Here is a 122,231-nt window from a genome sequence, read left to right as displayed (position 1 = left end):
ATTATCAGCAAATACCATGAAAAGACCAAAACACTGAATTGATAGTTTATTTTGAGCCAATCCTACATACAGTACACTGTCTTGCTACAGTAAATCACTTGAGCACCAAATGTGTATTAATGAGCAGCTGAAAATAGTCCCCAACAAATGCAATATTAACTCCTGTTTGAGTAATGTTTGCTAAAAAGAATAGTGCCCCGCTTTTTAAGGAAACTACTGAGCATGTTTTTAAAGATTCATGTCTTCAGTAGGAACCAATGAGAGACAGACTAACATGTTTGGTTTTGATCATTTCATGGAATTTGTTGACAATAAGAAAAATATAGAATAATGCTATCCTTATCCTTTCATGAGGAACATTCTGACTCATTCTGCTCGTTTCCAGATCAGGCTTTAAAACAATGTTTTATGTGTGTCCAAAATTCGGATCAAATGGTCCATCAATCCTTAAAAAATATGGCTCAGACGCACAGATGTGACAGACTCGATACGTTCTGAATTGAAATCTTTGCATTTAGATGGATGTACTGCTGAGTAGTGAAGCCAGGTGCAAAACATTGCAGGAAGATGGATGAAGCACTGAGATATACAATAACAAGAATGGTGTCACAAGATCTCATACAGTCTTACAGCGTGTGAAGAAAGACAGCTGTGGTTTCAAATGGAGGTACTGTGAGGCGAAGACCACGTTTACATGCAGGCTTCAGATATTAATTTAAGTTATACATCAGGTGTATTTCTAGCATCAGCTCCTTCATTACTACAATAACCACATTACTACCCTGTGTGTAAACACAGTCCCTGCATCTTATATGAGTCTCTCCATAGGTGGCGGCTGGGTGATGCTCCACATCTCCACACGTGACCCCTCCTTCTCCTGCCGGCTGGGACTGTAGGTGCCGTGGGTGGCGCGGCGATTAAGTGTCATCACCAGGCTGACGGAGGTGAGGATGAGAACCAGCAGCAGGACGACGGACACCAGACTGACGGACAGTAAGAGGTCAGAGGTCAAACCCTCAGAGGTTAACTGGAGGGGAAAAAGACAGAAACATTTCCTTTGGTTTAAAAAAAAAAAAAACGCTCATTCACATGATATATTGTTTATTTCTGTCTCTCTCAAACACTGTTCCTCTCACTCACACGCTCTCACACACACTTCTCCTCTCCTCACTGCTTTACACTACACCAGGCGCTCCACAGGAGCTGCCAAAGTGCTGATGGATGTGTTTCCCAGCTCAGCAGGTGGGTTGCGACCACCAGGATCCTCGAGTTGCTGCGGACTGAAACCTCCCTCCGTCTGCCGCCTTTCTCGCAGTTTGGCAACGGCCAGCGCCAGCATCACCACTATCGCCAAGCCAACCAGACAAGGTGCCAGCACGGCAACCACCCGCGAGCTGTATGGAGCACGCTCCGTCTGTGGAGGATCACACACACACACACACACACACACACACGGGCAAGATGCTGCCTGATGATCCCATTAGCATATACACCACCAGAAACACACTCACGCACCAAAAATAGCTCAAACAGACACACACATGATTCTTTTCTTGCAGGAAGAAAAGCTGCTTTATATGAAGTGTTTTAATGACTTGTGAGACCTGCTAATATTCATTTTTAACTTACAGCCCTGTGGCCCTTTGATCATCGCACACCGCGCAAACACACAAGCAGCTTCACGACCAGCCAGAAACCCAACCCTGCATGCAAACGCACAGATTTCTGACCTTGCAAGTCAAACCCAGCGAATCAAGGCGAGTAAAAAGATTCCAGTGCAGCCGGTGAATGATTGTTAACATTCATTAATAACCAGCAACAGAAAACGGAGCAGCAGATGCACTTACATCAGTTGTTCTGGTTGATGTGATAGTTGTGACACTGAGTGGCTGCTACAAGGTTACCAACAGCACAACAAGCTGTAAGTATCACTCCATTATACTTCAAATTTTGGCTGACACCATCTTCTTAACTAACGCCTCTTACAGAACTTGTCAGGTTACACAAATCTATGAAAAAATCTCAGAAGTCAGCAAACTTTACACTGAGCAATCAACATGGAAACATAATTCTTATAAGAATACAACCATCCATATCCTGAGGCAAAAAATAACTTATGCACTCATGCTCGACGCTGTAGACATTACACTTTCTTTCCCTTGCTACAGGTTCTTTGTTGACTCCTGGAAAGTGCTTACCCTGTCACTGCAGCACAGTTGGCTGTCAGAGCGAGTGTGACACAAGCGAACCGGAGCAGCCTGAAGCCAGGATCCGCCATCAGTCACTGACTGCCACACACACAGACACGGAAATGTCTAACTAACCAGTCTCTAAGGTACAAGGCAGGGCCACCCTGAAGCCTCAGCAGAGCTGCTACACACACAGAGACGGCAGCAATGCTTCCCTGCTGTCAGCACTATCAACCTGCTCTGTGTGTGTGTGTGTGTGTGTGTGTGTGTGTGTGTGTGTGTGTGTGTGTGTGTGTGTGTGTGTGTGTGTGTGTGTGTGTGTTAAGCTGCCCTCATACGTTTCTGTAAAGCAGACCGAACTCCTGTGAATGCCACCAGCTCTCTGCTGAAACTGCACTTCAGTGCCAGATGCTCCTTTTTTTTTTGCTGGTGAAGCACATTTCTCCCTCTCTGCTTCTCTCGCTCTCTCAAAGGATGGCCACATCAGTGCCGACACTGAACAACTGCTTCCCCTTTCCTCCCCCCTCTCTCCTCACCATTAGGGCTACCTGTGCTTTCAAAGGGAAACACACACACACACACACACACACACACACACAACACACACACATGCACATACATGTACACATAGACTTGAAGAATATGAGATGGAAGAGAAGAGACAGGTCCAAGAGAGAAGTGCAACCATAGACTGTAAATAGTAACAGTCTTTGAGTGCATATTGGCTACATGGTCCAAATGTGTGGACAGCTGAACATAACACCTATTTGTTTACACCGATTTTTTAACATCTCAACAAAACCATGGGCATAAATCTGCTGCTGTAACAGGCTCTAGTCTTCAGGGAGAAGACGATTCACAAGAGTTTGGAACACGGCTGCGGGGAATTGTTCCCATTCACCCACAAGAGTGTTTGTGAGGTGGAGCACTTCTTTGTCAAAAGGATAGGTTTCCCATTTTTCAAGTCTGTTTTAAAAACAGGAGTCAGGTGTCCATATGAACAATAACACTGTTTTTGGCTTGTTGTTCTCATTCCTCCTGTTTATACTGGCACTGCCTAATGTGCTTCCAGTGTAAGTGATGGGGGACAACATCTACAGCCCTGGGTTAATGCAAAAGTGTTTTCAAAAGCTTATCTGAATCTAATATGAGGCTTCAAACATCTGAGTTACACACATCAAGTGTAGGCTATATCTTCCAAAGTTATGGTCTTTTACTCAGTATCCTTCCACTGCGGCTCAAGAGTAAAACACAAAAAGTGATTTTTATATAAGCTTTTCTTTATAATCTCACATAAACTTTGAACTAATTTTCTGACAAAACGAGGAATGTAGATTTTGTCCGCCACCACTTACACTAACCCCTTTTCACACAGCCTGTTTAAGACGGGATTGTTGTGCCATTATTGCGCTTTGCTGTGCTGTGTAAAAGGTACGGACACGGAATAGGGGGACAGACTTGGTATGCCGTTAGTAACAGCCAAATCGAAATCTTGGTAAAAGGGACAACCGGCATGGCGGGACTACACACACACACGAGACACCGACACTGCTGTTTTCAGGCTCTGACACACCACCATAATGGTGGCTCGTTCAGAATACAATCTCGTATTTTACGAAAATGTGTTTCTGAAAACATTTTAAGCGAGAAATAGGCCATGCAGTTGCTGAATCTGTCTTCATTTCAGATTGACAAAGGTCAGTTTAAAAGATTTTTGTCAGATTTTGAGAGGCGTTCGTCCCGCTCATCCCGCTTGTCATTTCCGGTAATGGGTCATTGAGTCCGACTGCCCACTGGCCGATTCAACAAGTCAAATCGGCCCAAATGAAGGCCGTCGGCTCCTCCGACTGACGACGGCACAGAACACACCAAACAGACTCGGGTCACCGACCTCGCCAGACTGTCCGACGGCCAATAATCGGGCTGGTGTGTCAGCGCTGGTGTGTGTGTGTGTGTGTGTGTGTGTGTGTGTGTGTGTGTGTGTGTGTGTGTGTGTGTGTGTGTGTGTGAACCTAGGCTATTCTGGGATCTACTCACACGTCATCTCGTTAAGAGAGATCAAGTGTTTGGTACCATGGTTGCCACCTGACTTGGGCCTCTGCTCCCACTGACATCCACACAATGATACACAGTTAGGAAATCAATGAAAGGTTTTGTAAAGCAGTTAACCTTCAACTGAAGTTTGTCTAGGAGAAAATGGAGGAAAGAATTTGGAAAGGAAAGCAACATGTGTGGTGACTGAAAAGACAAATTAGTTGACAGAGATGAAAAGAGGACAGAAGACAAACAATGGCTGATAAGATTGGGTTTTTTTTATTTGACAACAACAAAGACAGAGACAGAGACTGAATTTAAACTGAGACAGGACATGAGGACAGAGTATAATGAAGGACAAACAAGACAAACAAAAAGTTACTGTCATACATGGATCATCCAGCATGATGTCAGCACAGCAAGACTAAACTACACACAAAAACACAGTCCATGAGGAACAGACAATGATTTAAAGCGTTATGAAATGTTGACCACAACAGCATAGTGAATGTTTATAGGTACCATTCTGGCAGAGCCGCAGAGAATTTTAGGCTTAAAATATCTTTGCCTCACTCAGGAAGGTTTAGAGATGGAAACTTCTTCTTTGGGTACAAAACAACACGCAGCAGTCAGTCAGTCAGTCACCGCTGTGCTCTGAACGCACATCAAGAACAAAGTGAGACATCTTGTCGTCTTCTAGCCCCTCTAGGTGCCTTTGTAACTACAGCACTGTTTTTGACAGTTCACACATTCATCCGTATGGAGCTCCCAAAATCCAGTTCAGACAAGACTGACAGGATATCTTCAATGAGAAACATTATAAATAACACATATTCTATAATGTTCTTCACTGCATCAAAAAGTGCTTTATTAAATGGAGACTATCCCTCCCTTTAGACCACATGAGCTATACTGCGCATTTGATTAATCAGTTAGTTGATCAATTGCCAACAAGTTTAATAATAGCTTGATCTTTTAAATAAATAAAAAAAATTAACTTTGTTTCAAAATGAGGGTTTTTGACGTTTTGGACTATTGGTCAGTCAAAACAAGCAGTTTGAATTTGTGCCCTTACTTTGTGCCCTGAGAACATTTAATAGATTATGTGTTTAGTGAAATTATCAACAATATGAATTCATTGATAATGAAAGTTATCTTTAATTGCAGCCCCTAAACTGTATTTTGTCTGCGTTGGTTTTGCAAGAGATTATTGCATCCGCCATGGAGGTTATGGTTTCGGTTCGGTCAGCTTTGTCAAGATTACGGACAAACTAATAAACCGAATTGTGAAGCATGGGCCAAGGTAGAACCCATTACATTTTGGAGCGGATGTGAATCATGGAGTGGATACACAACTTATTTTTCACTTTCAATACCATTGTGAGATAGGGCATGGCCTTGGCTGAGGTCTGCGTTCTCCGAGTGTCCTTCGAGTTGCATCTGTGATCTATAACTACTTAAATAAGTACATTTAATTGAGTAATATACTCTAAATAACTATACTAAAAAAAGGTGCTTCTGATGATCAACATACTGTATCATTTTAAGGCACAGAAACAGCTCTGTGGTATCGTACGTCAAACTAGAGGAAACCCTAATGTGGGCAGTGTGCTGTTAGAAATATCTGATCCCCTGTGCTTTGTAGGGAAACCATCGGTCATTCTCATCTTTTAAGATCAGTCAATCACCCATACACATGCACGCACACACGCGCGCATACACACACACACACACACACACACACACACACACACACACACACACACACACACACACACACACACACACACACACACACACACACACACATTCATTCATTGCCTCCCCAGTCCACCTCAGGCCCATCGTCCAGCCTGAGGATGAGGTAGGACAGCAGCTGGAAGAGGTTCTGCCACAGCAGCAGGGCCACATAAAAGTAAATGTCGCTTACGTCCGTCTGGCACGTTTCTCCAGCGAAGCTCATTTCACACACGCAGAAGAACTTGTTGATGAGGTTGCGGCAGTAGCCTCCGTTCAGACAGGGGTTGGACTTGCACTCGTCCACCTCCTGCTCACACCTACACAGACACACAATTACAGTTTAGTCAGGGACACTGATGCCAAGGAAGTGACCACTTATAGCAAAATAGTTGTCCAGTAGGTTCTGAGGAGGAAAAGGCTCGGCTCTTAGAGAGAGATCTTAAAGAATTTCAGCTCTGCTGGGAGAACTTACTGTTATAAACACACATAAACATTAGCTCTTAGTTATGTCAAAAAAGCAAACGACGTTGGCATGCAATAGACGAGTAAGAATATGATTGGACGTTACTTGTGAGCTGAAAGCCACACAGCCAGTGATTGTAAAGCATGAATGAAACAGTTTGATGCAAACTAGCTAATGCAAGTGTGACGGCAGTGTTCTGTCTGAACTTATGCTATGCTCTGCAGGTAAATCAGGGGATGACAGTATAGTTTAGTTCTGGATCCATTTTACTTACTTACAGGTATCATTTAATAAAATAAATATCTATTTTTTTTCCTACCGGTGTCCAGTGAAGCCAGGTGGACAGTCGCAGGACAGCTCTCGGTCAGTGCAGTTGCCTCCATTGAAGCAGGTGTAGTTTCTGTTGTCATCGCCGCACACAGAAACAGGCAGTTTAGGCCGTCTGGTAAGAGACAGTCAGACATGTAAGAGGGTAAACACGTGCATTGTTTGTGTTTAATGTAAAGTTGTGGTAGCTGAGGTATCGAGATGTTCAGCAGGTCATGTGCAGTCGAGTTTGACGTCTTTACGTCTGCCGGAAGCAGAAGTATCAGCCAGACAGGAGCTGCATTGTTCGGCTTCCTGCAGTTCCCCACAGGGGAGACAAAGAGGCTTAGGAGGGGACCAGGATAATACGATTAAAGACCTCTGGAAACTATTCACCAGCAGGAGGTCAAATCACAGTGTACAGGAATAAAAAAAGCCAAGCCTTTTTCTTTGGCCTATAACCTTCTGTTTGCCTGAAGCACAGCAGCTCTGTTCCAAAACTACTATTTATTTGTTGGCAACTTGAGATTCACCCCTCAATGGTTACAAAATACAGGCTTTTTTTGTTTGTTTGGAAAGCGTAAAGTTTTAGTAGGTGAAGCTTTAATTTAGATGCCAGGAATCATTTTTGAACTACAGTTCTCATTTTTGAACTACAGTTCTCATTTTGAAACAGTGGGTATCTCATTTTAAGACAAACAATGTCACAGGGAGCGTTAATATTAGCTTTGCTTGGCATTTTGTTGCACACAGTTGAACAAAAAAACTGGAGACATCATACATGACATTTGGGAGACAAATATCTAACAGGAAACAAATAGCGAACACCTGAGAAATAGAAAACTTACACATTTCTGACAACAAGGTACCACGGAATTTCTTCAATGCGTTCACTGGAGAGAAACAGAAAGAAAGACAGGGGAAGGGGGTAGAAAGAGACACAAACAAGAAACACAAACAAAAAGAAGTCATTTTGATGAAAACTTTACAGCGTAGACGTTCCCGGTAAAGAGAAATGTGCAGCTTGTCTTAGCGAAACACTTGCAAAGGTTCTCCTTGTGCAAAAGAGGCAAAATGCAAGAGGCTGTGTGTTTACAGGATAAATGCTCGGAGGCGTTCCCCTGCTGGTTCTCCGAGGCAAACGGTAGATGACAGAGGAAAGAAACTGGCGCTGAACCAGAGAGCCTTGTTTAGTGAGACACCACAGCAGACTGAGGCCTTTTCTGGCTGACACTAGAATAGAAATGCAGCATCTGAGGAGCTCACTGCAGGCGTGGTTGAAATGCTGAACAAAGGCAGCGATGTGGAGAAATTTACATTGAAAGAATATGTGTTGCGGTGCGGCCCCTTGTTTGTGCAATTTGGAGCATTTATTTCTGTATTTTGTGTGGGTTAACTAACTAAGCTCTCAAAACTAATCATAGAAAAGCTAAGTCAATTTTCGGAGCATGAAATATTTATTATGACATTGTTTTCTCTTCTGCTGTAAGGTCTATGTTTCCCACAACTCACCAGAAAGTGACTACTAGGCTATTTTATTCAACATTGTCCTGCTTTTCTGTTTATCCAGCAAACACCTGAACTTACTTGCAAAGGGGTCCAGTGAAGTTACCAGGGCAGAGGCAGGCGTACCTGTCCGGCCCATGCAGACAGGTGCCTCCATGGGCACACAGGTGGTTTTCACACATATCCACCTCCTCATCACAGTCCACACCCGCATAGCCAAACTCACAGGTGCAGTCGTAGGTCAGCCCGTTCACACTGCAGTTGCCGTGAACGCAGGGGCTGGAAGCGCAGGTGTCAGTGAAGAATTTGCAGCGTCTCCCGGCCCAGCCTGCGGCACAGCTGCAGTTGTAGTTGTTGAACAGGTCCTGGCACTCCCCTCCGTTCAGGCACGGGTTGGGCTCACACACGGGGGCCCCGCTGCAGCCAAGGAGCGGTGGTTGCAGTGATGTCTGGATGAACTGCTCCTCCTGCACACGTGGGAGGTTCACATGAGAGGAGCTGGAGTACGGCAGGGCAATGCCACCCAGCTCTACTGTGCTCAGGCATCCTGTCAGGGACCACCCAGCATCCGGGGCAAGGCCCCCTACGAAGATGTCCACCCCCTGCCTGAGGAAGTTCAGGTTGCCTCCTTGGCTCCTGGAAGTGATGGCTTCCTCTATTTCCTCATCCAGCACCAAAGTCCACCGGGAGGTTTGCGCCCATGGCACTGCCATGAACAGGTGGATACTGTGCCACTCACCATCACTAACACTCGTCCTGCTGCTGATACTGACCGCAGACACACCCTGCTCTCCCTCCTCCTCCTCCTCCTCTTCCTCCTCTTCTCTGTTGTCTCCAGGGGTACTCTGAAGCTCCATGAAGAGGAAACCACCCTGCACAGAGAGTGTGACTAAATCGGAGCCCTTCTCTGCGTGGAGTATAGCTGTGTTACGCTTTCGTGTGCGTAGGTTTAGGGAGAGGTTAGTTAGATTGCGGGATATGTGGCCGTTTCCCCGGTAGGACAACACGGTGCTGTCATTCAGGAAAGTTGCATTGGAATAGCCTAGGAGATTAGAGAAACATATTTACACACTCGCTTCGTTGCACCATTAAAACTCCTTTGTCAGTTGGCTTCTTGTTTTTGATTATGTACTGGCTTTATGCATGAGAATACATTAAGGGCATTAGGCAAGAGCACTGATTTTTTTTACCTTCATTTACCTGTTTGATAACACTACTATCCTTTTAGGCAACTAGATATGGTCATCTGTTGGAAATGTTCCTAGCAGGTAAACATGGGGTGGCTTGCGGGACAGACAGGCAACACTGCAAATCATCACTAATCCCAGCAAAAAAAGGATAAGCTGACCTCAGCCCAATCCTGCTTTACAGAGCACACAGAGAATACTGTGTGGCGGATTAAGGCTAGTTTATGACCAAGCATGTTGTATCACTTGGTTACATAGTTACCAATTCCGCAAACAAGGTCAAAGATTAGGTAACGTACATATAATGTAAGTCTAAAAAGTACACAACTCTGTGTCTGGGTTTAAGGGCTTTTATGTGACTAAGAAATTATGTCAAGAAGGCAACAAACCTCACTAATGACACGGGACAAAAGTGAGCTCATTGTTAGGTTGCTTTTGGGAGATTCAACCTCGCTAATGCTGTTAAATATTAGCATGCCGTGACTGGTAGTGTAATAACAAATGGAAAAAATATCCATCTTAATGGGATGAAAATACAATTAAACCTTTAAATTTAACATTCAGATTAAGTATCTTGATTAAGTATTGTCACATAATGCTGCTGCTACTAATCTATGGAATGAACAAAGTTAACATTTTGAACCCTTACAGAAGGATATTTATTACATGTTATTACGTGATCTGACAGTTCTTACACAATCAGGTGCTAGACCATTTTATAAACTCTGATTAAAGGTTTCTCATAACCAGAGCTGTTGACTTGGACTTGAGTCTGATTCACTGAATCACTGAATAAGACAGCATCAAGCAGCCCTTGAATCGCAGGACACTCTTCATTATTTTTTTAGTCCAGTGCACTCACTGAAAAGACTTGGTGTATCTTGGTCTGGGGCTATGACATTTTTATCACGGGAGATGCTGAAATGCTCATTTTAATGCTATCTTTGGTCCGAACATGACGACTTGCAGCTTGAACTTCAATTTGCCTATAAAGATTTGTGACTAAACTTGTACTATATTGGTGTGACATGACTTAAGAAACAACCTGCACGCGTCTTAAAAGAAAACAACTTAAAACACCTCTTCCTTGCAACTGTTGAAATCTTGAACGTAACTTACATTCATATCCCTGGTTCAGCATCTTGCACTCTGAGTCTGTGGGGCAAGGTGACAGCTCGCACCACCTGACCTCTTCACAGCGCCGCCCTGCTGTCCTGGGAGGGCAGGTGCAGGTGAAGTCATCCCACATGGAGTAGCACATCCCACCATTTAGACAAGGGTTTGTCTGAGGATGAGACAGTGATACAGGGGCTTACTTTTGCCACTAAATATGATATACAACTATACTGTATCTGAATGCTTTCATGGGCATGAGTGAGGTCTCATTTTAAGCAGAATTATAAGTTTTAATCCATTTCTGCACGCCCTAAACTACTTCATACTAAAGAACGACACGGTCAATAAAGGCTGAAAATAAAAGGTTAACCACTATCAATGAAAAGAAGCCAAAGCTTTATACTCACACTGCAGGTGTTGTCCCCAGTGCATCCAGCAGTCAGATTTTCCATGAGGTCCAGAGGAAAAGATCTCACTGAGGTGTCCAACCCAAAAAACTGCAGCCGCCTGTCGTTGATCCTCAGGTCCTGAATACAGCCTTTAAAATATCCACCAAACACTGAAGTCATCCAGCTCTCCAACATACCTCCCACATACACAGTGTCTCCTGCTTGGACAGTGACTGTCCTGACTTCCACATCGCCCTGTTTCTGAGCTGCTACATACAGCGCCATACGATCGTCCGCCACCTCTACACTCACAAAGTGGACTTCCCCGTCATCAATCGCACTCTCCGCTTTGAGGCTCTCAAAGTTATTGAGCTGAACTGTGACCTTGCCATCCTCCAGCCACATGTGCAGGTACTGGCTGCTGCTGTTGGCTAACACCAGGAGGAGTCCATAGTGCCTCCGTGTACGCAGGAAGAGGGAGATGGAGAAGTTGTGACCCAGATCATCGGTGACAATAAAAGTTGCGTAACTCTGAGAGTCCTCGTTCCCAAAGCGTGTGGTCACATGTTCTGCAAAAAGGGGGAAACAATGAGTAAGATATGGATGGGTTTCACTATCATAAAAACATCTTCAAATGTTTTCAGCTGGGCCAGCATGCATGTTTAAAAGTGTTCTATAAGTTTGAGAATATCTTGTATTTGCATTCCTTTTTTCTTTTAAGATTATGTTTTGGCCATTTTAGGCCTTAATTTATAGGACAGCTTAAGACATGAAAGGGGAGAGAGAGAGGGGGAATGACATGAAGCAAAGGGCCACAGGTTGGAGTCAAGCCCGCGGCCACTGTGTCAAGGAGGCAGCCTCTGTATGTGGGCGTGCGCTCTACCAGGTGAGCTACCCAGGGGGGAGCATATTTGCATTCCTTAGTAGTGAAACCACGAACGTAGAGAAATTTTGTACCAAAGACAAAAAGAGAGCTGGGGTGCATGTGACCTAATTTCAGTGTCTGCCAAGTACAAAAAGAGTTTACACTCTCTAATCTATCATACTATTTATTCAGTTTTTATTTTCAGCACAAGGGGGCAAAGTTAGTGTTTTTTTCTTATCTGTGCTGAGCAAAAGAAAAAAATATTTACTTTTAAAAGAGCATTATGATAGATTTGTGTTTTTGCAGAACTAAGTGGAGGAAAAGACATTGAAGCAGTTTATGTTGAGCTCCCTAGAAGAACGAGCACAAAAAGAGGAAATTTGAGCAGCCACCAGCCCCCTTGTGCTGTATGTTCTGTGTCCACTGTCAGCACTTTCCACTGCTGGTTGGTCACTTTATAAGTCAGGAAGGACATTTAAAACACACAAAGCGAAAGAGAGAGGACTCACAGTGTATGATGGGCCATATAAAAACCTTATGAAACCTCTAATGTGTGTGTGTGTGTGTGGATGTTTTCGAGCATGTAGTTGTGCACGTGTGAGTAAATGTTTGTGCTCACTAGTAATCTGCTTTGAAAGACTCAAGAGGCTATAGATATCCTCTGTGAAAAAACTGAACTATTTAATTTTTACAAGGAAACTTGAGTGACAAATTCAAACTTCATTTTTTTCATTCTACTTATTCTGTTTCTGATGTATGTATCAGGTATGTATGTTGACTACAGTATTCAACTGTCTACTGATTTTCTTGAATGCTCTGTGTATTTCCAAAATAGAATCCCTAATATCCTTAATCCAGTGCGTCAGATAAGAGGATCTCTGCCTCCGTCCTTTACTGTGACTTTTGATTGGCCTCATCCTTCCCCCCTTATCTACTGTTACACATCAGCAACTGAGGATGTTATCTAATTACCCACGTAGTAAGAATGACTTCTTACTCTTTCCTCCTCAATTAATCAGGTTATCTTCAAGCTTTAATAAGACTCCCAGAGTCCCATACACTATATCTGCTTTTGGTGATTACATATCCCAAAGTTTTTCTTACACGTGTGTGTGTGTGTGTGTGTGTGTGTGTGTGTGTGTGTGTGTGTGTGTGTGTGTGTGTGTGTGTGTGTGTGTGTGTGTGTGTGTGTGTGTCAGATTGTGGGGAATGGAAGTGAGCAGCAGCTCCAGAGGGAGTTAGAGGATGTCCTCATGGAACCAACTAGTAGATTTAGAAAACCCAAATCTTCTCCCAACTTCTGTTAAAGTCTATTATTTCACAACTGTAAACATACCCTCCTCACAGTCCTGGCCCTCATAAGGCCTCGGACATCGGCACTGGTAGCTCTGCCAAAGGTTGACACACTGTCCTCTGTTTTGGCAAGGCACGTCCAGACAGCGGTCCCTGTGGCTGCAGCCGGGGGACACATTAACAGCAGAGTCGCTCAGCCAGTTCTCGGGGACGATGAGCTGCCAGTCCACAAACACATCCCGCATGCAGCCAATGAATGCTGGAAGTGGTGAGTCGTCACTGGGGTTATTTGAGTCTTGAGGAACTCCTCCAATGAAAGTGTTCTGAGGAGGCGACACCAGCCTGGCCATGGTGCTTTGGACTGGAGCCACCTTGTGGCACGACTGGTTCCCACAGCTCACAGCATCATCCAAGAGTGTCAGACTGAGCATCCAGCTTCCGAGCACAGCCTCTACAGAATGCCACTCTCCATCTGTGACATTGTGTGGAAGCTCCAGGACCTGGCTTGGGCTTTCTGCTTCAGCCCCAGCAGAGGCCTCCTTCCTCAGTGTGAGACGAAGCTGTCCTTCATCCAGCTCCAGGCTCAGCAGCATCCCCCTGCTGTTCCTCTGGAACAACAACGCTCTGGGCAGAGCAGTCTTGAAGCTGAGGGTGATGTTGCAGGACACCACGGCATCGACCAGGGGACTCTGCAGCAGCAGGTAGCCTCTGCGCTCAAAGGAGAAGGTGGTGGGGGTATTACAAAGGGGTCCAGTGTGCCCAGGTGAGCAGTAACAAGTGTATCCGTGGTTCCCATCCAACAGGAAAGGAGAGCAGGAGCCTTGGTTCTGGCATTCATGTCCCTCACAGCCCAATAGCCTCACATCGCAGTTTACACCTCCATAGAGGACGCCATCGTTACTCTGTTTAAGGCAGTGGCAAATGTAGCCCCCAACCTGACTCTCACACCTGCCCTCATTCTGGCAGGGATTCGGGTCACACTGGTTTATCACCTCCTGGCAGAGGGAGCCTGTTAGCAGAAGAATACAATAAAGTCACATCAAGACACAAACTCTTAAACGTTGTTACTGCTGCCCCATTAAACAACTTAAAAACACGATTGCATATGTGGCCTGTTTTAAATTATTCTGTTCACTGAGGAGGGAAGTATTGTCATTATTTGTCATTACTTCCAAGTAATGGATGTCCCTGCTGCGCGTTTACTACAAACAAGTCACATCCATACACACATAGCTGGGGCGACGCCTGTGAGCTACAGTAGTTCAGGCAGGCAACTCGAGCTGCACGGCTGTATACACATGTGACACGCTTACACTCCGTATCATTTACCAAACACCCCCCATCAATTTGGCAGTCTATTTAAGCTGCTCGTCAATGGCGCTGCTACCCTGCTCCCGTATTGCTGACTGTTCTGTAAGCCCCACCACCACCCCAGCATCCACCTGCAGGTGCAACCCAAGGGGAACTACTTCATCATCACTCCCCAATATCTCATGTAAACCCAATCTGCGGAGAGTGATGAGGTCAGAGTCTGGCCGCCAAACACAATATTCTGCTGTTATAATAAACATTTCAATCATGAGTTGTCTGACTGAACTAGGTTATTATGGGGAAAGTTGTCATAATAATGGCAAGTGAGGAAATTACTGCAAATGTGTCCAGTTCTTTTCTCCCGTTTTCCTCCATATTTTATCAACACATGTTCTTATATGTATCATGGTTCCTGTTTTTTCTAATTTCTAACAAATGCCAAGTCAAGTTAGCCCCACCTGAATCCAAACTGACAGGTATTAACCCCAGTTCTCTATGCTGGTGGTGTGTTTTTCTCTCTACACCACCCAGATACCAGGATGCCCAACAATTACTTGTACATGAATTATCCTCCACTGTCTGTCTGCTTGTTTGTGTTTGTATCCAGAAATCTTTGTATGTATTGTTATGCTGTAGAGGCTATCAGCATTTTAAAATTGTACTGTAGACAAATTTAGAGATACATTTAAAAGCTAATACGATTGCAATGAGTAGGCACATATGGAGCAACAACTATAAGTTATACAGTACAACACAGCACACTGTAGTAAAATACTGTAACAGGTCTATTTGTTTTATATTGGTAGAAGAAAAGGCAAATTAATGAAATACCTATTAATGAATAATTAATTAATATTATACAAAAACATCGATGTTACCTGTTCCAAGCAACAAAATACCCCAAATCCATGGTGCAGGTGTCCACATCATGCCGTCGCTTTTTCCCCCAGAATAGCCCCAAACGTGTCTAACTGCACCATATTAGTTTGCGTGTGTACATGCCATCCCAGTGGAGGTCTGTTCCTTGTCAACTTCTCCACAACAACGTAGGTCTGAGTGGCTCCAGTCAGGAGACCGGCAAAGCCAGATCCTGGGGATTAAACTAATGCTATTTGGCCACTTTACTGGGTCAGTGCCACGGTGACTGGCAGCAGGTCAATTTTTAGAACAGATCTCTCAGCATGCAACAGCTCACAGTCTTACCTACAATTCTTGTGTAAGCAGAAAAACTAGGATTTTCTGCTTTTGCAATTAAAAAGGAAAATTTGATGTAGCATCCCTGCAACAATGCAAAGATTGTCTTGACATCAATGCACCAACAAATTTAATGTGAATATGTAAATGTTATTAAATTGATTATCATCAATTATATGGCCTGCACATCAATTATATCAGAAAATGCCACACCTGACATACACACTGGTGTGCTGGAATGCCCTGCTGGCAGAAAGTGATAACCAGTAGTTTGATTTGACTGATCAGGGCCATGTTCAGCCACGACAAAACATTGCAACACGTTTTTTTAAACTGAAATGGGTGCATTGAACACCCTGCTGTGTACGCAAGCGCTCTGTTTTTATTACCACGGTTTACAGACACGTCCCTGCTGATTGGGTATCATTTGGTATCACCTGTGACACAACCAATAAACAAGAGAAAACATAATCTCAAAGCCGTTGCACGCCGTTGCACTCCGTTCCACGCCGTTCCGAGGAAACATGTTATTCTATCAGGAAACCGTAGCAAAATGGTGCACACCGTTTAGAGATTGAACGTGCCCAAGCCTCATTATTTGCCTCACCTGCTAACTACACAGTTGTACCACAACTTCAGTCTGAAAATCAACACAAAGCAAGTAGGTTAGTTCAGTTCCCTATGTCTGTGGCCAGTTTAGTTTGTTTTGTCTGTGCATTCTAGCAGTATGTAGCATTTCTTGTTTTTGTGCAGACTTAAGCAAAGAATTTTAAAATATTTTTCTGAAGTCATATATTACACCTGTAGTGGGTTCTCTGCACTTGGATCAAGTTAAGCAACATTACACAGTTTATTCAAAGTTATTTTGTTATTATTTTTAGAAGTAGCAAAACTGGTAATAAAATGTAAATGATTCGGGTTTACCTGTAGGTATATGCTGTTGCATATTGAAATGTAAAATTTTGATGCATTGAGCACAAAAACAAATCTATACCCCCACAGTGGCTGCCATTTGAGATCTTCCCCAAGTACAATTCAAACTATGGGTATGATAAGACACCATTAGGAAAATGGTGATTTGGGTGAACTCAGTGAACCTTTACTTCTTCAAAAGATAAGAGAGAAAATGTTTTATATGTTTTGAGTAATAGCAAAACATTCCCATTTAAATTTACCTGTTCACCCTGACGTTGAGCCAATCAGAAACTGCTCATTCCTGTGATCAGACATCTCACTGTACACACTGTTGATTTTTAAAGTCTCTACATACTACAGCATTACTGGAAACCACCTACTACTGTCTAACCGTCATTGAAGACCTCTGTAAGACATAATAAAATTACATTTGGTTAATCAGAATAAATGACCTGCAGTTCCTAGAGGACAGCTGCAGATGTAGCCTGCAGCATGCTGCTGGTCATAGTGTTCAGGCAGCAGAGGCTCGCTGCCATACAGAGCCTGCCACGACCTCTCAATGCAGCGGCCTCCATGCATGCAGGGGTTGCTGCCACACTCATCGATGTCGATATCACACTGGCGCCCCTCAAACCCTGGAATGAGGAAGTCAGACAGAATGTTTCTGATGGGAATAATATGTTTTGAATGACAGCACATGTGACATCCCATGTAGATTAAGTAATAAAGTCAGAATCCTTTAATTCTTCTTTAATTTTTCTCAACGCTTTAAAACCTGTAACTCAGAAATAAATTATTTTCCCTGTTAACTGAGCGAGAAAGTGCTTCATGTACCTGGCCAGCATTCGCAGCTGTAGTTAACCTGGTTGTCCTTGCAGATGGCGCTGTTGAAGCATGGTTCAGAGAGGCACGGTGGTAGTGGTGTCTCACAGAGTCTGCCAGTGAAGGCTGTGTGAGAGCAGTCACAGCTGTAGCTGAGACAATCAAGGATTCAGAAAACACATGAATGAGATTATTTACAGTATTTCCTCTAGTCTGTGTTTACAGGTGTGACATTTAAATATGAAAGGAATTTGTGCTAAAGAAAACAATTTTTCTTTTCTAAACTTGGCAAGAGCTACAATTTTTTATTTTCAGCAACTGGGGCTGGTGCCACTTACTTATTTACCCCATCTATACACAGACCCCCGTTTTGGCATGGTTGCTCTTGGCACTCGTCAAAGTTGATTTCGCATCGGTGTCCTTGGAAACCGGGCAGGCAGGTGCAAGTGAAGCTACCGGCGTAGTCATGGCAACCGCCGCCATTGAGACATGGCTGTGATTGACACTCATCAATCTGGACCTCACAAGTGGCCCCTGTGAACATCAAAGCAGGACAGATGTCAAAGGGCGAGTGAGCCTGCTACATAGACTGAGGGCAGGGGGCAAAAATGAACAAAGCTTTCATGTGTCCTGGCTGTGATCATGTGTTGATTGCTCTTTTATCTCACGGCAAGGCTCCTGCAGCTGTTAGCAATTCTAAAAACAGTACATTGTATATAATATATCGGTAAATCTGTCCCTGCACTAAAAGAAATCGTATTGTCTTCATGCAATGTTGGAGAAAGATGAGAATGGAAGCTTAATGAGTTTAAATACAACTAACAATACATGATTTTAGACTGCCTAAATGCAGTAAACCATCTGAACATTGAAATAGGTGACAATTGAGTCATTGAATTTGTTTTGCCTATGCTATGTCATAATACTATCAGGCTCCTTTCAGCAGATTGATCCATTGGGGTTTTGCTATTTCATCTATTCTTTATTAAAATGAATAAAAAAAAAAAAAAAAAAGTAGATTTGAAACATAAAAGAAGATAAAATAAAAATAAGATCCAGACATGATGCAGGGCAAAAATTGCAAATAAAGGTGTGAGATTTATTCAATATCTTATTGGGATATGATATATCCCAATAAGATATTGAATAAATCACCACATCAGATGTAGTAGGTTTAGGTTTTCAAATATTATAATATTATTATTATATTATCATATTAAACTCCCACTTGGCCAGACTCATATGAAAGCAAGAGTCTACAGCCATGCTAGCAGCTCTGTCACAACATGGATGACCTATGTTGACCCCATTCAACATTTCACACATTTTCTTTTAAATTAATCCAAATTATGTGGTCTCACTCTTAAGATGCTCTTGGGATACCCAGCGCCGTTCTTTCCACTCACCTGTGAACCCAGGAGAACACAGACAGGAGAAGCTGCCCACTCTGTCCACACAGGTGGCCCCGTTCCTGCAGGGCTGTGAAACACACTCATTCACGTCAATCTGACAGTGAGCGCCCTGAAACCCCGGCACACAGTAGCATGAGTAGCCGTCCCCACGGCTTCTACATATTGCCTTGTTTTGGCATGGGTTTGGAGCGCACTGGTCCTCTGGTGGAGGCTGCAGGTCAGGAGATGCACCTATGAACAGATCACATTTCAAAAATATTAATATCACAGAACATCACTTAGGCTTTACAGATTAACAAAACCAGTATTTAAAAGTAATAATAATTTGCAATATGCTATTTCTCATATGAATTCTTTTAGTCTTGGAGCAAAACAATGGGTTGTTACAACTAAAAATGCGTTGGTGACATGATAAAACATACTCTACTTTTTAACATCTGTTTTTATCTACATTACTGTAAAAATGACTTTATTAAGTAATATTAGATTAGAAAAGTAGCTCCCTATCAGCATGTCAAACTCTTCAAGAAGCTATGTGACACAAAGAATACAGTCCAATCAATCCCTTTCAATGACTCAATTGTTCCTCTGTACTATGTAACAATTGTTTGCATCGATGTACATTGATGGAGCAGACATGCTCTTGATCGCTATTTTAGTTTGATCATGTCTGGCATGAAGCTCTTAGAATTTCTGTTTAGATTTGATTAAAACAATCTAGCAGCTGTCAGTACAAGCACTTTAAATTGAAGGGCCACTCAAGGTTTCATGGCTAACTGCCACTGTTTGGCTTTAGCGTTCAATCTGTTTCCATGGTGACAGCATCCAACCGAAGGCGTTGCCCCGAAGATTTTAGGCATTTACTCCTTTATGCTGTGTTTTAATCAGCAAGACATTAATGCCATGCTGCCAGAGCTCTGGGTTTAGGTCTCATTTCAGTGAGTTAGAGCATTAGAGCAGAGATCTTCAACAGGGGGTCCGGGGCCCCTAGGGGGTCCTCAGAGTTACTGCAGGGGGGCCACCAAATTGGCCTAATCTAACATATTATTAGCAAATGTAAATATGCCTATTTGTTAAATCTTTTTAAATTGATAATAGGCTTACTGGCCCATAGGTAAGGTAGCCAACAATTATTATTTTAATAGCTTAGTATTGTATGCAGAAACGCATTATTGTAGGCCCAGGTTAATTTTTTACAATTATGTATTAGGGGGTCCCTCTTTCAGTTAAGTGCTTGGCTTAAAAAATGTTGAAGACCCCTGCTTTACGCTTTTATTGTAGGCCCAGTTTGATATGCAACTTAATGTTATACAATATATGAAGTAGGGGACCTCTACTCCATCTCTCTCTCTCAGATAAGGGGTCCTTGGCTTGAAAACTGTTGAAGACCCCCGAATTAGAGGATCAGCTCTTGATCCTCCCCAGAAACATCAATGAAAAGCAATAATTCTTACACTGTGTATGACTTAATCAGTGTGTCTATATGTAACTATATGTGTCTATATTAATTGCTTTGTATTGCCAATGGGTGAACTTACAGGGTGACATCTTCCCCAACTTCATGGAGACAATAGTTCAAATAATATGTAGGAACATTACTGATAGTAACGTTATTCTAAATATGATTGTAATTTATTTTTTTGCTTGATGCCCAGGATGCTTGCTCGTGACTATGGAGTGTGAGCATGCCTGCGAGCAACAGGACGCTGACTGCAGTTCACTTAATGACAACAGACGTGTATTTAAATGAACGTCGAGATTACAGCTTTCATTTACTATTTTTTGTAATTCAACTTTGAACTTTTTCGTGATCATGGATTTTATCACACATTTAAAAAACAATAAATATTCTTGCAATCCAAGGACTCTCATCTTATCATAGACATCTTTCATATGCAAATAGCAGACTCCACCACTTTTATGACTTCCCTCATAAAAGTAGACATTTGTTAATTAGGCTAGGCATAAATTAACTGATGGTGTTGATTTCTAGGAAATAGGCTATTCCAAACCTCAACATGTCTAGAACTATGATTAAAATGGTATGTTTGGGGAAGTTATGGGAGCACCAACTCAGGCAATGGAATGTGCAGTAGTTGTAGGATACTATTTTCTAGAATCTCGACAGCTAATTTCTCAAATCTCAAAACAAATGCATTTTAAGGTACGTTTTGGCAAATGTCTTTAACTTCTTAAACCCCTTAAACATCAATTATATAGAAAATATAATAATAATTCAGCATTTGGATGTTCCAACACTGATGCTTTTTCAAATTAAGAAAAAACTTCAAACTCATTATGTAATTTTTCATGGGTGCTGGTCAAGCAAGATTTAATAGGTTAAACAGTTTCACTGTGACCTGAAAACCAAAAACAGTTTGAGAACCTCGATCCTATGATGATGCATTTTCTCACTCTTCCTAACTCTCAAATCATATATCATGTCTAACTTGAGATTTCCCCCCTTTCGCGTATACACATGCAAGAAAACATCAAAGACAAATAGCTACCGTGAGGCATCTCAAAATTGTCATACTTCGGGCAGAACAAATGGGAGTAGCTCAGAGGCAACGATCCTCGTAATCCATGGTATGTGCATGAGGGGCCACAGAGGCATGATGCCACAAAAAGGAGGCTTCAAATCAGCTGAACAAGTGGTGCCTCTATTAGATGATAATCACACTGCGCCACACTTAAAGCCTTGAAAGTGTGTATTGCATTGGTTCAACATCATTATGAAGCTGGGGGCCACAAATGTAGCCACAGTGATATACAGATATATTCCAAATATATAATATGATAATCACGCAGAGTAATCATGCCTCAAGAGCACAATCAGGCTGAGTGCAGACTAAAAAGATGTAGAAGAGTGCAATCTTCTGTCATTGGTGGAGGTCAATCAATTTTACAGACAGTTGGCAGGGTTCTCTACGAGCAGCTTATACATGTCTAGACTTTGACTTGGAGGTATGGGCCAAGTGTCCTGTGGGTGTGATGGAGATCATAGTGATGCTCGGACCATATGCCTATATTAGCTTTCATTAAAACAAGGATCAGCCAGTAAATTCAGACCAGATTAGAGGCATGTTGCAGAAGTGTATATACGTTATGTCTACAAAAACACAGACTCTTATAACCATGGAGAAAGAAATTGCCAATGACTAAACATGCATTTTTTAGGAAACCATGACAGGTGGTGTGTGTTTACTCTTTACTGAATCCACTGGTCTTTCAGTATTCCCCTGAGGCAGAGTTCAGAGGATTCAGAGCCAGGCCTGTTGTCTATATTTGAGACATTTGTGACACAGCTCCAGCCAACCTCACATCCCCTCCCACAGCATGTAAGCTTTTTCATATGCAAATTGCTTCTAAGGGTCTTTTGTGTGGTCCTATCTGGATGCCCTCAAATAGCACATGTGGGTCACCTGACAGATGCATGTTGCTGGTGTATCTGTCTGTTTGTTTCAGTGGTGATAAGAAGACATGTTATTGTTGGGTGTCTTGTAGAGCCACAGAGACATAAAGTGCCTCCCCCTTGTCCCATCACTTAACTGCGCACTCCCAACTCCTCCCCAATCCTCACACCCCTCATTGGTCACTACGCTGCGCCCCCCATTGTTAGATTTCTTTTTGTCCTTAGAAAATGTGTAGAGATCACCATGATGTCAACTCTCACAGTCGTAATTGATATTCCAAGCATGGACTGGTTAAAATGCAAGCCAATTACTCAAATTCAACAACACAGAAGCTGGTATTAATGTGTAGCCTAGACTGTTCTAATATTAAGGTTTAACGAAAGGTTTGCAAGACAGTTTTAAAAAAAAAACTAACGTTTTGAAATAGTAGTGTTGTAGGCTACTTCAAAACATGTTCAGGCAGGTGTTCAAATGCAAAAAAAACTCTATGAAACTACTTCTACAAATACTAATTAGTGAACTAGGGGAATGCATGATGATTATACAGCAAGCCTACAGCATCACATCAAATAAGTATGGTAAACAATAACTGAAAACGGAAACTCCCGTGAGAAGAAGTCACTTACCATCTATCACAAACAGTGATGAGATGAGAATTGTGCATGCAAGTAATTCAAAATGATTATAGCGAATTAAATCCATAATCGTGACAGGAAATCATCCTGATCGTTGTGTTGAAGTCTTGTCATACACGGATCGCTCTGCTCCTGCATGCCTGCCGCGACTCATCTGTTGTCAACTCCAGATCCACTTGATGTACACTTCTCTTCTTGATGGAGCACCATCGAGAGCCTCCATCACGCATGAAATAATAAAAAGACCACAGAGTGGCGTTCAAAAGGCTACACACACCCTCCCGTGCAGAGCCGGGCAGTGACGGATACATGGGAGGGAGTTACAGCAATCTCACTGCATGGACAGAAGGATAACTGAAGGAATAACATTTAGCCTAAATATCACAGAAATGGGTTTAGATAGGCCTACTTAAGAGTATCCAAATACTATAATTTACATATTTGACTACGTAGCCTTAAAGTACGTGCATTTGGCAAAACAAAAACAAAACAAAAAACAAACAAATTAAACATCTTTTAAAATCCCAATATTAGGCCTTATAGCCTGTTGATATAACAAATCAATTATTGATCAATTTTTGAGAATTAGCCTAATGGAAAATAGAAATAGGAGTGAGTGAATCAAAGAATAAGTTCTTTTCAGAATCATTGATTACAATTTAATTATTGCAATTATTGATTTAAAGAATAAAGCCATAGGATAATTCTTAAAAAAAAAAAAAAGATCAAAATGTATTTTGACGGTTGATATCAAGCATTTAAATGTCGGATTTATTTTAGATATCAAAAAACGTAATTGTTGATATATTACTTATTTTAATGATTAAATTCTAAAACGCCTCGAATAGGATTTTGTCTTGTCTATGATCTCATAGGACTCCACTAAATGTAGGTAACATATATATATATATATATATATATATTTTTTTTTTTTTTTTTTGTGTGTGTGTGTGTGTGTGTGTGTGTGTCTATTTTGTGCTCCATTTATGAACTGATTACAAAGAGGTGATATGTAGCCTGCCCTGTTCTGATCAAAATGAACTAAACTTTAGTGTTTTCACAGAAGGCGCTGGGCGTTCCCATGGCAACGCGACCAGGAAGTTGGACCTCAGAGGACGAGTGAAAGGGACGGTGTATTTTTACTTTTTGGCAAATAACACTAGGTTCTCGGCCAAATTACTTTGTCATAGTTTCGGAATTTGATAGCCGAAACATTAAGGTAACATCTCCACCGTGAGTCCAGCATGATGTCTACGTCCATGAGAGCCAGTTCAGCGCCAAGTTCTTCGAGGCCGGAGCCAGTGCTGGACACCAGAGGTGACGTTAGCGTAAAGTCGTGGGGGGGGAGGCTAGCTGCTTAGCTAAGCAGATGGTAGATAAACAAACAAAACATAAGTCACTTATATTGGCACGGCACACATCACCTCACACAGACAGTAAATTAGCTAGGTAGCTAGATAACGTTACAGCCACAAACCTTTGATTCGATAATACAGTCACATGCTAACTATCGGTATTTCTCAAAGATAAATAACGTCACAAGCATAGACTGTATATTATTAATATTATTGATATAGCTACAGTCTATGGTCACAAGTCACACTTTCTCCACTCAAATTAACACAACTATGCTATATCCTCATCACAAGTATCACAACAATAGTTGTAAACAATGGATGTTGTTTACAACTATTGATGGAAAGTACAATCATTGGAAGATTAATTTGTTTTTGTGTAATTTTAAAGAAAATAGTTTCTTGAGAGAAAATAAACATTTAAATCACATTGTTTGAAATGCATGGCACATCTTATCACTTATTGCTTCCCAGATTACCCAAACACTCTTCCATTCAGCTGGAATTAAAATACATATACACCTACTGGTTTATTTAAGTTTGATTTTTTTTTTCTTTCAGTGGCAGAACTGAATTTTCAAGTCCCAGCAGAGAGCATGAAGACACAACCTCCTCCTGTCAACAACCACATCATCCCAGATGAACTGCTGGTCAGCCTTACCTCCACTGTCTGCAGCAGGAGCACACTGGGGCACACTGCACACCATCGGCACTGCAAGGTACATTCAACCTCCATTTATATCTTCACAATAGTTCACACTTGTGTTCCTAAGATGACTTTGAATACAGGGATGTGGAATCAGACGGCCGGATGCAGTCTGGCATCACCAGCTCGGACGCAAGAAATACAAGTTCTTTCTGGAGCAGCCAACATCCCTGACTGGAGCCGGCAGGTCAGCTAGACAAACAAGACATAAGCAACATTGTTGTTGCAACTATGAAGTTTCCCCAAAGATTTCATTTGAACTAAAAATCAGTCTGTAGTGTTTTGATATCTAATAAACATGACATGGATAAGCTGTATCAGTAGTTATTGCAACACATTTATGTGTTTTTACTCTTGACACTAATACAGGATAGGGTTAATACGAGCTCAGCTTGATTTTGATTTTGCACTTTCATAACTGGACACATAGCAGAGCCAAACAAATTTTAGTTTCTGTCTGAAATCAGGGCAACAGATGTCTTTAAAAGTCTCAAATTCAGCTTGCTGCAATCTGCAGATGACCTAAAACGGCTGGATGTGCATGTTTCTTTCTTTTCTGTTTGGACGGTGTCTATACAGGGATATTTCATTCCTGTGTGATGCTGTGGTAACCCAGAGGAAGACAACACCCCTCCCACCACTGACTGAAAGGAGTGGCATTGGAGACACGCAGGTAAGCTGTCTAGGCTGACCTGTTTGGATTTTCTAGCCTTGTAATCATGTGTGGCAAAAATAAGTAGGGCCTGAGAATGTGCCTTAATTTGCATTTTCAGTTTTTCATAATTTACCAGATAGAGTTTTTTTCTTAGCAGAATATGTGGTTTAACACAAAATCAAAAGCAGTAACTACAACATAACACAATTAACCAGATGTGACAAATAAACCAGATATCCCTGCTCAACAACCACAAAACTTTATATTTTAATCTCCCAAAAGCACAAAAGGGGAAAAAGTAGACAACTATTAAAGGGATACAATGCAGATTCAAACTAGTCTGTCCATACTTTTAGATCAGTATTCCAGTAACTTGAAATTTTGTTTTAAAGTTTGGAGAGAAATTCAAATAGATTTTTCATAATCAGTAGTAGAAGGTTTTACGGTTGTCTTACAAATACTGTGATTTACTGTACTAGTACTGACTTCAAACTCACATTTATTGCCATTCATCTATACACATCTTTCAGAACTTGAGTGTCTCAGAAAGTCTGATCCCAGAAGAATATCACATTGTGAAAAACAAAGGGCTGCGGAGCCTTGAGTTCTTTGAGGAGTGAGTCTGCTTCATTTTGCTCAAATACTTCATGTTAACTGTGCACCATCATATTATCAGTGGATTTAAATATTTCTTTCAACTTCCATGTTGCTTCTCTTCCTCAGTGCGTTCACAGTGCAGCTACAAGATGATGAGCAGAAGCTACGGGTCTTTCCTTCGCTGTGAGTTAAAAAAAAAACATGATTTTGTCTAATTTACAGATAAACTTTAGTCAAGTAGCCTTCACTGGGAGATTTTTTTGTCTGTATTAGGAATGGTACAGCTTAATAGTAGGAAATACTGTGTACTGTTAGGTCAGGGAAAGTGCTGGTAAGATAAGGGATGTGTGTATGTTCTGAGTGTCCAGGAGGCCCAGTGGCAGACTGGAAGTGGTCCAGTTGATGAGGATGATGGACGACATGCTGGAGAAGGCCGGAGTGGATCAGCAGAGTGAGGAGCTGACAGAACTCTCCCAGGTAGACAGACGCAGGGCGATCTGGCCTCTATGGCTGACACTAGTGCTGTGCTGCATTTATGTACAGAGAAAAATAAATACTGGTGCAATATCAGGATTTTGGGCTGCTTTTATACAGATTTGGATATTTATGTGCATTGCTTCCTGCCTCTTCAAAAACACAATGTTCCGAGTGTACTGTTAGAATGCGTTCATTTCGAGTGGTAACCACTACATAATTAAAGATGTAAAATGTGTATATGAAAAACAAAAGTGCTTGGAGATTCTTCTTATAGCCATCTAAAGCTATTAGAAACAGTGCAAGGAAATGTCTTACAGATGGAGGGTCTGCTGGAGCTGGTGCAGGTTGAGCAGAACATCTACAACATTGTATTCCACGAACTGATCAGGCAGGTCAGCGTGGGCTGTGCTGAAAGAGGACAGCTGCTAGCCAAACTCAGGTTAGCAGCCAATACATTAGGACAGCACCCCTTGTTGAAGGAGTTAATGGTTAATTAATATGGATGTAAATAATAAAATAAAATAAAATAAAGCACGGTTCTGCAACTATGTTACCTTTTTGTTACATCAAGTTATTTCTGAAACGTATTTTGACAGATAGTTTGGAAGAACTTTGACATTTTCAGAAAATCTTTTCCAGTAATGATGCAAGGAAGCCTTTTTCCCATCAGCTCTTGTGTGTGTATGTGTCCAGACAGCGCTACCAGTCCCTGCTCGAGCGAATCCCCAGCCGTCTGAAAGCTCTACACACTGAGACAGTGGCGCAGCGGGCTCTGGACCGCCGGCTAACTGAGGAGATCCACCACATCAAGACATCCATCCAGCAGCTCAACATGTATGTAGGTCAAGTCCCAGGCTGCAGGGTCATGATGAATACAATTACTATGTGCTGTTATGCACTGGAACATGTTCATAGAGTGATTATATCTAAATAGGAAATAATAAATGCAAGAAATGAAAATAATTGCACTCTACTCATTGTGTGAATATGAGAAATGTGTTTTTGTGTGTGTGTGTGTGTGTGTGTGTGTGTGTGTGTGTGTGTGTGTGTGTGTGTGTGTGTGTGTGTGTGTGTGTGTGTGTGTGTGTGTGTGTGTGTGTGTGTGTGTGTGTGTGTGTGGGTGTGCATCCTTTTTCACAGGGAACTGTCCAGAGTCAGAGACCATGATGCCGTTGTTTCCCAGCAGGCGGAGCGCGCTCACCTGCAGCTGGCTGGGGCGCTTGAGCAGACTCACACCAACTCAGAGTCAGTCCCTCGTAGGTCTGAATTGAACTATTGTTCATTCAGTCAAGGTCACATTTTCGTTAAGTTGATGCATTCCAAAATTCACCAGCGTGAACATTATGAAGCTTATTTATCTGGTCGATATAAGTGATTTATTTCAAGCAAAATGTATTTATGCCTTGATCCAAAAAATCTACAAAAACACTGTAGAAGCAATTACTTATAGACGTACTAGCTACCGGGTACTGCTATCAGTGTAACCCTGTTGTAATGTACACCGTAGTGGTTATTGAGTCCTTAATTATTACTTTTAAAAAAAGGTATAAGAGACTCAAATTATAGATACGATGGAGCAAAAAACTGATTAAGGCACATTTTATTCTGAGATGGAGCAGCAGCAGCATTTCAGTAAGCACGCAGTGCAAAAGTACAACATGTGACCAGGTGTTCCCTTTTCAAATGGTCCATGTGCTCTTCTCAGTGTGGTCCAGGGTTACCACGAGCTGTATGAGCTGCAGAGGGGTCGCCTTGAGGCTCAGTTGCTCCAGATGACTGAGGAGAGAGACTGCTGGAGACAGCTCACCTTCTGCCTCGCCCTCAAGGTGTGTGAGCCATGATGGAGTTTCTTTCTTTCAATTGGACTCAACTTGTGTGTTAGTTTCATTTGATGGTGCTGGTGTGCTGTTACGCAGAATAGATAATAGTATAACTGACTTTGGCTTGTGGAATCAGAAGGAATGCGAAAGATATCAACATGGATTGTTTTATTATATGGATAGTAGTCTTGCATTGCCAGACCCTCCTCCACAACGCTGCGGAGGAGGGTCTGGCTAGTCCACACAGCATTCCGGGAGGGGAGAAAAACGTGCTCTGGTTTATTGGCATTTCTTTAAATCAATCACAATCGTCCTGGGCGGCGCTAAGCACCGGACACAATGACAGTGCCTCTGCAAAATAGCCTCGGGAAGGAACTTGTGTTGATGGAACATCAACGAAAGTTGTTTTAGACATGCAACAGAAAACTCAGATTGGACAGATAGTCTAGCTAGCTGTCTTGATTTAGCCTGCAGAGATCTGATGAGCAGTTACTCCTCATAATCGGAATGCCAACACAAAGAAAGGGGAAGGTGAGGGACATACAGCGGAATTTCCGACGGCACCCAAACAATCCCGAAAGTGGACTATCGTCCATATAGACTATATGTATAGATATGGCTCACTTGGTAGGCTCACTATGATTTATGGGTTGTAAGGATCAGATTTTGCTGTGATTGTCAGGTGATCAGTTTGAAGAAGCTGCAGCTGATCAGTCGGCTGCATATCATCGAGCAGAGCTGGTTCAAGACAGCTGAGCACTGCAGCCTTTACCTCACTCTGAAGGTAACAATTCAGTTCCTATTATTTCTGAAACACTTTTTGTATTGCTCATGGCAAAAACACCAAACGCCCCAGATGACTCTTTGGAAATATCCCTGGTGGTTCAATTACACTCTGACTATGACAGTGACCATCCTGCTGTAGGACACAGAGGACCTGAATATCATCATGGAGCTTAGTGACTACTGGAAAGAGCAGCTGACTGCTTTCATGTCCCAGCTGAAGAAGACTGAGCATGCTCAGTGTGAAAAGATCAGTGCAATCCAGCAAGGCATCGCCAAGTGGCTCGCCTTCTGCACCACACAGAACAAGTAAGGACAAGCAAAGTACCATCATTTATAGAAAAAAGGATTTTCTGGAAAACCCAGTAGCCTATAGTGTCAATAACCAGCAGTCATTGAGAGCAATTTATGGAAGAGGTGATGATCACTGTGTGTATTTTGCCAAATGCTCTCTTTCAAGGTGTCCTACCCCAAAATATGAGAAAGCTTCATTGGAAAAGATTCATGCTGATTTGAAGCAGTGGTCAAATGTAAGACAGTAAATTTACTTCCTCTGTCAATGTTTTTTCTCATTGTGGTCATTGAACACTTGATGTTTACACAGTCTTTCAACCAGGACTAACTAGTATGTTGTTTTTAAGCATGTCTAATGTATTTTTCTGTCTCATAAGGTAGTGGCCATTTTGGCCTCCTTCTTTTAGATTATATTCCAAATATCTAGTGGATATGTTAAAATGAGTTTCATACGGTATGTCTAGTCAACAGCAAATTTTCTTTTGTTGTCCTAAAGTCCTCATCTGTCTTCCTTTTACTCTGCAGACATTGGCCCTCCTATGTGACCACTACCAAGGTGAGAAGCTGCTTTTCTGCCAGCAGACACTGAACGAGCTTGGCCTTGTCCAGGAAAGATGGCTGAATATGAGCCTTGAGCTGTTCAGAAGACACCCTTTTCCTGAGGGTGAACCCCGTGAAGGCCAACAGGCCCTAAGAGAGCTGGAAAGGGTCCTATCTGATCTCCTCAAACAGCTGGACACCCAGATCACTGGAGAGAATGGTGAGGGCTGATAATAGACAACATTTTGAATCATTTTAAATGAGCTAGAAACTGTGATTTTGATGCCTGCAGACAGGTAAGTAAAAGTATACACTTTTACCTGGCACTGCTTTAGTTTTTGCTTGACTGTTGTCCAAAAGGATATCTGTAAATGAACAAAACTGCTGAAATCTGCAAAATCAGGACCTTGGTGAATGTCACGGTGTGTGCTCCTGACACACACACACACACACACACACACACACACACACACAAGCTATAGTCACAGAATCTTCCTATATCTGTCTTTAGTATTTTTCCTAATATTTTACAGTTTTTAGTAAAATGCTTAGACAAAAGCATCAAAACCTTAAAGGTCCCATGACATGGTGCTCTTTGGATGCTTTTATATAGACCATATTGGTCCCCTAATACTGTATCTGAAGTCTCTTTCCCGAAATTCAGCCTTGGTGCAGAATTACAGCCACTAGAGCCATTCCCACAATGAGCTTTCCTTAGTATGTGCCATTTCTGTGTCTGTAGCTATTGAGGAGGAGAGGGGGGGGGGGCAAGGTGGAGGGTGGGGGTGTGGCCTTGACCAACTGCCACTTTGCTTGTTTGAAAGCCATGATGTCTCTCTCTCTCATGGGTGGGCCAAATTTTCTGGGCGGGCAAAGCAGAGAAAGGGGAGGTAACCAGATCGGCCCATCTGAGCTTTCATTTTCTCAAAGGCAGAGCAGGATACCCAGGGCTCGGTTTACACCAATCACCATTTTCTAGCCACTGGGGGACCATAGGCAGGCTGGGGGACCGCATATTAATGTTAAAAAACCTCATAAAATGAAATTTTCATGCCATGGGACCTTCAACTTTTGTAACCATCAACAACAAAGGCAAAAGTACAAACAAGTTTTCTGCTTTGCAATTCTGCAACACACTTCTTGCAACGCTACACAATACATTACATTAGACACTTTGTTCAAGAATGAAAACTCTTGCAATCATTGGGAAAATACTTCTATTCAAAATGCTAAACACTATCTGAAATTGGCAACACACCCAAACACATGAAAACCCTTTGACAGTAAGTGAACACAAATCAGTTTGAACCTCAGCACTATAAATGGACCTCAGGTGAACTCACTTCTTTTGTGATACGGCGCGCAAGGCGATATTTCCCCTGTTGCCTAACCAGGGATGATATTGCTGTGATTTGAATGAGGTGATATGGCCAGACCCTAACTAGGAGGGATCTATAAACCATCCACCTCATCCTTTACAATACAATTTTTTGTTAACCATTGCTCTGTAATATACTGCAATTATTTTATTGTTTGTTTATAGTAACATATTGTATGGATTATTTACTATAATTCTACTTTTCTTTGTGTTTTTTGTTGTAAAAACCTGCAATGGGAAAAAATAAACTATATATTTTTTTCTGAAGCCTTTCTATTTTTGCGTTCATTGAACTGTAAGTAGCGGTTCTGTACTAGAACAATCTTTTACAAAAGCCTGTATGAGAAAATAGGTATACAAAGTACTAAAGAGAGCAGTGTTTTGTATAATGTACATCAGTGTGTTGTTGCTGCTTTGAAAGAGTAATTCAACAGTTGCATATGTGTCTTATTTTGTTGCAAAAATGCCATTTTGAAAATGGATTGTTAAGTTTTGATTGCAGAGTTTCATTTTGACATAGAAGTGAGACATTTCTCTCCAAGTGTTGTGTCCTATTTGGCTTGTATGAAGAGTTTTGACACAATGAGTCACATTCCGCGACAAGTGTGTGAGCAATCAGCAAAAGCTGTAATGGGTCTCATTATAATCCTTAAGATATGGACTTAAGTGTTGAAACTGATATGAGCCATGCTGTTTCAGGGATCCACGGAGAGCTCATGTCACTGCTCGGGTTGATGGAGTCCCGAGTTTCCAAGCTTGGTACAGTGATTGGACGGCCAGAGATGATGTCTATCTCTGACTGGCTGAAGATGGAGAAGGCGCTGCGCGATTGGCAGAGTTTGGCTGAAAAAGCCTTTCAGAACGTCTCCAGCACGCATACAGAGAACGAAAAGGACAAAAACAAGCTTGACATATAGTAAGTTATAGTAAGGCTAAACTATTGGATTGAATGAAAAAGCAGAGGCCTAATTTATCAGCATTCTGTAGGTAAGTTTGTAAATATACTCCTAGGATGAAACATTTTGAATGTTCTTCAGTGCAAGAAATTTGGTGTTCTGTATGTGTTTGTGAATCAAACACTTCTGATCTGTGATGAGACGAAATTAAGACTACATGCGTTTTAATTCTGAAATTTAAATATTCCCGTTTATGTTGTGTGTGTTTGTTTGTTCAACCAGTACAGACACAGAAAAGGTGTTACACAATGTCCAGCAGTTCATAACCAGCCTCTCCAACTTCACTGATGGTGAGAAGCAGAGACTTAGTGAGGAGGTCAGTACCAACCAGGTTTGGTCAACACACATTTTGAAAAGGTTTCAAAACTACAATGTCACTTAAGTCAAATTTCTGTCAAGTGTTTTGGAGCAAACACATCAGCTCTATGAATGTGTTGTTCAGATATTGCACAGATAATACATCCGAATAAAAAAAAAAACTCTTAAAGGAACACGCCGACTTATTGGGAATTTAGCTTATTCACCGTAACCCCCAGAGTAAGACAAGTTGATACATACCCTTCTCATCTCCGTGCGGGCTGTAACGCTGTCTGACGGTATGTGACCAAAAATAACCACATTTACTATATTATATATGTAATGAATGTGTTTGTTTGCTTTAATGTTACATGGTGCTTCACTTGAGTTTTTGTGTTTCCTCTCCACCCAGGTCAGTTCTATTCACATGGCTCAGACCCGCTGGATGTTGGATCTGTTGCTCCTCATGGTACCTGACCATAGCGAGGACCACAACCAAGAACAGGAACACCAATACATTACAAACATCTCACTACAGACACTGGATGAGGATGCCAAGATGCTGGCTGAGAAACTGAACTTTTTTTCCACATACATCACCAGGTACCAGAAGTTTTTACCCGTTTTTACAATTTGCTGTTAGGCAGATGCTGTTAACCAGAGTAACTAACAATTAGTGCATGGTACAATAAGTAAACACTGTTGTCTTACAGTATTGAACTTCATTTTACTACAGAGGGCAGTGATAACCTCTTTATGTTATACATACTAACTAACAACACAGAAATGAAATGGTGGCTAAAGTATGTTTAGTAACTTTAAGGTTGAATGGATCAGCAGAGGGGGAGTTTCTTCAGGATGTTTTTTTGTGACTCCAGCTCTTGCAAACTGATTCTGGAGGAGCAGATTCTGCAGAATTCACATGACGTTGAGGCTGAAAATGAGATGAATGAGTGCAAAAAGCTACAGGTAAACAAAGTTTTGATGCAGAATTAAATAAATAGCATAGAACAGATGGTATCAAACCTAATTTCAATTTTGAGACCGAACAGCAGCTCTGTTTTACTATTCGTGTGTTTAAACAATACAAACCTCCATAGCCATACTGCAGTTACAGACTAGGGTAAGATCAGCTAAGCAAACCTACATGAGTACTGTGGTGTGTGTTGTTATGTCCGTCCTCAGAGGGAGTGCATTGATTTGGTGGAGACCTGTATAATCCTGCGCTCAGGATTGAGAGGCGGTCCTGTGGAGCTGCCCGTCCGACAGGCTGACCCCGGCTCCAGCAGTGATGTCCCTGTCTCTCCAGCAGACAGCATGGTGAAGAGTTGACTGAGACATTTTTTATTAGTGTGGCCCTGGCTACAGTATAAAACTAAAATAAAGTGGTGTTATTGTTGTTGTTGTCCAGCAGGGGGAGCTAACGGTTTGTGAAAGCCCAGTGGTGAAGCTGATTAGCTATGATGGAAACATTACACAAAGAAAGCTGGGAGAGAGCAGTGTCCACCTGAATGGGGTCAGACAATGAAATCACACATTTTTTCAGTGTTAGTGGCATGCCTAATTGTGTATAGAGTTGAATAATCTGCCCATCTGTCTCTGTCTGTCAGCCTGAGCTGGTTGTATGCCCAACAACAGAAGAAGCCCAGAAAGCTTTTAGTGATCTGACCACGGTAGGATTGCTGCAGCAGGAACTGCAGTAAGTTAACTTTCTTATCGTTGAGTGGAACACATGTATTTTTGTAATGCTGTGATTTTATATATATATATATATATATATATATATATATATATATATATATATATATATATATATATATATATATATATATATATATACTAATTTTGAGAAGTAATACAAAAGCATGGATGTTTAGCCATGGTGGTACTGGTAAATGCTGCTCATGCAAGCTTCCCAGTGGTTATTTTAAACAATAAAGAAACTACAATTCCTGTGTGACACAAATGAGCCAATAGCCAGGACAAATTGGATATACATTGATATCGTCCCTTTTGACATTTTGGGAGAACATAAGGGGAAGAAAAACACTAAAAAGGTGATGTGATTGATATAATATATATATATATATATATATATATATATATATATATATATATATATATATATATATATATATATATATATATATATATATATATATATATATATATATATATACATCAATCACATCACATTTACCAGTACCACCATGGCTAAACATCCATGCTTTTGTATTACTTCTCAAAATTAGTCAGAAGGACAATTTTACACCTCTCAGACTTGGAGTTTAGTAAGCAAAATCCCATCAGAAGGGCAACAAACAAACAATTATACAACTGTTTCTGTCGAGTTCAGTAACCATCAAGCATTGTGGAAATAAGTTTGTTGAATGTCCACACATCAGCTAGTCTCACATTGCCAGACCTTCCTTCACAGCGCTGCGGAGGAGGGTCTGGCGAGTCCACACAGCATTCCGGGATGGGAGAAAAACGTGCTCTGGTTTATTGGCATTTCTTTAAACCAATCACAACCGTCTTGGGCGGCGCTAAGCGACGTAAGGCGCAACGGCGCCTTTGCAAAATAGCCTTGGGAAGTAACTTGTTTTGGTGGAACATGTGTAGGTCGTTTTAGTCATGCAACAGAAAACTCAGATTGGACAGATAGTCTGCTAGCTATCTCGATTTACCCTGCAGAGATCTGAGGAGCAGTTAACCATAGTCCTCATAAATCAACCGGAGTTTAAAATGCCAACACAAAGACAGCCCTAGGTAACAGACATCCGGCCTAAATGAGGGCCATCCGGCAGAATTTCCGGCAGCACCGGAGCAATCCCTGAAGTGGAACGTTGTGTATATAGACTACACATCAGCCGAGTGTCTGTGGTTGTTCAGAAATGGCCTTTTATTTACTTGCGGATGTGCAAAGTACACCTATGTTAGTGTTCTTTCCATGTGTGCGTCAGGGATTCAGAGCTGCGGGTCCAGAGTACCGAGCAGCGAGCACTAAAGGCTGAGGAAGCCCTGCAGTCAGCGCTGGAGAAGATTCAGGACCTGGAGAGACAACTGCAGGGTCGGTCTAGTCTGGAGCCCAAAAGAAGTGAAGGTACCGACTAAACAAAAAAACTCGACAAACTTTTAACTGAGAAAGTAACAATAAAAGTATTAAAGCTTAAAGGTGGTACATGTCTTTGTTTGTGTTTCAGAGAAAAAGAAAACCCCACCACCTTCCCCACCACCAGTAACACCCCCAGCTCCTCCAAAGAAAACCACCTCTGAAGCCAAACAAACAACCAGCACCAAAAAGAACAAGAAACGGTGATCTGACATGGGATCAGGAGGTGTTACAACGTCTTATGTATGTATGGGACTGTCCAGTTATTTGTAAAATCGCTTTTAGGGTTTTATGTTTCATGTGTTTTTTTTTGTGTTGTTGCACTCCATCACAATCACATCCATAAGGGAAAGGGTATTATGACTTCTGATGCACATTACCAACACATGTACTGTCTCAAAAGTTTATAAGATAGTGTAGCACACAGGAAGAAAAAAAACTAGAATAACCAAGAAGCATCATTCACCAGCACTACCTTTCAAGTATAAGATATTTCCAGTATCGGGAGGTTGTCCAATATTCAGACTGCTTGGCTGTTGTATGAGAATGGATATAGTGATGTTGCCATTTATATAACGACATGCTGTGGTTTTGTTCAACCTTGTGATATTGGTTTTTGTTTCCTTCCAAAAAATAAAGTTTCTGCATTACATTTGAAAAAGTTAGACTTCTCTGGACCTTTATTATCAAAACATGGAAATTGTCAAATTGTTACACAAACCCAGTTACCCTACAGTAGATGCTCTCAAACCCTTCAGAGCGAAAGCACATCAATACATTTATTATGAAGTCTTATTTTAAATTGTACTTAAATAAAAAATCATTTAGCTTGGAAGTTACTTTCTTAAACATGATCAAAATCTCCTGAAACGCTACCATTTCAACAATAATAAGCTTTCATGTCATTACAATCTGTCACATCATTGGCGAGTCTGTATCTGGTTCCCCGTCCGTCATCCCTCCCTCTCCTTCCACAGAAAGGGGAGGAGGGGGTGGTAGGGATGAGAGATCAGGGTTGACGCCGAGAAGATCTGGGGGGAGTGGAAGGACCAGGGCAGGATGGAGGAGACGGAGGGAAGCCCTGAACCCCTCCCAGGCATCTCTCTCCCCGTCTGCTGCATTTACCTGGAGGAAAGACGGACTGCTTTACAAATACTTCTGAGAACGCAGAAACGACAGAGGCTGAGGTAAACTTCAATTGGCATCTAAACCAAGGCTACGCAAGGCTGGAAAAACATAGAAAAATGGTTTGAAATGGAAACGGAAACCATGGTGCATTGGGCAGCGTGTTGGAAGACTTTGGAACAGAGATCAGCCACTGGCTTTCTTTGCTGTCAGCTACTGTCTTTTATACTACCACGAGGATTTGCCAAAGTTAGACATGTTCTAATTGTACACATAGTCTTCCCTCAGTATAATTCTATCTATTTTCCAAAAGTTTTAGAAATAATGCTGATAATAATTAAGTTCCTTAGTTAGTTTAATCTTTAGTTAAATCCAATATTTGACAAAGCGTTAAGGTATAAAACAATACACATTAGATTATTAAAAAGCTGGTATAGTTACTCACTCTGACCTGGTGTTGTCTCTTGGCCTCGGCCTCTGCAGCCAAACTCTGCTGTAACTCCACAGGAAAACTGAGCTCATCTCTGACAGAAAATCAAACACAAGCCTGGTCAGCAGGAAGATCACAGCACACTACAAATCTCTACATTACTCTTTGCTGTTTACCTGGAAAAATCAAAGCTTTCAGAGGAAAAATACTTTGCCCACTCATGCATTTGTTTTCACATGCACTGCTACCGTGTAGTATTGTACAAATCAGCCTCTTTCTTTTGGGCTCAAAGGTTTCTTTAAAACTCATCTTGATTCTCTTCAGCCATTTAAAGCATCAGCTGTTATTATGAGGTTTTGCTGTCAGGCCCTGTGTGAGCTTTTTCCTGCAGCCACTGTTTTGCACAAGTATTCAACAATCAAATGGTATCTTCAGTCTTACATGTCTGCTCTCTCCACCCTGATGCCCCAGCGGCAAGCAACAGAGTCAACAGCTGCTTGTATCTGCTGTCCGATCCTCCTCCTGTGCAGCAGGATGTGGCTGAATGTGTGTTGGGCGAGAATGTCTCTGACCACTGACTGGACCAGAGTCGGCAGCACTGTGGTCAGACTGGACAGAGCCGTGCTGCACAAAGCCACGTTCTCTATCTGGTAATAACACACTGCACTCAGTTCTGGCCTCACCAAGTCCTTTGTCACCACCTGGGTACAGACATATAAGAAGTCAGCAGTCTAATGCAATTAAATCCTTATCATTCTTTAGTTAATTAGTTTGCGGGGGGGTGATGTGTCAGTTGTGTTTTTGTTTATTGTTCCTTACCCTGTGGGGAGGAACCTTAAGCATTTTCAGTCGGATGTCGACCTTGTGACACACGTCAAGGATTGGGAGGTAGAAAAGAAGGCCTAGAGAGAGGAGGGAGAAGGGTTTGATCTAGGGACAGATTTCTAAAATTACATTTTTTATATTATAATTATCTATCATATTATGTTTGTATGATAGAAAACAAGGAGATGACTAAAACATTTGAACTAATCGTAGGGTATCCAAAAACTGACACACATCCTCAGAATTATTGGCAAGTCAACTGTAAAAAATAGAAAAATAAAAACGGTAATTGGTGACAACCTGGTCCTCTAGGTTTTCCACGCAGTAGGTGACCCAGTCTGAAGATCACAGCTCTCTCATGCTCCCTCACTACCTGTCACTCAAAATGACAGACATCAGTCAGTCCATATGAATGGAAGACAATGATGGCTGCAGTTTCCAATTGACATACAACAGAAGAAGGCCAGCTTTTAGGACACTAACATTGTTGTGTTGGCTGTTAACTCTAGTACGCTGAATTAGAAATTAAACAATGGCTATGAGGTGAAAATGCTAACTCTTTAAAATAGCCCATTTTCATTCTAAAAATCCCCAATATTCACTATTTATTCCAATTATTTTACTTATTGTCAAGGTGGAAAATGTGGAAACAATTTTTACCATTAAAAGACGTCTTAGATTAAACTTGAATGATACAATTTTCACCCTTTATCACCCTTTAACTCCATCATATGTGTCTTAGTTGTTTTTCCTTGACCTAATAATTTGCATTTCTGTTGAAGAAATCATGTAGATTATTATGTAGTGTTTGGTTTCTGTAAGATCTGTGGTGTAGTTCATACTTTGACACAGAACCAGATGGAAAGAGGAAGGAAGAGCAGAACCAGAGCCAAGACAAAGACCATCAGCAGCCACTCAAACACTCCCAGGCTCTTGCGCTTCAGACCTGCAGAGATCCACAGTACGGAGTAAGAAATCTAACTGAGATACTCAAAATAAATCAAATTAAGAGTAAATTTGCAATTTTCCTAAGAGCTCCCAAGATTTCTGAATTCTTCTTTTTTTTTGTTACGATTTGTCAAGACCAAAAAAAATGCAGTAATTGCAAATTAAATTTTATTTAGAATTTATTTTAATTTATTTGTGTCATGGCATTCTTGAATTAACATAACTATTTATTTTATTATCTGTACTTACTTTTCCAGAACGTATGGTTCAAGAAATTCAACATTATGAAAATTTCAGGTCACACATATTTCTTTATCTTGAGAACAACAAACTAGGGAAACCTAAACAACCCATAATACAAATTCATGAAAAATACTGCTAAACTTTCCCCAGCTGCACGTAGAGTACAATGTACCAGGCTTTGACTTACCTTCCTGCTCCGCTGCTTCCAGGAGCCCTAAGTTCTCCTCCTTGACCTCATCCTCTCTCACGCTGTCTATGTCCACCACAGTGGATCTCACCTTCACCTCATTTGTCTCTGGCTTCTCCTTCTGTAGCCTGTTTTTCCTCACTGTTGATACCTCTGGGACCAGGCCTGCCTTCGATGGCCTGTGTCTGTGACTTCTGGGAGGCACAGAGGCTCCGCTCTCCCTCTCCTTCCTGGGTGTCATTCTGGATCTCGGCGGGTTAACATTGGAGGACTTCTCCATACTGTCTGGAGGCTCTGCAGTAAAGAGCATAGGAAGCTGTTGGGATCTTTCTTGGGTTGATGGTTTTCTTTTTGGTTGAAAGCAGAGAGGAAGAAGAAATTGCGTGACTTTTACGGCTGTGAGTTTCTTCTTCTGGCTGGAGGTCTGTAATGAGTCAGTGTTGCTGCCGTCCACTGTGCATCAGACAGAATACATGGATGGTAAATTAGACTGTTTGAACGTGGGAGTAGGACAGCAGTGGGAGTGCCACTTACCACCTTCTTTTTAAAATTATTTCAGGTCAGTGAACTTTTGTCAGCATAATATTCAATATCTGCTATCAAAGCAGCAAACAAACAACAATAAATAAAATGCTAATGATGTAAAAAAAAAAAAAACATCAAGATATGGTAATGATAAGTTCTCATGTACAAATCATCTCTTGATCTACAGGCAAATCTCTCCCTTTTTTTTCCCAGATTCAGAATGGCTTTATCAGACATAAAATGAAAACATCCAGGGATTAATGTATGAGTTTATTTCAGCAATATTCAATTTCATTTATTAATGCTATTCTTTACTTATTCTTATCCAAAAGCTCAAACAAGGGTAAATAATTGCAGTAGTATCAAGTTCAATTAAATGATTCCCTTGCCTTGATTCCTTTGATTTTTTCACACAAACATTTAAATTCTCCCCCTAACAATAATACTACACATCCCCACATTTTCTTTTTAAGAGAGAAAAGATGTGCAGAAATGTTTCAATCTTTAACTATAAAAATCACAGTTTTATTAAGCAGCATGGTAGCACATCTACTATATATATATATGTAGGTATGCATGGCCTACTAAAATCACTGACATCATTGCTTTGGAAAGTTGTTTGAGGCACGTGCCACTGGGTGTCCTGCAGGGAAATGTTTAATTTTATTGCCATTAAATCATGCATAGAACATGCTACTTGAGTGCACCTCATATAAAATATAAAACATGCACACTAATTGCATTACAACCTTTATACCTCTAAATCTTTGTGTCACTGGGTCCATTATTTTCAGGGAGTCACAGTGTGTCTTTATTGGGAATGTGCAGACTCAGGCCTCTCCTTTCCAAAGAGCTGATGTAGTTTTTTTTTATCTGTTTTTACAGGAAATGACACACAGTATCCTCCCTAATAGATCCTTAATTAAACTGAAAATGAATTCTAGATGTTCTTCTGATGGAATAATTGTGTCTAAAGTGCAAACCCAGAAGGTCCAGGTGGTTGGTCAGAGGTCCAGGTCCAAATGTATGAGTAAATATGACACCGGGTGCTCTGGTAAATCAACAATTAAGGCCTAATTATTTTCGCCACCCTGAATAAGCCCGATCGCGGAAGCTAAGCAGGGTAGGGCCAGGTCAAGAGCAAACAGCAGAGGGCGCTGCTGCGTCTTCAGTGGTAATAGAGTATTTTAACTGTTACGTTTTATGAATCCCTTTGTAAAGCCATATTGAAATTATAACTTTATGCGTATCCTCCAGCTCCAACACACATTTTTACTTTATTGATCAGAAAATAAGCTATTGTAGTTGTAGTTTTGAGCTCGTTTTTTTAAAAATTCAATTATATTGTATTGTAGCGAGCTACGTGGAGAAAGTCAAGTTTATTTTATATTCTACACACTCAATACACACACAGAGGTCATCAATCTACCCCTGTGTCTCAGTCATGGTAACCCAACAAATGTAAATAACTTCTGTTATGATTTAACAAGTGTCAAATCTTAACAGAAGAACAGATAAAGGGCTACACGCTACAGAGACCCAACAATTAGCTACGTCTTAACAATTTCCTCAAGAGCACTAGTCATCGTGGCTTCAGCAATACACGATCTGTGTTTGCGGTGCTACCATTGTTACTGAACCACACGCGTGTACTGCTATACGGTCTGTGGTTTGTTAGCAACAGGTGTGGCGAGGTTGATGAAGGGGATGCGTCAAGCTTGGGGTACGTTGACGTGTCTACAATACATTTGGAACAATTTGGACGAAACATGGCTTTTTCTGGTCCGTGTCTGTATTTAAATACGTTGTTAACGAAATTAATTAATTTAAAATTGCTGCAGCGGCAACTTACTGGATGCCATGCTGAACCTCCAGAGCTTTTCTGATCTGCAAGTCAGAGGCTAAGTGCACGTTTGCTAATTTAACAGTTGAGTCGGCGGTGATGTGTCAGTGGTCAGTGTAGAGCAATGGTAACTAGCTTAGCTGTTGGCCGTGTTTATGGTGTGTTAACCTCAAGATGGTTTATTGGACCTGTAAATGACAGTTTCAAAAAGCATGCTGTTCAAGTGTAAGATAACAATTAAGATGGCCGAAAACGAATAGGTCACTTTTGACGCCATGACCTCGCTGCCGTCATCTTAACATGTTTTATCGTTTTTTTTGTGATGAATCTAAGTGAACAATTTGACCATATCATTTTGTTTTTAAAAAAAGAAAGGAGGTAATTCAAGATATTTTGGCAAAAAAGATTGAGTCAAAGCAATTAATAATGCAGCATTTGTAACTTTATTTTAGTATAAAATACTAGTATATATTTTAGTGGAATAACATTATTCATTTCTCTTAGCTGGTACTTCAATCACATGTTTAGGTTCAGGATGTAGGTTACTGTCCTGTATGTCTTGCTCCATTTGTCTTTTTGCATGTTCTGCAGATGTCAGCAGGCAAGATGAACCAAGAAGTAGTTTTGGCAAAGCTGAAGAAGGATGTTCGTTCCTTGCTCATTTCATCTAAGTTGGGCTTGGACCCCGAACAGCTCAGGCGAGACTATGTCCAAATGTTGGGGCATCCTATGCCCCTGAAACTCCTGGGCTTCAGAAACATCATGGATATGGTGAAGGACATGCCTGATGTGGTGTCTGTTAACTTCAGGGTAGATGGCAGCATATTTTTAAAAGGTAGAATCCTATTGGAGCATGTATTTCAAATTCTAAAGCTTGCTGAAGTTTCAATTTACCATCAAGTGGGACAAAATAACTACAGCACAGCATAGAAGTGTTTGATGCATAAATCCTCTAAAACATCTATCTGAACAAGCTCTAAAACTTCATGCTGTCGCCTTTTATATGTCCGCCATCGCAGCTGTAAGTGACGAAACCACCCGAAACATTGAGGAGCTGGTTGCTAAGCAGCGCGTGTCTAAGACCACCAAGAAGTCCAGGACAGGAAGTGTCGGCTACTTCTCGCCCCGGTACTGTCCACAGTCCCCCGCTGTGGTCCTTCCCAGAAGAGGTCGTGCTCCTTTGGCTGTACCTGCCCAGTTGAGGACACAGCTCCGCATTCTGCTCTCCCAGGTCTGACTTGAAGGTCCCCTGTCCAGTTTTGCTTTTTATAGCGTCATGAGTCTGAACTGTTTTGCAGTGCACTATGAAAACACACCCTACTAAATCCGAGAAGTAGAGGCCTGACTGATTTCTGTTTGTTTTCTATATGTTAATTTTTCTAACAAAAATTTGAAGTAACGATGCGGCCGTTCTCCCAGGGTCCACTCAGGTTGTCCGAACTGGAAACCAGCTTCCTGCGCTGCTTCGGTTACCAGCTGCGTGTCTACAACTACGGCTTCTACTCCACTGGAGAGATGCTGGCGGCAGTGGCAGACCTAGTCATTATCCAGCAGAGCAGGCTGGGCTCGGTTCTGACCCTGAGGGAACATATGCTGCCAAGGCAGCTGCTCACATCGACTAGCTTACCAAGGAGAACTGGACCCGTAAAGTCAGTATCGCCGAGAACTGTCCAGTCAGCCTCCAAAGGGCCAGACATCAAAACTCAGACACCAACAATACCCCCAGGTGATGCATTTACACATTTTGAACATGCTAGAATATTTCACTAAAACATCCAGTGTCTTTTGGTTGTACATACGCATGGCTTTTTTGAGATTAGATAGCTATTAAATCTGCCCAAAATGCTTTGATTGGCTAAATGTTGATGGGGTTATTACTAAAGTAATGTCAAACTAACACACTCCAAACTCCATTGTAAGTTTGGCACAGCGGTTTTAATTTTTGAAATACCTGTTGTGGTTTACTCCAACTGAAGTCCTGGTGAAGCAGAGTCCTCTGAGCCATCCAGCTACTGATACTACCTTAGACCCTGTTCATAAAGATTCAACAACTGTTGGTAACAAGACACAGATTGCTGAGAAGGACCAGGAAGCGGACCCAGAGCTCTGTCAGGAAGGTCAGCTCTTTCAGAAATGTGTCCAAAAGGTAAGAAAGTGTCGCACCTGCATTTGTTGCTTAAAGCAAGACATGATAATGTGGAAGATGGGCGGGGAAAAAAGAGACCACACACAACTCCTTTTTAAATGAGCTTTTATCCAGTATTCTATTTTTATAATGTCTGACGAATCGTGGCAGATGGATGCCCACCAAGAGCCAGGTTCTGTCTAGGGCTGTGCTCGATTGAAGAAATTCTTAGTCGACTAACACTCATTCAATTGTATCGACTAATCGATTAGTTGATTTAATCGACAGATCTGTAAATCTGAGTTTCTCTGTAAAGAGTCATGCAAAAGCACCACTTTAATTCTTGTGTTTACCAGAGATGTGCTCGTACGTTTCTTGGAAATAAGTCATTCAGCATGAAAAAACATGACTAATCGACTAAAGAAATCTAAGTTGACTAAGACCAAAACGACCGATTGGTCGACTAAGAGGGAGCAGTCCTGGTTCTGTCTGAGGTTTCTGCCTGTTAAAAGTAAGGATTTCTCTCTTGAGGCAATTTTTGGGTCACTAAATTATAGTGTAGTCTAGACCTAGTCTATCTGTAAAGTGTCTTGAGAGTGTCCTGTTATGTTTTTCAATTATAAATAAAATTGAATTGACTACATAAACTGGATGCACAAACACAACTTCATCAGATGACAAGATACAGAAAACTAGTATGAAAAGCAAAAGAAAGTTGGTTTGTGTGTTGGTTTTGTGTGGCAGCTACAATCTAAATACTTGTTTTGGTCACCGGATACATTTTCATATAGCATAGCAGAAAATGCATCAAATACAATATTACTAAATTAAGTATTGTGGGAAAAATGACGAGTATTTATTTTTAAGTACAATGATTCTACTTCAGCTGGAAGAGGAGCTTCGCCAGCAAATAGTGGAGAATGGAGTCGCTGGCACCATTAGTCAGGAGCTGAAGGACAAGCTGCGAAAGGTCAGACTTCCTGCTTGTTTATAAGCAGATGTCTTAGTGTCACTAGTGACTAAAAACCTTGAATATGTTTTGCTTTCATGGCAAGAATTAATTTGGTACAGAATGTAACCAGGACCATGGTTACAAGTCTTGTAATTTGTATGTTCATGACTCTCTGCAGGTTGTAGGTCAGACCAGTGGTGGATTATCGGTGCACGATCTGCCTGCGGAGTACAAGGTAAAAAACAACAGCAAAGATAGTCATGCAGTTTTCCTATTCACCTTCACAGTGTCACAGGAGATTTTAAGACAAATTAATCTGGGGTTTGGAAGCTTAAAGGGTAAATATAATGTTTTTTCAACCTGGGCAAATCTTTGAATTTGGTACAGTAGTGAGCGAGATTGCAATGATGGACCGGCGCGAACTGAGCTACAGTGTTTTTTCGTGTTTATCTAAAAGATTTTCAATAAAAACAGGGCTCTAGAGTGCAACCAAAATTTGTAAGGGTGTGACTAAGATTTTTCCTAGGTTGCACCGGTGCATCTAACGTCCTCGCATCCGCTGCCTCTTCACGAACGAAGCAATGTCGTTTATATCGATATGTTTTATTTATTGATTTTATTTATGCAGATTTTTATATATACAGGCACACATAATACAAACAAAAAGAAAATAAACCAGACAATTAAAACAAAATATACAGCCAGCACTTACTCATCATATAGAAAAGAGAGTACAAGTATACATGACAATTCACTGAACAAATGTCCCAGAAAGTCCACTTGCACAGATTGAGTCGAGGAGGCCTGAGCCGGAGGGGAGTGGCAAAGTCTCGGTATGGATAACCAACAAGCCGTTGGAACAGCCCAGATATTGATATGTTTAATGTTGCGTTACATGACCCATTCCTTCTGTAAAGCCTTGCCTGTGTTTGGATCCCTCCTCAGCGCAGCCCCGCCCCCATTCACTCACACACTGGCCGGCTCACCTGCAACATGGAAACACACAGCGCCGCCGGTCCAAACTGCTGACATTTGTCTACAGTTTTAATTGTTATTAACACAGCTGTATATTGTTAAATATGAGAGGGAAACCTGTATTGGTACCAGTGTTTCCGCTGGTAACTCTGTTGTTGCGGCCACCACGGAGAAAAACACATTAGAAGTTATTAAATGTAACTAACTTCAGTTCGTTGAGTAATAGTGTGTGAGACGGAGCCTGCTGGACCTGGGCGAGAGATGTGACTCATGGCCAGAATATCATAGTTCATAAAAATGCAGCGCTGTGACGATACAGACATTTATCTGTCTGTCTGTCTGTCTGTCTGTCTGTCTGTCTGTCTGTCTGTCTAACTCACTCACTCTGGCTTTCTCTTTTAATCAGTCTGTTATATGTATGTCTCTCTATCTCTTACTTTTTTTATATATATATATATATATATATATATATATATATATATATATCCTAGGCTCTTTATTTCAGATAACTTTCATTTACATGTGTTGCAGCTGTATATTTTCAAACTGGTAAAGGAAACCCTGTCTTTGCATTTTATTTTAATCACAATCTGTTTTAATAAAAGAGCTTGTGAAAAGTGGCTTTGACTTAAAACTGAACATTTAGCCCCCTTTGTAAAAAAAAAAAAAAAAAAAATAAAATACAGTGCTTTTATATTGTGTATCGCTATTCAGCGTTAACGGCGACGCGAGGAAAAATTTGGGTGCACCTACATTTTGTACTGGTGCACTTAAATAAAAAAGTTAGGCAAACCAGGGCAACCAAGGCAGACAGTTAGTCTGGAGCCCTGAAAAACAATGGTTTGTATTTCGTATGTCTCGCAGCCCTGAGGGGGGGAATCCTGACGTGGTAACACATCGTTGTGTCCGAGGTATATCGCTGGACACGTATAGACCAGATATCTGGCAGCAACATGTCCCACTCCTTAAAATGTATTCTTTGGGCATATAGGGACACGGCACCCATGGGAGCACTACCAATATCCTGAGCCTCGCAGCCCTTCAGCTGCTGCTTCACCCTCCTCTGCCCGCTGCCTCACGCTCCCTCTCTTTCTCTTCATCCGTAACGTTGTAGCCTACTATGGCTCAAATTAATGGCTTACATGTGGTCACCGAACTATAACAACCACATCCACACTGTCAAAATCATTTAAATATTGAGCCATTACATTGAAAGTCTTTTATACAACAGATGCCTATAATTTCTGTAGCCTACTCCGAAACAACAGACTACTTGAACCCCTTTTTCTCGTCTTGCGTTTCACTCTCCACACCGCTGTCTTCAGACAAAAAGTCACAACCTGAGATTGATAATGTTGTCAGACACTTTTAGTAACAATCTGAGCCTGAATCATTTTTATTGGACAAAAAGCAAGGCTCCACAATTGCCCCATTAGGTTACATTTTAGCTTGATTCGCGCCGGCTCGTCATTGTGATCTCGATCAATACTGGACCAAATTCAAAGATTTTGTTGAAAAAATACGTTAGTTACCCTTTAAGAACTGGATTCAGTCATTCCACATCCAGCTAAATAAAAAGCATTGGCTTGACTTTTTTGGTTTTGTTTCTTGCTTTTTTGAGCACCTTACTGATCTAGAAAGTAACTCCCTCCCATTTAGCCAACTTAACCCTAATAGCGATTATGAAGCGCCTAAGCTGTTTTTTGCTCCTCAGAGGCTTTTTGGTGAAGATGTTCCACTGCAACAAAGCGGCTTTGTCAGTGTCACTGAACTGGTCAGTGCCATGAGTGACACCTTCCACCTGAAACCTGTAGTGGATGACAATGGGCAACACTGGATAGTCATGGTCATAAATGACGGTGACAATACGCAATCAGGTGTGTATGTGTTAAGATGCCAGTAGGGTTGGGTACGGAAAACCGGTGCCAGTATGACCAGTATCTACCGGACCGAATGACAACGCAGATTACGGTGCCTCATTTCCGTGCCACTTAAACGCCGGCGCTGCTCTTTGGTGCTCAAAACTAAAGCATCACTGCGTGTGACGCTGGTTAACATAACACTTGGCAGCAGGTTTAAACACAGTTTTTTTTTGGGTAGTGTCGGTTCAGACACTGTTTAGGCATTGTTTTTAAGTATCGGTTTAGCACCGGTCTCTGGGGAAAAAAAAAAAAAAAAAAAACGTACCCAACCCTAGATACGTCAATTACTTCATTAGGTGTGTAGTAAGGCTGGTTGGAAAAATGCTGGACATGGAAAATTAATTTGGTGGTTACACTACATGCTATCACCAGTTAATGTTTACCGTAGGGTGATTTAACATCACTGCTCATTTTACACAGTTTAACAACAAAACAAAATGCTGAGTGAGCATTACTAGCTACATTTTTCATGTTGGTTTTGAGCAGTATGCACCCCCACTAACCTGGAAACCGGTTTTAAAACCGTAACGTTAATGCAGCGTGTCGGAGGAATACAGCGTCTCCTGCAGCAGGGAGTCAAAGAGAGAGGGACCGCAGTGTTCGCTAACGTTAGTTTCTTATCTCATCTGGGCTCTGATAAACAGTGATGATGTCGTCACTGTTCCAGTTGCTCACCCTAAACATGGACTCTAAAGGGGAGAGAGAGCGGACGCTTGAGTTCAGTACAGCAGACTGCTCTGCAGAGACGGAATTAGGACTTTATGACTTTTCATAAACAGCTTAAGGAGTGGCGGTGTACGTAGCAGAAACCCTGTTGTGCGTCTGCCCTAGTTCTGATACCGTGGTGGCGGAAATTTTACCGTGGTGGGCCGCCATCAACATAGAGGAAACACTGTTATGTAATATGGAGGTGTTCTTGAGAACACGCTACTGGCGTCTCACTAGGACACAAGTCTGTTTGTTTCTGCAATCAATACTTTTCTAATCAATAACAAATTGTAATAAATGGTGGTGACTAAGATATCACGTGACAAAGCATTCTTGTGCAACAATGACTTTCAACTAAGCAGAAGATGTATTTTTCTTTATTTTGTAGACTCAAAGGTGACTGAAAGTTCTGGTGATATTGGGAAGCTGCCAATTATGAGCTACTACTTCAGCTGTGAAGAGTCTCCTTGGGAAGGCAAACTGGAAGGAGACAACAATAATATCGCAGAAGATTATGAGAATAAGGAGCTAGAGACCAATGCAACCAACAATTCCAAGAATACCCATGAAATGGTTAGACAGTATCTTCATCATGTTTTACATTACCTAAATAAAGATTTTGTCAGGTAATCGGAGCATAACCATGCCAGTGCAAACATGAATTTTCACTGCACGTGTGTTCTGTATGTTCTGTAAAGTGCTAAATTAAGTAAACGTATTCTTATCGCTAACCACTCTGCTTTTCATGTGTCCTCAGATGTACCCTGCCATTCAGGTGCATTGCAGCCCTTCAGTGCCCCTGGACGCCCTGCAGAGTCAACGTCTCAAACCGCCGACACCCCATGGTGCTCGAGAGCTGGTAGAAGTCCTGGTCGAACAGGTGGAGTCGCCAGGACATTTCTACATCCGCTTCAGCGAGAGTGAAGAGTCTCGAGCAATGGAGGACATGATGATTGAGATGAGGTGGTGGACTTGTTAGTGGCAGCTTAGTCAAAAGATAATGAACGCTTCCTGTACCTGTTGTAATATTAGCTGTCCCCTTTGGCATTGCAGTATAATCAGTAATACAATACATAATCCTTTTATATTTACCATTTAAACATGCCTGGCACACTCTTATGTAGTATGTCGAACCATATTGCTCTATCTGATGGGCAATTAAAAGATCTATATTATCTAAAAATTGGGTTAATTATTATGGGAACCATAATATAAATGTTTAATAAACTTAGCACAAAAAATAAGGAAATTTGTGTTTGGTAGATTATTTCTCTGTGGTAACAATGCTTTTTGGCAATACGTCTTATACCATTGGAAAGCCTGTTTAGTTCCCTTTCAAATGGTGCCCCATTTGTAAGGAACATGCATTTGTGGGATGAGCAGCAGCGTTGAGTATGTGGGTTGCGCCCATGACAAATTTGCCAATGCCAAACAGGTTATTCTGGCATTGACTCGTTTGGACGATTGGATGATTGAAGTTTGAAGAAACAAGACATATTGTCAATTTAACAATGTATTCATTTCACAAACAGGAGCCTCAGTAGCGTGTGGAAGAACCATACACAGCCACAACAGCCTGGCACCTCCTCCTCATGCTGGTCACCACCCTGGTGTGGGGTGGCATCTCCCTCACTGGAAAAACGAGGCTTGTCATCATTGGAGGCGATCTCCACAGTCTGGGACCGAACGCTATCCTCCAAGATGACAACGCTCGCCCCCACAGAGCAGGGTTTATCAGAGACTACCTCCAGAATGTGGGAGTGGAGAGGATGGAATGGCCTGCCAGCAGTCCTGACCTCAACCCCATTGAACACATTGTGGGATCAGCTTGGGCGTGCTGTTTGTGCCAGAGTGACCAACACAACCACTTTGGCTGACTTGCGACAAATGCTGGTTGAAGAATGGGATGCCATCCCACAGCAGTGTGTGACCAGGCTGGTGACCAGCATGAGGAGGAGGTGCCAGGCTGTTGTGGCTGTGTATGGTTCTTCCACATGCTACTGAAGCTCCTGTTTGTCATCCAATCCACCAAACACCAAACTACTCAATGCCAGAATAAGCTGTTGGGCATTGGCAGAGAAGATTTGGCAAATTTGTCATGGGCGCAACCCACATACTCAGTGCTGCTGCTCATCCCACAAATGCATGATCCTTACAAATGGGGCACCATTTGAAAGGGAACTAAACAGGCTTTCCAACGGTAAAAGATGTATTGCCAAAAAGCATTGTTAACACAGAGAAATAATCTACCAAACACAAATTTCCTTACTTTTTGTGCTAATTTTATTAAACATTTATATTATGGTTCCCATTATAATTAACCCAATTTAACATGTTTGTTTTGGGGGGTTTTTAAATCACAAAACTATGCTATGAACCATCACAACATTTAATCAACAGTCCTTCAACACTGTCTCAACATAGACTTTTACATTTAAAGCTTCCTGATGCTTCTCTATGAGCAATGACATCCTGTCTTTTCTATTTTTTTTTTTCCCCCCTCTTCCTCTGGTGCCTGTAGACGATGTTACACCTATCCTGAGGTGTCAGAGCGTTACCGCCTCCCTGAGCAATTTGTCAGACGGGGTCAAGTCTGCTGTGTTTCACCCAAAGGAATGTGGTTCTACCGGGTGGTGATCCACCAGATCATCAGCCCCACTCAGGTCGAGGTGTACTATGTCGACTTTGGCGATATAACTGTGGTACCGAGCACCAACCTCAAGTTCCTCAAGTAGGTGCATCTCATACATTTAAGCAGTTAAACATTCCAACTAGTACTACCTCTACTGCTATTAAGCTGATTGGTTTCTGTGTTTTGCTGTGCTCTCTACGGTTCATCTCTGTTTCCTCAGGTCATGTTATTCTGAACTTCCGGCACAAGCTGTTCCTTCATCACTGGCTGGAATTAAACCCACCACTGTGAGTCTGATAGCATATTTAATAATATATTCAGTTACCTGGCAAATGTGAGCTCTCTTGCAAAGGCCTACCTTCACAATTTGTTAGTTAGTACTACAGTGGTGATCTGTATCTGGCATCCATCCTGTATTAGTACTATAGACAGTGTTGTATTTTCATGGTCCTTGCATTTCTTGGTCATGCATTCATCTTGCATCGTTATCCGACTGATTGTCCTAGACTCCTTGTGAATATTTGACACGTGAAATGTATTTGTGTTTAAAACTCACCATCAGTGTTGGATTATTTTCCCTTTTTTGTTGGCCCACCAACCGCTTCATGATTATATATGTTCAAAAGTTCCATAATTTTAAACTAAATAGTGTGTAAGTGTTTTATGCTTTCATTTTGCATATTTAGGTGAAGAAATTCAAACTGTTCAGCTGCAGATGTTGCAAAATATCCTGTTATATTGTCTTTTATGAATAAGAGCGCTGTGGTTTGCCTCTTGCAGGGCAGCTGGACTGCTGAGGCAAGGGCTTCTTTCCAGAAGTTGTGCTCTGAACGCACCCTGGTGGGTGCTTTGGATTGTTACACCGGAGATGTGCTTCAGCTCTACCTGTGTGACACACATACTGATATCGACATCTACATCCACACCATCCTGGTGAGCCAGGGCCACGGTACAGCCTGCAGCCCCGCAGCCAGTGCAGCAGTAAGCCACACACGCTTATTTCTACCATAGTTATGATAAATACCAGTTTTTGATTAGCTTAAAGGTGTCTTTGATATATATTAAAGATATACCATCACAACACTGTACTGAATCAGTGTATTAGATATGTACCTGGCATCATTAATACTTTTGAATCAGGTTAGTTACTGTATGAGGTAATTCCTAACTTTGGGTCCGTCTGACTACAGACAAATGTTTATGTGACCATTGTAAGAGTACTGAAATACTGTTTATACATATTGCTATATATTTAAACTTGATCTATACACCCACTTCTGTGTACTGTGTACGTCGCTTTTCTTTCCTTAGCTGTGTCCCCAAATCCGCCCAGTGAGTCTCTACCTCGGGGAGGGAATGGTTGACCTGCCAGAGGTAGAAGAGGTAGCCACTTTTTCACCCAAGCCAGCAAACATGATTGAACAGTCCATGCTGACTTCACCGAAGGTACTACACGCACGCACGCACGCACGCACGCAAGCAAGCTTCTGCCGATGTATGTAAAAAGCATTGAGGCTGCAGTACAGTCAAATAAAACAGTAGTGCCAATACTGGGTTACTTTGATTTGCAGCTTTATGTCTCAATTGTTTCTTGTCTATGAGTTCACTCTCTTTGTCTCTTCTCCCCCTCCCCCTCTTACACTTCCTCTTTCTTACCCAATCTTTTAATGTTGCTGTAAAGCTTTTATTCTCCACTGTCCATGGCTCTTATCTTACCAGCCATACTGTCACTGCTGCAGGCCCACTGCAGCAACACACACACACACACACACACACCAACACACACACACATATACACACACACACACACAAAGTGTTGACACTCGCATACACACACATCCTCTTGCCGAAGGGAGGGGTCCAATCCAATGCTCCTTTAATGTATACTCACACTATTGAGAAGGTCACAGCTTGTTGTTGCCCAATAAATGATGTGACCGCCAATCAGTGGGCTGTTTAATGTATATTGGATTACAAGATTGTGTCGCTGTTATCTTAATGAGTGGATAGTTGTTAAAGTGAACATAGGAAAGGAGATTTTACAGTCAGTGCATTTACATGCACACACCGATTAAGTGAATAACTGGGTTATGCCAGTTCTCCCTGAAGAATAGAAAGAATGATGGGAGTAGCTCTACCTCCGATACAGTAGGTGGCGCTCTGCCATCGAACAACTGGTCAGAATAAGGCTTTTTCTTCTGGTTGACCTTTGTCAAAATCACAGCAACTTGAAAAGCGGAGAGAACATGGATGACTTTTCAGTCCCAGAAATGCCATGGTGAAGTCCTCAGTGGATTTAAAGGTTTAAAGCTTGTGTTGCTGTTGTTTTTGGTGCCATTGCTTCCAAATGCTCTCTTCTATTTCTGGCTAAAAAACACACTGCAGGTGTGGCAGTTATAACCTACGGAGCATGCACAGACTCATAACCTGAATTTACCCCGGTTAAGGTGAATGCACAAAATCCCCGATTAAATTAGTAATCTAGATCTGTTAACTGGGGTATGATTTTAGCCGGGTTATGGTGACAAGGCGTTTGAGAAACTGGGGTATTGTCTTAACCTGAATAAAATTGGGTTTTTATTGTTATTGTCTGTGACTGCAAAAACACCAGAGCTGTTTTGGTTATTGTTATATGTATTTGCATATTAAATAAAAGTTGAACAGGTTTTGTGGGTGCATGTGTGTACCTAGCTATGCAAAATCACACTTGTTGTGCTCATATGTGCCATCAGCTGAAATCACTTACACACACATAATATGACCCATTGTGTAAGTGCAATATAATATATAATATAACATACAGTTACAGGTTGTTGTGTGTTGGTTTATGAACAAATAATTCAACATGCAAAAAATACAACCAAAGATCACTGTACACTTAATGTTAATATTTGTTAATGAAATATGAATCTGAAGGAAACAGGAAGTTTCTTGATGTATCAGGTTGAGGAGGAAGAGCTGCCCGACCTGGAGTTTATTGAGGACAAAGAAGTCACCCCCCATATCCAGGTATGACCAATTGATAATAAATAAACTAAACAGTTTATATGACCATTTTAAAAATTAGAGCTCGCCTTAATTGGGTATATGACTTATTAATGTTTTCTTAACTTACTTGTGGAATACAACTCAAGTAATTGTATTTTGGATTGTTGATTTTTTTGCACTGCAATCACCTGCTTTAAATAAAGGATAAATAGAATCAAATATATAATGCCAGAGCAGTTTGTCTGTATGTGGACACAAAGATTTGTTCAACAACAGAGTGGACACACGCCACCAAAGTCTTGTTTATTGCCGTGTCTTGTTCAGGGTATGGACGCCAACCCGTTCAATGCTCTAATAAATGGTCAAACCTTGAGCTACAGTGAATTGGGCTGGGCCTTGACCAACAAACCGCCTCCTACCAGCCCTTCCTGTCCGACCTCCAGCCCTCTTGCCCCTCCAGATTTGATCCAGACCCAGAAAATCCTAACTCACTGTAAAGCTGATCTTAAAGTAAGAAGACATCAGTTGTTTTTTATGGAAGCAAAATCACTGGTTTATGCTTTTTGTCTAGCACTTTAAAACAGAATAATAAAAGAGTTGTATTTTGTCCATTAAAGAAACTTTAATCTCTTATCAGACACTGAGCATAACTCCTCCACCAACTCCATCCACCATCACTCCCAGCTCCTGCTGTCCAGCACCAAATGAGGAGCAGCACTGCCCCAAAGTTGCTGCCCACTCGTTGGTCAGGCCACCTCCGATCCTGAAGACCCTGAGCCTCCACACCCCTGACCTGGCCCAAATCCACGACTACACTCAGGGTACATATACATGCATCGGTTTGCGCTAGCTTGTTTCAAGCTAGAGACCCATTCGATTAGCATGAAAACATATCCCAGAAAACGGTCAACTTGGTAATCATGTGTTATTAACCCCTAGGTTGATTTTGCGCCGGATTTGTCCTTTAATCCGTATGCAAGGTTTGTGTATACACAGAAGTACACAATAAGTCATGACCTAAATAATCCAGTCTGCTGAAGTGTTAAGATGTAAAGTGAGTATAACTGCAAAAGATTCATACAAAAAAATACTTTGACTCATAGGGTGATAAGTCAGGTTGATTTAGTGTGAAGCTATTTCAGCAATTGTAATTTGCCATGTGAATTTGTTGTTAAATGGACATTGGTACACAACATTGGTATATATTCTACGTTCATTATAAACGCAAACAAATTCACCACTTCTTGTGTGACACTACAACTATGTGCCAATGTTCTATCCAGTAGACTATAGATCAGAAAAAGAAACTGAAGGGTTAAGTTAAGCAAAATGCTTTACACAGTAAAAAATATAAATGTTTTAGTTTTAAAAGTCATCACACAAAATTTAAATTATTTCTAAGCATAGTATTGTTTCCTTGAAATTGTAGAAAGAGAACATTGTACACACACAGGCATGTCCTCTCTCTTGCGCACACACTCATTTTCTAATAGGATTATACAATGACCTTCATTAACCTGCGCATGACATATACAGAGCGAGCGAGAAGCCTTCAATGAAATTAGCCTGTGTCCATGGTTGCAGAGAGGACGTATTGATTTCCATCCCGCTGCTTGCAGTGGTGGATGTACCTGCACTGGGAACCTGACACGGATTCGATTAGACCTGTTACCAGAGCTATTTGACCCAACAAGCTGCTTTCATTGCATTGCATTTGTCCTGATATCGATACACTGCTTCTCCACCATGGCTCTGCTTGCAAAGTCTTGATGAAAAAAAGCAAAAAAAAAAGTGGGTCAAGGCAGATTTATCTACAAATCGCTTTTGTGAATTGTAGTGTTAAAAAGGGCTTTACACAGAAGATGTATGTGACTACATACAGACAGCACAATTTGACAATCTGCTGAAGACATTCCCTGTGGTTGGTAGAAATCTTTCCCTTCATACTTGCATCTCATCTCTATCTTACAACCTGCCCTGAGACCTGTATCCTGGCTTCCCTCAGAAACCAGACATTGCAGAAACGTAGCTCAAATTTTGAAAATGATCTACACAATTACTCGCATTTGCAAAGTCGGCACTTGTCCCTTGTCGCGATTTTCTTGTATGTCTTGATGCACCTACGGATGACTTTTGTCTGCTCAGCATATTTTTTACATACTACACTGACCACAGGTCACAGTAGGGGTGTTGTGAGACTCACTTTTAGCCTGGGACTCTATTAAAATGGCATGTTAGGGTTGTGCTACACAGGACTTTGCTCACACAGTTCTTTTTTTCTGTTGTCCAGGTGTACCAGTTTCTCCGCTCCATCTGCGGCACTCTGGCCATCTGTTTCCTCTGTTTGGGACCAGGTAGGACGTGTCTCCTACATCCAACACAGCCAGAATGAGTCAACACCCAAGGAATGAACATTTATTCCATAATAACTACTAGTAATCATAGTATCGGGACACACTAATAATCCAGTTTTGGAATAATTTTGTCATCATTTTGAGTTATTTACCAACTTGCAAAAAGTGATAGAAGCATTTTTATAGGAAGTTAATTTTAATCTATTCTAGATCAGTTAAATTGTATGTTGGGCTCTGTTTATTCGTTTTGATAACTGTAATTGTAGCACTTTCCTAACAGTTTTGGAAGACAAAAGAAAATGGATGGCTGTCATTTTTTAAATGTGAATACACTTGTGAATGCTTTTTGTTTAAAAAAAAAAAAAAAAAAAAAAAACTTTATTCTTTGTGTAAAGCGTTTAATATTTTTTTCAGAAGCCATCAAGAGGTCTGTGATGTGTTAAATGGTTTAATTTATTTTATATATATTAATATTGCTGTTCTGGACAGGCTGAAAGTGTTTTATTTTGGGAAATAAATTTTATTTGATAGACTATTTTAGTATTTTCCCTTTAGTCATTTCTTATTTTCCACAGTTTGCTTTAGTGGAGCCAATGTCTCACATACATTTGGAGACCAATTTTAAAACGATGCTTTACATTAATACTGTATTCTTTAAAGCATGAAATATTTTAACACCCACAAGATGAGCGCACAGGAACAATGAATTAAACAAAACAACAAAAAGACCATCTCTAAACTCTAGATGCTCATCGCTGTGAATCAAGGCGCTTTACTGAGCAGAGCTGACAGCTATGGAGCAAATATGTTTATTTAGCAGACCTGCCCATTATAGATTTACAGTTAAAAACCTACCACCTTTTCTCATCTCATCTCATTTTCCAAAATGATTATAAAAAAAAAGAAGCTAACTTAATGTGTGTATTCTTCTAAAACATATAGACATAGAGCTTGAAACTAGAGATTTGTTACCAAAATGTAAATGGACTGTTCTTATATAGCACTTTTATAGTCTCAACGACTATTCAAAGAGCTTTAACTTAGTACAGGAACCATTCACACACTGTGGCCGAGGCTGCCGTACAAGGTGCCACCTGCTCATCAGATAATCATTCACACTCCAATGCGCAGGGGCAATTCGGGGTTCAGTGTCTTGCCCAAGGACACTTCGACATGGGACTGCAGGGCCAAGGATTGAACCACCAACCTTCCGATTGGCAGGCAACCGCTCTACCACTGAGCCACAGCCGCCCCTTTGTAATGTACTCCGACTAATAAAGGTTAAAGCAGACTGGATCATTAGTTTGCATCATGCTGGGCTTCCTGACCTTTACTGGCTCAGCAAATGAGCTTTTTAAAAAGGCCCCTAATGAGAATAGCTCCTCCTCTCACTCGTAACACAGCAGCACAATGAAGAGTGTTAACCTATATACTGTACACATACACACATTTCCTGTACAATGACACCGTTCAGACATACGTTTACACGCACGATACATACAAATATGAAAACTTTGTTTTGGAACACAAACCTTATATCTAATTGTTATGCACACAAACACAGTGTAGTTTTTTTTTGTAAGTCAAGTGCATTAGGATCAAAAATATACACGTGGTTGGGTTGGGTAACAGATTGATGGTTGGGTTGGGTCAGGGGGTAGAGCAGGCGCACATAAACATAGAGGTTTATGCCTCAACGCAGAGGTCAAGGGTTCAAATCCTGTCCTAGCCATTAAAGGCGGAAAAGCCCAAAAAATAATCTTTGGAAAAAAAAAAAAAAACATTTGTGGTCATGCATGTGGCAGATGTACACATAAACTTTATTAAGGAGGAGAGTAATGTGGTTGCGGCCAACAGCAGCAGGGCATCAGTGTGCTGAATAAAGCATGCAGATCTGATGGCTTTGATTTACACTCGAGACCCTGAATCAGACTCAGTCAGAGGAAGACTGCTTTTGTTTCACAGGTTTTTGGTTTTTGGTTTGCCAATTAGCCGAGTAGATGACGGGTACTATTGATTATTTGGATATTTATTGAAAGCCTTCAGTGCAGGAGCAGCTAGAGAGCAGGAGTTGTTGGAAAGGATTTGACTGATGTAGTACACAACTAACGAGGAATGGTTAGCTCAATACTTGGAAATATACACATGCGCTACATTAATCACTAAATGTATTTGAAACTAGTAAAGTGTAACAATAGTGTTTGTACCATTGAATAAATATCCATTTGGAAAGAAACCCAGAATCCCACGCCATAGATCTTGTAACTCTTTGTAGGGACCTGACCCCTAGGAATCACTGGACTAACGTAGGTAAATGTATGAAGTATGGTAGTTTTGTCCAGTGATTAAAACTAGCTCCACCTCAACCAATTACAACAGTAAAATGCTACTTAACAGATTGATGCATTAGTAATAAACTATTCATGTAGAGCTGGGCGATATGTAGAAAATCAAATATTACGATATTTTTGACCAGATACCGTAACGATATTGTAGTGCTAACTATGGGTGCTTTCACAAAATATTTACCCAATGAGGTTTTTGATGAATAGTCATCAGTAATATGGATATAATAACTAAGTGGGCAAAGGCAAATAATAGAACAGTTAGAACAGTCTGGTAAGTTCATAAAATGACATCACGTTACTGTAATGCAGCCTTTAATACCAGGAAAAGACAAAACATGCCATATTACGATATCCGAAATCTAAGACAATATCTAGTCTCATATCACGATATCGATATAACCTCAATATATTGCCCAGCTCTATATTCATGTGATTTAAATGAATGTGTCAGTCAAGGGTCATTTATTTGCAAAACAAGTGCTTTTACTTTTGATGCTTTAAATACATTTTGCTGATAATACTTTACTGCTTTTTACATGGTATTTTTACACCATGTACCATGTATTAGTGTCTTTTTTTCTTTCCCATACACATTAGAAAAGATTAAAAGTAGCCCAGAATATTTGACATTGATCAAAAGGTAACGCATATTGTTATTGGTGTTGTTCAGAAAATCACTGTCTGTTGAGTAAGGCGAAGGACAGAAATATATCTCAGATGGCCAGTAGACTTTAATTTTCTCTCTTCTCGTCTCTTCTTTTGTCTGCTTTTAAATTAATGATTCTGGATGTTTAAAGTGTGCAAGTGTGTCCATGTGTGCGTTCTAATAGGGTGTGTAGTATTTGAGGTTTGTGTGTGAGCAGCCGTGTGCGTGTGACTTTATATTCTGTGTGTAAGCGAGGGTGCATTAAGTCACACTCATCCACTGAGAGATAATGTCTAGCAGAGGCGCCTTTTATTTTTATCCCTTTGTCAAAATTCTTATCTGCTGCATTAATTTGAGGACAATTCTGCTAATCCCTCAGGCCTCTAGTTCTGCTACTTCTACACACTCTCGCACATAACAGTAGAACCAGCACTCCTAATGAAGCTTTTCCACTGTACACATTGGATGTATACGCCACACTTAGTTACAGTGACGGTTTCCTTGTTCCTTTTAACTCCAAACAGTACTTTAATCACCACCACATGTGCAAGGATTCTCATTGATATAATGTTGGTATTGTCAAGGTCTTCACAGGTCAATATCAGATACATACACAAACAGAAATGTTAGAGACAATTTGTGGTTTTATGGAAAGTTGTCCATGTTTTTGGCAACCAAGCAAATTATGAGCATTTAATTCCCCATTATTTTTGTGTACGGATTAAAGATATAATGTGGAATTTAATACATTATTTAGGTATTGGCAGATTTTAAAAAGTTTCTAAACTGCTCTACCTCTCTACATACAGTTGGGAGATTGTTTTTGATCTTTACATCTGTATAAGAAAGCAAATAAGCTTATTTCCTAAATTGTCAACTGTTAAACCGTTAACCCTCATGAAAAACACAGAACATCTGCACTGTAATTCGCTAATGGAAGGCTTACAGTACAGTTGACAACATAGTTCTATATACTAGAACTATATGATTTTAATTATAGAGAGAACTTTTTAGATTTTTCTAAAGAAACTGCATCCTGCGACCTATTGTCATGACCCTCCCATTATGATCCCAGCCCTTCCTCCTGTGAGTCTGAGATGGAGAATTTATGGCTCTGTGAATTAATAGAGGCCTTGAAGATATACTGGGGGGCAGATAAGAGCTGCCTTTTGGAAGGACAGAGGGAGAAAAGAGGGAGGAAGACTAATGCTGAATGCCATTGGTTCACCTCACTCTTGTCCTAGATGGTGCCCGTTATGGTTGCCCATTATTGTTAAATGTTGTGGTGTCCCAGTTTAAACTTTGCTTTGTGAAGTGACTGTTTAGCCCTCCCCTTGCAGCAAATTTTGTTTTATATATATTATATTTCCAGTATAGTTATATTAAATGGAACTTTGCCTCAGAAGAGCCAATGTCACTTTTAACTTGAAACCCATTCATATACAAGTCACATCCAGAAGTTAATTAGCTATAAGTTCCAATATAAACCGAAGCACCATCAACTTTACAGCTTCACTGGCGTGGTGCTTACAGACAAGCTACCCTTTAAGCTAGTATGGAGGGATGAAGGAGATGTTATTGGCGCTTCTATTCATTGTTGAACGAATCAGAGCAAGCTGATCATTAAACAGGTTAATCACCATTAAGCACAATCAACTTCGAGCATTAAAGTTAATTTTTGACCTTGGAAACCGTAGTGTGACAAAATTAACGCCCACAGCTGGGGCTATACGTTAGGAATGTTAGATGTGGTTGAAAGCTCCAGAAAAATCTAGTATGTGGACCCTGAGTTAACGCTGTTTAGTCTAAATGATTAACTTTGTTTTCAGCAGATCCCAGCATGCTACAGTACACAGCCTGTTTATATGGTTTGATTTGGAAAATGGGAAAACATTGTAGTCTGAATGCTAAAGGAGAACCTGAAAAAACAGTAACATAACAAAAAATAAGTCTTGTTTTTTAATACGACAAGCAACACCTCTACAGTGAACTAAAATAACAATAACCCGGCAGAAAATACCAGTTTTCAAACAATCAGTGCTCTGTTACAGTCTACTTATGCCCTGTCTTTTGTTGTCTTTTGTCTGTCCTGTCCCTTGTCTATCTTAAATGCTATACTTTAAGTAGTAATTGCACATTCTGTATATCTAGAATGTGTGTGCAGTGCACTAAATGTAGCCATGGTGAAATGTTTTGTCGCACTATATACAGTGTATGTGGTTGAAACATGGCATCATGACTTTGCGTAAACATGCACGGCACTTTCCTAAAGCCAAATGCCGTGTTATCTGTACGCATTTTGAGCTATCCACGTGTATGTCTACGATGTATACAGCGGATGTAAACCTACACACCAAGTGGCGTTGCCACGTTGCGTGTTATCGTGAGAACGTGCCATACTATCGCGAGAACGCTTGTTTTTAAAAAAAAAAAGGTTGGGTTTAGGAAAAGAACATGGGGAAAGGCTTTAGTAACACATGCTTAGGAAAACAATAAACGGGTCGGTTTAGGAAAGAAACATTGGGGAAGACTTAAAAAAAAAAAAGGCTGAAAAACACCACATGCGGGATGCGAACCCGGCTCTCCTGGGTGAAAGTCCTGTGGTAAATACAGTTTAGTATTACAGTTTATCTCGCAGTGTAAAAAGGCCCCCTTACAAAACATAGGCAAAAATTATAGCAAATTTAAAAGTAGTTATTTTTATATTCAGCATGCTGGAAATATACAGGGTAGTTGTTGAAAGTAAAATTATTTTTCTTACACACCCGTTGTCCATATTCAAGTCGGTACATGTTCCTCAGACCACCTGCTACCGTCCCTGCTGTTCTCCACCTGGATGCAGGTGTGGCCAGTATTGTTTGGCAGCAGCATCCAGCTGCAGCTGAGCTCCAGCCTCAGTTAATATGCGATGGCACACACTGACAGTTCCATTAAACTGTATTTATGGCAGCCACAAGTAATCGATATGCAGATACGCCAGGCTGTCCGTATTCGCAGAATTGTCTTTGGTCCAGCAGTGCAATGCATCAAACTGCCATGCTCAGTGACAACAGAGACAATATACACCATCACTGGGTATTGTTTGTCCCTGTAGACCTCTCTCTCTCTCTCTCTCTCTCTCTCTCTCTCTCTCTCTCTCTCTCTCTCTCTCTCTCTCTCTCTCTCTCTCTCTCTCTCTCTCTCTCTCTCTCTTATCCTGTCTCCATCGTCATCTTTTACTCATCCCATCCTCCCTGCTTTTGTCTTGTTTGCTATCCTCTATTTGAACAAATGAACAAAAGCATTAGCCTGTGCTTTCATTCTATAAAAGATTATAAAATATATATAAAAATGATAAAATAAGGCAAGGTAGAAAGATCTGTTCCTGTAAGGAGTGACCTCCAATGAATACTGTGAATATGTAGTTAAAACCCTCGCTTCAAACTCTGTCAGTCTCTTTGGTGCATTAGACAGGGTTTGTACAACAAAAGACCCTCAGCTATACAACATATCCGGGATGAGCAGGCTTAAATCCATTCATATAGGCAATGTCACAGCAGTGGGACTCAGCAACCCTTCAGTTTCGACATTCATTACATGAAACTACAGTCTGCAGCTTTTGCACCAAAGACCGTTCCCCTTGGGAGGGGCACACCACTATTCAACATGGCAACTGTACGGTGCTAAAAAAGGGCAAAGTAAATAGTCAAGGGGTGACAGACTTTTGATTTTGGATGATTCTCCAAATTCTTGGATAACATTTAATGATGTTTTAGATGCTCAGTTGTCTATTTTTATATCCATGCATGGTGAATGGTTGTGGTTAGGGAAATATTTTGCTTATGGCAAATATACAGTGGTTAGGGTTAGACAACTGAAACACTTCATTGTAGTTAAGGAAAGGTTAGGGCTAGTTAATCGCTCATATGTTATGTGGCACAAAGTCGGACTCTGCATGACCTGAAACATGCACACCCTGTGCACCCCTCTGCACACTTTCTGCTGCACTATTTTATACTTTCGCACTAAATGTTTTTGTTGTACATAAGCTGTATGCTGCAGAGTTGTCCAATATGAACATAATGCCGATAGGGATAATGGCCTGTTCTATAAAGACTGTTTTAATACAAGTAAAAAGCCCTGATCTACCACCACAGTGATCCAGCTTTACTTCCAAGACAATGGTGCTTCAAGCTTGTTCGGGCACCACCATTAAACATGATGGTTAGTTTTCATAAGTGGAAAGCGTCAGAAGGGCTCCTGCTAGTGACCACTACTGTTTGGTTTTGGTGTCTATATGGAGGGTTGTCTTCGCACAGTCTTGCTGAAAGGTTGTGCTTTGTCACCAATTCTGGAGGTACAGTCCAGGAGCAGATACAAATGAGTTAAAGCAGGGTGTATTGGCTGACCTTTGAAAACAGAACGAGGAGAATTACGAATCCATTGTGCTGAGAAAGAAACCAGTTGATGTGGTTTAGGTATCTAAATGCTGGACAGCTTCCTCTGGAGATATTCTGGGCACATGGAACCTGTGTTACCTTGATTATTAGTGTGCTGCCACCACATCCACAACCCATGATGGTGGGAAAAAAATTCATTAACATTGTAATGAATTAGTTTCAGCAACTCAATGGAGCAGTTCTTGCGGGATGTTGTAAACGTATTTGAATCAAAAAAGTGCCCTGTATCATTGCTTGTTCCTGACTATGCTAGATTGCTGGTGACTGATCATGTAGGATGTTTAATTATTGTGATTAGGAAAGTTGCTTATCCGCACTTGAGTTAGAATAGATGGATATTGATGTTAACTGGCTGCATGCAATCAATCTTAAGGCGATGTTGTCCATCTGCAGTTAAGTGATGAAACTTTGTGTTTAGCGAAAGCAGCGTTGAATGAAGAGCCGCCGGCCACCTGATGAATGACTTCACTTACAGCCAGCAGCATAACGCTTAGTCATGATTAATCATCACCCACATGCCTGGACTCCCCTCTTCTCTTCTTCTCACCTCCTCTCTTCTTCTATTTCTTCCTTCTTTCCTGCTCTCATCTTCCAAAATCTCCATCCTTGATACCACTTTCTGCCACCTCTCCTTTTTGTCCTTTTCTCCTGCCCCGTTTGTTTGTACCCTCTTTTGTCCTCCCCTCACATTTTCTCCTCCTTTCCTCTCTCCTCTTCCTCTCTTGTCCTCTTCTACGTTTATCTTTGCAGGGACAGAGGAGATTGAAACGTCACCTGTAATCATTGCGTTTATTAAGTTATATTTTAAAGTGATACTGACCAGCTGAAAATTAAAGTACTATATATAGTATAACATGATAACTGGTAGAAATCTCCATGGAAAATAACGTCAGGACCCATCTTCAGATCTTGCTTTCTTTCTTGGGTTATGGCTAAATCAAACCCGACTTTGTCATGCTTTGCCTTCATCTCGCAGTTGTGTTTTAGTATCCAATTTGTACATTTTTTTTTTCTTGCCATATGCATAATTTCTCATGTGAGTGTATAAAAAGGTGCTGTAAAGACATGACAAATTTTTAGGCTCACCAGATTGATTGGGCTGCGTGTGCCCCGTCCACAGCAGTACGTTGCTTAGCTTCCGTGTCGGGACCCATGCAGGCCTCTCCAAACTGGGGGCGTGCTGAGGCCATTAACTGTAGGTAATACACTGACTATGGGTAACTACCTCCTACAACCCCACTTAAAAAGACCCAAACTATTCCTTTAAGCCCTACTGATGAAGCACTTTGCATGTGGTCAAATAAAGCATTTGGCACCTCCATGACTAACCGAGGAAGCTAAAGTCCTGTCCACACCTTCCTGGTCGATGAGAAGGACCACAGTGCTTAGGGAACTAAGATTTCCAAATTGGGGAAAAATGTGGGAAACAGTCGCATCACATTCCCTAATATCCCTACACATGCCCAATAGAAGAGATTTAAGCATTTTTGTATTGTATTTTTTTCCAGTAGAAAAAAATACAATAGAAAACCAATAGAAAACTTTTAGAACGCTATCTGAAGAAGTTTATTTGGATGGAAAATTTGACATGAAACTGATCTGTATTCACTTCATTAGTGTGGACATGGTATGGGAGACAACAGCCAGTACACTAAAATATCAGGGATGGGCAAATCCAGATAAGCATCAAGTCAGAGCTGCCTCCCAGCACAGGAAATAGCATTAGCTTTGAAACACACACACACACACAAAAATGACCTCTTACTCCCCAGGTTGCCATAGAGATACTGCTCCCTCTTTTCACACAGCTGGCAATGTGAAGGCTATAGTGTGTGCGTGTGTGCAAAGGATCGTATGTTCATTTGATATGTCCTATGCATACAGTACCAGATACACTGCTTTATTCAATTTAATAGAGACTCCACCTTCAGTGCCAGAAGTCATTGCATGGGGTTTTACCACTGCATTTCCCAGAACTCACCTGTCAATCAATCAGTGTAGCTGGGACTTTCTGGTACTGGCTTTTCTGTTGATGTAGTTTTGGTAGATTTTTTTCTTCTTTCTGTTCAGCCATAACCGCTATCGCTGCTCATTCTAGCCATCCAGTTTTTCTTCTGTTTAATCAAAACAACACATGATTGTAAAGTATGTGATCCTGCACAGAGGAGAATCTCACACCGTCCTTCATGGAACAATGTCTGCCATTTCTTCTCTTCATATTTAACTTGACCGAGATTCAAACCTCTGGCTCAACCTCATCACTGTAATGTATAGCTTGTCTGGTAAACCGATCGAATAATTGCCCCAGGCCAATGTTTAGCTCATCAGCTTGAGCTCTTATTAAGATAAATGGTTAAAGTCAGTCTCATTAATACTCATCACAAACAATTAGCCTGCTTGCCAACATGTTGCAACAGTCTTAACACACCAAACCACCATTTCAACTCCTCCTAACTTATATAATGTAGATAATAATAACTTAATAATAATAACATAATGCATTCCATTATTTGCCGACATGTTATGTTATTGCAACCAGTGTCTCGATGCTGTGACCTCTGACCCTTAATCTGTGATCGACTTAATCAAGCACAAGCCACTGCCAGTTGGACTATAATGTAATACTGCAGGACTTTGGTCCTGGATGCAAAGAGGGAAGGTCACTGCTGACTGAACCAGCAATTTGAAGCTCAGATCTAGTGTCACACCTGAGCAGTTTACTGCACATACCATCAGTTAAATTATATACACCTCCAAAATCCTGCCAATAGCTCTGCTCCAGCCGGTCCTGCACTGTGGATGTTCTGCTCTTTTCCAGGTGAGCTGGTTTGCTTAGGTAGTTTTTAACATGAGAGCTTTTCAGCTCAAATTAGTTTTCAAATATTTCAAACATCCATAGAAAGCTTGAAGTTAAATCCTTGAAATGGATCCTGTTTTATTGGACGGGCATCTTTAATTTCTCAATTATATACATTTCATTGGTTGTGGGTCACCTTGGCTTTGTTTTAAAGGAATTGGTCTAGATTTTGGGAACTGCGCTTATTCATCACTGCTACCAGCGCAAAAAAAGGTTTGTCAGGTAACCCCACGTAAAACCACAACTAGTTTATACTTTTTTTTTCTTTTACAGTTTTTGCATGAATTAAACCCTATATTGCATGTTAATGTTATCAGGTTCTCCGTGTTTCTTAGTCAGGATCAATGGAAGTACATTACCAGGATAATTGCCCGGATGTCCCTCACCTTCCGATCTCTGTGTTGCTGTTCTCAAACTCTGTTCACTTCAGGAAACGACATACTTGAAGCTAGCAAACTAAACGCTGAAAATGGCAAGTTTTGAAGTAATTGATTGTGCAACAAGGCAGGCCTGCTTGGTTCTTTCAGGGAATGATTGTAAGGACTAACAAAGAATATGTTTACGGCATTTACCATGTAACTGGGAAGGTTTGGGACAGATTGGCAGGATTGCTGTGGACAAAGTACACACTGCAATACACTGGTAAGAGCAAATTACGTTTAACCTAGTCTTGCTTTGCCAGACCTTCCTCCACTTCTGGCTAGTCCACACAGCATTCCAGGATGGGAAAAAAGGTAACGGACATCCGGCTGAAAAGAGGGAAATCCAGTGGAATGTCCGATGGCAACGGAGCAATCTCGGAAGTGGAACGTCGTGGATATAAACTACGTTTAACCATGTATCCAGCTAATTTGAATAGCTTACGTTACTGTATTGTGTGAACAGGTGACTTTATTTAATATTGCATGTGGCCTTTTCTTTTGCGCGTTGCAAAACAAGTTCCTTTCCGAGAGCATTCTGCAGAGCCAGCGTTGCTGCGTCCGTAGCTTAGCACTGCCCAAGACGATTGTGATTGGTTTAAAGAAATGCAAATAACCCAGAGCGGGGTTTTTTTTTTTTTTTCCTACGCCAGAATGTATGTGTGGTGTAGCCAGATCTTACATCCACAGCGCGATGTGGAGATAGGTCTGGCGATGCGAGACTACCTGTTTCTAGTCTGTATGCTATGCTAAGATAACCAGCTGCTGGACTCAGCAAGAAAGTAAATATTTTTATTTTCCAAAATGTCAAATTATTCCTTTTAAGTTTGGGTCCCACTGCAGCTTAAACTCATGTTTTATCTTTCTTCTGTGAAAAATAAAAAGCTCCACTCTGCTTCACATTCATCTGGTTCTATGAACGCTGGAAGCGGCTGGGGGTGAGTGCCTTACTCAATGGCATGAAGTACCTTTTCAAGGACAGAACAGGCAAGTGTGTTCTGTTCACTTTTTTCCCTAGATTTAACCAGCTGCTCTAACATTTTTGAAAATAACAAGCCTATACTATTTCTCATCGACCCAATCATTTTCTGTATTTTGGGCAGCTAAGGGTAAAATCACTTTTTGCAGCAGTGAAGGCAGTTTTCTAGCTGAATGAACACAGATGAAGTACGGAGCTGTACAACCAGCACTCCCTGCAGCTTTATCTCTGCTGTGGAGCTGTGAACTATCATGAACAGAAGCTGCTGTTTCAGGGAAAGTTTTCTCTCTTTAATGTTTAACTGTCTTGCAATACTAGCTTTTTATCTTTTACTGTGGGAGTGTCTGTGGCCAGTGGTCAGATGGGTCTGGCTGTGAATGTGACAGTGGCTTGTGGCAAAAGAGCAAGAAGTTCCAGCAACCAGGACAAGGAGGTAAACAATGAGCTGACCAGTGTTCAGCATGCTAAACATCAGCCTCAATTGGATGGATATTTAACATCACAGAACAAACTTGAATGGACAGCAGTTAAATTACTGTGGTAACTTGTGCTTACAGCCAAACATGGTAATCTGCAGAAAGAGTCACTGCAGTTTAACATCATAAAGTGTACTGTATAAGATGTTGCCTTTCAACATCTAAAAAAAAAATATATATATATATATATAGTAGTAAAATGTCACATTTATAGCAGTTTCAAGTGTGAAATTACTGCCTTAAAGATCAAATTATTAGCATGCATGTAAATAAACTCACTGAAGTAGTTGCTGTGCATTGACTTTTGCAAAAAGTTTCAAAAGACATCAGAACGCTCAGGTCATCTTCAGAATCTATTACTCTTATTCTGCAACATGACTTACTAAAGTTGCTCTCTTTCTTCCCTCAACCAGATTGTTGGAGCTTTTTGACTACTGCAGCATGTCGTGTTGTGTGAGCCCCAAACCAGATTCGCTGACTTCCACCACCCTCGTCTTCCAGTTTGTTCTGTGATTCAGTCTTATGAATATATTAGTGTCTCAGTTTTGTGGTGCAGCTCAGCCCTGTCTGGTCCGCCAGGCCTTCCTCTGTCGATATTTGCTTCGACTTGGTTGCAACAGTAAGTAGATTAAGGGACCAGTGATTGAGGGCAAATCAATTACTGTAGCTCAGTGGTCTGTGTTTGGGGGGTAGCTTTTATTTACTGTGTGCAGGGCACAACCACATTACCCAGCCTTATTCTCTAATGGGAACATCCTGAATAAACCATAATTATAATATTCAGGTTATGATCCTTTATAACTTATGCAATAGTGACTTTATAATCATCTTATATTACCTGTTATCACCTCATAGAAGATTTGTGTTTTAAATAGTCTATCGGCATAATGTTATGTACATATGTAGACTTATAGTTTGTAATATTAAGGTAATTGTATATATTTCCTCATAGTATTCAATCATGTAGGCTAAATCTTTCAATAATAGCCTACTTGTAGCAACTAGGTCATACTTTATGATTTGATATGGTAGCCTACTGTATTTGTGGTCCAATATAGTCTGATAATCTACAGTCAATAGTGGTCAATAGACTACAGCCTAAGTCATGGTATCTTATTAATATTTCCTCTAATAACAACCCTATATTTCCACAAATGTTTTATAGCATCCCTCTATAATGTACAGTAGATCTTTTTCCCGGGAGGTAGTGTGTTGCGGGGCGGCTCCTCTCCTCCCACCGCCTCCTCCCAGTCCGCCCGGCAGCGGACTCCGTCATTTCGCCTCCTCGTCCCTCACTTGTTGGATGTGTCCGTTTGATTTTCAGCGATTTTAAGTTTCCCGGTGGTGGTTTGCCCTCTCGGAGTCCCGAGAAGACCGCTGCTGTGTGTGAAGGTTAAAGGGTTTTTACAGGTTACATGCGCGTAAAAAGCGCTTATCCTGAAGCATTGTCCTCGTCCTTATACCTGTCTGTCTGCTCCGGTCGCGTACCGTGACCATGCTCCGTTTTTCGGTGGCTGCTGGTCGTGGTTGTCCCGGCAGCCGTCCCTCTGACCTTTAGTCTGCTGGTCCCACGGCGGGATTGTTGGGTTTCCCTAGCGGCGTTGTGCGCTCTGGACTCCGGCTCATCCTTGGAGAAGTTCCGCCGCAGTCCCATGCACAGCTCTTCTCTTGTCTCCTCCTGCTGCGATAAGGATGCTGGTGGCTTTACACGGTCAAACTCCACAGGATTAGTTGAACAAACGGACCATGTAACTAGATCAGGTATGTGCAATAATGAAACATAGGGAGATGGGGGTCACATTTTATGTTTGTTGTAGATGTACTGTACGAGGAATTGGCTCTGCATTCAGATGTCAGAGGTGTCAGATACTTCTCTGACTCGGACACTTGACGTTCAGTTGCAGTGGCGAAAAAATTTAAAGGTTCACATTGAGTAGCATAAATGCCACTTTAAATTCAATATGAAATGTGCCTTTAAAGGTTGCCAGAGGAAAGGAAGTGACAGTGGAGCAGCTCAACGGGAGCTGGAGTCTTGGGATTTTGCCATTTTGCTGCTGCTGTGATGTTCTTTCACACTGGAACTGTGTGGCCAACTGCTGGCATTTGATTTAAAAAGACTGCATAATGTCTAATTGAAAAGGTAAAGGGCAAAGTAAGGCATTGACTGCCATGGCTTGGGGTTGAATACCCACTTAGGTCATCTGTATTTTTGTGATATTCAATCATAAAGCATTTTGGACAGAAAGAGGGCACAGGTGAAGGTCCTAAGGTCCTGAGTCTCAAAGCACTCACTGCTGAGCTTCAATTCCCACTGAAGCCACAAATGGTTTGGTGCTTCACTATATTTTACACTCTGGGTTGCTTATGTAAGATGTCAGAGATATATAAAAAAGAGAAACAAGTAATGTACCAGTAATTCCACTCGTTGCAGCCTTTCAGAATAGAAGACAAATCTCTAATCACACTTTACAGTAATGTGTTTTTTGTTGTTTTCTTTGGGGGCATTTTTAGGCCTTTATTTTGATAGGACTGCTTGGACTTGAAAGGGGAGAGAGAGGGGGAATCTGGTTAGCTCTACCAGGTGAGCTAACCAGGCATCCTACAATTAACATGTCACCCAGCTGTTAATGTTTGACTTATACAAATACTGTGTGTGTGTGTGTGTGTGTGTGTGTGTATGTATGTATATGTATATGTATGTATATATATATATATATATATATATATATATATTTTTTTTTTTTTTTTTTTACTTGTTGGCTGTTAGCAGGATGATATGTTTATACATTGGACAGCCTGCACTAGATTAAATAATTTTTTTCACTAATCCTGAGTTTTATTTTTAACATCTGTAATTGGATGAAACCTGTTTAAACCCTCTGACTGCTTGCAATGGCCCGTGCACTTGAAGATGTGGCGGCGTCACTGCATCTACTTGTCTCTGTCTCAAACATGTTTATAATAATAAACATATAAACAGTACTTTCACTGCCAAGTTAATTGTTCATTCACTCTGTGCACATGTGCAGCTACAGTACAGTATGTGAAGAGTATTGATCTTCCACATCAACAGACAGCAGCAGGTGCTGTGCTGCTCTGACCCATTTCTCACAGAGGAAGCTACAGGAAAATACAGCTTGACTAAATAACTGTAGAGCAGCCTCTCTATATATCCTCCTGTCTCCACCTCGCCCAAACACACACACACACACACACACACACACACACACACACACACACACTTCCTAATTCCTCCACCTCCAGTGGCAGTGATACAACAGGAAGTGGGCTGATTTCCCAGAGGAGTCTACAGTCAGGGCCTGTCATAGCTAACACAGCAGCAACAGACAAAATGTATTTAATACACAGGTTGTATAATAGTGCGCAGTACCAACAGTTCAAAACACTGAAGGAATTTACAACTAGCTGCTAGCAACATTTAGTCTGCCAGTGTGAACTTTCTGCAACAACCTCTCTGACTGGCAAACTAAATATTTGATTGACCTCAGTTAATTTAAGAAACAATTAACCCATGCGGCCTTAATAACCCCGACAATTCTCATGGCTCATGATTTTTACATTTCCGCTTCAGTAAAGAAATCCTGGGATGATTTGACCTTGTTTGGACCGATGAAACCTTTTCAAAAAAAATCAGTCTGGTGCTGGAATGTCAGCCAAAAGCAGCGATATGTTGGTCACATACATCCTTACCAGCCTGCAGACCATGTACGGTATTAAACGCTGGAAAGCTATGATCTTGCAATCCTAATCTGTGTCCTTATGCAGACACTGAGAACTGGCCTTGTATAACCGTCTGTATTCTAAAAGTTTTATAGTCTTCATGGATGAATCTTCCTCCAACATTTTGAAGTATCCGAGTATGGGCCAAGAAACTAAAAAATACATTAAAGTACCTCAAATTGAGGAGCAAGTCTGGTCAAACACGTGTGGTTAAAATTTGCTGTTAAGCGTGACCTACAATCTTGCAACATGTTGACACAATTACATGGCCGGAACATTGAAGGTTAGTGGGCTTTGTTTGTGACTGTGATTAAAATGAGCCTCACTGACTCCAATCTGCTCTGTATTGTGTGGAATTCAAATGAGACATTTTTTAATCAAAGTAGAGACACTGTTACTGTCGGAAAGTCATAGATTTAATCTCTCTTGCTTTCTGGAGGCAGACTACTGTACTGAGCCTGCCTTTGGTTGTGAAGTCATGTCTTGCTTCCTCCTGCTGACATTCTGCTTAATGTATTTTCTGGGACAACATGCATGGAAGAGTGTTTTTAAGGTGTGTGTGTGTTTTTGTTTGTGTGTGTGTATGTTTGTGTTTGTTAGAGGTTGGGGTGAGTGGGGAGCTACCCAGGGAAAGTGTTTCAGGCGTGGTGTGTGAATTATTAAAATGCCCTCAAGGTTTTTCTGGCTGCCGGTATTTCTTTTGATACGGTCGCGAATCAAGTGTACTGTAGTCACAATTTAAAGGTGAGACGAGCTGTGTTTCCAAACTGCACTGCAGCCTTAGCAGGACAGGAAACTTAACTCCAGGGTCTGCTTCCAGCTTCAGTCAGTCAGTCAGTCAGTCACATCAGCTCGTCTTCAGGTCTACCATGACCAACCATTGCAGAATAGATTTGAATTGCCAAATGATGGCTGGTTTCTGGCAGAAGTGTCAGGGAGAGAAAGATATCAGCCACTTTTACCCATGGGTGTGTTAAACAAAGAATGAGGAATCCACCCAGCACATATAAAAAGCCTCCTACTTCCTACTCAGGTGCACATAACATTTTAACTCAAGTGTTCTCTGGCTGAGCCTGGCAGATTGTCATATGTGAATGACCCCAAATTGATATGTTAGTATGCGTGGCTCTTAATATAGCTTAGTTAAAATGTACTGGATGAATTATGTTTACGTCTAGGGGAATTAATCAACACTACACTTTGCGACTTTAATAACTACTAATTGGCCATCGCCAGCATCAGGTGAGCCTGAGCAGGTATTATTTGTTTTGAGGTGGCTTGGATCACAGTTTGTGACTCTCACTGTGGCGTTGTGCAATGTTATGTGTGGCTTGTGGATGTTAACGCAGCTCTGAAGCGCAGCCAGGCTGGGTGAGGATGAGGCCAGTGAGAGGAAGGCTTGTTGGCAGAGCCGGAGGCCTCTGGAACAGAAACGCTGTTATCTGCTAACGTTGCTCTACTGCTGCTGGCTGCTGTGTCTGTGGTGACTCATCAGAAACACACACATACAGACATGCACACTTGTAGAGACACTTCCTGACTTAATCAGACTGACAAACATAATACAACACAGTACTCTTTGACATTTACGTACTCACGCACCGTTAGACACCGTACACGCCTTGAGACATGCACACAGACAAATACAATCCTCTGTATTCTTACAACACACACGCGCGCTGTGTTTTGGTACTGTAAACCAGAGTGACATTTCCTCCACAGTAGTATAACTTAACTTTGATTTCCTGTACTAAGATTGATAATAAGATTATGTGCACAAGCCAAATTTGGAAATGTAAAAACTTTTGTCCTCGTTAAAATCTCCCCTTGTAGTAAAAACAAGTTGCAAGTTGAGAATTAAACTTGGGACATGTTAGCAAAAGATCCATTTCTACACCTGTCCACCCTCCCATGCCCTTCATTTTGAATTACCTCCTGTAGCCTAACCCTTTACCCCATCTTCTTTCACTGTTTATGCACGGACCTCCTTATTTTTGTCTATCTTTTCGGGAAAATTTCATCCCTTTGTCGTCACTACCCACCAGCTCCCCAACTTTGTTTTATTCATAATTTTTTTGAAATGTAGAACTGTTCATGTATCATCCTTCTTATGCAAGCATTGCTTGAAGCTTAAATGCAACATTTAGACTTCCAATAAGCAGTTTCTCTGATTCTCTTACCCACAGCGAGCTGCAACACAGTCCACCAACATGCACATGCAATAAATAGTAAGGAGGAAATAAGGCTGGGGGTTACAGGACCCAGATCATATTCCTGTGACCTGAGGTGATCATGGACGAGCTAAAATATATATTCACTATGAATAAAACATGTCACACAGCTGAGATTTAACTGCAAAACTGCTGACGTCAAGACTGTCAACTGGAAATCATAACTTTTTTTATAACGTTACATGATCGTATTCATTCGCTCCACTACACTACCACGCATTATTACAAAATGTCTTTATCAACATCAGTTAATATCCGATACAATATATTTTCACTTAACAATAAATACCACTTAAATAAAAATCACTCCTGTGATAATATTAATTATAGTGTGGTCATAAGTTTTCATTTTCTAGGGCAATTGCATGCCTTAAACATGCCTCATTAGGTGTGCCAGAGAGGTCACCAGACACAATAAACTTACAACATGGTGAAGCGCATACAAACCGATTTTTGTATGAATCTGTGTAAACAAAATACTAGAGAAATCACATTACTTCAAACCATGTAAACCTGTAGTCTGAATATTGTCTCAGTCCCATTGCTTTGCATGTAAAGGAGCTGATGTTCTGAAGATGAAATGGGTGTATGAGGAGCTGAGTCTGATATCTCTTTTATCTATTATCTCCTGCTAACATTATGTTACAGATTTAACCATTTCCCAAGTGTTTGCTTTCCAGTTGCCATCTTTGTTTGGGGACAGGTTCATCATTTACTCAGAAGAAAAAAAAGATTTTGATTATGAACCTCTGTGACATTTGATAAATTACCTCCTAAGTTCTGCTGATGTTTATTTTTCTGACAAAACAGTGGGCTATTGCAGTAACAAATATGAAATCACAGCCACAGCCTAACTAATGCAGAGAGATGAGAGGAGCGCTGAGTGTGTGTTTCTCCTGGAAGTGTTTCTCCTGTGTCTACCCGGCTGTGAGGAGGATGGGACAGTGGATTTAGTTACCGTCCTGTCAGCTGGAGGTCATAGGTTCAGTGTTTTCTGCACAGCCGTGTGTTAAAATGGCCTTGAGCAGAAGCATCAAATTCACACCTACTTCATCCATTGTAAGGCTGACAGCAAAGCATGTTGTGTTCAGGCCGGTTTATTTCTAATTCGTCTATTTTGACAGTTGTGGGAAAGGGTTGAAAGCTGTCAAAGACTTGACTGGTAGTGTCACAGCTCTACAGACTGTTGACAGATTGTTCAAGACGGGCACATTTTATATTTACAGTTCAAACTCACATTTGACATAATTCAAGATAGGATTGGGAACATAAAAGTGGAAGGGCAGTAATGTTTGTTTGATACCTAGACCAGCAGTGGAAGCTACACTACTTACTTACTTACTTACTTACTAATAATGTTGTATGCTTATAAGTTAAACCATCAACCATAGAATTAGCCATTCTCCTGTGGACTGATCCGTGTTACAGCTGTGACCAACAATTTTCACAGCTCATCACTGATGGTTGTTAATTCCTCATGGCAAAACAAGGATATGTACAGCCGACAACTCAGTGAACCCTAACCTTTACTTCTGCTTTTCTGCTCCTGAGCAAGGCACCTCAGTAGCACTGCCTTCATCCTGCTGGCCCTGCCATCTATGGCTCTGCTCCCTCACTTTATTAACTGTCACAGATAAAATGTCCATGTGAATGTATGCTAATGTAATATTCGTGGTACATTACTCCCTCAAAGAAAGAAGCTGGACCATTTCATTTCCTTTTATGTGACTGCCGTGCTGACTAGCAGAATAGAGGTACAGTAATTACAGTTTCCCCCGGCCTCCCGCTGCCCTATACTGGGTGTGCGTTCGATGCTGCTCTGCTGCCAAGTGTGAAAAAGAAGCTGGCATATCGCAGGACGACAGAGGAGGAGCTGAGCAGCTATAATGAAACCTCTGCAAACCACGTAAAGCAGGAAGATGCAGAGCTGTATGCATGTTTCACGTCAAGTCCCTTTTCCTGGTCAAGTTCTTCACTGTGAATCTGTCTGAACTAGACATAAATTAACTAAAACATCCATTCAAGCCTTCCAGTTTGAAGTGCAAGCAAGTCAGTGGCTCAGTGTTTAGAGCTGTCCCCTCAAAAACTGAGGCTGTCTACTGGTTTGAGACTGTTTTTGAAGTAATTCCGGTTCGTTCGGTTAACCTGCAACCTCCAATAACGCTATCAGTATTCACTTTCATGTCTCTGTGTGGGTTTAACCTCGGACCTCATTATATTATGTTATTCTTAATGTTGATTATTATGTTATTCTTGATGTTGATTGTCAACAGTGCAAATTTAGTTTAGCTGAAAACGATAAGCATATTCCAAATGCGCTGTATACATGTCCAAACAATGCCTCTAAAACCCGAATAATACCGGAATATCCCACATGTCTTAATTGGAAAATGATATATTTGGAAAAAGGCCTTATTTGGGATATCCAACCAGAATATGCTGTTATGCTAATATTGTCATATTCAGAATAATAGGTGAATATTGGTGTGCACGTAAAGGTACTGATTGATGTTAAGTGAACTGTTTGAACAAAATTTCCTTTGTGCAGTAATTTATGAGCCCTCTGATGCGGTCAGTTTTTGTTGTTAATGGACTCACCAGAGAGCGCCCACAGACACCAGTAGCTTTCTCACTGATGTGATTAGAGCTGATAGATTTTGAGAAAATGTTAAATAATTGTGCACTTGGTGTGGTGTGTGACCCCACTTTCTTACCAACAGCCGTTCATTCAGCTGGTACTAGCTATTAAGAACAGTTTTGTTTTCTCTAACAAGTAAGAATAAAACATGTATTTACTTTATTAAAATAATACACTTTTAAGATAAGAGCACAGTTGAACTTGGAAAAACTGCTTTTAAATTTAGTACACCTGACTCCTGGAACAAAATACAGCACCTCCTTAAAATCAATTAACTTACAGGCTTCAAACGTTTAGAAATGTAATCTTAACTCTCCCAACCTCACTTGTTCTCTGTTTCTCTTTGTTGTTGTTTTGTTTGTCTTTGTAATTGATTCCATGTCATTGTCAATGAGGGTTGCCCCTCAATGATTTCTAATTGTCAAAAAACGGTTTGATTCTAACTAATTAGAATCAAACCGTTAATGCAAGGATAAAATAATATAGATATATATATGAGAATATAAAGTCAAAAGAAATCTCTGGCTGCCTTAATTTACTTTAAGGAATCAAGAATATGTAGAAAGTATGCACAAAGCGTCTTTGAACCTTTTGTATAGTAATAGTAGTTATGATCAAAGAAGTTGCAGTATCAGTCACAATAGTAGTAGTATAAGCAGCAGCAGTAGTTGTAGTTGTAACGGCACTAAAAGTGCAGTAGAACCATACAGGCTAGAAATCCCCTATAGCCATCACAATGACCTGGATTTCTGGAGATAGGCCTTATTAAAAGGGAGGAAGTTGAATTTGGCATGTGTATAAAATTAGAGATGGACCATCTATGAGTAATGAATCTTTCGCTTGCCATGTGAGTGAAGGTATCCTCCACATCTTGATTCAGAGTGAGTGTGTAGAAAGGCTGAATCAGGAGCTGGCAGGCTGGAGTACAGTAGCCTGGAGAGCGCTGCATAACGGCATAAATCTGCCAGCAGCATATACGGCATCAGAACATGGTCCAGATTGGACGGAGAAAAAGACTGAAACTGTGCTCCAACTCTCTGTCTTCCTATTTCTCTCCATCTTCACAGGGACAAAGGCGCTTTAGCGCCGGTATTGATCATGTGCTTTTATAGGGCCAAGAGGATCATTCTGGGGAGTGGTTCTTCACATTCATTGCATTCTTCGCCCCAAATGACCTCGAGCAAAATCAAGTAATTGAACTAAAATGTTCAGTGTCATCAATCTCTGCTTACTGGGCTGTAACTGCTGCGACAGCTTAAGAGGGAAGATGGTATAACGGTTGGTTGAGCTCCTGTAGGTCCCTCAGCACGTGAAGAATGCTTTCAAGGTCACATGTAAGTGTTTGCATCCAGGAAGTTAATCGACTTATCATTTGGAGCATTATTACATAAATAAAAGTACATTTTTAAGAGTTTGTTATCCTGTCTAAACAGCGCAGGGGATTGCGCAGGAGCACTGATCACTTATGTTGCTGGACATTCAGAGTATAAAAACTACAACTTTGACAGCTGCTGTCACATGCCACAAAGAAGAAAGGTTTCTTTTTTTGCAATCCAGAGTAGCTGCCAGTCCAAGCCTTTTTGTGTTCTTTGTGTAATTATGGGACTGTATTTGTGCACGTATTGAGTTAATGGAATTCTATAATTTTTCTGCATTCAGTGGCTCCTCTCCTTTCTTCTTTATTATTGATCTGTTTCCACAGTTTTTTTTGTGAACAGGTGATATAGATAATTCATTCCCCTTTCACTTATTCGTTCCAATTTAAGAGCTTCTTAACCAAAAGCTACACCATATACAGTATTTAATTTAATTGCTAATAATGGACAGAATGCAAAGTATGCATACATATGTACTTTTTGTACATTTTTGTCGCCTGCTATACAGCTCAATCCTTCCGGCCTCACAATTTGATAGATTTATTAGGTTTAACAAGGACAAAACTACATACACACAATATGACAGGATGCTGATGCTTCCAGTTACATCACTTCAGCACCAAGGACAGCACACATTTCTTTACAGTACAGATCACCTGGGGTCTCATTTATAAAACAGTGCGTAGGATCCTTACTAAAAGTGTACGTACGCCCAAAGCCAAAAATGGTGTAAGAATTCAGATTTATTATCTGTAAGCAATGTTCCCTTTAGAAATCACAGTTTAACCAGTGTACGTACGTGGATCAGCCTCTTATCTCGCTCTGTACACGGCCATTTTTAACCATAAATAGTCAATGCAAAGCACCTCATGAATGCTGATCAGTATGTTAATGACCCTGGCAGTTGTTCTTTATGCCGAATCATGACGACTGGCGGGCGGGGAAAAAGAAAAAACTGCGTATGTGCGTACGCATGGGTCACAGTTTGCGTGGAAGACTGCACATTCTCTCGTCAAATTTGTTTTTTATAAATCACAACCTTTGCGTGGGAAGTGGCATACGCACATTTTCAGCCCCGTTTTGTGCGTACGCCACGTTTATAAATGAGAACCCTGATGTTTTTCAGCTGGTCATATGTTTCCAGTAAAATTACATCAGTGCTTTTACGATTTACAGTTAAAGCTGCACTACAACCACCAAACATGAGTGAGCACAAGCAACATTAACTAAAATCAAATGCTCCAAACAGTTATCCTGTGAGCTTTAACATATTAGGGTCTTTTTGTTTTGACATTTTTCCCACTATTCTACTTTTACGGTGAATAATCTTCATTAAAAAGAAATGCCACAATTTCTAAACCGACCCCCTAAATTGTTACTTCACACCCACACATGCAAACAAACAAACATGCACACACACACACACACACACACACACACACACACACACACACACACATACACACACACAGACGCCCACGCTGGGCCGCATCAGAGACGATAGAGAGAGGAAACAGATAGAGGAAAGCCTTTGGAACGCCAGATAACAGGATTAGACAAATTACATTTCAGCTGTGACCATGAATCCCATTTGGATGCGAGACTTGTTTTCTCTCTGCTTACAACTGCTGTATAGAACTGTGGAGTTCAGATGACAAAATGGTGGTTTTCCAAAATAATGTGTTCTGAAATTTTTCATGAATTACTGCCGATGTAGATTGGCTTTGGGTCTGAGCTGCTGCTGCTGAGACCAGCACCTGAAGTTATTAGGAATAGAAAAGAGAGTTTAACAGGAAGTTTTAGTAGGTTTAAAAAAGAAAAAAGATTCTCAAGCATAGTCCTTTTTTCAGGGCTTGGATTGATGTTAATAGAGGGAAGATTGTCAGTCTTCCACTTACCTCGTCGTCATTTTCAGGGACTCAGGTGAAATTAACCTTGCAAAGGCAGCCCTCAATTTTCACTTCTGTCATTGTGGTCTGATGTGGCCATGGATGAAAGTGCATTTCGAGTCCAGCCGAGGACGGACGGTGAACACTTCCTACAACTAATATGACACATGTACTGAGTGCTGGGCTGTCTTTGTTTCCTATTTTAGTATAATAGTGCAAAACAATGGTGGTTGTCAGTCTTTTCTTTGAACTATCAACAAAATGATTTTCTAAATAACACTGAAGTGAGAAACGGGTCATACAGTTGCTGAATCCTTTCAATTGTATATTAACTAGTTGTTTGTTTTACCAATAAGTAGTGAGTCAGTATCATCGATTAGCGTTCACTGATCTAGTACGTAGTTTGCACAATTTATTCTCGCTGGACGTTTGTCAGACTTAAACCATGTATTGCAAACAAGGGATGGGTATTGCATTTATGAACTACAACCAAATATTATTTGTTCAATAAGCATATGCTTTTTGATTCAGCTGGTTGATTTCTGAAGCAGAGTTTGCCAATTGGTCAACAAAAATTGGTCAAAACAAAATTTTCAGAATCAGATCGCTAAAATCTAAACAATATACAACCTGAGCAAAAGCATTACCTTTATGATGGAGTCTGACTTTGCAATGTTTTGTCACAAGTTCACTTCTGTAACCTTTAGACTCTTCCTGCTCTTGAGAATGGTATACCAGGAAGTATAGTATAAAATTCAGCTGCATGTTTTCAGACCTACATTAGCATAAGTAAGAAATTACATACATTCATTTCTAAAAATGTGACATTTTTCACACATTTCTTGACAGTTACAGGATAGAGACATTGCTCTTCTGTGTAAACCTTATAACTAAAAAATAAAGTAAAGACCAGTCTTCCTTTTAACTGGACTACAGTGCCATTTTTAAGATCCCGTTTTAATAATCTGTTTGAAATTACAACATTTTAGTCTAACAAAAAGACTCTTGGCGCTGCGAGCATTCGAAGGATGAGTGAGCAGGTTGGTGCCTTGCTCAACCATGCAACACTGTGGGGATCAAACCTGTGGCATTTATGTTTCAAGTGCAGAATGTGTTTGTAGTGTGTTTGGGGGAAGAGAGACTGACACTGGCCCACTGCTGGTCTGAGCAATTTAAGATCCAAAGAATCAATCTTGTAAAAATCCTCCAGGGCAGTCAAGGTCCTTCAGCTGCTCCTGAAGACTGATGGCCGAGACTCCAGAGGGAACACTCCATCAGAGAGAGAGGGGGGGAGAGGGGAAGAGGGGGAGAGGGGGAGAAGGGGAGAGGGAGGTAGCTCATGAGATATTCTCATTACTCTGATTTGGCAAAAACACCATTATGGGAAACTTGCAGTTTCACAGCATGAAGGGTTTTAATCCTACAAACAAAATAGCTTACAGCACAAAGGAAAGCAACAACGGAAATTAAACAATGGAATGTCAAAAATGATAAAACCCACAAAATATGAAAGAGCAAAGATTGCAGGCATAAAAGCTTTTAAACATCAAAGTCTAGGCTAGTGTAGTGCAGTGCAGTTGACATAATCTTGTGTAGCATACCATATCAAAGAGAGGGTCATTTTGAATTGTCATGTGTCAAGGCAATATCTTTCTCAGTTGACACTGAAGCTGCAGTAGCGGTTGCTGAGAGCTTTAAAGGGGTGATAGAATGATTATATAGGGGTATTTCACACTGTTCCTTATGGTCTCCTAATGGGGTAGGTAACATTGGTTGGGCTGAAAATGGCCTGGTTGATATTTTATTGGCCCTTATGCATCCCTGTGTTTTGGCCCTATTTGTAACAAGAGCTTTTCTTCCAAATGTGGTATGCTCATGAATATTTAGCTAAGCTGCGTGCTGATTGGTTGAGCGAATTGCCATACGCACACATTAGAGACGCGCTGATTGGTTGAGCAAAGCCCCAATACACACACATTAGAGACGCGACAGAATCTCATATTCCAGACACTGCAATGTTTCTTTACCAAATTCACTTCTGAGACTTTTTTATTCGAGAAATCAACTATATAAAGCTCAAATATGGGCTGTTTTACGAAAATTGATGGCTAATTGCAAATTTGGTAAGACGTGTCGGACTTTAGGAGCTCCACACAGTCTAATGAGAAAGCGGCAGCCTGCTGAGCTCCATACCCAGGGCAAAGTTACCCTTTGTGGATACTGCACTACCGGGGCTCCGTATAATATAATATATTTACGGTTTGAATTTCGTCACGCCACTTATATAACGTCATTCCCCAATGTCTTCTAAAGCTAACCGTTTTGTCCGATTAGATTTTTTGGCATTTTTATGAACACGAGGAGTCTTTGTAGGACGAGCAGCTGCTAGCTATATGTCCCATTCAATACAATGGGGAAATATCGCAGCTAGCTAGCTACACTTTCGGCATAACTAAAGTATATTTACAGTTTGAATTTTGTCACGGCATTAATATTAAAGGTTCCCCAAGGTCTTACAAAGCTTAGCTAACACTTGTCCGATTTTGGATTTTAATTGAATGCATTTTTGTGAATGTCAGAGGTCTCGTTAGGAGGAGGCTAGCTAGCTCTCATTGATGGACTCCAGCTCACCGCAGCTCTATCAGTGAGACTCGCGGACAAGAGGCGTTTATTTCCCCGACTGTTTGTTTAAATAACTCAACACACATATCCATTATAAGATTAACTGGACTCTGCAAGAGATTGCGGGCGTAACAAGCTCACTGACCGCACTCTCAGTCACTCACAGGCCGGCCGGTAGCAGGAAGAGGGGAGGGAGAACAGCGAGCTGCAGGCCCTGTAGCTCTGTCAGGGCAGCGGCGTGTGGTAGTTCCAGTCACCCAGAAAAGGGTGAGTTTGCGCGGGTATTAAGCACCGGGCCGCCGGCCGAGCTCAATCGAGCTCACAGCAGGCCGGGGTCTGTGACGGAGGACAGGCAGGGTCAGACAAAATTTGCAATTAGCCGTCAATTTACGACCCATATTTGAGCTTTACGTGGTTGATTTCTCGCATAAAAAAGTTTCAGAAGTGAATTTTGTAATGTAATAGCAGAGATCTGCGTGACCTAGATTCAGAAGACTACCTGATCTCAGGTCAGTTGTGTAGCCTATGTAAATGTTGGGGCGTGACCGTTCCCTTAATACACCCATGGGCGTGACAAAGTTACAGGTCTTGGGAGGTTGACGTCAACTTCCAGCTTTTTGAGATTCGCCCGTTTTCAGCGGCAGTTTCAAAATATGACATTTTCATAGTAAAGGGGTGTTAATGGGATTTTGGGCTTCTATGTATGTCCTATTTACCCACCGAACTGTCGTTATTCAACTATGACAGAGTAAAATCGGTTTTGCATTCCATCACCCCTTTAATTGTTTTTCTTTCTGTAATCAAATTTATGTCACAGCACATGATAAACATGTCAAACTATTTGTTGGTAGGTCTTGATGGCTGCACTAGCTACCAACAGGCTACAGCATAAACGGAATGCCTCGATAACCACAAAAAAGGATCCCTGAACCCCTGCGAGCTCGACCTGCATTCTGCAGTCGCTCCACTTTTCCCCCGTAGCATCTCTGGCACTCTCCATATGGTATGGTATAAGTTTCTCCAATCCTCATCGTGTGTTACCAAACATGCAGGTTAACAAATAGATGCAGACAGAAACTAAACCAAAGGAATTCAGTTCTCTTACATGTTTGTGCCATTTTTCTGTTATCTTTTTTAAAGGAACATGCCGACTTATTGGGAATTTAGCTTATTCACTGTAACCCCCAGAGTAAGACAAGTCGATACATATCCTTCTCATCTCTGTGCGTGCTGTAACGCTGCCTGACGGTTCCAGCATTAGCTTAGCCCAGCACAGATCCTGCAGGTAACTGGTTCCAACTAGCCTACTGCTCCCAATTGTGACAAAATAACGCCAACATGTTCCTATTTACATGTTGTGATTTGTAGAGTCACAGCGTGTACAAAAAACAACATAACATGAGACACAACCATCTTCTAACAGTAAACAAACCGGGAACTATATTCTCAGACAGGCTTGCTGCGAGCATATCACTCCGCCCAAGTACTATATTCTTCCGCCTGAGAATATAGTTCCCGGTTTGTTTACAGTTAGAAGACTGCTGTGTCTCATGTTACGTTGTTTTTTGTACACGATGTGACTCTATAAATCACAACATATAAATAGGAACATGTTGGCGTTATTTTGCCACTTATTCGGAGCAGTAGGATTGCTGGAACCATTCACCTGCATGTTCTGTGCTGGCCTGATGCCGCTGGTGCCGTCAGATAGCATTACAGCACGCATGGAGATGAGAAGGGTATGTATGGACTTGTCTAACTCTGGGGGTTACGGTGAATAAGCTAAATTCCCAATAAGTCGGCATGTTCCTTTAAGATACTTTTTTTGGGCATTTCCACCTTTAATTGATAAGACAGCTAGATATGAGAGAGAGAGAGAAAAAGGGAACACATGCAGGAAATCGTTACAGGTCAGACTTGAACCCTGGACCTTCTGCGTCGAGGCATAAAACCTCTACATATGTGTGCCCGCTTTAATTCAATTTCAATTCAATTCAATTTTATTTATAGTATCAAATCATAACAAAAGTTATCTCGAGACACTTTACAGATAGAGTAACCACAGCCAACAATTACAGTTGATATTAGCTTTTATTGCGACAGTGGCAAGGGAAGAAACCTAGACCCAGGGTAGGCGGTGTCTGACGGGCAGTTGGGGGCGTGATGAACAGTGGTGATAAGATTAGCTTGATTTGAAGGATCGTGGAAGTTCATGTCATAGCAGGGCACATCGTGTCATACCATACCGGATCCTTATTCCCAGCCACCTGTTGATATCAAATGTAGCTCTGAAAGCTTGGGTCTGATTGTGTCTTCACTTGAAAAAAGAGATCACCAATTACAAACATCAGCATTACTTGCAGCCTCAGGATACACATAAGCCAATCAAGATGACTGACAGGTGTCAGTGTGGTAACTCGAACATGATGGTATAGAAATAGTTATTTTCTGCCTCAAGCTAAAATGTTTCAGATTCAAGCTTTAAAGAAAAGGAACAGCTTGTCTAAAACTAAAATGTGCTGAGCACCAGAATGCAGTGCATTTCCAACTCCTATCAAAGTGAGTGACACACTGAATGGATTCTGTCTGATTTCATTATCAATGGGGTACTATTCACCTGAGACACACCTAATTTGCATATTATTATGCTTGCCACTTTAATGGATAGATATAGAGACTTGTTGCTTGTGCGGTGTATTTCTGACAGTTATGAAGTGTTTTTCACAGGAGCTCAAAAATGACTATAAACAGGCTTAAAGCTTCCCTTAAATCTGTGAATCCTTAAAGACTTGAGCTGCTATCTGTATTAATGTGTACATATATGTACAGTACTATAAGCTGCTGCAAACAACATGCGTTTCGCTGCCTCAAATGTACTGTAATGCATCAGACGTTATATGTACAATTTTTATTTGTTGATTAGACATTTGTGGTAAATGTTGGGTTACAGTGGTGTTATTTAGTAGATAAAACACTGCAGCTATTAAAGTGCTATGAAGACTTGTGTCTGTTCTAATGGATCTTTAATTAGGATGTCCTGATTTACAGTTTTTTACAATCACTTTGCTACTAATTTCAGAACCTTGATGTCAAACTCACAACGGTCATCACTTGTAACACAGGCTGTCCAGTGTTCAAAACATTTCATTGTACATTCATATCTTTAAATAAATCTTGCACTTGCACAATCATTGGTTCAAAAAACAAATTTATTGTGAAATACCAGTGAAACGTTACTTTAGATCACCCACACACAAGCTACCGATAGTTTCACTGTGTCATTGTTCATACAATCATTAAATATTGTAGTACAAAATAGGTGATACATGTTTCATTATGGTACTACATATACATACATCACTCTCTCTCTCTCTCTCTCTCTCTCTCTCTATATATATATATATATATATATATATATATATATATATATATATATACAGTACTTTATATATAAAGTATATATAAATTATTTATCTCAGTCATCAGTAACGAGTTGGCAGAATTAGTCAAGCAATTCCAACGGCCTGAATCCAATACTGTAAATAGTCTGAAAAGGTTGTACATAGGACCATAGAAACAGTGTCTGATAATCAGTAGTACATTACAGTAAAGGTGGTACATGGGACCATAGAAACAGTGTCTGCATCTGAAATGTAATGTGTGAATTGCCTTTTGAAATAGTAGTACTTGGATGTTAAGTTGTGTCATATTGAACAGGTGATCTTTGTTAAATGAACAAATGATCTTTGGTTTATGTGTATTGTATCCAAGCAATTAAAAAATGTGTTAATTTCAAAAATGTGCATTTTGATCATTGGTTGTGAGTTTTGTGTCTAGAGTTTTGAAAAATGATGTCAATGTTCTGAAATTAGTGCCAAAGTGATTGTAAAAAACTGTATTTGGTAATGCATGAGTACATGTCTGTCTGAGTGAATTCTGTATGTTTGCAGTATGTGTGTGAGGGAGTCTTATCAGTATACAAGGCTCTTCAGGCAGAGCCACTCTAATCTAGACCCAATGGTGACTGATCCAGCTCTCTTTGTCTATGCTCAGTGTGTGTTTGCGTGCGCGTTTGTGCGTACGTGTGTGTGTGTGTGTGTGTGTGTGTGTGTGTGTGTGTGTGTGCTCATGCAGATATCTCATTTCTCTCTGTAGTTTGTCAAACGATGTGAACTCAAATTAATCTAACCAGCAAGTTTGTCTGAAAGTGCTTGCAGAGCAACATGTAAACAGGAAGAAAAACAAATCACGTTATTTTGTGTCTGAGTAAAAGATGACGTGGTGACAGCAGTGACTCCATTTTCATTTCCTCCGTGCAGTACAAGTCACCGCTCTGGCATTAATTATGAAAAATAGTTTGGTGTACCAAGTCTGAGATTGCACGCACTGAAGTTATGACGAATGATGTTAAGAGGAGTCTGTCAGCTGCCATCCCATTTGGTCTCTACAAATAATTGAATACTAGTGTACTTTCTGACAGACACATTGTTTGTGAGCTCGGCGCCCGTGTAGTGGTTCAGACTCTGAGAGCAGCACCGCCTCCTTTTCTTCTCCTCAGTGGAGAGTTTGACAGCAATTCCAGCTCAGTGTGTTTTTAATTAAGAAACCCATTCAGCTTCTTTTAACACTGGTCCATATCATCAGTTTGAGATGTTCAACACATCTCAGGAGCTATTGTGTGATGCAGTTCAGTCTTTTAGTTTTTTTCTGACCTCAACCTGCCTCATCTGCTTCTACTGCAGTTACTAACTGTGTCCAAATGTCATGCAAAGTACAATGTAATGCAGTCATTCTTATATGCTTTTAAATTTAAACATGTGCTAACATTGATCTATTCTTGGGTGTCATGACAGTGGACACAGCAATGAACAGGTGAAAAACATGGGAACATTTTGAATAGTGGTGCATATCCCACAACACGTTTGTTTTAAGTTTTCATATTTGTAATTCCAGTAGAGTAACAACTCTAGTAGAGTTGTTGCTCAATATTTACCTATTCCTTTAGGTAGCTTTCTAAATATGTAAAATTAAAATGGTTGGAAATGTGTTGTCAGAACATGCAAGTAAAAGAACTCAGCACACAAGGAGAATAGATGGCTTTTATTGTGTGTCCGTTTGGAGCGGTTATTGTGCACATCCTCAGAAATTAACGCTATGTGTCCGCAAGATGCCAAATCAGAATTGCAGGTCATGAGACACCCGTTGTCCCGAATTTTTTTTCTTCATGTGATGAAACAATGACAAACATTTTATACTATCACGAACATTCTGAAATGACTGTATTTGTGGATATATTTTCTTATATTCTGTATATTTGTAAAAGTCCAAGTCCTATTTGTAATTTCCACAGGGCAGATTTGAACAGGTTTTCTCAGTAGGCATCTATATACTGTAAATCCAACTCAGCCTAATTTAGAGTCAAGTGTTCTTAATGAGTCTCTTATTTCCACCATTTTGTTCTTATGCTGTTGTGCCACTGTGTGCAGATTTAGTTGCTTTGCTCTTCTCTGAGCTTCCTACTGTGGTGATCTAGGGAGAAGACCCGCAGATAGTGAGTAGGCCAGATCTTTTTAAACTGGGAGATTAAATCTGGACTTTATTGACACTTTTCACAATTGTTTACACTTTGCACAATAATGGACTGATAGACTTCATCTATCAAATCATATGTACAGGACAAACTGCTTACATGAAACTAAAACAAACACACACTCTCAATTCCGCCAGCAGGAATTATAAGTGACAAGCTGAGAAATGATAGTGTGTGTGTGTGTGTGTGTGTGTGTGTGTGTGTGTGTGTGTGTGTGCGCGTGCGCGCATGTGTCTGTGTGTGGGTGTGTCAACCTCCATAAACATCTGTACTGCACCATATTGTGCTACTTCCTTAATTCCTTCCTTTCTTTTATAGTTTCTCACTTCCTCTTTCCTCCTTCCTTCAATAAATTCTTAGTTTCTCTATCCTTTTTTACAATTTTTTCATCTTGCCTTCCTTTCTCTAACTACACAAAAAAGCCCTCCAACCCAATCATGGGTTTGACATGTTTTTATCAGCAGTAATACATTTCTCTTCACCTAGACAAGCCTCAGCCTGCAGATAAAAACCCCTAAACAACTGAGCCCCTTGCTGCTAAATCACTATTACTGCTGCTCTGCCATAATGCTGCATGCATGCGTTTGAGTGTAGATGAGGTAGAGAGATATTGGTCAAGAATAAGCACATCTGCAGATTTAAAGACTTTGATGTTTTTATTCTAAATACTATGATCCGTGAGTTTCTGTTTCACTGATTATTTGTAGCAAAACAGAAAATCTGTTTTGAGAAGAATTGTACACTTAGCTCAACTAATGATAGCTACCTAGGCTGAGTACAGTAGATAGTGAAGAGTGAAACCTACATAAACTCAAACTTTAACACGGAAATCCAAGAAAGAATACATCACATGCATTCATTGAGTATAAGGACAATGCTGTGCAGGTGGACCCAATTAAAACACCTTTACAATCTAATCCAATCCAACAGCCCCCCCAATAAATGTGTGTGTGAACAATATTGTGATTATATCAGAGAAAGGTTGATTGAACTCTGTAATACTTTTTTAAAGCTGTGTTGTGGTAGTAAACAAAGTTGTTGGTGGTATTTGCTAGGGGACTAAATGCTGAATTTCATTGCATTACACTATAGGAACAGGTGTCCCTAATAATTATTCCCCCCTCTGTATTTATGTTATGCAACATTAGATTGTGTGTAGGTGCATGTTTATGTCTTGTATACATTTATAGTGTTACAGACATTTCTTTCTAACCTTGCTTCCCTTTTTCTTTCTTTCCCCCCTTTCTGCCTCTTTTTACTTCTTTGCTAGTTTCCTTTCTTTCCTTCTTCATTTCTATTCATCATAGTATTTCCAAGGCATTTAATATTGGTAGTAGTGTGTGTGTGTGTGTGTGTGCGTGCATGCACGTGCGTGTGTGTGTATGTGTGTGAGATATTTTAATGTTCTCTCTGTGCCACCTTGTGGAGAGGAATGTGTAAAGCTCCCATTTCTTCCATTTCCTCTCTCCCTAGAGATGTTCATACAGTGTGGCTCTCCAGCTCCTCTCACCTTGGACCTCTGATTTGACTTCTCTTCACCCTTACAACCTTCAAGCACTCTTCTGATGTAAGTCTATCTATCTATCTATCTATCTATCTATCTATCTATCTATCTATCTATGTATGTATGTATGTATGTACAGTACAGGCCAAAAGTTTGGACACACCTTCTCATTCAATGCGTTTCCTTTATTTTCATGACTATTTGCATCGTAGATTCTCACTGAAGGCATCAAAACTATGAATGAACACATATGGAATTATGTACTTAACAAAAAAGTGTGAAATAACTGAAAACATGTCTTATATTTTAGATTCTTCAAAGTAGCCACCCTTTGCTTTTTTTGATAACTCTGCAAACCCTTGGTGTTCTCTCAATGAGCTTCATGAGGTAGTCACCTGAAATGGTTTTCACTTCACAGGTGTGCTTTGTCAGGGTTAATTAGTGGAATTTGTTCCCTTATTAATAAAAAAGCAAAGGGTGGCTACTTTGAAGAATCTAAAATATAAGACATGTTTTCAGTTATTTCACACTTTTTTGTCAAGTACATAATTCCATATGTGTTCATTCATAGTTTTGATGCCTTCAGTGAGAATCTACAATGTAAATAGTCATGAAAATAAAAAGGAAACGCATTGAATGAGAAGGTGTGTCCAAACTTTTGGCCTGTACTGTATGTATGTATGTATGTATGTATGTATGTATCTATCTATCTAGCTGTCTGTCTGTCTGTCTGTCTGTCTGTCTGTGACATTTAATATGATATTTAATATTTAATATTTCTCTGCTTTCAGGTGTTAAGCAACTTTGCTGAACGTGAGTATACCAACAATAATCACAACCATGTTTATTCTGTACGACTACAAATTTAGTTTTGTTAATTTAAAATGTGCATACTGTGTATTAGGGAAGCAGAATGTGATATATATATATGAATTTATTTTCATATATATGAAGTTATATTAGGTTAAATACTTGATGAAACATATTCAAAATAAAGTTACCTATATGTTTGATTTAGATCCATAAACATAATGTGGTAATTTAATCTGCAAAAATATTGAGTTGCAGTTTGGCTACCAATGTATTACAGTAAAGGATGTAAATAAACAGTATAGAATTATAAAAAAGATATGTTGTGTTATATGTGTTTTTATGATGGCTGTCCATTACTGTCATACTGCATGCTTGTATTTAAGTCATTTACACTATGCATGTTCTCTACCTAATTCTCTCTGCATAATTATAGAATGACCTTTTTGAGTTTGCTCTATTAACATATTTACATAGAAGACAGATTCCAGCACTTTGCATCGGTGTTTACTGTGAGGCTGACCTTTGCGTGATTTGATTAAACTTCATATCTTTGCAGTGAGAGGCTCTTGTTAATTATGTCACTTCCTGTGCCTGTGTGTCAGAGTTTGATGGAGAGCTGGTCGGATGACAGCTGGAACTGTTGTCATAACCGGAGGAATACTGGCCACAGTGATACTTCTGTGTATCATAGCTGTGCTCTGTTACTGTAGACTCCAGGTAGGACTCATTAAGTGTGTGTGTTTCAAAGATGTTTAAATCACACTTCAATGTTACTATAAAGCTTCTGCCACACTGTATTATCAAATCAACTTGCAGGTAGTCTTGCTTTGCCAGATCTATCTCCACTGCGCTGTGGAGTAAGGTCTGGCTACACCACAGATACATTCTGAGATAGGAGAAAACTACTGCACTTTTTTAAAATTAGCTGGCTACGGTGTAGCCTCTAGCTCACCCAGTAAGAGCGTTCGCCCGATGTTCCGTCCACATCAATCCCCACCAATCGGTCTTTAAACGTCCCAGTTAGATAGTAAGTGCAATAAACAAAGACCCTGTCAATCTTACAATCATTCACCAAATGAACCAAGCAGGCCTACTTTCTTGCACGATCCAAATCTTTACTAAAAACTTGCCATTTTCAGAGTGTGGCGTTCTAGCTCGAAGTTTGTTGTTGTTTTCGGTATCGAAGGGATTTCGAGACGGCAACACACAGAGAGCAGAAGGTGGCAGGTGTTATCTTGGAAATGTACTTGTACTATACTGATCCAGACTTCCTTCAGGAAACTTTCGGCTAAAGAAGAAGGGCAATACATCAACATTGTTTTCAAATTGCAAATAGTCATCAAATATATGAACATGATATTGGCAGCAAGAAATTATTTCAGTAATATGGAAATTGTATTTTGAATAATCAGTAAGAATTTATAGTTCACAGTACTTTACAGTCTTTGGCTTAGTAAACAAAAAAATTCTATCTAAATCAGATTTTTTTATTTATTTTAAGAAAATAAGATAGTACTCAATAATTAATAATGTTGTTCATTGGTAGGCTTAAGTGCAGACAGTTAATGTTACAAATCTGTGTTAAAAACTGTTGTTTGACATGTAATGGATTTCTCTCTCTCTGCAGTACTACTGCTGTAAGAAGAATGGGTCTGACAGCGGCTCCATCTCTCAGCAACACTTTGCCTGCAACGCCTGCAGTGTCTCCGGCCTGGACGGGTCGATCGTCACCCCACTGTCCGTGTCGCCGCCAGAGCCCCCTGGATCCTCCGATTCCACCAAACCCGCAGGGGGGCAACGCAGTTACTGCCCCACCTGCTCACCTTATGACTCGCCCTTCTACATCCGTACCACTGATGAGATGCGCAACGGTGGCGAGCGCATCACCTACATGCCCACACACTATGAGAACCAGGCGCTGGCGATGCCGCTGCCCACCGTCCGAGGCTCCCTGCTGAGGGAGACCCAGCGAGGTCGGCCTCCCGATTTCTACACCAACACCCGAGCCATCAGCACCGAGGTGTGACCCCACCTAAAACTCCCCCAACACCACCTAAACACACACAGACACCCCTCTCTTCACTTACACACACCAGCACCACCACTAACCACATACATAATTTTGACTGCAGCTGTCAGTGAGGATCAGCTGGATGAAGTCCACTGTTTGTGGAGGTTATCACATGTATTTAGGGTTTGGGGGGGTTAAAGTAAAGACTGTCTAAGACAACTGCTGAAGACTAAAGTGTGTGACAAGCAGGGATTATGTTCAACCCTAGTTCCTCACTTTAACCCTTAAAGTTTTCATGTTCACTTAGATAATAATTCTGTAATTGACGGTAGATGAAACTGTATGTTTTTGTCTTTATTCTCCCACATGAGGGGTATGGTTGTAATCTTGTAAACTCTCTGTTGACTGTGACTGTGTCTTTACTGACTGAGGGCTATCCTAGATCATTTACAGTATAATTTTCACCTACTACGAATCTTCCTAATGACTGCCAAAAAGACAAAAAAGGAGTGTGATAAAGTATGTAGTAAATATGTGGAGAGTGGAGACTGAAACACATTTGAAAAAGTTACAATAAGTAAAACATCCCCTCTGCAGCATTGTGGATCTCTGGAAGCATGCTTGAGTTACAGAAAAGGAGGAAAAGTGTGTGACGACTGGAGCTTTCTCTATGCAAGCTGTCTGGCAAACTACTGCAGCTCTCAGTCATCTCTTCTCAACAGTTTTTGTCTTGTCATGTAACTTTATTGGAGAATTATTGTAAGCACGGTGCACACCCAGCAGGATATCAAGATGCTGCACATGTAGATAGGCCTACAAGCATTTAAAACTAGATCATGGATGCGGTAGTTCTCTTGGGTTGCCAATTCCACACTGAACCCCCACTTTCTCCTCCAAGGTGTAAATGAGCAAGGACGCTCAAAGTAAACTTCATCAATTTCTCTTGTGACAGTGATGCAAAATGTTTGATATGTAAATATTAACCAGAAAGCAATGAACGTGCTCTTGACGAAATTGAGATGCACCCTGGGATTTGAACATTATGTATTTTGAATAAGGGAGTGTGATTTACTAGTTTGTGCTGTTTTGTTTTACACACTCCTCCTATACTCCCGTACTACTCTCATGTTGAATCTTTGAAATGCAAATAACCTTGTAATTTCTTTCATTTCATTTATTTAAGATGTGTAAGATGTCAGAATACACATTTATGTGATTGAAAACTGTTTCACAGTGCTCGTTTTCTACATAACACTTACCCAGCATTGCTTATACACAATAATATTTCCTGTGATATTTGTCTTTATAGCTCAGTGTATAGCAAGATTCAGTGAGGCTGAATAAGCAATGCAAGAAACCTTAAGGACTTGCATGGTGTGATAATGTTGGGTAATTTTGGGTAAAGATTTTCAGACAGGCCTAGTTTTAACATTCAAGCATTAAACAACAGTGCATAGCAATTAGAATTCAATGAACAGCAACTACTTTTATCTTTTCATTAAGGTTAAATAGATCCCAACTGCAGTGCCATTACAATATACATCTTGAAACTTCTCAAGACCATTTTGCACCAATTGTGCCCTCCCCCTCCCCCACTCTGGATTAATTTAAAAGGGCATATACATGTACAGAGGACTGGCACCAGTTAATCTGTAAAGGTTGACAGTTTTGATGTTTGGAAAACTGGTGAAATCTTGCCAGAAATATAATAATAATAATATAGGGGTGTCCCCAACTAAGGATTTACACATTCGAATCAGAATTGTCGAATCTTTCTATAGTCGACTGATAGTCGAATCATCTATGTGTGTGTGTGTGTGAATGGGTTGGGAGGGGCACAACACTAGTCAGCAGGAGGGTAACATGTAAACCGCAGGCGCGTATGGACGCGTATTTCGCATCCGCCGCATGCATAACCGTCTCTCTTTTGGGAACTGTGTATCCTGGCTCAGGTGTGCGCATTAATTCTTTAAAACCTTCACCATCCACAACATTCACTGGCCTCATGTCGAGTGCAATAAACTCTGCAATTTTGTTCCTGATTTCTCTTTTCCTTTTCTCGGGCAATGGCGGTCTCAAATCTAGCTTTCTTTGAGTTAGTTTTGGCGCAGCTCCGGTACTACTACTAATACTACTACTACTACTACTAGATGAACTGCTGTCGTCAGTCTGATACTGTGGGTGGATCTAGAAAAAAGACTAACATATTTTAAGTCCCAACATATGATATTGCTATTCGTAAATTAAAAGCGCCATTATATATGAAAGAGTGAAACATCTTTATTGGTAATAAACGTACCCGTTTCAAGTGGAAAGCCATGTTTGTTGTTGACGAGTGGTAGGACATGAGCTGTTGGCACAACTTGCATTTTACTTTTTTTGGATCATCTTTTACCATTTGAAAGTGCATCCACACTTTAGATTTTCTTTTTCCAGACATTGTTAAGTAACGTTAATCCCTGCCGCCAAGATGCTCCTTGTCTGTCGCGGATCACGGAAAGTGAAACTTAAATCTGTCACAGGGGTGGTTGGATTTACACACACACACACACACACAAAATATTTATTGAACGCTTCTTTCTTTCTTTTCACGTTTTTTTTTTACAGCATTATCATAATTAAAGGCTGTATAATTTAATATAACCGTACAAAACCAGTAGTTCTGTGTGAAATTAGACATTGAGCACCCCCATATTGCCAAAATGGTATGATCCTCGTTTCATAATAACACCCGCGAAGATTCGACTGTGAGATTGGTGGTCGAATCAGGCTCCGCATATCGATGCATCGAATCTTCGACTATTCGGGGTCACCCCTATAATAATATAAATAAAACCAGTGTTCCTCCATGCTGTTGTCCACTATCACAGATAAGGAGGCATAGTCATTCATTTATTTAGGCATTGTATTAACTATATATTTTACTACTTACTTAACCAGTTATCTTTGAAAACAGAAAAAAAAAGATTTTTAGAAATGTGGTTAAAACAGATATCGTACCTGACGAATACAGAAACAGTATAATATTTGACAGTGTTAACTTTTGACAATTAAAGATTTGTAACTGCTCAAAATGGCTCTTTGTGTGATGATTGACCATCTCACACACACACACACACACACACACACACACACACACATGCAGATAAATGTTTCTAATTCTCAGTATAATGGTTCTGCATTTTCAATTTGAAATATTTGTTCCACAGATATTTCCACATTGTATTTATTGAAGTTTCATCAGATTTTAAAAATGAAAGTAGAAAGTATATCATAACTAATCATGAGGTCTGAAGGCAGCGTGAACTTGACCTCCAGCTAATGATTGTCATGAGGCAAAAAAAAACATATCAGATGCTGAAATTTTCAGAACAAAGCATTCATTTAGCTTATTTTGTTCCCTAAATAATGCCTTTTTGTGTAAAACATAAGCCTTGATAGCTGTCATACATTTTCCTATTTTCCTAATTTTATTAATCAACAAAAAACCGAGACTTTGAAAGGATGCTACCTGGTGGGAAAGACAACTTGTAGAACTTAAAAGAACAAACATACATACTTTTTATATACGTCAAAAAATAAAATATTTGTGTGCATATGTAATATACCCATATGGCAAGCTGAAGGGGTACAAATCCCAAAATTCCTAAATAGATTGCCTAGTCCAGATGTGTGTGAGCCATACAACCTGTACAGCGCATGCGTGAAATTACGATAACATTCCAAACCGGAAGACGTGTCACTAAACTCCAAGTGATTCATCTTCTTAAACATATACGATCTTCGCGGCAACTCTTCTGACAGCTAGCAAGCAACTCCTCTAAGCTCTAAACAAGTAAGTTGACAGCTATTTTATCAACGCCTGTTTGTCATCCCAGTGTCACGTTTACATGCAGTGAGAAGAGAAACGTTGTTTTCCTTCTTCTTTCTCGTCATTTTCCTCCGTAGTCGGGCGGGGTGTTGCTGAGTGAGGTCGCTCGCTCGCTCCTCCAAATAGTGGTCCAACTGTTTTGCACTTCGAGCTGGTTAGCGTTAGCCAAACTTAGCTTTAGCTCGCAGACTGCCACACATAGGTACTTCCTGTTTAGTATGCGTTCACCTGTCCTGGCAGCTATCTCCTTGTCTGCAGGTCTGCTAGTGACTAACCCATGCTATTGTTGCCATTATGTTTTAATGAAATGGCTGTGGTGACTGTACGGATAAATTAGCTTCTCGTTAGCTAATTTCGCCTTGCCTGTCTGTGTGTGTTGTTTGTAACGTTATAGCTAGCTGCTGTGAGATGAGTCTGTCCGTTTAACAAGTATACTTGCTAATTTCATTTAACCGTCTAAATGTCCGTTACACAGCTGAGAGAGAAAAACTGCCATACAAAGCTGATGCTGTGAGAGACTACTGTGGTGCTTATCCAGGCCTGCAGACAGCAATGAGAGCAGATATAACCGCTCACTGCAGCAGTTACTGAGAAAGTCTAACCAAACAGAATATTCCATTGAGTTTGGGACCGCAAAGTCATTATCTACAAACTCTGACAACTATCTCAGCTGGAAAAAGGCGCATCAACATCTGAATAATTGAAGCGGTCAGGTGACTCTTTTTGGAACTGAACCAGTGTGTAGTAGACAATGTACCCACACCTCAGTAAAATCACTGCAGCTGATGTCACGGTGTCACAGCATTTGGTCCACTGTCTATTTGTTACTGTTTAACTAAAGGAGAGACTTTCAAAATACACAAGTTATAACTTAAGTAGGACCAGGTCTTCTTAACAAAAATGTGTTTCTGACTTTGAAACGAAAAACAAAATGATTGTTTGAAGTTAATTTAGCCCCATAAGAGTAGAGTAACTTCAAACAATGATTGAACATTGTTGCACTGCATTGAGCTCCACAATATTATATGGTTGAGATTTGGAGTCCCACATTTTTCATAGGGATTATTGGCATCTTTTGTACAACGTCTGGGTCTGGCTGGTAGGTTGGCTTTCTTTTTTAGCATTTTTTCCAAGCAACTATCCATTAATTGAGGTTTGGACTTGGTTTTGAAATGCTCAAGCTTCTCCTGTAGATATTGGCAATATTCTAAAAGTAAAGTAGCTGATGTAGAGCTGCAACGAATAATCAATTAATCAAACTATTTTGATAATCGATTTATCATTTAAGTCATTTTTCAAGCAAACATTTTTTACTGTTTTTAGCCCTTCAAATATGAAGACATTCTATTTTTCTGTGTTTTATAATGTATGTTATACTTTGTGCTTTGCACTATTGGACTGGACATTTGAAGACATGACCTTGGATTCGAAGGGATGGGATGGATATTTGAATGAATGAGCTGATGTATTAGGAGATAAAATCAATAGTTTCACGCATGTGTCTTGACTGTGTAGACTGACATCGAGAAATAATAATTTAACAACTAGACCGGCAGTAGATTGTAGATGTTTGAACAAACAAGAATAAACTGCTACTAGTCTGATGTAGACCAGGCTTTTGGATTGGCACCAAACCAAAGTGGTCTTTTGTTAAGGTGTTTCTTAGTCATGAAGGAGCTACTTTATAAAGAAGTATCATTACACAGCCTGCCAGCGAACTAACCAGTATATCAGGAATTAGTTATCTTACATTACCCATTGATTCATTCATCAGATTTACTGAAATGCATAGTCTACCATTGTCTTGTATGCAGTATTGTGATGCTGCTGTGTTGTACATTGTGTAATACAGGTTGTCACAACAGTGTACTTCATTCATTGCTGTAGTCAGACTTTTCAATCTACCATAAACAGACCAACAGATGAGACCATGTATTTGACTATGAAAATAACTTGCGTGGCTTTAGCATTAGACCTAACGGGAAGTGATTCAATGTCAGTTGTAAGGTGTCACAAGTAAGCCGTTTATGTTCGCCAACAAACCTCAGAGCAGGTTTCAGTCTTAGTTACAATGGAGGCTGAACTGTTTGTGTGGAGAGTCACCTGGCTCCATCTTGTTCACATGTGAGGAGGACTGACTAAGGTTACTTGTAACAAGATGTGTGATGGATGCTTTTGCACAGAAGGGTTTCCAGTAACATAAATGCGAACAGGGAAATGAACAGCCAACTGTGACAGTGCTAATGTCACACCCTGATCCCAGTATGGAGTTAAGCAGGCTGACACCCTTGTAACAGATTGCCAGTATAAGCTTGTAACAGACTGCCAGATTTTGTCCCGGGTGACCGAACAGACAAGACATATTATACTTTTCAATGTAATACCGTCTTGAAAAGTTAGTAAAATCCGCCCAACCCTAAGAATGTTATTATTCTTTGCAGCAATTGAACAGGTTTGCCATGCTGCAATGACCGGTCTGTTCAGTGTGCTTATCCTCCATTATCATTTTGAGGCAGGAAAGATGCAGTCAGCAGGTTGGGCAGTCAGCACAGTCATAAAGCAGATAGTTAGATTCAGGCACAGTCAGACATGTAGCCATCATTATCTTCAACCAAAAGAGACGTAAAGCCAAATGTATTGGCTATCACCAACTGGAGAGACAGTCAAAGGGAAAAGTTTGCCATAACCCTCATGTGAAGTGTCACATTTTTGAACACACAATTTTTTTCTAATAATGCATCTTGTACACAGGATTATATATACAAATTGAATGTGCGATTTTGTGTTGTTTCAGTTAGAGATGTTCCGATACCGATACCAGTATCGGTATCTGCTCCGATACTGCCTAAAACGCTGGTATCGGTATCGGGAAGTACTGGAGTTTATGCACCGATCCGATACCACGTAATAAAGCCCTAAAGAAAATCTACATTAAAGTAGTTTATTTATGTTCTTTTTCCGTTATAACTGACTGTCAAACTGGAGAATAAAAGAAAGTTCTGGGGCATTCATTGTTTGTGTTTGTTCATGTTTCACAAAGAGTTTAACCTGAGCCAGACCGACAACAAAGATAGAAATAATATCACATCCATACAGGGATAGTAGTATACAGCTGTTAAAACATAATGAAACATATGACACTCTGGTATCGGATCGGTACTCGGTATCGGCCGATACGCAAGTTCAGGTATCTGAATCGGTATCGGGAATCAAAAAAGTGGTATCGGGCCATCTCTAGTTTCAGTCAACGTTCCTGGTATCTATGCCCAAAAAGTTTATTGCGCTCACTCTCATGACATTAATTTATAGTATTCATGTATGTCTGTTGTTTCTGTAAGCAAGGCACGTCGACACACACACACACACACACACCCACACACACGTAAGTAATGTATCTGGTTAGCCTAGTGCCTGTGGATGTGTTTCAGCCTGTCACTTCACTGCTGGCCACTCACAGTTTCCATACTGCCAGTGGTTGGGTAGCAAGGCTGCCAACTGTGACTGTACTAGAGGAGCAGGCTGGTAATGACTGGGTGCAAACTTGCTTCTTTGTTTACTGTTTGAGTTACAGCCAAAGAGGAAGTGAGTGTACTGCCACACATGGGCAGAAACAGTAAGGTTAGAAACAGTGCGATCTGGGTAATTACAGTCGTATGTATGTAATAACCAGAATTGACCAACACATGGAAGCCAGTCACTTCCCACATTTTATTGTCACGGTTCCCACGAGTCATTGAAAGGTTGTGAATAAAACAAGGTGTTGAAGTTTTTTTTTTTAAATAGACCTGGGTCATTGAAAGTGCTTACATAGATATATTTTGTGTAAGAATAGAAATGGAAGTTATTCTGAATTTTTTATTTTTTAACTTACCCTTAGTAAATAGGCTATATATTGTTTTGCTGCGCTTTGTTAGAAAGGGGAAGAGACCACATAGTCTGTCGTCACTGTAACAGCACAATTGAGTGTTCACACACATTAAAGCCTCTTTTTTTATTGTCTGTGAGCTTCTGTAAAGCCTGCTAGTTCACATAACTATTATCAGTGTTGTTGCAGTAATTAACCTTGATCTGTGTCTCAAACTATGCTGTGTTGGGTCTTCGAATTTGAGCGAATTGGGCCCTGAAAGTCCATGAATTTGATGTTTAAGAAGGTGTGGGAACACTCTGTTGTGTTTTGACATAACAATTTAAAAGCTTTTGTCTGTTTGTTTGTTTGTTTCTTATTTACTTTTGCTGGTAGAAATATTAGCACATTGCAGCTGTTGTTTACCTTTTTTATTTTACAAAAGTGTGTGTGTGTGTGTGTGTGTGTGTGTGTGTGTGTGTGTGTGTGTGTGTGTGTGTGTGTGTGTGTGTGTGTGTGTGTGTGTGTGTGTGTGTGTGTGTGTGTGTGTGTGTGTGTGTGTGTGTGTGTGTGTGTGTGTGTGTGTGGTTGCACAGTCACCATTAAGTAATCATGGTTAATGGCCAATTCAGTGTGTTTACCACATGCTTCAGATCAAGTCTGACTTTAGAAGAAGAGACGTGATCCAAAAGAGCCAAGGCATACTTTGGCTCTAAATGACATGATTTCCCAGCATGCCGTGCTACTATCTTCGTTTCTTATTTGAGTTGGTTACATTGCTGCTTCTTTCATAAGTGAATCAGTGAGAGTGTATTTGCTTTTTTGCTTCACGCTGTGCTCTGTGTAATTGAATAAGTGTGATTAGAGCACATGACCCTGTGCACATTCGTGTATAATTTGCCAGGGTTAAGTGTGTATGAATGCCTTTAAGCATGTAATCATGTCACTGTGTGTGAATGAATGCCCCCTTAATGCTCTTGTTCTCAACTATGTCTTTGCTTGTGTTAGTGTGTGCATGCTCTTCCTCCACGGCATCGTCATAAATGCTGCCTCGCTCAAAATACTAATTGCTTAATTGCTTGGCCTATAAAATGTCAGAAAATAGGAAAGAAATGACATTTATAATTTCTTAAAGTCTAAAGTGACATCAAATCTCTTGTTTTGTTCAACCAATAGTCCCAAACCAACGAAGCAGCAACTCCTCAAAATTTAGAAGCTTGCACCAATTACATTTTGGACATGTCCATTTTATTTATCTATGCTTAGTTACTTGCTAAAAGCCAGGTTTCAACCAGCTTTGTGTGAAGACATGTTTGTTTGGGGTATAGTCTAGCTCATGAGCCAGCAGGATGTTGTTGCAGGATGTTACATGTAGAGGCAATGGGCTGATACACATGTGCAGACTTTGTCAGTGCTTTTCTTTTGGTGTTGTGCTAGCAAACATACACACAGAATCCACAAGAGAAGCAGAAAAAAAGAGTAAAACAATTAACACTAGCCCAATAGTTACTTACAAAGTTGTGTTAGCAATACATTAGCCTCAGACAGCTAGTAGTAAACTGACTGAAATATAAATTCTGCTTAATCACAACAACAATCACAGAACAACTATAATATCTGTGTTTATACAGAAATTTAGCTTTCAGCTTTGGCCAGTCAGACAATTTGACAGGCAACTGGCAAATGCCAGAGTGATCTGAAGGACTCTGATCACACCCTGAGCACTGAAAACAATTTTAGGAATGGCAGAACAGCAGATTTGTGGTTAGGTTTACAAATTGTGCTCACTTCTGGGCTGGCATCATTAACTCCAAGGGAGTTGTTCGGCATGGCTTTGCATTGTCTTAAGTACTGAATAGGTGTGTTTTAGTTTGGCAATGCACATCATAGTGACAACACTGCACATGGTACTTTAACTGCAATCTATTCTATTAAACCTAGTTTTAGGTTATTATTAGTTTAATAGCTCATAGACAGATGTGCCCACTTTGTATATAGAAGGCACTCATAATCACTTATAATTCTATAATTGAGTGAGTTTCACAAATTAGATTTTTTTTATTCACCTCCTTATCTATGACACAAAAATAGTTTTTTTGTTTTCATTATGGTGCCTAAAATGTTGACTGGAATACCAGAAAACATCTCCTGTCTTCCTATAGAGCTGGGCGGACAGGAGAGGGAGAGGGGAGAGCTTTAACCCTGGTCTCTCCAGCTGACCCTGAGTAAACCCGCCAGCCATGGATGACCGCTCCTCACTTGGAAAAGTCAGCAGCTCTACCGAGTCCGTGGCCACCGTTACCAGTGAGGAGTTTGTTCTGGTCCAGTCCAGTGCTGCAGGGTCACCACAAGGCTCTGAGGGCAAGCCAAGACTCAAGGTCAGAACCACACATGGACAGACTTTTACACCGGACTTGAATGGTGCAATATGTAATATTCCTTCCCCCATAGCACAGACAAGAAGCCACTTGAAGGATGCTGGTCACATTTGCAGTGGCAAAAGGTCAAACTATAAGCTAAAAAATTTTTTCCCTATCCTCCTAGATTTAGTAATCTACCTTTCTTGTTAACTCAACCAAATATGTCTCTGGCTACCACTAGAGCTGGGGTGGCTGATTAGATCACCCAATGATGTGTTTGTACCTGCATTTCATGTAGTTTTGTTGTGTTATTACAACCCAAGAAAGCATATGTCCGCAAATACAAACACGGTTATCGTGAAAAGTGCTGTCTCAGTCCGGGAAGCTCCACTCTGTCTTTATCTATATTAATGTGTCCTTATCCTCACCCTGGTTTATCTCTCCTTATTTCTCCTTCGCTCTAATCCCCAATTTTTTCTCCCTCCGCCCTCAGATGTCTTGGAATGGGAGTGAGCAGTTGGAGAAAGCTATGGAGGAGTTGTTGGATGATGATGAGGTGAAGGTGGAGAAAAGCAATGTGGAAAAGATGGAGAAGCACAAGGACCCAGAGAGCCGAGTCCTGGAGCCCCAATCTGCAGGTATAGGTCCAATCTTACGGTCACTGTGTCTACTTACAGGCATTTACAATCTGCCAGTCAGCTGTTCTTCCATTCACCAGACCTGCATCAAAACTGAAATATCAACTATATTGTTCTTTGTGCATGCTTTGTGCAATGTTCCTCCTTTTTTCAGCAAGATATTCCTGTCAAAACACAGCAGATTGAATTGAGTCTTACTGTTAGGCACTGTACACACTGCAGCTGAACATTTCCCAAATTCTACTGCTAATTTAACTAGTTAAATCAGAATATAGATACCAGTGTCACTGACAGTATGCAGATGTGAACTGTTAAACTTTTGTGAACTTTATATATCGTTGTAAAATTTAGGACAATTAATCTTGACAAATGGAACACTTGATGGATCAGTTCAGGCAAAACTAAAGACTCGGGCCATAATGGTAAAAAGGTTTCAAACAAAAATGCAGTGTTTTTTTTTTCTCGATTTTCTGCACACCGTTGTCACTTCAAGTTATTTTGGGGTATGTGCTTCAGAAAAGTATATAAGAAATATATACGCCTTTTTCACTGAAACTTAAGAGAGTAGAAATAACAGTGTGCCAAGCATTCTTGGATTTAAAACTGAGCTGTGTGTCTGAAAAATGTTGTTGGGTGAATGGCATTGACATACCAAAATATAGTTTTGCCATATCAGATAAGTAAGGCTGGTATCTGAACTCTCTAACATTGGCTTGACTGTTCTGTATATCAGCAAGGACAGGTTGGCGTGACCGCTCAACAAAAACACATACTAACAGTGGTTGCCAATATACTGCTGCACTGTTTTTTCAGCAGCAGGGCCAAGGCCTTAGTACTACCAGGGTTACAACGTACAGGTTCCAATCTCTCTGGGAAACTTGCATTATGAGCGTCCTTATGTTTTAGTTTTATGTCCATCCCTCTTCAGTCCTGGTACTGGTTTTGAAGCTCAAAATATCTAGTACCACCAAACATCAAATGTGTTTGTCAAAGATACCTGTCATGCCCTGGATCTGAGAAGATAAAGTCCAATGAGAAGCACTCCTGTATGTATTTTTGGATAGTCTTCCGGTGAAGCTCACACTTTCGCTTTCAGGTGAAATGAAACAGCACTTGATAACAAAGGAAAAAAGCACAGGCTCTCCAGACCTACAGTGGATTTAGCAATGTTGTCAACAATGACGTTTGTAGCACAACAAACTGCAAAAAAATCAAGGTGTGTCAAAACCTTTTCCTAGTACTATTTCAATATTAAACTTTTTTATTATAACCTACCGTATGTGGTCTAAAAACAGGACAACCTGTTTGATACTATTCAGTCAGTCGTTACCACCTCTTCCTGTATGGACTAACTTTGTTCAACCCTATACAAATGTAAAATAAGTTCAAATAGAATACATTTCTTAGACTTGCATTAGGACTACACATCTTTTATTAAATTAAATGTGGTTACTTCACACTAGTCGTGCCAATGTTTTGTGCTTTACTACTGTTGAGTGAACTAGGAGGAAATGGTAAGCATTGTGTAGACTATTAGCCAGTCAGCAGTGGAAGTCCAGTTGCTGCTCTCATTGTTCTGCTTCCTGTTTGCAAAGTGTGAAAGTACCAGGTCAAAGTTAATTGCAGAGAAGACTCCAAAACTTCCTGTGTAATTCTCTCTCACCTTCTGCTTATCTTTACTTCTTCTCAGTTGTGTTTTTTTGCGGTTTTGTCGTGTTTGTTTCTCACTCCTCTTAAATGCACTGGTCTGTTACAGAGATGTCAGACCACAGGATGTGAACAAGAAATTCTCATGATTTGACGGCATGCCAGACTCATGGGATATGTTGTTGAAAGTTGATAATGCAATTTTTATATTATCTTGGTTAAGATTTTCCGGGACAGTAGAGGAGCAATCATCATTTTAGCTCCGAATGCGGGCAGAAAACCCCAAAGATGCGTTTAATAATATCTCAATCTTTCCGTCTATCTGCAGAAACATATCCAGCACCATCCAGCCCCATCGAACTGGAGGAGGACAGTGTCCAGTTCAACAAGCTGTCCTACCTTGGCTGCACCTGGGTCAAAGCCCCTCGCAACGAGGCAGAGGCACAGAGGGCCATGGCCACCCTGCGTGCTGAAAGCGCCATCCCCATTCCCATCACCCTGCATGTCCCCTGTAGACCAGATGGCTCCGTAAGGTCAGCCACACACTGAGACAGACTAACTGTGTATATTGAGACCTGGGTCAATTTAAAATGGGCTGTGATAAAAGAAAAGTAGATAAGTTTGTTAAGATTGGTAATTAAACATATGTAAACTACAGATTGGCAGTAAAGAAACTACATTGCAGGGAGTCTGGTAACACAATATTCTTGGATTGATGGACTTGTTGTAAAATTTTTGGACATATGTCATGTAATCCGTATGGTCATCACAGAAACCAGTGAACCAGTGACAACGGTGTTAGAAGCACATTAAAAAAGGTGAACATGTCTACAAAGACTCTGAGCCAGACCACTACATCAATTGGTAAAGGAGAACTTTATAACCATTTGTGTAATCCAAGAGTGCAAGATTTTGTTTGCAACTTTTGACCTACTCGTCCCGCTCCTACGCACCTGTCTTATGAAATAGATGTGCAAGGTATTTTTTCTGTTCTGAAAGCAGAACTTTACCACACCACACATCACAGGTCCCTGTACTGTATATACAACCTAGGAGATCAACCAAGAATATATTATCATGAATTATGTGCCCATTAAAGGTACCAATCACCTCTTAAGCCTCTTAGCCAGCAGAAGAAGGGAAGTTATAGGTGAAGTGGATATTACATGGGTTAAGAGAAACTTTTCAGCCATCCTGAGTCATAAGGGAAAAAAGGGAACTTGAAATGTTAAGCTATATTTAAGAGGAAATGAGACATGGCTTTGCTTGCTCATGCTAAATATTTTGACATTTCCACTCTGCAAGAAAAGAGTGACATGTATGCCTTACCTTTTGCTTGAATGGAAGCTTGGCTGAATATAAAATGAAATGCCATTTATGGCGTTAGACTATTACTGTACAGAACTTATTTTCAACCCAAAGTAATGTGAACTATCGGATACCAATTTTGCATGATAACACACAACATCTTAAAAGTTTTAAAATGTTACATATTTGCTCTGGGATCTCAGGTCACAGGTCTATAGACATATAAGGTAATCTAGACAATTGATAAAACTTGCTAAAATAGTTTACTGAAAAAGAGGATTTATTTACAAATTGAAATTTACTATCTCTTTATTCTGCTGTTACGCAGATTATAAATCTGAGCTAAAGCATCATTTTCACATGTAAAATGAAATAACTTTCCCCAGGATTGTGGACCAGGCCTCGGGTACGGAGATCGCCTCATTTCCCATCTACAAGGTGTTGTTCTGTGCTCGTGGACAGGAGGGTTCGGTGGAAAGTGACTGTTTCTCCTTCACTGAGAGTTACCGGAGCTCTGAGGACTTCCAGATTCACGTCTTCTCCTGCCACATCAAAGAGGCTGTGAGTCTCACATACATACATACATACATACATACATACATACATACATACATACATACATACATACATACATACATACATACATACATACATACATACATACATACATACATACATACATACATACATACATACATACATACATACATGTGTGTTACAGCTTACAAACTGCAGCTCAACATGGTTTTCACTATCTTAAAGGGGAGTCATGACTGATGGATTTTGTCAACATGTTAATCCAGGCTCTGTGAACCCCACTATGTTAAGTGACATAAGGTGTAAGACTTTGTGTTGCACTAGTAAAAATTGAAGGTATTCAGAGAACAGTTTTGAACAGGAAATGGAATTATTAAAAATAGTTTGGTCTGGGTAAGATTTGGAGTAGCTACTGTAATTAAAAGTTTTGCATTCCAAAGATTCCATATCATCAGTATCTGGTTTACTTTTTTAAATGTTACATGTCACAGTAAGTAAGCAAAGTTGCTGCAGATATATTTTAAAGCCATAATGATATACCAGGAGAGTGGAGTGTACAAGATCATCCACCCACTAGTAGTAATAAATACATTACACTTCCATAATCAGTGTGTACTTGTCTAAAGTAAATTAATTCAAGTGGCAGAATTGGGAAGCTGACTACAGGCTGTGGATTCTAATACTCATAATACCTACTTCTGATGTATTTTAAAGAACAGACATTTCAGTATGTGCATTTCTGTATTTACTGTCCTATGATTACTGAAACCAGCTGAGGGCACTGTTGTCTGCTATTGTGTTTATTCAATAATATCCAGCTCTATTCTGCTCTGTTCATTTCTATTTGCATATATTGTTTCTATTCACTTACTATTTCCTTTCGCAAGATGTTACTTTATCTCATCTGTAAATGAGTCTATTCCATTTGGATTTTAGTCTTTTTTTAATCTTTCCTACTTGTCGTCCTGCTTATAAAGCTTCGGTTTTTCTTTTCCTTTTCCATCCAGGTCAGTCGTATCCTCTACAGTTTCTCCACAGCCTTTCGGCGTTCTTCAAAGCCGGCAGACATCAGGGACACGGCGCTGTCCAGTCCATCCGACGGCGACCTCTACACCTTCACTGTCTCACTGGAGATCAAAGAGGACGATGGCAAGGGCAACTACAGGTTAGTGAATTTCCCCAATGTGGGGTCAATAAAGTTCTTATCATCTTCTTTTAGGTACTTAATACACACTTTTGGGCTTTTTCCTACTGTCTTGCAGAATCATTTTTTATTGTTTATTGTCTACAGTCTTTAATTGTAGCAAGTTCATAACATTAATGCCATATTTACTCACAAAATGCCTCAATCGACTTTATGCATATATTAATTCCTTTTATTGATTTTATCTGTATTATGCAAATATGAAAAAAATAGACATTGTAAAAGTTTAATTTCTCAATATAACCATACATACATATACATACATACATACATACATACATACATTCATATACACACAGATACACACATATGCAGATACACACTCAAATTAAATGATATAGGTGATTCTGAGTATAATGGTTCTATAAATACTAGGGGTGTGACAAGACGCTTACTCCACGAGACGAGACACATCACGAGATTGGGTTCATGAGAACGAAACGAGATTTCTCGTCGAGGTGAAAAGTTGTCTCGTGAGGCGATGTGATGTCAGCGTGATGGAGCGTGGAATTACTATTGAAGATCCCCCGGCCACTTTTAAATCATTTGTGTGGCAACATTTTGGTTTTCCTGCGGAAATAATAAACGGCGAAAGAGTGACAGACAAGACGAACACAATATGTAAACATTGTAAGAAAAAAAATGCCGTATACCGCGGCTAACACGAGCACTATGCAAAAACACTAACAGCACCACCACAGCTCTCTACTAACTACTGAACCCGCGACTCGCGGTTGCAGTAGTTAGTAGTACAGCATTTTTGTCTTACAATGTTTACATATATAAACACCCTTTTATGGAAGAAGAATGCTACATTATAGTGTATTTTTGAGGACAGCTGTTTGATGCATGTGAATTACATGTCGGCATAAACACATACTGTGTGTGTTTCTTATCAGGACCGCTGTTAAAACAGATATGTTGATAGTTTAAAAGCTTTAATATGCTGCCGGAATAATGTTTCATCTGATTGTTATTGTTCATCCGTAAAGAGCATAAAACTTATCGGCACAATTTTTCCATTTTCACAAGCCATGATATATCGAGTATTTAAGTGATCGATTTTCATTGTCTATTCTCCTCTGATATGAAATGGCCCAATAGCTGTTCTAATGGCACAGCAGACACGGGTAGATATAATATGCAGAAGACTTGAGAAAAGAAGTATTTTATCTTCAACTGGGCTAGGTGATGATCTAGCAAAGAAACTGGCATTAAGACAGAGAGAACAATGACGCAAAACAGGGTAAATTCAAAATGCACTTAACAATTACATTAAACAACACTACAGTACAACAATACACAAAATCAAAATTGAATCACATCTAAGTCCCAAAGGTTATGTATACTAACCCCCATCCGTTCTTTCCCTCCACAGCTCAGTGCCTAAGGACAGAGATAAATTCTACTTCAAGCTGCGACAGAACGTTCAGAAGAAGGTCGTGGTTTCAGTTCAGCAGATGTGCAACATGGAGCTGGGCATCGAGAGGTGAGGATCACTGTAAAAAGAGATTTCATCTTGTCTACTGTATAGATTAGGTTTACCTTAGTTAATATTGGACTTTGGTTTTCCAAATGTTTAGAATTACCGGCCATCAAATGTCTACATCTCTATCTTTCTTTCCACTCACCCTTTTTGGGGTTGTTTTTTGTACATGATTGGCTTTACTTACTATAGTTTGACAAGAAATGTGTCTTTTCAACTCTTATCTTAGTGCTGTAACTACCAGAGTTTGTAAGGCAGCTGTCTCAGCAGGGCAAATGAGCTGAACTAAAGGAGGTAATGATGTAGAGCTCAAACACACTCTGCTCTAAACATGCTGGGTATTCACAAAGCATACCAAATCTATAGCCTTGTTATAAACTTCATAATGGTAAATTATGCAAGGACTTTCCAGATTAAAGCACCTGGCTGGTTTGTTTTCACAAAGACAGTGCATACACTCAGTGGTCAAAATATTGCAGAGGGAAAGCAATAAGAACTACAACAAGAAAGTCAAGCCACCCAAATAGAGAATGATGAATACAAGCGCCCCAACAGAGGAATACTGGTGTACTTTTAACTTCAAGCAATCTCTCTCATTGTATGTGTTTGCATGCTCTAGCAGCACGGCAGCACCAAAAAAGTAGGTCATCTTTATCACTCCCCTCTTTTCTTCTTCTTTCCCTCACCACCTATCGCTATCAGAGGGAGACAGACACCTGCCCTGTCCTTTTATTTTTAGTGTCTATGGCAACCCCTATTGTGTTCATGTTCAGAACTAATCCTTTCTGAGGTGCTCGGCCCATGTTTGACCACACTTTATTTTATTTTATTAATATTCATATTTGTTATAGCCTCCGTCTTGAAATGCTGTATGGTTTGGCATTACAGTATGTGTTGTGTGGATGCAGTACATTATGTTCTGTTTTTTATCCTGAGTTGTTGTATGACTCCTCTTGTTTGGAAAAGAAATGCCTTTTACTTGGAAGTATTTCTATCCACGCTTACAAATCATGTTGAATCACTTTCCAAGGCACTTGACCCATGTCTATCAAACTCAATGTTAGCCTGCCTGGGATAGTGCTAGTAACTGTCAATGTATTCTTATATAATGCATTTCTGAAACAGAGATTCCCATGCCGACCACTTGATGGCACCTCCGACCTAAAGCTGAAAGGACTTTACTATAAGTGATTATGTTGGATTTGTATGATGAACTGGAACAACATAAAACACACTGCCTCTGTATAGTGCAAGACCTTAGACATGTCTATTAGGAACTATAGTGTGCCAGTTTTTAATCTATCATTTTTTAACTTCTGTGTGTCTATGCTGCCCTTTTCTGTGTGAGGGAGAGCTGGGTCTTTTATCACTCTAAAGGGGCTAGACATGCTAGGTTACATTCATTTGAGCTGCACAGGTCATCAAGATAATTTTTTATTGCGGCCAAGATGATATATTTATGACTTTTTCAAACTGAACAATGCACCATATTGGCTTTTCAATTCCTGAGTGTCCGCTCAATGCCTGAAAGATTATAATGCATTAACATTACAATATTTATGAGTGTAGTTTGCTCACTTGAGTTGTTTCCATATTCCAGTTTCCTTTCCCTCCCAACTACTATGATTTACTCTGCTGGTGATTGCAGACTGTAACTCTTCAGTGGAATTAGTAATGATTGATTTTTGATTGTACCTCCTGTGTCTTCTCTCTAGGTGTTTTGGAATGCTGCTGAGTCCTGGACAGAAAGTTTGCAACAGCGACATGCATTTACTAGACATGGTAAGCTTAAAACCTTTTTTTAACCAACTAACTGCCTAAATAAGCATATCCAGAGTTAACATACCTTTTTTCTCAGTGTTTTTCCCAGTTTATATTTGGAAACTGTTGTGTTCCTGTTTTTAAAATGTAACAATTCATATGACGTTTTTTTAAAAGTACATAATCCATGCATTAATACCTACACAGGAGTCGATGGGGAAGAGCTCTGATGGAAAGGCCTATGTGATCACAGGAACATGGAACCCCAACATGGCAGCCTTCCAGCTGCTGAATGAAGACACACCTAAAGGTGAGGCGAGTTATTGTCCCCCTAGTTTCGCATTGACAGACTTTCCTCCAAAGCGCTGTGGAGGAAGGTCTGGCTAGTCCACACAGCATTCTGGGATAGGAGAAAAACATTTATTGGCATTTCTTTAAACCAATCACAACCGTATGGGCTAAGCCCCGGACACAATGACGGTTTCTCTGCAAAATAGCCTCAGGAAGGAACTTGTTTTGGTGGAACATGTGTACGTTCAAAAGTTGTTTTAGTCGTGCAACAGAAAACTCCGATTGGACAGAAAGTCTAGCTAGCTGTCTGGATTTACCCTGCAGAGATCTGAGGAGCACTTAACCCTAGTCGTCATAAATCGACGGGAGTTTAGAATTCCAACACAAAGAAAGTGGAAGGTAACGGACATCTGGCCTAAAAAGAGGGCCATCCAGCCAAAAGGAGGGCCATCCAGCCGAAAGGAGGGCCATCCAGCCGAAAGGAGGGCCATCCAGCCGAAAGGAGGGCCATCCAGCCAAAAGGAGTGCCATCCGGCCGAAAGGAGGGCCATCCGGCCGAAAGGAGGGCCATCCGGCGGAATTTCCAGCGGCACCTGAACAATCCCGGAAATGGAACGTCGTCGCTATGGACCATTGTCCCCCTAAATATTATGTCACACAGATCCAAGTCTCATTTATATCCAGAGTAGCTGTGAAACATTAAAAGTTTGCAGTTGTGTGTCACTGTGCAAACCCAGCAACCTTTTGACTTTAAAATTAACTTTAAAAAAAGTTACAACACACATGCATAAAAACATGTTGTTAAAATGTTTGATTGCTAATTTAAAATGTCCTTCTTAATAGTTCTAGTGCAGCGATTTATTGGCTTTTTTTGAGTAATTGTGCCCTAGGTTTTTCCGCAGTGAAACCACCAGTGCCTGTTTACTGGTTGTTCACACACATATGAAATAGGAATTATTTCCGTACGTTATTGTCACAAATGTGATGTGGGACCGCACAAAAATCAAGGTCAAGTCTGAGATTTATGCAGTGCTTGCATTGTAGCCTGGATTTGATAATTCCCTTCATCCATTCTCTAGCATAACATATATAGTCTTGTACCTGGCCTTGTGACCTAGTCCTTGTCAAAGCCTGGCATGCTTTTGCACATTGAAGCGTGAAGTCATCGTGTCAGGCAGCAGAGCCAGCAAAGCTGTGGACACTTACAGAAATACAATTAAATGCAGCTTTTTATGGATATTCTTCTACTAATACAATTCACTTTGCAGTCCTGGTAACTGAGAAAGAGGGAGGCTTTATTGATTTGGTTATATCTGTTTTCTGTATATTAACATCTAGAACCTGAATTGAATAAGAACCTCAAATGAAATTGAAATTCATGAATTAGGTACCAAAAATATATTTAAAAAAGTAATTTAAATAAATTGAATAGTTTTATTTAAGTTTTAAACAGAATTGCTGCCTGAAATGTGTTCACAAATCTGTATGCTCTCAGATAAACATATTGGAGTTGATTTATCATCATGTACCTGAGAAGAGACCAATTTCATTGTGTTTCAAAAGGAAAGCATTTCCATGTGTTCAGACAGGATCCCACAGAGTGTATCCAGGCAGAGAGCTTGCCCTAACCAAATCCATTAGAGCTAACAAATTAGACCACTTGGCAACTTGCTGACTCACAGGCTTTGAGAGTTTGACTTGAAGGTGGGAGGCAGGCCTGTCAAAGCAGGCCATCTCATGGGAGTCAGGCAGTTTAAAGCCACACAAACACACACAGCGTTCACTTAAATCTGACAACACTGGCAGGGAGAAGTCAGAGATGCTCAAAAGTAGTTGATAGATGTTACACATTATAAAATACTTATGATACAGTTACATTATTTATAAAAGACACATTTTAAAATTAGATTTGAAGGAAATTATGTAGTATTTGACAGTTACTTGTTTTTCAAACCTCATGCATTTTGTGTGATGTGGAACTGGTGGTAAGTGGTTGTTTTGAAACCAGCTGGTAGTTAATTTTCGTCCCTTCACAAGTTGATTAAAAATAATAAAACGTCCCAACTGCAAAATAACTTCTCCTGCCCCTCTGTCTCTTTCCCACTTGTTTATTCCTCCTTTATTATTAGACTGTCCCCAGAACATTGGCATTAAGTGATTAGTAAGTTGGGGGCCCATTGATGTTGTGAACTTTACCACGAGGGGGTTAGGCATCCCCACACAATACATGGTGTGGATTTCCTTCTCCCCAGTAGAATCTGTCAGAGAATAGCGAAATCTCTTTAGCTAACAGTTACATTTATGGATTTCTAAATTCATTTATTGCAAAGTTTATTTTTTACTAGTTCCGAGTATTTTTTGAATTAGAAAAAAACACGGTATCACAAATAAAGGTTGGTTTCTGCTGGAGGTTGGTGCAGAGTTACTAATGTGTACCAGCTTTTAGACAATCCATAACCTGGTTCGACTTTGAAAGCTGTAGTGCTCCTAGAGCTGTTTATCATGTGTACACTCTAACACCTTCTTAACCGTATAGAAAATAGGTAAATGGGATTCACTGACTGTAATCAAGTAAAAAAAAAAACAAAAAGGAAACATAATAACATTCCACAGTAACGTTTTTTTCCTGTTTTGCTTCTTCTCTCTGGTTTTCTCCAGATAAGCAGGTCTACATGACAGTGGCAGTGGACCTTGTTGTAACTGAGGTAGTGGAGCCAGTTCGCTTCCTGCTGGAAACTCTGGTCAGGATATATCCATCAAACGAACGCTTCTGGTACTTCAGCCGCAAGACCTTCAGTGAGACTTTCTACCTCAAACTCAGACAGGTATCTCTACTGCAACCCTCACAGAACCTGCACCCATGTCCATACTTTACATATTACCACAGTACACAGTCTGACTGCTTGACTAACTAACTATGAATTAACTAAATAAGGTTTGTGGGCTTCTGGTAACTGGTGGATTTTTGGGTGTGTTGTGTTGCTTCTGGTTGTCAATGGCTGGATCAGAACAGTGGTAGAATATTGGCCTTTAAAGGTTTAAGCCCAATTGATTGGTGGGTTCCTGAGACGATACTTGTGTGATAGCATACAGAGTTTAAAGGAACACGGCGACTTATTGGGACTTCAGCTTATTCACCGTATCCCCCAGAGTTAGATAAGTCCATACATACCCTTCTCATCTCCGTGCGTGTCGTAACTCTGTCTGACGCCCCCACCGCTAGCCTAGCTTAGCACAGATCCTGGAGGTAACCGGCTCCATCTAGCCTACTGCTCCCAATAAGTGACAAAATAACGCCAACATTTTCCTATTTACATTTTGTGATTTGTATAGTCACAGCGTGTACAAATAACAAGGTCACATGAGACACAGCCATCTTCTAACCGTATACATACTGGGGACTATATTCTCAGAAGGCAAAGCACTGCTACTTGGGCGGAGTGATTATTACTCCAACTCTGAGCGAACTCCAGGCGAACTCTCTGCTCCTCACCAAGGGGCTTCTCAGGTGCTGCGAGCAAATCACTCCGCCCAAGTAGCGGTGGGTGCGTCAGACAGAGTTACGACACGCACGGAGATGAGAAGGGTATGTATGGACTTATCTAACTCTGGGGGATACGGTGAATAAGCTAAAGCCAATAAGTCGGCGTGTACCTTTTTAACATTTGTGCAAAAGACGATAAATCAAGTTGCTACTGCTGCTTGGCTAATTAATGGGTTGACGGTTTATAAATTGATTGGTTGTAGGATTGGACAATATGTTGCTTTATACTGTAAGATTTTTACAACTAAAAAAGACATTCCTCTTTTGTTATTTATGCAGTAACAGCTTCTCCACCAATTTTCAAGAATTTGTTTTCTGAAAACATCCTACATGTATCTCACAATATGTATATTGACATCACCATAAAAATGACCTATATATAGTCTGATGAATCCTCTGAAGTGGATATTATCCCCGCCTCCTTAATTGTTTGGTTTTCTTAATGATTTCAGTTGCATGATTAAGAAAACTGTTTGTTTGCCATAAAGATGTTTTTGCCAGTTTGTGTTTTAATCTGATTTGTTGACAATAGTTTGATTAATATCTTAACATGAATGTAGTTATTACATTTTTGGAAATAACACCTTTTGATATTATTTGTCAATGTATATAATGAAGTCAAAAATGAACTAAATGTAAAAATGTAGTGACAAATAAATGAACGGAAGGAATCTGAGGACGGTACATTCGTTTAGCTGACGCCTTTATCCAAAGCGACCTAGAGTAGAGACCTCTGGCACAGAAAGGTGTCAGCCATATTGCTTTCACAAGGTTATTTACATCAAATCAAGTTAATTGATGTAGTCCAATATCACATATGTCTCAAAGAGCTTTACAGCCCACAACATCACTTCCCAGCTCGGCCCAAGCCGCCATTTGAAGGTGTGTCGGTCACCAGTCAAAGGCTGTACCCTACAGAGCTGAAACACTTGGTCGTTGTAAAAGGCACAGATATGTGCTGCAAGATGCAAATGTCTCATCAGTTGACTTCCATTTCTCTCTTTTCATCTGTGCATCTCCTGCTTTTGCTTCCTCGTTTTGTCTGTTTACCTCTCATTGTCAAGCTGGTGCATTGATGCTTATTCCCTCCTCCTCTTCCAACACAATGTCTTTGTCTGATCTTTTTGTACTTAAAGTATAGGATGTTTGACTTGAAAGTGAATAGCAACTGTGCTAAACTTGGTTATCATTTATCTTGTGAGCTGACTTGTGGCAGCTGAACAGTAGTCACCACAATCCACTGATGTGATGAGTTTTGTTGATAGCACCGCATATCCTTCTTGTATCTTACTGTTAATGTATAATGGCAAACCTCACACACCCTCAAATGTTTGCCCTTTTGAGTTTCCTCACAACTTGTCTGGTTGAAAAGTGCTAAGAGAGAGTGAAGAACACACATTCTCTTACCTCCCACCAACACAAGGACACCCAGCTAGAGCAGTTGCTGTAGGTGCTTAAAAAAAACAGTAAAGCTCTAAGCTTCTTCTTCCCTGTTAAAAAGCAGATCTCCTTTAGTAGGCCGTGGGGAGCTGGCAAAGCAGTGGAGTGTGGGGAAGCTTTGGATTGTAGGGAGCTAATAAGAGGCTCTGTCTCATTATTGGCATGTGGGTAATTAACAGCGGCGGTCTGACTCGTCCGCCTGATTGCTTCTCTAGTTATCTCCTCAGTAAATGATAGAATGTTGGACTGGTGCTGTGGTTAAGAGCTAATTAAAAGATAATATTGTGTGGAGGTTTTTGTGGAAGATGGTAATCAGAAGTGACACACACACACGTATAAAATATGTAGTCTTATTGTCTTAATTTGCCATAACAAATCTTTAGGGTTAGTACCAGGTACCAGGGAGCCATTATCTAAGCCAACTTCTCAGAATGTTTTCGGAGCCTGCTTCACTGGAAAAATTGTAATCGGTGTCTGCTTTACTGAGAAACAAACCTAACCGGGCTGTAGGCTGCATCACGTTGATTTCAAGATTGAGTCTTGGCAAGTCCAGAGCAGATTTAGACAGGGTTGAGACTGTCAAGACTGGAGACAAAAGTCTTAAAAGCAATAATAAAGATTTGGGAGTTTCTAAAAGATCAGCGAATATGTAATACATCAAATATCTACAGGAGCTACATATGTTTTTGCCTGCAAGTGAATTTTTTTCTGATGCTGGGAAATATACATAATATCAATTAGCATTTTGTTTGCTAAGATGAGCAACTAAAAGCTTGAGCCAGCCTTCAGAAGTTGATGAAACCAACAGCAGAGAGGGATGAGCTCCGTTTAATATAACAACGATTGAAAATTGCTTTGTAAGAGAAATACGCTTGGCGATGTTACAAAGGTTCACATTAACTGTTAGGGCAGTCCTGTTATTTTGTGGTAAAATGGAATTCGTCTCACAGAATACCATTTAGCAAAGAGAGCTGTTCTTTCTTTATTAGGGTGACCAGACGTCCCGGTTTGACCGGGACAGTCCCGATTTGACCGGGACAGTCCCGATTTTGAATTGTTTGTCCCGAGTCCCGACAAAAATGCTAAAATGTCCCGGTTTACACCAGGAGCGGCGTCAGCCGATTTTGCCGGGGCTTCAGCCCAGAATGTTTTGAGTGTAGCCCCGAATGTAACTTTGTCCAGTTTATTTTTCCAAGGCGAATAGAACGGGCAGCTACGTGCGGGGTCCGACCATGCTGTATTTGTTGCTATCACGTAGCAGGAAAGCTGTGAAAGCCGGGTGAAGTTTTGGGAGGAATCCTAGCCAATTAGTCTAATACATTGATGCCATCAACACAAAGTTTAGGAGCGCAATACTAATGATTTAGTTTGAAGTTCCTGTGACGTGACGTTTCCGGTCTACGGTTCAGACTCAAACACACGGAGCTCGGAAGCATACCTGGCTGTGCGTCGCTTACCCTACAGTCACATAAGCTACAAAAGAGAGCAACATGCACTTGCTTGTGAGTGCTCCTGGGCGTGCCTTGCCTACCCCTGGTTGCTTGGCAACAGTAAACAGAGATTCTCCGGTGCTACCTTCAAGCATCTCAAATCTCACACTAAACTGAAAGAGGCTGTTGCTGCAATTTTTTAATTTTACAGGAAAAAACACTTATTATTAGATGAGGAGCCTACGCTCAAAATAATGAAGTCTGTGTATATGTCTGACCTGGGCTGGCACATGTTCACGTTAAAAAGCGTGTGTGTGCACAAGCACTACAGTCACGCGCAAAGTGTCCTAGTTTTAGCCCTGGGAAATCTGGTCACCCTATTCTTTATGTATCAACAAACCTCATTTTGAATAATCCTTAGAAATCCACAAAAGACGATACTGTCTTTTTACAGTGGGCCTTTTTCGGCCCAAATTTCTTACACAATTTTATCAGTGTTAATATATTCATCCTGTAGGGTTTACAATTCACCACAAGCCATAGCAAAACCAAGATGTTACCTAAGCCTCCTCAGATTTTCTCTAAAAATAGGCCAGGCTTGATATTCTCTCCCAATTTATGCTCTCATCACTGACTTGAGTTAGTCATTAGACGCCATCCGAGTGGGCAGATCAATGCAGCTCATTGATCCATTCTACCAGGTGGAGGAGAGAGACAACAGCACTACAGTAATTGAATAGACCAGAAATAAACACCAGTAGCTTATGACACCCAAGGTCAAATCTGCTGGTGTTTTTGTTCTCTTGTGCATTTCTTCAGTCTATTATTATGGATTTAAGCACTAGTTAAAAGCTGTATTTAGCAATTTTTACACCCTAGATTTCAACCACAACTAAGTTTTTGCAGTGTTCATTGATATACTACAGCAATTTACAAGTTTATATGGCTAATGTGTTAGCTAACACTTTTGTAACGGTACCTGCCCAGCAGGAACCGAGTAGTTGTTCCACATCTCTACATCTGTCGAATGCAAGTCAAGTATTCACTAGGGTTTTATCCCTAAATTACCAACTTCTGAGTGAAAGTAATTAATTCATTGTTTATTTCATTAATTTGAGTGTATGGTGCATTTAATGCCTGAAAAGGTGCTGGGATTAAAAAGAAATCTTAAAACAAAGATGGCCCGACAAGTCTTTTCACGACCTTTAGCCACGAACATGTAAGCACATAATAAAAACACACCCATATTCAATTACATTTTCTAACTTAATTCTGTAAAAATCTTCTATCCTTTTTCATTTTCTTACCCATCATCATTTTTGCACTAGATAGGTAGTCCTAGTCAGCTTGTGGGATCTTGTTAGTTGCCAGTATCTGTCCATGGTTTTATATGGCTTTTCTTGTTCTCCTCTATGTGACTTCAGGTATGTATAGGCTTAATAGCGGCGTTGTCCTGCAAACTCAGTTGAGGCACAGCAGGCTCTCTGCTGTTGATGGTAGTGCTTTTTTCCCTCGTTCCTCATACATGGCTCTTTTCCTTTTTATTAGTGTCATCTGATGAGACGGTGAGCTCTGGCCTGACCACCTGCTTGATCGATTCAGACAGTTGGTCAATGTCAGGTCTGAGGGTGGTCATGCTGATTGCCTTGTTGAGATTGACCCTCACTGCCAATCTCATACCGACACAAGAATACTTGCAGGGGTCCTCTCTGGAGCTGCTGGCACGACTATCTGTCCTGGAGAAATGAGAACGATTGTATGCTGGGTGGTGGAACTCTGTGCTAGTCCATGACTTTTCTTTGGCTGCCATGATATACTGTAGTCGATGACCTTAACACTGCAAATTGATATTTGTTGGCTGCTCACATGCAGTGTGTGTATATATAATTAAAGAGAATGCCTTTGCAGAAAATAAACATCTCTGTGTTAAGTAAGGGTTAATGCCCGATGAGGTGTCCATTGTCAGGTATTAATGGACAACGGCGAGGCGTGAACGTACTCTGATATAGTATCTAAAATGGGCTTCATGCTTTTTGCGCTCAGAACGGTCGGGGCGCTACAGGCGGAGCGCATGGTCGCCGCAAACAGTCTGGTCGTTCATACTGAGTACATACAGACTTTTTCTCATCTATAGCTAATCATTGCAACGCGGTGTCTGCGTTGTTACAAAACCTTGGAGGTGCACGGCTCGGCGCTCAGACCCTCGGCGCGCATTCGCCCAGGCCGCAGTTCATCGTCGTCATTTCGCCGTCTGCATCGCCCAGACTGCACTAAACGCAAGAAGCATGAAACAGGTTTAAGATTGCTAATGCAGTTAGCATCATTGAGGTATTTTTTTCTTTAGGATTGATTGTTTTCTAATTGTGTGTGTGTGTGTGTGTGTGTGTGTGTGTGTGTGTGTGTGTGTGTGTGTGTGTGTGTGTGTGTGTGTGTGTGTGTGTGTGTGTGTGTGTGTGTGTGTGTGTGTGTGTGTAGCAGGCACCAGAGAGGGTGGGTCAGAGCGATGCTATGTATGAGGTGGTGAGTCTTCAGAGGGAGGCAGAGAGAAGCAATGAAGGACGACTGGCCTCGCCCACTGAGGAAGAGGAGGCTGATGAAGGTATGAATGTGTCTCTTTTTTTTTTCTCTCTCTATCGCTCTCTCCTCAGTTGCTTGTTTTCTACCCCTCAGCTAATCATATACAATATATATTAACTATGCCACACTACATAATCACCAATAATGCACATTCTTTGATTCTTTGAGAAGCCAGTTAGGTTTTTACTGTCTCTGTACAACACACACACACACGCGCACAAGTCACATCTCAACATAATTTGCCTTGCATGATTGAAAAATGCGACCTCACATTGCGTAGCGTACAAATCCTTCACTGCCTTTAATATCAGAGAAAAACGAGACACCACAGTCACAAAAAAAGAAAAGAATGGCTTTACCACAAATAGCTTGTTGGAGGGAGCATTTACTTTACATTACACATATCCAGCAGTTTATTTTTTTCTATGAGCATGAATGCCTCATCTAAATGAGATCATATGTCCAGACATTCAGTCTGAAATAGAGGTTTACCAACACACATCTACTCTGTTTTTATTTTTATTTTGCAGTAATGCCTTGTCAGAAGCACTGTGCTATTCATTGGCTGACATGAATCAACAGCAAAGTTTCATTTTGTTTAGGCACATAAACATGGGCAGGGTTGGATGTATATATGTGTTTATGTGGGTTGTGTGTGAGTGTGCCAGGGCATGTGATAACAGCAATGTGTATAGATTATGGGAAATGAGTTTGAATGTGTATTTGTGTGCATATGTGTGAAAGACGAGGCATATATTCGGTGTGTTTTACAGATTTTGTGTGTTATACCGTAAACAGCAAAGACTGAAGTGTGTGTGTGTGTGTGTGTGTGTGTGTGTGTGTGTGTGTGTGTGTGTGTGTGTGTGTGTGTGTGTGTGTGTGTGTGTGTGTGTGTGTGTGTGTGTGTGTGTGTGTGTGTGTGTGTGTGTGTGTGTGTGTGTGTGTGTGTGTGTGTGTGTGTGTGTGTGTGTGTGTGTCATGAGTGGTTTTGTGTGGATCCTGTCCCAATCCTGTTAGGGCTTGTTTGCTTATAGCACTGCAATGTCAAACTACCATCAAGCAAGCCCCACACAACCTTTTTGGTGAAATTAACAGCCTTGGTCGATCAAACAGACCAATGATCTTCCTAACTAGCCAAACAGTGCCAGTCCTCTCAATGTGACATATAA

The 122,231-nt window shown here is 40.6% G+C and overlaps 6 protein-coding genes across 14 annotated transcripts in view; 4 read left to right on the top strand and 2 right to left on the bottom strand.

Moving 5' to 3' along the window:
- Positions 1 to 808: 808 nt before the first annotated feature.
- crb1 (crumbs cell polarity complex component 1) lies at positions 809 to 22,863 on the bottom strand. Its single transcript, XM_028588152.1, has 13 exons — positions 22,785 to 22,863; positions 18,737 to 18,973; positions 17,669 to 17,864; positions 17,343 to 17,482; positions 16,961 to 17,143; positions 13,132 to 14,097; positions 10,949 to 11,499; positions 10,545 to 10,710; positions 8,320 to 9,280; positions 7,581 to 7,625; positions 6,746 to 6,868; positions 6,154 to 6,280; positions 809 to 1,027 (listed from the first exon to the last, which is right to left on the bottom strand). Exons 1-13 carry the CDS (start codon positions 22,858 to 22,860, stop codon positions 809 to 811), a joined length of 3,990 nt encoding a protein of 1,329 aa, XP_028443953.1. The 5' UTR covers positions 22,861 to 22,863.
- A 1,003-nt stretch (positions 22,864 to 23,866) lies between these two features.
- axdnd1 (axonemal dynein light chain domain containing 1) lies at positions 23,867 to 36,428 on the top strand. Of its 3 annotated transcripts, none has more exons than XM_028587029.1 (24): positions 23,867 to 24,110; positions 24,710 to 24,867; positions 24,938 to 25,041; positions 25,434 to 25,527; positions 26,040 to 26,125; positions 26,233 to 26,289; positions 26,475 to 26,583; positions 26,901 to 27,022; positions 27,277 to 27,417; positions 27,724 to 27,828; positions 28,289 to 28,409; positions 29,086 to 29,187; positions 29,329 to 29,495; positions 29,647 to 29,716; positions 30,006 to 30,240; positions 32,098 to 32,314; positions 32,577 to 32,670; positions 33,064 to 33,254; positions 33,530 to 33,620; positions 33,837 to 33,971; positions 34,063 to 34,167; positions 34,262 to 34,350; positions 35,615 to 35,754; positions 35,855 to 36,428. In XM_028587029.1, exons 1-24 carry the CDS (start codon positions 24,038 to 24,040, stop codon positions 35,968 to 35,970), a joined length of 2,922 nt encoding a protein of 973 aa, XP_028442830.1. In that variant the 5' UTR covers positions 23,867 to 24,037; the 3' UTR covers positions 35,971 to 36,428. The 3 variants fall into 3 exon arrangements, with proteins under 3 accessions (XP_028442830.1, XP_028442829.1, XP_028442828.1); XM_028587028.1 differs by having other exon boundaries at positions 27,724 to 27,843; positions 34,066 to 34,167; XM_028587027.1 differs by having other exon boundaries at positions 27,724 to 27,843.
- Positions 36,429 to 36,441: 13 nt separating this feature from the next.
- Positions 36,442 to 41,990, bottom strand: nphs2 (NPHS2 stomatin family member, podocin). Its single transcript, XM_028587038.1, has 8 exons — positions 41,899 to 41,990; positions 39,522 to 39,815; positions 38,986 to 39,089; positions 38,444 to 38,516; positions 38,138 to 38,220; positions 37,760 to 38,019; positions 37,334 to 37,412; positions 36,442 to 36,888 (listed from the first exon to the last, which is right to left on the bottom strand). The coding sequence occupies exons 1-8, from the start codon at positions 41,906 to 41,908 to the stop codon at positions 36,679 to 36,681; spliced, it is 1,113 nt and encodes a 370-aa protein (XP_028442839.1). The 5' UTR covers positions 41,909 to 41,990; the 3' UTR covers positions 36,442 to 36,678.
- On the top strand, positions 41,148 to 57,060 carry tdrd5 (tudor domain containing 5). Of its 7 annotated transcripts, none has more exons than XM_028587036.1 (18): positions 41,148 to 41,220; positions 42,481 to 42,724; positions 42,909 to 43,120; positions 43,309 to 43,615; positions 43,866 to 44,035; positions 44,901 to 44,984; positions 45,145 to 45,201; positions 47,656 to 47,818; positions 48,960 to 49,144; positions 49,329 to 49,534; positions 51,093 to 51,302; positions 51,424 to 51,490; positions 51,984 to 52,184; positions 52,515 to 52,649; positions 54,120 to 54,212; positions 54,516 to 54,701; positions 54,829 to 55,012; positions 56,482 to 57,060. In XM_028587036.1, the coding sequence occupies exons 2-18, from the start codon at positions 42,481 to 42,483 to the stop codon at positions 56,547 to 56,549; spliced, it is 2,772 nt and encodes a 923-aa protein (XP_028442837.1). In that variant the 5' UTR covers positions 41,148 to 41,220; the 3' UTR covers positions 56,550 to 57,060. The 7 variants fall into 7 exon arrangements, with proteins under 7 accessions (XP_028442837.1, XP_028442835.1, XP_028442832.1 ...); XM_028587034.1 differs by lacking the exon at positions 41,148 to 41,220 and adding an exon at positions 41,549 to 41,769; XM_028587031.1 differs by lacking the exon at positions 41,148 to 41,220 and adding an exon at positions 41,549 to 41,828 and having other exon boundaries at positions 54,147 to 54,212.
- Positions 57,061 to 90,255: 33,195 nt separating this feature from the next.
- On the top strand, positions 90,256 to 93,139 carry fam163ab (family with sequence similarity 163 member Ab). Its single transcript, XM_028588559.1, has 5 exons — positions 90,256 to 90,363; positions 91,092 to 91,113; positions 91,716 to 91,830; positions 92,741 to 93,015; positions 93,103 to 93,139. The coding sequence occupies exons 3-5, from the start codon at positions 91,738 to 91,740 to the stop codon at positions 93,137 to 93,139; spliced, it is 405 nt and encodes a 134-aa protein (XP_028444360.1). The 5' UTR covers positions 90,256 to 90,363; positions 91,092 to 91,113; positions 91,716 to 91,737.
- Positions 93,140 to 96,842: 3,703 nt separating this feature from the next.
- rabgap1l (RAB GTPase activating protein 1-like) overlaps positions 96,843 to 122,231 on the top strand; it is a 144,961-nt gene continuing 119,572 nt past the window's right edge. Inside the window, exons 1-11 of the mRNA XM_028588557.1 lie at positions 96,843 to 96,959; positions 103,002 to 103,217; positions 103,693 to 103,837; positions 105,813 to 106,017; positions 107,179 to 107,353; positions 108,337 to 108,494; positions 109,912 to 110,022; positions 111,735 to 111,801; positions 111,988 to 112,090; positions 114,730 to 114,896; positions 120,961 to 121,084. Coding sequence (XP_028444358.1) covers positions 103,080 to 103,217; positions 103,693 to 103,837; positions 105,813 to 106,017; positions 107,179 to 107,353; positions 108,337 to 108,494; positions 109,912 to 110,022; positions 111,735 to 111,801; positions 111,988 to 112,090; positions 114,730 to 114,896; positions 120,961 to 121,084 — 1,393 coding nt within the window. The 5' untranslated portion in view covers positions 96,843 to 96,959; positions 103,002 to 103,079. The remainder of the gene's footprint in view (positions 96,960 to 103,001; positions 103,218 to 103,692; positions 103,838 to 105,812; positions 106,018 to 107,178; positions 107,354 to 108,336; positions 108,495 to 109,911; positions 110,023 to 111,734; positions 111,802 to 111,987; positions 112,091 to 114,729; positions 114,897 to 120,960; positions 121,085 to 122,231) is intronic.

This window comes from Perca flavescens, chromosome 9 (assembly GCF_004354835.1).
Source record: "Perca flavescens isolate YP-PL-M2 chromosome 9, PFLA_1.0, whole genome shotgun sequence".
NCBI lineage: Eukaryota > Metazoa > Chordata > Actinopteri > Perciformes > Percidae > Perca > Perca flavescens.
This window is presented reverse-complemented; position numbering and strand designations above follow the sequence as displayed.

Excerpts from the sequence above, each read along its gene's own strand:
- crb1 (XM_028588152.1), bottom strand. The coding sequence starts at position 22,860 with ATGGATTTAATTCGCTATAATCATTTTGAATTACTTGCATGCACAATT. Across the intron at positions 17,483-17,668 it reads TGTATAGATGGGGTAAATAA|CTACAGCTGTGACTGCTCTC; the intron begins GTAAGTGGCACC and ends TGATTGTCTCAG. Across the intron at positions 14,098-16,960 it reads CTGTCCTCTAGGAACTGCAG|GCTCCCTCTGCCAGGAGGTG; the intron begins GTCATTTATTCT and ends TTCTGCTAACAG.
- axdnd1 (XM_028587027.1), top strand. The coding sequence starts at position 24,038 with ATGATGTCTACGTCCATGAGAGCCAGTTCAGCGCCAAGTTCTTCGAGG. Across the intron at positions 24,868-24,937 it reads CACACCATCGGCACTGCAAG|GGATGTGGAATCAGACGGCC; the intron begins GTACATTCAACC and ends CTTTGAATACAG. Across the intron at positions 26,584-26,900 it reads AGCTGACAGAACTCTCCCAG|ATGGAGGGTCTGCTGGAGCT; the intron begins GTAGACAGACGC and ends AATGTCTTACAG.
- tdrd5 (XM_028587030.1), top strand. The coding sequence starts at position 41,745 with ATGAAGGGGATGCGTCAAGCTTGGGGTACGTTGACGTGTCTACAATAC. Across the intron at positions 43,121-43,308 it reads TCCGCATTCTGCTCTCCCAG|GGTCCACTCAGGTTGTCCGA; the intron begins GTCTGACTTGAA and ends CCGTTCTCCCAG. Across the intron at positions 49,145-49,328 it reads CCAAGAATACCCATGAAATG|ATGTACCCTGCCATTCAGGT; the intron begins GTTAGACAGTAT and ends ATGTGTCCTCAG.
- nphs2 (XM_028587038.1), bottom strand. Across the intron at positions 38,517-38,985 it reads CCATCTGGTTCTGTGTCAAA|GTAGTGAGGGAGCATGAGAG; the intron begins GTATGAACTACA and ends TTTGAGTGACAG. Across the intron at positions 36,889-37,333 it reads AGAGACAACACCAGGTCAGA|GTAAATGCAGCAGACGGGGA; the intron begins GTGAGTAACTAT and ends TCTTTCCTCCAG.
- fam163ab (XM_028588559.1), top strand. The coding sequence starts at position 91,738 with ATGACAGCTGGAACTGTTGTCATAACCGGAGGAATACTGGCCACAGTG. Across the intron at positions 91,831-92,740 it reads TCTGTTACTGTAGACTCCAG|TACTACTGCTGTAAGAAGAA; the intron begins GTAGGACTCATT and ends CTCTCTCTGCAG. Across the intron at positions 93,016-93,102 it reads ATCACCTACATGCCCACACA|CTACACCAACACCCGAGCCA; the intron begins CTATGAGAACCA and ends GCCTCCCGATTT.